Source organism: Eublepharis macularius, chromosome 12, assembly GCF_028583425.1.
Source record: "Eublepharis macularius isolate TG4126 chromosome 12, MPM_Emac_v1.0, whole genome shotgun sequence".
Lineage (NCBI taxonomy): Eukaryota > Metazoa > Chordata > Lepidosauria > Squamata > Eublepharidae > Eublepharis > Eublepharis macularius.
The window spans coordinates 58,730,774-58,848,738 of record NC_072801.1 but is presented as its reverse complement, the minus strand read 5'-3'; the positions used below and the strand labels follow the sequence as shown (position 1 = coordinate 58,848,738).

Here is a 117,965-nt window from a genome sequence, read left to right as displayed (position 1 = left end):
GCACCTGGTGAGCCGCGGAGCTGTTGGCAGTGAGAGCGTGCGCTGGGGCAGCTGGCTTGCCGCGCAGGGTGGCTGAGCACAGGGCTGGAAGGTCCTGCACACGTGGCAAGCCAGGCAGCCACCCCAGCACACGCACGCGCTGCCGCCAGTTCCATGGCTCACCAGGCGCTGGAGCGGCCGGCTTGCCACGCATGGCTGCCGCCCTGCGTGATGACGTCAAGGTTTGTCCTGGGCGTCCGCGTGCCTGGATCCGGCACTGATCCGCCAGCGAATGCCACCGGCTTGCGCTGCGTGATGACGTTATCGTGTGATGACATCATCACGCAGTCCATGGCGCGCACACGCACAGGGGGTTGCCGCAGGCACCAGAAACCCTGGTGCCACCAGTGCATCTGACAAAGAGAGCTGTGGTTCTCAAAAGCTTATGCTACAAATAAGTTGGTTAGTCTTAAAGGTGCTACTGGACTCTTTACTATTCTTCACCCAGTGTTATTTGATTAGTATATAAAGCATATTTTATTGCTTTTTCTATCAAGGGTTGTTCCAGCAAGGATAAAGGTAACTTCTGTTAAGGTCTTGCCTCCTGGCAACTAGGGGCAGTTGTACTGATTCTAGGGCCCGGGGCAAAAAGATGACCCTCCCCTTTTTCCCCACCCAACCCACTCTGCAGAAGAAAGAAAACATCCAATTTTCACAATGCATGTTCCTTCAAAAATGCACTCAGGTTTGCATTTTGACTTTAGTCTATTTTAAACAAGCATTGTCTATCACCCCCACCAGTCATTACGGGTCCCTTCTAGTGCAGGGCCCTGTGCAATTGTCCAGGTTGCCCCATAGGTAGGGTTGCCAGCCTCCAGGTAGTGGCTGGAGATCTGGAATTACAACTGGTCTCCAGGCCAGGTTCACCTGGAGAAAATGGCTACTTTTGGGGTGGACTCTATGGAATTATGCCATGCCAAGGTCCTTTCCCTCCCCAAACCCCACTTTCTCCAGGTTTCTCTAGGTCTCACCCCCCAGATCTCCAGGAATTTCTCAAGTTGGAGTCCATAGGTAAGACCCCATAGGTAAACCCCCGCTCCCATCTGCTCCATCTGGGAAGCCACAGGAGTATTGATTGACCTGTCTCCCCTGACTTTCCAGATCATCTGTCTTCTTCATCTCTTCTTTCTTTACTAAGGATTTTTAATTTGGTTTACAGTTTAATTGCAATATCGACAGCCATATTAGTGATCTCTTCCACTCCACTAACATTTTCCACTAAATGATTGCTTAAATTAGGGATAATTGTTAGGTGATTTGGGGGTGGGGGAGAGGCTGGCATTCTCCTGTTGCTGTAATTTGTGCCATAATTTTGGCAGTGCTTTTCAGAACAGTGCTTGCATTTAAGGAGGCCAGGCTGTTCTTGGCTCATTTGGGACTTGAAGGCAGCCACATTGGGTGTTTAAGGAACTCTTTGTTGGTAGGGTCCTTTCTCTGCATAAGACTCTGGGGAGTCATTTCGAGACAGGGCAGAGGATATGAAACTAGATGGAGCAAGGGTCTGAATCAGCATATAGCAGCATCATATGTCTAAATTCTCCCACTTTAAAACAGCTAGTCAGATTCAATGACTCTCTTCCTTTTGATAGACTTTATCTGGTGGGGGAAATGTAAAAGCACTTATTGGAAGAAGCCATGCTACTCCCATCTCATGGGTGCCATGATGCCTACTGCTTTCTTTCCTAATGCCCACTCCCGCCTTTGCCAAAGCCTCTGTGTCCCAAAGCAAAGGGCCAGCCTTGGCTTCCTTATGAAGAGCCCAGGAGGCATCACCTTTGTCTGCAAGAAGCACCCATTCAGAAACAGTTGCCTCCATCATAGAGGAACACTTCAAACTTCTCCATGTTTTATGACTGGCTCCAGTCCCCATAGTAGCCATTTTGTGGTTAGCTGTGCCCACCATGGCAGCCATTTTGTGATGGTGCCCACTACCTGCTTTCATGAATCCAGAAGCGACCAACAGAATAATAAAAGTTGAGGACCCCTGATTGTTAAAGGAAGGGAGACATTGGATCCATCTGAGAGGAAGAGAATCACTGGATTTTAAACTTAACACAGCCTCAGTCGTAGGACTATTTACTTAAATTTTACAGCCAAATGCTTTTCTACCTCAGTGCTGGGACAGAGAACAGATTTGCTCAGGAGGGGAAATTAATTTGCAAGAGGAGCACAAAGAAACAGTGTCATAAGTGCTGTGGAAAAGAGACAGTAGGGCATGTGGATGAAGTCAATTACAAAAATACTCAACCCAAACAGTCTAGCAAATATTTACAGAGGGAGTGTGAAGGTTCTGAGCTATGCTGCTCCTCTGTTTTAATTTCTCTCCTTATATGAGCCTGCAGAAACCTAGCCATTCATTGGAAATGCTAAAAGTTGTGTGAATGGTGTAACTAACCCCAAAGAATACCAAACCACACATATGTGAGGTTAGAGTGTAAAATTATGCAATTAGACCTCCACAGAAGAAAAATAAAATAAAAAAGACACAGCACCTCTAAATGCTTGTGGGTCACAGAAGATGTGATCTTTTATGATAAATGTGTCAAGGATTTTCTAGGACACAAGCCGTCAATGCATATACAAAAACATACACACACACACACACACACACACACACACACACACACACTTACACTGCAACCTTCTAAGCTAAACTTCAGTGGACTTCAGTGGTATAAACTTCAGTGGTATAAACTTTGCTTAGGCCTGAACTGAATTAAACCAGGACTATGCAGAAGTTCAACATATACAGCATATAGACAAGAGTGGAGTGACTTATATTGCTCAGCGTCCAAAGACTGCATATTCAACCAAACATCAGCAGAGAACCCTACTGGAATGCAAAACGCATAGGTTCTCCTGAACACTCAGGCCATTGCAGTGCTTTGCAAATAGAAGGTCCTGGGTTCAATCCCCAAGATACCCAGTTTTAAAAGATTTGGGTAGCAGGTGATGTTGACAGATTTCAGAAACTAAGCAGGATCATCCCTGATCAGTACTTGGATGGGAGACCACCAAGGAGGTCCGGGGCTGCTACACAGAAGGCGGCAATGGCAAACCACCTCTGAACATCTCTTGCCTTGAAAACCTTATGGAGTTGCCATAAGTTGGTTGCAACTTGACTACACTTTAAGTAAGTCATGTGAAAGACCTCGAGACCATGGAGAGCCACCACCAGTCACAGCAGACAGTGCTGACCTTGATAGACCCAGTAGCCTGACTCAGTATAACACAGTTGCATGTGTACATCCTCAGAGAGTTGTTGTAAGGATAATATGAAGGAGGGGGATGTAACAACAAGCAAATAACGCAGAAGAGAAAGGCTCCTATATTGGCAACATAAAGTCACTACACTCTTCTCTTTCCTCCATCCTAGTAGTTTCTATGTTGTTTAGTATGTCAGTCTTAGAATTGCTTATGCTGTTTCAGCATTTCTTTAACTCTGTATTGGATTCCTGCTTCTTTTAAATATTTGCAAATTGGCATTTAGGTACCCTATTATATTGTTTATTGAAATGTCTTTGAAATCAACTGTATTGACTCACACTGCGCCTTGAGTCTTGGTGAGAGAGGCGAACAATAAAGAAATTGAGGTGGGTAGCTGCGTTGGTCTGCAGTGAAAGAGCAAAATTTGGTTCCAGTAGCACCTTAAAGACCAATTACATCTCCAGGGTATGCTGGGGGGCGGGCGGGCAGTGTTGCATAACTTGTTAGCATAACTGTTCTTAATTGTGGGAGTGATTTTTCTGGTTAATTCTGGTAATAAACAAGACTGGCATGCTAACTAATCATGCAACCCCAGAGCACACCCTGGAAATCTAGTAAATAAATAATAGCAATAACAATATTTTGCCTGCAATATTTTTGCACACAAGTATTCCCCACAAGTAGGTCCAGAGGAGTTAGCCGTGTTAGTCTGTAGTAGCGAAATCAAAGAGTCAGAGAACTGTGATTCTCGAAAGCTTATGCTACAATAAAATTGGTTAGTCTTAAAGGTGCTACTGGACTCTTTTTGATTTCCCCACAAGTAGGAGCTCCCTTCAATGTATGGTGGTGGAAAGTGCCCTCAAGTCATAGCTGATTTATGGCGACCCCTGACGGGGTTTCATGGAAAGACTAACAGAGGTGGTTTGTCATTGCCTAGCCACTCAACCCTGGTCTCCGCTGGAGGTCTCCCATCCAATTACTAACCAACTCCGACCCTGCTTAGCTGCTTCTGAGATCTGGCTCGTCCAGGCTATCCAGGTCAGGGCCCCTCAATATTGAATTTCCACAATCAAAACGTAAGTACAAACAAGGTGAGGGGATAGCAACTTCCATATGGAGCCAAGTACCAAAAGCTAAATAAATGATGATTTTTTTCAAGTCATTTGGGGGCTAATTTTTCTTGCCGCTTGGTTTCGAGGCGGCTTGAGCAACGTTCACTCCGTTAGAGCGCGGTTCTGGCCCGGAAACCCCCACGGTGGGCGGAGATGCGAGCTGGGCTCGAACCCTCCTCCGGCACCGCCCCCTAACAGCCCGTGGCTGATGCAACGTGGCTGGGAGAAGCGGAGTGCGCACGAGGCGAGCGCTGACAGCAGGTAGGGCGGCTTGGGGCGCAGAAATGGCAGGTGGGGAGAGCGAAGGGGTGGAGGAGGAGCCCCAGGTGGGAATCGAAAGGGGGACGTACAAGGCAGCGCGCCGGGGAAGGTCTGCCCTGCTCTGGCTGGGATAGGAAGACGCGTAACGGTGGCTGGGCGCAGAGGGGCCCCGGTTTGGAGCGGGACCGGGCCAGGTTGTCCTGCCCGCTCCCGTCTCCTCCCTTACCTGGAGCAGCTGCCCCATCTCCAAGCGGGGACAGGCGTGCTTTCGCCTTTTTCAGCAGGAAAGAGACCGGATCCGTGCCATGAACGGAAATAAATAGGAGCCATGCCAGGGTAAAACTAACCCTCTGCAGATGGAAGTGGAGATCAGGGATCCGATGGGAAGCCGGGCGGAGGAAGAGTGCGAGTGTTTAATATGGGCTGGGATCCAATCCTGACAGCTGTTCATGAGACGCTGGCTCTTGTCATAACAAAGGCACGGTGGATTTTAGATCTTTCCCCTTTTGGTTTTTTCTTTCTCTATTTTGTACCTATGTTAAGCAGAATTGGAAAATAAATGGTTAAAAAAAGGTGTGAGCGCCCCAGAGCGTGTCCAAAGGGCTCAATATGTGATCAAGGTTAGGTGCCACACAGGTAGGGGGGCTGCAGGATAGGGCCTCTCAGTTCCAGCAGTGCCTTCCCGAAAGGGTGGAAACCTGGCACCTGTTTGTTTACAAGTTAATCTCTGTGTGAAATTGGAGTATTTATGGCTGGGTGTGTGTGAACAGGAGGCATGGTTGTAGAACTTAATTTATTGTATTTATATCCCACCTTTCTCTCCAATGGGGACCCAAGGTGGCTTATATCATTCTTCTTTCCTCTATTTTATCTTCACAGCAACCCTGGAAGGTAGGCTAGGCTGAGTGTGTGTGTGTATGTGTGTCTGGCCCAAGGTCATCCCCCAAGCTTCCCTGGCAGAGTGGGGATTCAAACCTGGTTCTCCCAGAGCCTAGTCTGGCTCTTTAACCACTACACCACACTGGGCTTGTGTGTGGTCGATTTGTGCCCAGACTCTGTAAGCATATGTTCCTGATCTAAGCAGGCATCTAAAGGACAGAATAGAATCCGGAGTGGTAGAGTGAAATGTACCTTTTTGGACAGCAGGTGAATAATACTGTTTTTTAATGCTTTCCCTATGTGAAAAAAACACTGCAAGCAGAAAATGAGCTCACCTAGGAGATAGCTTCTAAGCCAGCCTCCTTTCTCCCTGATGTAGTTGCTTACCCTGAGGTGCTGTTTTAATACTTGCATGGAGTTATGTGGAGCACATCGAAAAACACGCCTCTTCACCCGTAGTCTGAATTGTTACAGTCAGTGCATGTTGTATGCTTTGAGTTTTTATTTGTGTTTTATGCTCTAAGTTTTTATTGGTTTGGTTTTTAATGGTTTGTTTTTTGCATTGCTTTGAAGAGGCAGCATGTCATTTGTTAAATAACAAGAAATACATTCAACCACCTCAGCATTTGACTGCTTGGTGATTCCTTGTTTTCAGAGACTTTTCTGTGGCTTGGTTTGCCATTCTATGAAGCATGTTAATCTCCCCCCTTGTGCTCCACAATCTGATTAGGCGTTTCTACTGTCGTGTCAGTCACTCATTTAGCATTATGATGCATCCATATGGTGTTTGATATTGCACCATCATGTGTGATAGTGATCGTACACAACTAGGTTGTCTTGTCCGCACAGGAAAATCCAGTTTGAATATTTGTAAGAATACAACAATAGTTCTTTGCAAGTCAGGTTTCCCAGATGTGGGTCAGTCCCGGGTTTGGAATCCTGGCCTCCAGAGAAAACGCAAAGTGCTGTTTGGCAGTTCAGATGTAATGCCAAACTGTGGTTTACTGCACTGGCAAAATCATGCACTGCGCCTGATTTAAATGCGAGGGCATTGAAATGCTCCCTGGTCAGCTCTTGCATGGTCTCATTTGAACTGTGCTACAACCTGTGCTGTGCAGCTATGCTGTGTTTAGCTAGCAGAATACCTGTGGATCTCCCAAGTACATGTAGCTGCTTGCACAGGTGGCAGCACAGTTTAAACAAGGAGATGAGCTTGTGCAAAGTTGCACAGGGAAAAGTGTGCTTTGCCAGTTTCATGTTGAAATTGGGCTGTAACTGGCTGTGTTGCACCAGGGGAGGAGCGTATGACATTGAGGATCCCCCCCCATACTTGCTCATTTATGTAATGATAGACCATTACCTCTGAACTGTTCCTATGTTTTTTGCTTACGTGGAAGTGGGAGAGACTGTGCGTGAGAGCAGACACATCATTCTCACATTGCACCAGTGTTTAAACATCTGTACTATTGTGGTGTGTGGTTTAGGGTGGGGTAGCTCCAGTTTGTAGGGAGTAGGAGAAGGTGGGAATTGAGGATAGGAAGGGTATTTTCACAGTGCAAAAGAGAACTTGCCTAAGGGCCCCTGAGTTGGAGTGTGATGGTAACAGCTGGGAGGATATGCCTTATTTCCCATACAGTATTTTTCCACACAGGTACGTCACAGCAAATTTTTCTATACGGGTACGTCACAGGAATTTCTTGCAGTATGCAGCCATTTTGTACTTATACTTTGGAACATTACATTTTTAGCATACAGAATGCAAATATAGCTAAGAAATATAGTCTGTGGGGCAGCCCCCCGAGTATAATTGATTTTTATACCCTAAAACTGGTGCACATTTTAAATCATGCCTCTGCTTGGAGGCCTGTATTTGCTACTGAAGTTCTGCCAGCTACATTTCAGTCCCGTTGTTCATCTGTCCTTCAAATTTAAAGGTGTAGAATGTAGCTTGGTGGATACCTTCAGGTTTGGTGTCCTAACTACTTTGACAATGGCCATGTTCCATGCTGCAGAGTTAATGGGTGCATAATATGTACCTTGTGATGTGTGTGTGAAGGATGCACTGTATTTTGAGCACATGTGCACCACATTGCAGGAATGTGGATTGTCTCCTTTTTCCTTCTACTCAAAAAGTCAGGTTTCTTGCTCATTACAGGGAACACTCTCAGTTCACATGGTACACACACTCGGTTGGCTCACATGTAATGGTTAGGTGTTGCCTGATGGAGCACTGGGCTTGTGTGCTTTACCCACCCATCCCTTGTGTGCCCAGGTTCAACTAATTATTTCCTTTTTTGTTTTTTGCATAAACCATAACTTGCTGTTACATCAGAACTATCAAAACAAAATGAGGGGCTCCCCCAGAAATAGACTAAGCAAAAGTAAAAAAACACACCTGCCAGGGGAAGAAAATTTTTTTTGCTAATCTAACTCATATAAAGATATTTTAATGTTTTGTTTTTAAAGTGCTGTATGTGCTCAAACAGTGCAAAGATTTTTAAATACATGCAAAAATACAATACAAAAAGCCAATAAATATCTTATACAAAAATATATATCCACAATATAGATCCTAGGAGGAAATATAATTATTGTTGGTAACAATGTATCACCTTTATCATACAAGCACCTCTGGATATACAAAAACGCTATATAACTTGAGACACTGATTCACTCTAATTAGATTCACTCTTAAAAAAATCTTTGCACTGTTTGAGCACCTACAGCACTTTAAAAACAAAACATTAAAAATATCTTTATATAGAGTTAGATTAGCAAAAAAAAAATTCATCCCCTGGATTAGCACTGGCCATTCAAACCAGGAGTGTAAGGACCTGTTCGTAGGAGGAGATATGATAGACCCCTGCTCTAGTTAAGCCCTGTTTTGCTTGTAAAAGATCCTGGCTTCAATACTTAACATCTCTAGGTAAAAGCTGTTAGACAGCAGGTAGTGGGAGAAATGGGGCAAACAGCAGTCATCACCCCCCAGACCATTTGGGGGAGAAGTCTGAAGCCCTTTCTCCTTGGGCACCATGGTCATTATTCAAATTGGGTCTCATGCACCTGGGAACTGAATTCTCAGTGCAGAACCCTCAAGCGCACACAGATCACATAGAAACATGGAAAAAACGATTGAGTACTTAGGCCCTTTATAGAGTAGGATAAACTGATGATGAACTGGCAAAAGAGTTGAACTGGGTTGCAAAGTGCTCCCCTTGGATTCAGCAAGTTTGATTCTTGGGCTACAATATGCAAGTTGCCACACATGCACAAAGATGAAAGTTCTCACATAGTTCGTTGGAACTTTACTGTAAGCAGGGAATTGGTAGTCTTAATTGCCACTGAGGAAACATGAGTGAAAGTGAAACTGATCAGAACGAAGGCGCCAAATCCAGAAAATGAGTTTTGAAGAGCCTGGAGGGGTAGATTGGTAAGATCGGATGGTTCCCTAATCAGCAAGCCCGAGGCATCTTGTGGTTGTATTGCACATTTCTGCAGCTTCCTCTTTAAGCAGAACTTCAAGGTCGCTTTTGTATGAAGCAGCTCCTGTGCCAGGCCTGGAGGTCACATTGTAAAGTAATGCTTAAGGTCTGGGACAGAATGGCAGTGTTTGAAATTTGGCTGAGGAACCTGTGAGAGGGAAGTGTGAGGCAACAGTGGTGGGGGGATGTAAGCAGAGAAGTTTGGGGTTCCAGGCCTCCTGTGAAAAGAGTGAGGTTCTAGCCAGGCCACTGAGAAGTGGCAAATTATATCACGATCTATGAATCCACCTTACACTGGGTCAGACTTGTAGTCTGTCTGTCTTGGCATTGCCTGGTCCAGGATTCTGCAGCCTTTTATAATTAAAGAGCCAAGCTATGTCTAAGTTCAAGACAAGAGATCAACAAAGAGCCAGTATAAGAGAGGACATTTGCATCACTGAAATAATACATGTCAACATTACTGACCATTAAAATGTTCATGAGTAGTCCATAAAACTTCTGAGCCCAAACGCTGGTTGTTAGTCTTGTGTTAGGCAGTGGCACATATGCAGTCTCATGGGCGAGAATAAGTGCATACAGCAGAACCCTGTGCAGTAGTTTCAGTGCACTGCAGGGCTGGATCGACGGGGGCAGGGGGGTAGTCTGCCCCGGCGCCGCCAATGAGGGGGCACCGGGCGCAGCTGCCAGCCGCCAGGAGCATGCAGGTGGCAGCGCGGGGTGCTGGGAGGCCGCCCGCACCATTTGCCTGCCCCACAGGACAGGGGGTGGCTAGCTTGCTGCGTGCACCCTGTCCTGCGGGGCAGGTGAAAGGCAGTGCGGGGGGCTGGGAGGCCACCCACGCCCGCCAACTCCGTGGCACACCAAGGCAGCCAGCGAGCCGTGCAGGTGGCACGCTCCTCCTCGCGTGATGACATCATGGAAGTGATGTCATCATGCAGCGCCGGAAGCACACGCGTGCGAGGAGCCAGACTAAGGTTGCCCTGGGCACCGGCAACCCTAGATCCGGCCCTGGTGCACTGGTGTGAATCTGATCATGGTTGCACTTGAATTTCTAGCAGCTGTTCACCTCTGTCATTCAATTCTCTTCCTGTCAAGCATCTCCAAGCAGCCATTCAGTTCCATAAAAATCTTTGCCTGCCATTCCCTTAACTTACTGGTTATTCAAGCATCCCACCTCCCTCTTAATGTAAATATACCTTAATGTAAAGGTTTCATCTTCTTGATGGACTTGATTCTGTTCTAAGCCACATTTGGTTTTACAGCCGTAGGTTGGAGACATCTGGGCCGATTCCAGACGACTAACCTTAAATCGCTCCATGCCGCCCTCTTCCGGATCGCGACGGGGAAAATGCGAAATATCGCGTTTCCTCGCGCGAGTTTTGCGCGTCGTCGCGCAAAACTCGCGCGAGGAAACGCGATATTTCGCATTTTCCCCGTCGCGATCCGGAAGAGGGCGGCATGGAGCGATTTAAGGTTAGTCGTCTGGAATCGGCCCTGGTTTTGCATGACTGCAGTTCGGTCTCCAGGGCAGTGGGCAGTGAAAGGCTTTTCCCACCTGTGAATTGAGCCCTTTTTCAAAGGACATGTCGAGAACTGAGCCAAGGCCTTTCTGTGTTGCACAGCACGCGCTTTGTCACTGCCCCCCCCCAGCTGCAGTTCCACCACACTGTATGTCGTTTGGGCTTGAATCGTAGTTGCACGGCAAACAGAGTCACAATGCCAGCAGCCAAGCCCAGTTGTTCAAACATGGGCCATTGCTGCATATTTCTTCTTCAGGGCATTAGATTCTTGCTTGTGCCTTGAGAAGATGCCAGCTCAGGGGTGGGCAAATTTTTCAGTCTAGCCACAACATCTGGGTCTCTGCTTGCATTTGGGGATTCTGTTGGATGCCAGCTCTTCCTGTTTACAGAGCCAAAGCAGGCAGCGATCAAGATGCGACCGGCTCCACTCTTCTTAATGGCCCTTTGTAGCACTCGGCCTTCAAGGAGCTTAACAGGTTTTTTGAGCACGTTGGACTGCTAGCTGATGTGGCATTGATGCTGGTGCTCCCAACTAGTTCAACATCTTGAGGGCTGGATGAAAAGCTCCAGTGGGGCCTGGAATGGATGTGGCCCCTGGGCCATAATTTGCCCACCTCTGCACAAGTTGGAGTTGTGCAACCTTCTTCAAGCTCAGACTAGCCTGGTGTAACGGTTTCGTACAACTGCCCACAGGGACCTTTGTGTGCCTGCTTCACAAGAGTCAGGTGTTGCAATTGTGTTTTTTTCCCCACAGAAGGAGGAAAATAGGAAGCAATGGTTGTTTGGTAACAGAATTGCCATGTGTCTGATCATGAATGGAGGGAGTTGTTTGGAAAGCCTGTAGGAGGCAAAGTAATCTTGGCAAAGGGTTTTAATATTGCACAGTCTGATATTGCACAAAACTAAGAAGGCAGATGTTGAGGATGGGAAATGAAGTGGACAGGTAGTTCTAAAACCTGGCTCACCTTTAGTATGTCTTGAAACAAATGCCACGGATTGGTGAGATGCAGATGAGGTGACTAGGTGGATTGCCTCAAAGGGATGCTTTTTGAGACCTGAAAGGGATTGACTTGGAGCAAGCAGAGATTTCAGTTCCGTTGAGTCAGTTGTTGGGGTACTGTAAAAAGGGTAAAGTTCCCACCCTGCTCCCCAAGTTGAGCTTACTTGTTGAAGACATTTTAAGGGACTGAACAGCCTGTAGGTATGGTTTGAAGCTATGAAAAAGGCTCCCTCCCATCTACATTTTCCTCCTGCCCTTTCTTGAAAAGCTCACTATGTGGGCTTGCCCATATGTTGAGAAATTTTGGAAGGAAATTCTAACAAACATAAAAGATATCACTGGATATTCTATCCCCTTTGATCCAAAACTAATTTTTTTGAACCAATGGGAGACTGTAGACATTCCTAAAATAAGGAAGGAGTTAATCTGCAACCTTTTGATGGCCGCTAAGTCACTATTAGCATCCAACTGGAATTCACCTAAAATCCCCTCTATCGAAAATTGGTTAATTAAACTATGGGATTTCTATATCCAAGAAAAAATCGCAGAAATCATTAGTCAATCACAACTTCGTTCGAAAGAAACTAACTTTGTATCTAAATGGTTTCCATTTTTTTAATTTTTACTTGTCAATGATATACATCCTCCTAAACATTTATCCTTTTTTTGGTTGCCCTAAATTAATGTTAAGGTATTTTAGCTTTAAAGAGTACATAACTACTCTTAAATATTAACAGTCTGTTAAGATTCTAATACTTGTGAGATACACTAACTATGTTTGCTTGTTAATTTGTTCTATGTTGTTATAATGTTGTAATGTTAACTGTTAGTTAATTATTTAAACTAAATAAAAATTTCCACAAAAAAAAAGATCCAGAGGAGTTAGCTGTGTAGTAGCGAAATCAAAAAGAGTCCAGTAGCACCTTTAAGACTAACCAATTTTATTGTAGCATAAGCTTTGAAGGGAGATGCAAACAACTCCTTTGATATGGAGATGCAAATAGCTCCTTCTGATGTGGAGATCAGTTTGCTTGTGTAAAGGTTCAAAGGAGTTTGCCGTGTTAGTCTGTAGTAGCAAAAACAAAAAGAGTCCAGCAGCACCTCCAAGACCAACCAATTCCACTGCAGCACAAGCCCTCGAGAACCACAGCCCTCCCCACCAGATGCAAAAAAAGAAAAGCTCACTATTATTATATAGATAGTTCTCATCTACTGTAACCTTACAACAACCCTATGAGGTGAGGTCAGGCTAAGATAGGCTGGCCCGAGAACACCAGAGTCGCATCCAGATGTCACGCTTGCAAGCTCATCTAGATTTGTGAACATTTTCCCTGAATTGTGGTGGTTATGTTTGAGGTCTGAATGCAGCCCAGGTGAGTTTTATGGTTTCGTGGGGGCTTGAACTTGGCTCTCTTCCGTCCTAATCTGACACACTGGTTCACCCGCTCTGCTCCCATTCAAGCATAGTGGTAAGGAGGAGGCCCATTTGAGTGAGAAAAGGCATTCGAATTTATTGCATCAAAGGACTATTTTGAGTTTGTTGAATGGGGTTTGTTGAATTGCATCTTGTGCAACTGCAAAGGCCATAAAGGGACACCAAGAAGCACTAGAGGAGCCAGGCTGCCCGTTTCCGGATGCTCTTATCGGATGAATCAGGTTCTTCACGCCTCTAGCCCTCATATCCCTCTGTACCATATCCGACCTTTCTAAAGTTCAAAGATTTGTATTCTGGCTACCTACCTAGAGCACCTTCTTTTGTTCTTAATTCAGATTTCTTTTATGCTTTCTTTGTTTTAGGGAGACCTACCGTTCCTAGAGCTCTCCTCCTCTCCTGGGTGAATTTGGACAGGCACACGAGAAGCCCCTGTGGCAGGCGAGTATGCGCTGAATCTTCAACTGCATGTGTGAATGGGTTATCAATTGCGTCAGGGCTTGACTCCAGCCAAAAAACTTTGTGAAAGGGGCAAAATAACAGACTGTGGAATATTGTTTGTGACAGAGAGTACTCAAATACACAATCTTGCCACCACTTTTATCTTGCAGGCTTAGAGAACAGTTGTGTGCACAGCCTGCAGCTGTAAAGATAAAAATGCCTTTCTTAATATCCATGGGATAAGATCTTATAAACAGACCTCAGAGCCTTTGCAGAGAGAAACCTGGCACTGCCTTTAGGTGGGCGCAGACTATGTTGTGCCAGCCCTGTCCCTTTCCTGAACTCTCCTTTCCCCCTGCTCTGGCAACTGTCCTTTCCCTTTATCTCTGACCTTGGCCATTCTTGGTCAGCTTGGCATTAAGTGTCTGTTAATAATGAGAGTTTGGCAATGCCACTGAAACACAGCAAGAGCAGAGAACAAAGGCTCACTGCTAGCACAAAGCCAGACAGAACAGTTGGCATCTGAAACTGACGTGAGCGCCCCTACCCCCCCCCCCCAGTCTTTTACATGGTGCAGGGAAATTTGTGAGACTTCCTAGATGGATACGAAGAAAAGAGGCTAATGATTCTCTGGGTGGGCAGTTTTGCAGCTGGTAATTGGATGGACCTGGCATGGTGAACGGCCAACATTTCTAGCGAGGCAGTGTTTAATTCATGATAAAATTGGTGGTATTGAAAGCACAGTCCGGGGATTAGAAAGAGGAGGGGGGACCTTGGCATACAGTGTCTGGATAGGTGGGTGGGTAGGCTAAGTTGTAGCTGCATGAAAAAGCTGTGTGTGAGGCCGTGGTGTGCAGAGCCTGAATAAAAAATGGGAGATTTAAAGGAAAAGAGGAAACTGGAAAAGCCAGAAATCAGCATGATTGGGAGGGATCAGTTTGGTCTGACTCTGTATAATGGAACTTCATGCAGTCAACTTCCTAGCAGTGCTTATGCTCCCTGGCCAGTGAACAGAGCCTAGACTGACCCTACCTGGATAGCTATGACCACAAGTGGGGAGGGGAGCTTGTTCTCTGGCCAGTGACTGGGTCCAATCTGGGCTTCCCCTTGCCATGATGGCCCTCCTAGAAGGGAGGCAGTGGAATCTCTGGCTGATGACAAAGGCCACAATGACCTGTATTGCAGGATGGAGAAGGAGAAGTGGCTCAGTGGTAGGGCACTGGCTTTGCACGCAGAAGGCCCCAAGTTCAATTCCTGTCATGTCTGCTTAAAAGATAAACAGGTGTTTGGGAAAGGTTCTGCTGCACAGCTGCAGTCAGCCAGAGCATGCAATATTGAGCTTCATGGACAAATGAAACTGCCTTATACTGAGTTGGGCCCTTGGTCTATCAAGGTCGGGATTGTCCGCTCTGACGATCAGCAGTTCTCCACGATCTCCTGTTGCCCAATCCTTTCTTTACTGGAGATTGCAGAGATACAATCTGGTACCTTCTGCATGCAAAGTAAATGCTCTGCTCCAGCCCTTGCTAGTGGTCTGGTTCTGTATTGGGCAGCTGCATATGTTTCTCACACACGCTTACTCATTTTTTCTTTCTTGTCTTTCCAGATTCCTATTCCGTGCCATGGAGAGGGGTCAGCAAGCGTGGCTGTGTGTGTGTGTTTCACTCTGCAGACACTTCATTCAGCATATGGGACGCTTGCATTTACACATGTGACTGTTTTTATCTAAGGGTCTTTATCAAAAATTTGCCCAGTTGGCTGTGAATGAATGTGAGCATATGACACGGGGAGGGCTGTTTGCCTATCAATGAGAAGCCCTGTTTGCATTAGCGACTTATCAGTGTGCCTGTGTGCAACCATGAATGAGATTTTTTGCTCATGTAAATAGTATCCCAATGTATACCTGCATAGTCCATGCTTAAGTGCGTCATAATCTCTGAATAATTCTGGACATGTCAGCACCTGTGAGTGTCAGTGTGGAGTGCTTGAGTACATGGCACCTGAGTCACTATGCAGGATAGATGACATGTATTAATGTGCACATTTGGATAGTAAATTAATTATTTATTGGTGCGCAAAAAGTATATGTGCTTGCTTGTGTGATAGCATTTTCAGCTGTTCGTATGAGCATGTACTAGCAGCAGTTGTGCAAGAAGTTTGTGCATACACCAGAGTCACGTAGTGTGTAAGTGTGTGAATGTGCAAGGGCAATAGGACCCAGCTGCGTGAAGTTTTTCTGTGTGTTGCCATCTCCTCCTTCGATGGAAAAATCCAAAGCAGACCTAGAATTGGGAGCAACAAACCAGGATGACTCCAATGTGGACTTGCTTCTGGAAGAACCCTCTTCCCGGCCTGCCTGGGGATCAAAGGCCCAATATATCCTAGCCCAAGTTGGTTTTTCTGTTGGACTTGGCAATGTGTGGCGGTTCCCCTACCTCTGCCACCAAAATGGAGGAGGTAAGTAGGAGGCAAATTTTGATGTATTTGGGGTTGGGGGAAGTTCTTCTTGCCTAGCAGGACTCCTGTGCCTTTAGCAGATCTGTAGTTGCTTGGAAGGAATCTGTATTCGCCATAGGTGACCAGGAAGCAACTATTTGTGAGCCTGCCTTGTAATACTGTGTATGCTGTTCCTTGTGATACAGTCCAGTCCGTTCATATGAAGTACTTGGGACTGTGGCACTCAGTCTTTTGGTGGTCTTCAATCCTGCATTTTGGAGAGGTGGTAGCAGGACTCTCCTTACCATTAAATTGTTGCTGATTCAAAGGAGTAGGTGAATTGAGGGAGACTGGGAGTCTGTTGTGATGCTTGCTCCTGAGTCTCTGCCTGTCATCACACAGGAGCTTTCCTGCTGTTGTATTTCCTGCTCCTCTTCATCATTGGGATCCCCCTTTTCTTCCTGGAACTAGCAGCCGGACAGATAATCCGCCAGGGCAGCATTGGGGTCTGGAAGCACATCAACCCCCGCCTAGCAGGCATCGGCTTTGCAAGCTGCGTGGTGAGTGTCTGGTGGTGGTGCTCGAACATATAAAGCGATGATCGGCAGCTGGTAGCCTGCATGACATAACCAACCCATGGAAAGAAAGCAAAAAGGGATGTCTTTTCCTTGCTCTTTCCCTCTTTTTAGTTTATGTGGGTTTCCCATACTTAATAGTCTCAGCGTCCTGGTAGCTGTAAGAAACGAGGAGGGTTCAGGAGCAGAGCGTCTCCTTAGCATTCCAAGTTCAATCCCGGGCACTTCCAGTTAAAGGGATCAGATAGTAGATGATGTGAAAGAACTCATCCTGTGTCTCTGGAGAGCGCTGCTGGTCAGAGCAGGCAACACTGGGCACGGCCTGACTCAGTAGACAAACTGGAGGGAGAGGAATGCAGCCCCTTAACCCTGGCCTCAGACTGATGTGGCCCTCCAGTGAATTGTTGACCTCTGGGGTAAAAAGATGCAGATCATTTCCTCTCAAATATCCTCAATGCATGCACGTTAAAGAGTTCTGTGCCATGCAGCTGCCCCCACCTCATGCTTGGGGCTCTGATTAGGATCCTGTCGACATAACAGCCCCTTCCCCAGAGGCAGCTGCCTCGATGCCTAGCATGGCTACGGAGGCACTGATTTTTCTTTCTCCCTTCCCTGTAGGTTTGTTCCTTTGTTGCACTGTATTATAATGTCATCATTGCATGGAGTATTTACTACCTGGGCAATTCCTTTCAGCTTCCCTTGCCTTGGGAAAGTTGCCCAGAAGCATCCAACCAAACAGGTCAGTAAAGGAGGGAGGGAACAGGGGTTTCAGGTCTCTTCTGCCTGTGCTTTAAGAGTGTATTTGCATTGCAGATTTCCCTGGGTGAAAAAGGGAGGGGCATGGGGCATGTGATTGTCTATGGATTGTCCCTGAGACTTGCATCACTGTCCCTGTTCTTGTATTAATTTACTTACTAGTCTCTCAGTAAGACTCAAGGCAGATTATGCAGTTAAAACAATGTAGTAAAAGCAGTATAGTAAGTGAAATAGCAATGCAGCAAAACCAAATTACAAAATCAAATAAACAATGCAAAGGTATAAAGCATATAATCAACTAAGCAATCAAAGCTACCCAAAATTGCACAGGTGTCACCCTGTTCCCTTTATTTAAAAAGGCGCTCCTCAACAATTCCTGCGACCCTTTATTCTCTTCTTAGAAATGGAGTGTTCCCAGAGTTCTCCCACCACCTTCTTCTGGTATCGTAATGCCTTGAATGTGACCAGCTCCATCGGGGAGAGTGGAGGCCTCGATCCAGCTCTTACCGGCTGCCTCTTTGCTGCTTGGGTCCTGGTGTGCCTTGCCATGATCAAAGGCATCAAATCATCGGGCAAGGTCTTGACCACTACAACCAATTTTGTTTCTTTACCTCTTAACACATGGGGACTCTTTTGGCGGAACAGTAATAATTATGGCTGTCAGCTGGCTACAGACTACTTTTAACTGATTACTTAATTACGACAAGGACAATCAACGTGCATATTGACAAAATCTCAAAATGGGTGCGCTTCTTCGTGGCACTGAAAGAAACACAAAGATTGAGAATTCATTAACCAAAGCGGATGCTTGTAGTTAAAAATGATCCTTTTAATATTTGCATCCTCTGCTGCAGTGATACACTATGTCTAGAATAACCTCGGGAAAGAAAACTTAAAAGGCAACTGTTCCCCAGCTTCACCTATTAAACTGAGCCCTTTGTGGTTTCATCCACTAGCTCTTTAGCATCAATTAGATCTTTTGCAATGTAGTGATTTCTAACCTTGTGGCTCCAGTTATTTACTGAGCAGGTTCTGGGACAGCATTGTGGGGTGAAGAAACAGTCAAGTGAGGGGCAGGATGGCTGTGGCTAAGGGATTTTATTCAAGATCGATGTCTGCGACCAGTTTTAAATCATAGTAGTCTAGATCACACGGATTTGAGAAAGGAAGCCACAGACAACTTGAAAGTCTAAAGTGAACATTTTGCACTGATGATTCTTCTGAACACTAATATCACGCCCTGGCACTTGTCTGTATTTTCTCCCCTACCACAGGTTCTGTACTTCAGTTCGTTGTTCCCCTACGTGGTTCTCTTGTGCTTCCTTGTGCGCGCGTTGCTGCTAGAAGGAGCAATGGACGGAATCAGGATCATGTTCACACCCAAGGTGAAAGAGACTGTGGTCCCTGGCCGACTCCATGTTCCTGAGCCCAACCTCCATCCCTTCCCATTTTAACACAACGTTATGCCCAATGTTATGCCCACACGCAAACCTTGGTTAGGTCAAGGTTTTTATTTGATTTATATCCCGCCCTCCCCACGAATTTTAAAGTCTGACGTTCCATCTTTGTAATAAGGCAAAAGATCCACATATTTGTAAAATAGTACCTCCTGATCCTCTTTTTCTCTAGAGTCCTCTGTAAATGTTACAATTTAAAAATAAGAAGTTCAAAAGGGGGCGGGGAGCATGCATCGCTCCCCTTTCCCGAGTTGCATCTCAGGCCCTGTGGGTGATTCCCTGTATAACCATCTGCTCCCCATTTCTTTTGCCCCCCCACACCAGCTGTCCATCTTGGGCGACATGCAAGTCTGGCGACAAGCAGCCACCCAGGTGTTCTTCGCGCTGGGCCTGGGCTTTGGCACCATCATAGCCTACTCCAGCTACAACCCGCAACACAACAACTGTCACATTGACGGGCTGGTGGTATCCATGATCAACTTCTTCACCTCAGTGCTGGCCACACTGGTTGTGTTTGCTGTGCTGGGCTTCCGTGCCAACGTCTTTGCACAAACTTGCGTCAAAAGGTTAGTGGCTTCCCAGCTGAGTTCCACCCCATTTCATTTGACTTTCCTCTACATGAATGGGCCTCAAAAGAGCGTCAGGCTTACTCAGGCAATCCTGCATCCCCCTCCTTCCCCATGCACACACTGCTTATTTCCACTTTCATTATATTTAAACCAGCAAATGTCCTGATCTGGATACTCCAGGCTAGCCCAATCTTGACAGATCTTGGGTGCTAAGCAGGGTTAGCCCTAGTTAATACTTGGATGGGAGACCACCAAGGAAGTGCACGGTCACTGCACAGAGGCAGGCAGTGGCAAACCACCTCTTGCCTTCAAAACCCTGTGGAGTCACCATGTCAGCTGCAACTTGATGGCATCTTACACAGACGAGTGCATGCTTGCCACACAAGTGATTAATCCAAATTCCAGATTCAACCCCCCCTCCCCTATTTGGAGTCCTGATTAGCAAGACAGCCTTAAAACACAATTTGAGAGTTTAGATATAACAGCAAACTACAATGTTTTGAAGTGAAAGTAACTAATTGAGAGGGATCACACAAGCAGGCCTGAACCTTCCTTCACACAGTGGTGCATAGTCTGCTGTGACGTCTTCCTGAGAAGCACATATAATAAGTCTCTCTGAGTCTCTCTACACGAGATATCTTACATGGGGCTGCTCAAGTGTAAGGAGATGCAATGTTAGCTGGGAAGCGTAGTTAAAAAACACAGAGCCAAAGGCTCTGTCAGTTTCACCTCTCTACACATAGCTGGCTGAGATTGCTCCTCAAAGGGTTTATTAATTTCATCTTCTCCTCAGAAGGGGAAGTGAAATTGACATAGCCTTCTAGGAGGCAAAGTTGAAATTAACAAACCCTCTGAGGAGTATCTCTGCCAGCTCTGTGTAGAGAGGTGAAATTGACAGAGCCTTTGACTCTGTCTTTTTAAACTACACTTCCCAGCTAACATTGCATCTCCCTATGCTTGAGCATCCCAGTGTAAGATGTCTCATGTAAAGAGACTCACACACATACACAATATCTATTTATTTGTGAATAGCACATTTAAACCTAAAGTTACCCCACTGACGTGCTTGAACATTATTATAACAGTTTTCATTATCGTAAACTACATCAACGGTGCAGTCCCAACAGCAGACTTGCACCCACTTGAAGTCTATGTGCTTAGGAAGAGTGAAACTGTTTAGGATTGCACTTCATTGGCTACATTCTGACCTCATGAATTTTGGTTTGTGACAAGAACAAGCCAGGGAGTCCTTGGGCTTGAAAGAAAAATCAGATGGCTGCATTCAGTAGCAATCCAAAATGTACCAAAGGCCAAGGGCTCAGAGCCTGTTGCATCAGAGAAAGATGCTACTGTTAGCAGAATAACACCATGGGATCCAACTCCAATACTTGAGAGTAGGCATAACCACCCCCACTTTTTTCTGCAGGAACGAAAGACTTCTAACCAGCCCGCTTGCAATGTTTTGTTGTTTTTCTAGCAACTTAGAACGCCTGTATCATCTGCAGTCCACTGACCTCCTCCCCCCTGAGCTGTTCCCTGTCAGTAATGTCTCAGTCGCCCAGTACAGCACCTGGTATCAGGGGCTCCTGAATGAAACAAAGGCACAGTTGCAGAACTTGAAGATCGAGGACTGTCGTGTCGAGGACGAGATGAACAAGGTGATTGTGCAAGGTGATGTTGTGGAGGGCCCACCCAGAGGCAAAAGAGTGAGGCCATTGGCAGGTGCCTAGCCTATATTATTCATGATCTACCAATCCAAACACAGTTCACCAGATAGGTATGGAGGCCTGTCAGGGACTTGGTAAACTTCCCAACATTGCTACCTGCCTGGGACAAGTAGTGCACCTGTCCAAAACGGGAGCATTTGGTACCACAGCTAGTATGGCCCTCAAGTTATGTAGGTCTGTCTTTGATTTAATGCATGTTGCAGGACACAAATGTATGTCTCCCCCCTGCTTCCCACACTCAGGATTATTTTGCCTGTGGTCGACTGAGGGCCAGCAAGGGTGATGGTGTGAGGCTGAAGAAGAAGGCAGGACTAATAGGCCTCACTCTGTACCAATAACAGGTCTGTGGGCCTTCCAGCTATTGTCCAGGAGTGCAACAAACCTGAAAGGGCCTGTGCCATAGGGCAGCCCCTCACATTAAACTTGTTGCACATAAATGTGAGTGAATAATTCCCAGGTTCTCTGTCTCCCCTCTCTCCACAGGGCGTGGAAGGCACAGGCCTGGCATTCATCGCTTTCACCGAGGCCATGACCCTGTTTCCCACAGCCCCATTCTGGTCCGTGTTGTTCTTCTTCATGCTGCTCAACTTGGGCCTGAGCACCATGCTCGGAAACATGCAAGGGATCATAACCCCTTTGTTGGACAACTTCCACAGCCTCCACCGGCGGCGCACCCTCTTCACAGGTATGACAGAGCCTAGGAAGGATGGGGTATGTCTACAGGGAGCAGCGCCCTGGGTGAGAGACAGCACCTGATCTCTACCTGTAGGAGAGCCAAACAAAGTAGTCCTGAGTAGCTAGAACGGATTGTGCCATTTCAGACTTTGGGGGGAGTCTTGCACTTCCAAGCACAAAAACTCCCTGCAAATAAAATGAGCTAGAATCTTTCTCTCTGATGTGTTAATTTTTAGATACAGGAAGAGAGGGTTTTTTTAAAATGCGTGGGAAGTATTTAAAAGCTAGCTCCCCTCTCCTGCAGTCTTAAACGGTACAGCCCACTATACCATCTCAGGATTCTACCACCTCATTCTACCCTGTGTGGTATAGCATCACCTCATGTTGAAAGAGGCGATAGAATTCCAGGTTGTACTATTTGAAGCCGCAGGTGGGGAGGATTTAATTTTTGAATGGTCTACCACGTTTGTAAAACAAACTCCTGGCATGTCATAAATTACTATATCAGGGACAGGGAGATTTTTTAAATGTGGGAAAGTAGTCAAACATGATCTGTGCCTCTTTTCTCTCCCTTCCCTGAATTTAAAGTGGTCCAGTCTAGAATTTGACCCCTCCCCTTTCTGTGTAATGTTCAGGAGGACTGAGGTGGGCGCTTCAGGTCTGGGGAGTGGCCTTAATTAGAGGCAACTTTGGCCAGGGCTGGCCTCTAATACCTGTTTTTCAAGCTCAGCCATGGACCAATAAGAGTGCCTCTGCGCAGGTGCAGAGGGCTGTCTCCTCTCCACTATATAACCACAACCTGCCTTTGCACAGAGATTGATTTAGGGGGTAAGGACTTCCAGGGTAGGATGACATTCCCAAGCAGGCTGGAACCCCAGCATGCACTTTCCACATTCCTTGGATTTCTGCTTGGCGGTGGTATCTCTGCCATCTGGCCACTGATATGGGGCCTCGTTGCCCTTCCTCTCCCCGCAGTGTTGTGTTGTGTAGTTGGATTCCTGCTGGGCCTGCTTTTCGTTCAGCGCTCTGGCAGCTACTTCGTAGCCATGTTTGATGACTACTCAGCCACCTTGCCCCTCCTGATTGTCGTGGCTTGTGAAGCTTTTGCCGTGGCCTGGATCTATGGGGCCGACAGGTACGTTTCTACTTTGCCTCTCAACAGTGCCTAAGTATTTGCCAGTTTGACCATTCTGTTTTGGTAGGTAGGGGTGTCTGCACAGTAGCCTTAGCGTTTGTCAGACATCTTTGTCTTTACTTTGGTCATCTTTGCCCTGTTGGCTCAGTGGTAGAGCACTTGCCTTGCACGTAGAAGGTCCCAGGTTCAATCCCCAGCATCTCCCATGAAATGAGATCTCATCTCAAGTTATAGGGCTTTTGACCCTGGAGAGATGCTGCCAATCACAGCAGACAGTAGTAAGCTAGGTGAATCTGTGGTCTCACCTTGTATAACTTGGGGGGGGGGGGGCGGGACTGTAGCTGAGCTGTCAAGCATCTGTTTTGCATGGAGAAAGTACCAGGTTTGGTCCATTCATCTCTTATTAAAGGACTTAAGGTAGGAGGTGCTGAGAATAGACCCTTCTCTACCTGAAATCCAGGAGAACCACTGCTAGTTACAGTAGGCAATACTGAGCTAGATGAACCAGTGGTCTGACTCTGTATAAGCAGTGTTTGGCGGTTGCCTACTTGTTTGTCTCTGGGCTGCCTGCATCAGCTTCTCCACCAATCAGTTGGAGGGTGGGGCCCTGGCCACTGCGGCTGGATGACAGCAAGTCCTTGCCTTAGGCCAAGAAATTGTCATTGGTTGGTTGCTGCATGGCCCTGGAGGGTGGCTCAGTGTCTGTCCCGCCCCTGGATGTGGGACAAAGCCAATAGAACACTGGGGTGGTCACCATGGCCACAAGGGCCAAACAAGACTGGGTATTCTCACAAGGCCTGGAGGGGGATAGGCCTTATATATAAACCTGCACACCCCAGAGGGACAAGGACTCCCCGGTCAACTCTGGTGTTGCCCAGAGAGAGGCAGCTGAGGCCAGCCAGGAGGAAAGAAAGGACACGGAGTGAAGCCCAAGAAAAACTACTTCCTTCCCTAGCAACCCCACTAGGTGAGGCAGGAGAGGCGGATCTGCCCCAGTACAGCAGTTTCATGCATGTTGCTCCTTCCTTCTGACCCCAGGTTCTTAAACGACATAGAAGATATGCTGGGCTGGCGGCCTTGGCGTGTCTACAGCTACATGTGGCGCTACGTTAGCCTGGCGTCGATTGTGTGCCTGCTGCTAGCAAGCCTGGTGCGCATGTGTTTGAGTCGCCCAACCTACCAGGCCTGGAACAAGGAAGAGGTAAGCCTCGTCCCTCCAATCCTGTCCTTTCATGGCTCCAACCAATCACATTAGGAGAACGGGCTGTTTACTTATTTGGAAGATTCATACTCCTGCCTTTCAGCTGTTAAATTGGCACGTGAGGCAGCTCACACTGTGATTGTTAGAACTTTATAAAATTATACTACAAGTGGTTTCTTTTGGGGGGGGGGGGAGCACCACAGTTTGTTTTGATCCTAGTACCAAATTTGTCTTCATCTGACTGATTTTCTGCTGTTCAGAAATCTCCTAGGTTGAACTGTACATAACGTACCGTTCAATGACAGGATCTCTCTCTCTCTCTCTCTCTCTCTCTCTCTCTCTCTCTCTCTCTCTCTCTCTCTCTCTCTCTCTCTCTCTCTCTCTCTCTCTCTCTCACTCACTCACTCACTCACTCACTCACGCAGCCCTGCTCTGAGGGTGGCATCCCACCCAAGCTCCAGTTCACATTCAGTGATCACAGTTTGTTTTCCCCATCTCCTTTCATGCCATCCCAACCCCACCTCCTTTCTGGCCTGTACATCTCCCTGTTCTCCAAGGAAAACAGTCGTATCAGGGCTGCCTCAGCAGGTTCGTCACTTGGGTGGCCAGTTGCTTGGCTATGTAGTCCTTACTCCTTTCCCCTCAAGACTGCAGGTCGTCTTGTTGTCCGAGGGCAGAGAAAGAAGAGCCATTAGTGCCAAGCAATGACAGCCGGTTTGCCTTAGCTGCGACTGATCCAACAGATCTTCACTTCTTCCATTGTGTGGAGGATCTAATGCACATCAAGGAGAATGTTTCTGGAATAGGCTATGAATGACTGCCACAGATGCAGTGCCTAATCCACTTCCCCATCCCTTGCTTTCAAAAGCAAGAGCCATAATGAATTACAGACTGTTCTTCTGAAGAACTCCTCAGAAACTTCTTGGTTCCTCAGTGAGGAAAACCGTTAAGATTTTCCTGAAAGACAGTCTGGCCTCGATTGCTGATCTTCCCCTGTAACGTGACGCTGAAGTAGCATAGTAGGTCCGGTTTAGGTCTCTTTCTCAGTTCAAGGAAGGCTACAGAGAAACTTAACAGGCCACAGCCCCATGTGAATCTGCTCAGGAATCCTTTGCCGCCAAGTATTGGGGTTCCCTTGGCTTACACTTAGGAGTTTCTTTAAACATGGGTAAAATCAGAAAGAGGGTTCCAAAGGTAAAAAGTGCAAAGGCCACTGCCCTTCTAAGGCTTGAATAACAAACCTTTAAAAACATGGGTTTTTATGTTTACCGGGCACAGAGACTAGACTTGCGGCACAGGGATCTTTTCTCTTCCCACACCCTGCCCCAACAAAGGAATATGGAGTCAAGACAAAGAATTCCCTGTGTAGCCCATCCTTGTTGCCCCTTTGCCAGGCACTTCTGCTCCAACTGTTTGGCTGTTTCAGGGTTGCTGCTGCTTCTTAGGTTGCCATGCTGGCTGCGAGGGAGGAGGAAGAGGCTGACTTCACAGAGAGGTTCAAGCACATCACATGTGCCATACTGGAATGAAACAAGCTGTTTTAGGGCCACTGAGGTGGCCTTAGGAACTTCGGCCTCCTTTTAGCTTTTTCACATATTCTTGCAAGTGTTCTCTGTTTTAAACAAGGCTTGGGAAATTTCAGGCTAAAGGTGCTGAATACACAGTATAGTTCAGCGAAAGTTGTCATTAGCAAATTCATTGTTTTCTTAGTCCTGCAGACATGTAGCCATTTCACACAGCATAATCTATAAGCAACCAGTGTTGGGACCACCAGTCTATATTCCATGGCTCACAAAATGGCTCCGTTAATTTCGATTGCCATTGTCTCTTCACAGGCAGCTAAGCAGCAACTGGAATACCCAACCTGGGCTCTGGGCCTTCTTATAAGCCTCATTGTCTTGGCTGCCCTTCCCATCCCGATCATGTTTGTCCAGCAGCTGTTGATAGAGTGGTTGGCTCTGCGAGACAGCCGGTCTGCTCCAGCAATATCATCTGTGCCTGGTGAGGAAGAAGATGAGGAGGAGTTGGAAAAAGAGAGCCCAGCTGATCCTGATCACCAAACCAACGGGTATCTGCCTGTTCGGACAGAAGATGCACAGGACTTCTAGCTGGGATGGATCCTGTGCAGAATGTGACCCATCTGAGCTCCACAACTTCACCTTGGATAGATCCACCACTGTATTTTCTCCCCCAGCCTCAGGCTTAATGATATCAGGGGTGGTGTTTGTTTAAACCCTCCTGATAGTGTTCGTACAGTGGATGGATGCTGAAGAAGGGATAAGCCAAGGAAACAAGAAACCAAAGTGGTGGGTGCCTTCTCCACAACTGATCTCTCTAGACCTACTGAAGACCAACTATAGCCTGGGACACGAAGACCCCAAAGGCCACAAAAGAGGCCTCGAGGGACCTCACAGTAATTAAAAGTGATATATGGGTGAACTGTGATGAATCGGCTTGCACCGCATACTGCAGCAGTGTTAGCTTCTCAGAAGATCCCTCTGCAGTGTTTTAGTGCTTCCATTAAAACTGAGGAGCAAGATTTTGAGAACTAACCTTGAAAGGTTAAAAGGCTGCCCTCAGACGTTCAACGTGAGAATCTTTTGGATCCAAGGAAAAGATGATCCAAGACTCAGTGAGGGTTTATCTCTTTTTGTTCAAGTATCTGTTAACAATTACCACCCACTCCTCTCTACTTTCACTGCACCCTTTGTTGTTCCCATAATCTGTATTAAAAGGTAAACTCTTTTGGTGCAGAGATTTTTCTGTTTTTGCTAGATACCCTGATGGCACTCTGTAATTATTATTAGCCAGAAATCAAGAAAGTTCACAAACTGCTGGCAGGAAGAACAGAATATGCCAGACCATGAGCTTTCCACTTTGGCTTCTTCTGGTACAATATTGTGGCCAGAACATCCTGGCAAAAAGACTTGAGTTTGGGTCCACAGCAAGGGGAAGTCGGCGACCACCAAGACCTGGCTGAGGATGTTAAATTCAAGCTGTCTGTGACAGCTAGTTTAGTGTCTAAGAGTGAACCATGGGTTAGAAGTCCTTGATTGTAGTCTCAGCTCTGCTGCAAACTTACTGGATGGCTTTTGGCAAGCAGTTATTTAAGAATATAAATGTAGCCATGTTGGATCAGGCCAATGGCCAATAGACCTGTCCATTGCCATGTGGCAGTGAGTGCAACAAGCCAATTACGCATTTTGTGAAACAGCTCTTCCTTTTGTCGTTCCTGAATCTACTGTTCACCAGTTTCATAGACTGATTCTGACTTTGAGTATTATGGGAGAAAAGTTTCAGTCTCTGCTTTCTCTGCACCGTGCAGAATGTTGTACATCATGTCACCCCATCAGTTGGACTTTTTTGATAAATAAGCACCCTCCAAATGCTTTTTACTTGCTTTGTAGGACTGGTGCTTCAACCCCATGATCACTTTGGTTACCCTTCTCTGTACTTTTTCCTGCCCCGCAATACCCTTTTTGGGATGCAGCAGCCAAAAATGTACTGTATTCTGTATGTTGCCACACAAGAGCCTTGTATTAAAGGCATTAAAATACTGGCAGTTTTATTCTCAGCCCCTGAGCCCATCTGCAGTTGGAGGATAACAATATTGACTCGCCTTCTATGGCTGTCATATGGGTCATTCACATGATGTATATGAAGTGCTTTGAACATTCAAAAAGCATAAAATATTATTACCATTACTTTGTTAAGCTAATAATCCAGGATGTCCTTAGGATGTTTCGTCAGTGGGGTTGTAATGGTTAAGAGGAGGTCTCCTGATGCTTAGGAATCTCAATATTTTTTATTGACATACCAATCAAAGGTTAAAGGACATGACACTCCTTCAGCAAATGGGATGGGGTTTGGGAGGTTTGGGAGTGTGAGAGACAGGAGACTGGTTGAAGTTGAAACCAACTGGGTTGCATATTCTCTCTGCCAGGGACCTGAGGCATGGTAGCAGATTTAATGCCTTCTGCGAATGATTCTTCCTCTGCTGCTTGTGTATTTTGTAGGTAAAATCGCTGGAACTCTTCGGTGCTCTCCCATCCAAAGAAAAGCCAGAAATTTCTCACTGGTGGGAAAGTCAGGGAGCATGTAACAACAGTTGTTGTTAGATGTGTAATAATAGGCTTGAATCCTGCCAAAATGGGCAGGTGAAGTTTTTCATGGCATGGTGTTAAGATCCAGAACCAATGATATTGAGTTATATTCAGTGTTTACCTACAAGTTACATGTGAACAAACATAAGAAAAAGCTCAGGAGTGTTTCCTTGTGACAAACCAACATGGAGAGCAAGTGATTTTGAAGGAGAGAAACAACAAGGGGTGTGCTTAACCCTTTCTCTGCTTGTTCCTTATGTCGTACACTTCTGCTCCATCCACCACGAGCTTCCAGATGTGTCTTATGGAGAAGTTTTGTATGCTTTATCTATACTGGGCACTGAATTCTGACCCCACAATGAGATGTTGTGCTTTTTTTGTTCACACATAGGCTGCACTAAGTCCCACCTAATTTTCCTAACACATGCAAAGTGAACTTCTTTTAGGACCCAGTATGGTGTGGTTAAGAGTACCAGAGGAGGACCCTGTAGGCCCAGGTTCAAATCCCCAGCCAGCCATGAAGCTTGCTAAATGATCTTGAGCCAGCACACACACTCAATTAGCCTACCTCACTGGATTTTTGTGAGGATAAAGCAGGATAGGGAGGATATGACATGCATGATGCCATCCTTGCCAGATGATCTAACATGACCTCTGCTACACTGAACCTCTGTTCAGGCAACACGTCAAATTTCTGAATGAGAGACTGAATTTAAAGAGCACCTGTCTATGAAACGGAACATCCTAGCAGCATCTGTGTTTCAGATCAAAATTATAAATGGCCAAATTAGGTTGATATCAGTGAATCCAATACTAGTTCTGTATTTTGAGGCCAGTTATTTTTTCTTACAGACTTATAAAAGACCTGACCTGACCTGGATAGCCCAGGTAAGCCTGATCTCATCAGGTCTTGGAAACTAAACAGGGTCAGCCTTGGTTAACAATTGGTGGGAGACCTCCAATGAAAACCAGGGTTGCAGAGGCAGGCCATGGTAAACCACCTCTGTTAGTCTCTTGCCATGAAAACCCTACTAGGAATTGCCATAAATTAGCTTGATGGCACCTTCCACCACCAAAGTAAGGGACTAACTAATACTAGGAAATTATATATTAAGTTCTGCTGGAGGAGAATAGTAATGCTTTTGTTGAAGGCTAAGATCTGCAGGAACAGCTGCTCAGTCTCTAAAACATACATTTCCTTGTATTAGAAATTTCCCCCGTGATGCTAACAAATTTGAGGTTTCCTCCCATCTGTTTTCTGAGCTATGTTTTATCATTCTTTCCCTCTGATCCAGAGGTTGCCTGTGAATTGGGAACCACAGGCATAAATTGGACTTGTATCTAAATATGACTGCCTACCTTTCACATGGTGATGCACTTAGCCCTCCATAAACTGACGCCCCTAAATTGGGGTTGGGGCATCTCTGTTTATGGGAGTATATTTATTTGAACTTACCTTACTTTTCTTAGTCTGTGCCTTACCTTTATATTTTTAAAGTGCTGTTTTAAGTATTTGTACTTTTAAATGAAAAATATTTTTAAAGTTTTGTTTTAATTTGTGGGGGGAGAAGGAAGCACAGAGTCTCTATAAGGAAAACAAAAACAATCTTAATTTAATCTAATGTGGTTCATTGGATAGTGGCCTTGAGAGACTCAAGCTTTCAAATTTGTGTGCATATGTTGCCTCACAGATGGAGGGAGGGAGGCTTGGGAAAGCCATTTTTGTCCAGCCTCAAGTCTCCTCCATGCAGAATTACCTCTTAAGGTTTTTTTTGGGGGGGGGGAAGTAAAGTATTTGTACATCCAGTGCTATGCTAGTTAACACTATTTAAAGGACAGAGATGGTGTTCCTTTAACACCAGACCAAAATTCCCTCCGCAGCAGCTGCTGGGTTTGCAAATTACATAGTTGTTTAGAAGCCTCGAGCCTGTGGCAGGAAAGCAAGGAGGCAACTTTACTTTTTTTTTTCACAACAGTGACAACAAAGTGTGCCAGTTAATCATCCAGTGTTCGCTTGGGTTTTGTAGCTCAAAAAGCAAAATATGTTCACAATAGTCAACAGAGGTGTTTTTTTTAAAAAAAATAGTGTATTGTTTCCAAGCATGGGGAATTTATGTTGATAGTTCAGTAAATGAACTGTGTAATTAAAAAGAATAAAATTTATTTTGGGGATTTTCTCTAGATGCTTAAATACCACCTAGAGATGATAGAAAGCACTCTGCCCTCTGTCTAGATAAAGAGGTTCAATGTGGTTCCTGTGTGAGCCATGGAAGTGATATCAGTGTGGTTAAAGCAAATGCATTTTTCTCTTATTAAAGAAACCTGTTTGAAATGTTTATTCCTGTTGTGTTTTTTTAAAAAAAGATTTCCCTGTTGCGGAGCTCTCTTAATACAGAGGAGGCAAATTACAGAGGTCACACTTCATGCAGACTATTAAGTAGACTCTGGTTTGTGAAAGCTTGTAACACAGTAAGTTTGTAGTCCTCTGCATACTCAGCTGGGAGTAAGTGCCATTGAACACACAAAAGAACTATAACACCGAATTTCAGTTTGGTTGCAACATTTTAAGAGGGCTACCCCTGGACAGGAAGGATGCACCCTTCAGCGACAGAGCATGCAGATAGTCCCATATTCAGTCCCCAGTGTTCCAAAACAAAAAGATCAGGTAGTTGGTGATGTGAAAGACCTCTGCCTGACACTGGAGAGCTGCTGTCAGTCTGGGAGAACAATACTGACCTTGATGGACTAATAGCTTCAGCGCAAGGCAGCTTTATTTTGTGTGAATTCATCCTATCCCTATTGATTCTGAAGCCGCACTGAGTTCCATAGGATTTGCGTGCATAGGACAGCAGTTTGAGTTTTATTAAAAGTGGACCTGGCTTTGCCACTGCTGAACAGTCCTGTATAAAAACTGCAAGTGTAACCTCTTTCTGTATGGTTTCTATGGGGTTAAATTAGGAATCAAACTTGAAATACAATTGTAAGTTAAGAAATTCCTTCAAGTCCAAACCTTTTAGCAGTCAGAACCAGGCATGCAACCCCTCCAACTCAATCTTCCCCCTTAGATGCTTAGAATCCAGTGATTGAGCTGTGAATCAGCACTCTGCTGGTTCAACTCCCATAACTGCCATGAGCTCTGCAGGTGGCCTTGGATAAGGCACACCTCTCAACCCAGCTCTCCAGCTGTATTGTGGGGATAACACTGACTTTGTTCACTGCTCTGAGTGGGACACTTATGTCTAGAAGAGCAGTATATAAGCACATTATTTATGTATTTAAAGACCAACTATATTTCCAGGGTAGGAGCTGGCTGGATAAAACCCTCCTTACTTCCACTTTTAAATGTATCTTGAAGAAAGGAGCTTTGACTCTAGCAAGCTGGGACCCTAGAAATCTGCTTGGTCTCTAAGGAGCCACTGGACTTGAATCTTGCTCTTGCAGCAAGCAAGTTGTATCCTTGAATTCACTTGAGCAATTGGTTGCTCCTTGGTAACACTTTTGGGGGAGTAAAGTGCAATTCTTCTGGTTCGTTAAGTGCCAGAGACTTGATAGTGCTCTTGATTACAGAAACAAACTGGAACCCAGGTTTCAACTCAAATGACAGCCATTAATCAAGGCAACTAAGAACATATATAATTTTATCCAGCACCCCCCCCTTCCTCAGCTCCAGACACTGAATCCCTCCCTCCTGGAGGCTAAACCAACTACCTCACGGGGATTGCACAGACAAACCCTCCCATCAGGCGCTGAGTTTTCCAGCGTTCAAACACTTCCCTTTTCTCACGTGATTATATCAATAGCCAATCACTTCTTCTCTCTTTTGACGCTTCAGGCGAGTGGAGGGAGGCGTGTCGTCCCCCTTACTGACTCTCACGTGATCAGAGCTCTGCGTCACCATAGAGATGAAAAAGGATGAGTTTTTATAGAAAGCAGCTATGGGGTTCTCAATGGGAGGGGCGGGAGCCGCTCTATGCTGAAGCATCTCCCTGCCTCGACACCGGAAGAGAAGGTGCTTATTTCGTTTCTGCCGGAAGTGATGACAAGAACCGCGGCAGAGTTCGGGTGTCACTTTCCCTCCATTTTATGTGACACTTTCCCGCCCAAGGAGTGGGTGGGATTAACTGGTGACCCCGGTCATGTGACAAGGCCGGCCGCCAGGGAACTTCCGGTTTCTTTTCCTGCCGTGTTTCGTCATAAAAGTTTCATTGTGGAATTGTTTATGCTGTTTCAGCATTTCTTCAGCTCTGTATTTGAATTGCTGCTGTTTTTTAAATCTTTGCAAATTTCCATTTATGTACCCTATTACATGTCTATTGAAATGTCTTTGATATTAACTCTACTGACTCAGGCTGTGTAAACTGCCAGAGTCTCAGTGAGAAAGGTGGGCTATAAAGAAAGCTAAAATAAATAGAAGTGCCGAGCGGCGACTTTGTGCATGGGTTGTCATCTCTTGGCTGGGAAATTCCTGGAGTTTTGGGGTGGGACCTTCGTGGGGTGTAAGACCATAAGAGTCCACCTTCCAAAGTAGCCATTTTCTCCAGAGGAGCTGATCTCTGTAGTCTGGAGATCACTTGTAATTCCGAGAGATCTTCAGGCCACTCCTGGAGAGTTATTTTCAAGTTTGTTTTATTTGAAAATAAAAAACCGCAACTGGAGAATGGCAAGCCTAATTTGTGCCCAGACACAGTACTAGTAAAACAAAAAGAGAAGGGTCTTTCTGGTTATCTCTAGTACTTTCTAAGATGTATGCAGTTAACTATTCCCACAAACTATCTCTATGAGAGGGCAGAGTTCAATTTTATTTTCAAGCTATGATGTATAAGTAATTCCAGCAGGGGCAGCCCAATTTGTTAGTTTGTTGTAGTAACCATAAAATAATTTTTATTTGTTTGTGTTATTTATAGTCTGCCTTTCTCACTGAGACTCAAGGAGGATTACACAGTGTAAATCAATGAGATTATTGACAAGAGAGTCCTGTGGTGGCATCTTAAAGATTTAACAGAAGAATTGTAACACAAGATTGAGACGTTTAATCCCAGGTTAACTCCCTCACCTTTGCAAAAAAAAACCCTGCTGATTGAGGATTTGTGTCATTGTAGCTAACAAAGTGCAATCAAGAGCCAGCAAAGCTTATGCTACAAAAATGGCACCATACCTCTATGCCTGTCTGTTTTGAAGTAAAGCACCACTATGTTCAACAGGGCTTACTCTCAGGAACGCATGCAAAAGATTGCAGCCTGATAATGCAATATTATGCATATTATTCTAAATCCATGGAAACAATGGGCTCAGACTAACCTAGCTCAGCATTTGCAATGCCATGTGTGTCCCTGGCTGTCCCAGTGCTTTTTGAATTACCTACTCAGGGGGAGGCAGCCCTTTCTCCATGCATCTGCCAAAGGGCTCTCTCATGATTACTGCAGAGAATTCTGGGGCATATTCTGTAATAAAAAAACCAGCTCATATGGGCGTGGCACAGCATGGGCCTATTGGCCCTCATTCCCTTATGGTGAAGAGAGGGCACCCAACAGTTGATGATGAGCTTTGCCTTGCAACAATGTGTTTATCCTCTCCCTTTTTTGTATGGGACAACCAACCTGACAAAAAGTTTCCAAGAGCTCAACAATTTTGCTGGGGTTTTGCTGGTGTACAGTTCTGAGGATATTTTGATTACCTAATAAAAAGTACTGTGCAACTTTTGATTTTGTGAGTTGTTTGTGAATCAGCACTACTACTTGTAGACTTTGTTTGCTCATGGAAATGATCTGTCATTGCCAGTAACCTGCCCTTCAGGGAAGTTTATAAACCTTTACTCCTGGTTTCAGGTATGCGTGTGTTGGATGTAAATACAATACAGTCTTATCTACTGTATTTTAAAACGTTTATGATTGCAAGCCACCTTGTGAACCCAGAATGCAAGGGGAAAAAATAAACAATTGTCCACCCTTCCCGTTTTCTCATTCATTGAGAGCTGGAGCTGCATTGTGACTAGTGTGGCACTAGATCTAGGGGAACCTTGGTTCAAATCTCACCCTTGCCATGAACATTTCAGTGTGATCTTCAACCATTCATTCCCTCTCAACCTACCTCAGAAGATTCCTGTAAGGATTGTTTTTAAAGAGAGGAAGGAAAAACTATACAATAGTATCAACTAATAAACTCTCGTTTCATTCATGTTCATAAAAACTAGACTAAAAATCACTCTGCCATGGAAGCTTGCTGGGTGACCTCATGCCAGTCACTCCCTCTTAGCCTAACCTATTTATTTATTTATTCATTAATATCCTGCCTTCTGAGGACCCAAGGCATCATTCTCCTCTCCTCCCTCACAGCAACCCTAAAAAGGTAGAACATCAGGATTTTATAGCAGGAGAATTACTGTAGCAGAGTGGTTAAATAGTTGGTTGCAAGTCAGCACTTTACTGGTTTGAATCCCACTACTACCACAACCTGAGCAAGTTGTAGGGTTGCCCGGTCCCTATATCCACTGTGGGGAGGGCCCTGGGACTTTCCTTATGCCGGCAGCAAGGTCTTCTTCATGTACACTGTCACCTGCACAGTGATGTCACCCCCAGAAGTTGTCTTCAAGCCAGTCACAGGAGCGCTCTCACGCTCCACGCAGGGCTGATTTGTCCCATTTGGCCAAATCTGCCCCAAACAAAGTGCAGTAACGCTCCCGTAGCTGGCGCGATGTCACTTGAGGGCAACGTCATTGTGCACTGCATTCCTGGGGTGCCTGTCAGTGGTGGGCAGCCTTGGAGAGTTTGCCACCTCCCACTGACCACTGGTGAGTCAGCAAACTCTCCCGGGAGTTTGCCCGCCGTTGGCAGGTACCTGGAAACTCTAGCAAGTAGCCTTGGGTAAGTCTTCAGCCTCAGCTCCCCAAATTTTGGGGATAACATCACTGATTCTGTCCACCTGTGTGAGTGGGGCACTAATATGTCTAGAAGAGTGGAATTTAAGCAGAGTTATTATTTTAGTCCAGTGGCACCTTAGAAACCAACAAGACTTTTAGTATATAAGCTTTTGAGTGTCAAAGATCCTTTCTTTGGATACAAAGCTTATACCCTGAAAATCAAAAGCTTGCACGCTGAAAATCTTGTTGGTCTCTAAGGTGCCACTGGACTCAAACCCTGCTGTTCTACTGCAGACCAACACGGCAAGGTCACCTAGCAAGCTTCCATGCCAGAGCAGGGATTTGAACGGGCTCTCCCAAGTATTAGTCCTGCACTCTAACCACTACACAGCACCATACCCTCGCAGGTTTGTTGTGAGGATAAAAGGGAAGAGAGGAGAGAATCGTGTAGGCCGTTGCTGAGAATCTTGTAGGAAGAGGGATAAAATCTACTAAATAAAATTCAAAACGCCCCTCCCCCGATTTCCAACTTCAGACGTCCTTACAGGCCACTAGTTCTAAAAGGGGGGAGGAGAAAGAAAGCGCCCTGACCCTTGTCACGTGGCTTCTCTAACCCCGCCCCCTCGTCCCCTGAGCTCTTCTTTTTAACTTCCTCTCCCCCTCCGCTCCTGCCGGCTGCCTGGTCATGTGACTTTTGAAGAAAGGAAAAGGGGGAAAAAACACGCGCAAGGCAGCAGCCGACGGTGGAGTTGCTATTGCTGGCCTTCGGGGGCGGGCGGAGCGGAGCCCGGGGCGGTGGTGGACCGTGGACTGGATATGGCGGCGCCTGGCAGGGACCGCGAGCCGGAGCCTCCGCCCCAAAAAGCGGGTAAGAGGGGAAGGAGAGGCTGGAGCCATAATAAAGGGAGGAGGAGAGGCTGAAGATGATAATGTAAATGTCGTATTGGAGGGTCGCTAACAAGGGGTGTGTGTTATGTGTCATGGATTTATTGATACCAATTAATTTTTTAAAAGCAGCGTCAAAAGTCTCTACAATCATTGATTCGAGTCCAGTGGCACCTTAGAGACTCACAAGATTTCCAGAGTATGAGCTTTCTAGAGTCGGAGCGCCCTTCTTCAGATACAGGGGGTAGTGGAGATGTCTGAGCCCTTATATCCCAGTCATCTCTCACATCCTGGATGGGATATAAAGGCTCAGGGATCGTGTCTCTGTATCTGAAGAAGGGAGCTCTGACTCTGGAAAGCTCATACGCTGGGAATCTGGTGGTCTGTAAGGTGCCACTGGACTCGAATTCCGCTGTTCTACTGCAGACCAACACGGTCACCCACCTGAAACTACAGTGATTAAGTACCGCCCCCGCCCCCATCTACCCTCAGTCTTACAATCTGAAGCACTTTTAGATGGTGGTCCTCATTGTGAATAATGCCTGTTTCTATTTGTTTGTTTAAAAACGTTTTATGTTCCTCATGCTGCTTCAAGCTTGACAGTTCCTTAGGTGATTTTATGGATCTCCATCAATGATAAAACTTTCATGATATAGAGAAACTTCAACAGTTTTAATTAATGCTTAAAAAATAATACAGGCTAAAAAAGGGGAACAACCCATTTAGTAAGTCTTTTTGCAGGGTGACTGTGTTGGTCAGTTGCATTTTGGCTAGGTTTATTTCCTTTACATTCTACCCATCCCTTTCCTTCCATCATGGATCTCAAGACTATACATAGGAGCAGTGGAGGGCGGGAAAGTGAGGAGCTTTTCCCATCCAGGCATAAATAAGTGCCAAACCTGCTTATTTTCCATTGCATTAGATGCCCCTGCATCCTCTCTTGGACTGTTTTGCTCTTCTTTTTGACTCCTGCCTGATAATAATATCTTACAGTGGTTTCAAGTATTCAGTGTGTTTCACAGACTTTGTCTTTGGCTACACTCCTTACAACTGCCCTGTATGGTAGGGCTAGTATTATCCCACATTGCTGAAGTGGCTTGACTAAGGCCACCGAAAAAGATTGTACAGAGGGAAGTTTCAAAACTGCCTGATCTGTAACTTACATTGCAATCCTAAATAGTTACCCCAGTCTAATCAATAGATTTAGACTAGAGTAACTGTTTAGGATTGCACTGTTCGTCTCTTAAACCAATCCACTACACCAGATTTCTGTCTAATGCTAAGTCCCAGATAATGATAAATTCCAGAGGGAATCTTGGAAAGGAGTCTTGTGGCACCTTAAAGACTTAAGAAATTTATTGAGGCAAAAGCTTTCATGGACTAGATGTGTGATGTGTGTCCTTTTTTGACAGAAAGGATACACTGGAGAGCCACTGTAATGTAGTAGCTAAAGTGTCAGACTAGGTCTCAGGTTCAGTTCTCTGTTCAATTATGAAGCTTATTGGGTGACTCTGAGCTAATAACTTACAGCTTAACAGTCCTCTCAGAATAGTTAGGTAAAGTGGGTTGACCAAGTATGCTACTTGCGGAATGAGCAGGGTCCAAATCATGTGTAATACTTATATCCTGCTTTTTCTCTCTCCAGTGGGGACATAAAGCATCTTACATCATTCTCCATGCCTCTATTTAATCCTCACAACTACAACCCTGTGGGGTAGGATAAGCTGAGAGAGTGGCTGGCCCCAAGTTCACTCACTGAATTTTCAGGGCACAGTGGGGATTTGAAATGGGAGTCTCCTGGATCCTAGTTTGACAGTATAACCACTTCACAATATGGCTTTATATAGATGACAGAAAAAACTGTAAACACTGAGCTGTCATGCACTTGACAAACGGCATTTGCGCACAAAAGTGTGAAGTCTTTCAAGTGCCTCAGGACTTCTTTTTATTTCTACCCTACTGTGATCTATTTTGTCTTCCTCCTTAATCAATGATATGGTTTATTTGCTTTCAATATTGCTTCAGTAAATGAATTCTTAATACAAGTTTAAAGGGTTTTTTTTCCCCCACAAAAAGAAAAGCTGCAAGCTGCTATGAAATGCATGGTAACAATGGACCCTCCAGCAAGCCATTTTGTATGGTGGCCAACTCTCTTGCTATGCCATAATAAATGTGTTGCCACAAGACTCTTTTCATCATTTGGCTGCCCTTTTTGTGTCTCAGCTATTCTTGTGCCTTTGCAGCTGTTTTGATCTGCAGCAGTTCTTAACCAGTGAAGCTTTCACATCATGGTAGAGATGCATTTATTACTTAAAAGTAGTCATGGTTGATAACAGAAACAGCAGCCTGTAAAAAAAAAAAGTTGGCAACTCTTCCATCCTAGAGGAAAAAATACAGAAAAAATTAGGACAGTGAATTTAGTAGTGGTTAAAATGGTGCCACATGTGACAAGATGTAGGCGGGGGGGGGAGGGGGTTTGATCCTCACTCTGTAGATTATTACACTCTAAATTTAGATCAGGGTAGGGAAGGAAGAGGTTACATGAAAGTGTGCTGATGCCGTTATCCAAACTTGGGCTGCAAGCTAAGAGGTTAAGGCTTGGGTGTGGTTTATTAAGGTTAACATTTTTTATTTGTTTACGTCATTCTTTTACTCTTTCTTCCTCATGGGAACCCAAAATGGTTTACATCCTCCTCCTCTCCTTCGTTTATCCCCCTAATCCCTGTGAGAAAAGTTAGGCTGAGCATGTATGACTGGCCTAAGGTCACACAGCAATTCTTCTACCACAAAGGAGGGTTTTTTTCATCATTTGGCGCCATTCGTTCTGCAGGGCTGGAGGCGTTGTGGGCAGATGTATGGTCCTAGCTTGGGCAAGGAGAGTTTGGCCCAACTGACATGGATCTTTCGAACTCAGTTTTGTTTAATAGGTGTGACAGAGTGGTTAGAGTGTTTGACTAGGACCTGGGAGAACTGGATTTGAATTACTGCTCTGCCGTGGAAGCTTGCTGGGTGACCTCTGGCCCCTCATACTCTCTCAGCACTAACTTACCTCAGAGAGTTGTTGCGAAGATAAAAAGTAGAAGGAGGGAGAACAAAGGGGTTCCCCCGGAGGAGAAAAGGATATACATTTTTAAAAATTAAAATAAAATGTAACAGCTGTGGGGGGAGAGTGATGGAAAGGGGACCTGGGGGAGGTAGAAGAACATGGAAGGAGGAAGAATGCGAGACTCTGATGTCAGCTATGTAAGCAGCGTCACCCTTTAGATAGCATGCTACTCCAGAAATATGGCTCTGACTCCTTCCTTGACCACTGACTCAGGACTGGTCTAGATGTTACATTTAGCTCATGGAACCAGTTCATAGTGCCCAGAGGTCTCTACTGCATGCAATTTGAAAGTAGTACAAATAGCTGCATGGCAGCCAGTGGTGTGGAGGAGGGCACCACAGGAGTGATGTGCTGCATTGGGATTGAGGAGACCTGGGTTCAAATCCCTGCTCGAGCTATGAAGCTCAGTAGGGTAAACTTAGGCCAGTCATACATGTGTATGCGCTCTTTGTCTCAAGCTAACCTGCCTCAGAGGATGGTTATGAAGCTCAGAAGTGGGGAGAGGATAAACACACCCAATCACATCACCTTCAGTTCTGAGGAGGGGTGGGAGGAAAACGTGAGGAATTATCAGTGTGGCTTAAACTGTGTGGTAAACATAATGTACAATCCACCCCTTGCTTGAAATTCCTGATCCGGCCTTCACTAGCCTATTGCCACATGAGTCATCCACTCTGAAAGGTGCGTGTAAACTGTACAAGCACTTGACAAATAGTCATAACAGAATCATCTTAGCAGGAAAAGAGAGGCAACTTGCGGAAATGAAAGGGAAACTGGGGGCTGACCTGGCAGGGAGGGGTAGAAGAGCTCGTTGTCAGCTTATTTGGGTTTTCTTAGACCCCACTTTGTTTCCTGTTGCATCTCAGGGAGGGAGGGGGAAATAAGTTCCCAGTCTGAAAAAGCTGATGGGGCGGGCAGGATTCAAGGTTCTTCTGGGAAACCAGTGAGTTTGCTGTGCTGAAGCAGTAGAGATAAGCTCTTTCCTTATTTTCATATGTGATGCTCTCCCTTCCAGGCACCACTTCTGACCAGATCCTTAAAACAGGAACTCTTCTTCTCAAGGGGTGAGTGAGTATATTTGGAACTGAGAAATGGGTTTAGGCTATGAGCCTTCTGTATGAGGGGGATTCATTCTGGTGCATGAAGGTAGGGCTCTTTTCTCCCCTCTTTTTTTGTTCCTTCAATAGCTTTATCAGGGACCGAGCCCAGCGCTGCGGAGATTCTGGTCATAATGAAGTGATAGCTGAACTTGGAGGTTCAGAGTCCCAGCCTTGTGACCCCAGCACCAAGCGGCTGAGTGAATGCCTGCGCCGGATCGGGGATGAGCTAGATGGCAACATGGAGTTACAGAGGTGGGTTTCAACCAAGCATCGCAACAGTCTGAATCTGCTGCTGGCTTCAGATGGGCCCTAGCAGTTGAGAATCAAACCAGCTCCTGATTGTGCACTGCCTCTCTGTTCTCCTTTCCACCTTCATAACCTTAGTACATATTGGTCATGCTAGCATTTGATCAAATGTTGATCAGTGGTACGGAGAGAGAGAGAGAATGATCCAAACTTCTCACATTGTGTCGGGTTGGGTTGTCCTTTTACTCAGCACAAAGAAATTGAGAAGGTGGAAACCCAGTAGAATAATGAAGTGCCTTGTGGGTACCCACTCCTTCCTGTAGGACATCAGACAGTGCTATAACTGAAGAGTCAAGACTCTGGGTTTCTGCTCTAATAAGCTTCCTTTTGGAGTCACTTCTGGATGGCAGTCTAAGTGATTGCCTGGTAGTAGTTTTCTTCTAGGTCAGCTGATCCAGGGATGGATTTATTTGCCTATTCCTTGGCAGTATGCAACTTGGCTCACTTGTTTGAGCTATCTCTGGTGCATTGGCAATGGCTTTCTGCTTATGACATATTATATTGTGGATTTGTGGATCAATACTGGGGTGGATTTTGATTACTAAATTCTGGGCAGTCTTGCTATAAAAGGAAACTTAATTTGATGACCTTTTGGCCTCTCACCAGGCTTATAACCTGGTGTTCCTTTGTCCAGCCTGTCTGGCAAACTCCTGCTAAATTATATTAATTGATATTTGTTTTCCAGAAACCGAAGCTCCTCAAACTTCTTCCTGTTAGTTGCCTTTTTTTGGTCTGCGCTTGTAGCATTGAGGATTCTCTCTTCAAAAACTGTGATGTTGCCACTGGGTTATCTGTGGGTGGGAACATGTCTAATTTGGGCTACTCTGATACTGCCCCCTGCAGGATGATAGAGCAAGTACAGGCATACCCTCCGAAGGAAGTATTTTTCCGTGTGGCTGCAGACATGTTTGCGGACGGGACCTTCAACTGGGGCCGGGTGGTGGCATTGTTCTACTTTGCATGCAAGTTGGTTCTGAAGGTCAGTGTGTTTCTGCTGTCACACAGCCATTCCCCTGCCCCTCCAGTTATCTACCTTCCAGTTGTGATTTCTGCTAATATCTGGTTCTTCTTTTTATATTCCCTTTGACACTTCACCGATAGGCGATTTGCACTAAAGTACCAGAACTCATAAGGACCATCATTAGCTGGACTATGGAATATATCCAAGAGCATATCATGGCCTGGATTCAAGCCCAGGGGGGATGGGTGAGTATGTGTAGGCTCTCCCAAGATCCTAGAATTTATTTAGAAGATTATTTCATTTATACTTCACCATTTCCCCCAATGGGGATCCAAAATTGTTTACATGATTCTCCTCTTCTCCATTTTTATCCTCACAAAAGTAGGTCAGGCTGAGTGTGTGACAGGCCCTTGGGTCACCCAGCAAGCTTCCGTAGCAGAGTGTAATTCGAACCTGGGTCTCTCAGATCCTCACCCCAACATTCTAACCACTACACATGCTGGCTGTCAGTTGTGAAACCTAAGAAACTGAAGCCAGTTCCTTAAAGCCTGCAGTTGCTTACAGCTGTCCCGTTATGAACCTGCGGGCCAGTTATGTTCCACAGATCAATGTGGTGAGGGCCATAGCTTAGTGGGTAGAGCATCTGCTTTGGATGCAGAAGGTCTCATGTCTAATCCCAGCATCTCCCTTTAAAAGGATCAAGTAAGAGTTGATGAGAACCTGGGACTCTGCACAGCCAGTCAGTGTAGACAATAGTGACCTTTGAAAGACCCAGTAATCTGTCTCCGTAGAAGGCTGCTTCAGTGCGTTCACAGCAGTCTCTTAGAGAGGTATGGTTGGGCATGGCCCATACCTACGCTTTCTCAGTGGCTACTTCACGACCATGGAATGAGCAAAAGATCTCTTTCTTATTGGCCTTCAGGAGGCCTGTGAATCTGTTTCAGAGGGCATCGGTATGACTGTTACGAATTCATTTCTGCCTGGCCTGTTACTGCCTTCAGAAACTGCAAAGTCCATCAGTGGTGGAAGCAATGGTGGGGAGAACGGGAGGAGCCAATGACGTGAACCTGCCTTTTCCTCCTGCATCCTATCCAGGGGCTTGCCATGGCGGGGGGCGCAAGTGTCGCCTCCGCATAGGCCGAGCTGGGGCAAAGGGAATCCAAACTCTTTGAAGCACTGACAGTCCGATGCAAAGCAGCACTTAGGATTCGCATGTAGTTTTTAGGCGGTGTTTCTATCCCCACCCTGCACCGTTGCCTAGCTCTACAGACTTTGCAGGCAGCACTTTCCTGCTGCAAGGGAAATTGGGTTCTTTAAAATGATCTTAGGGGTGACTTTCTTTACTTTGTAGTAGTTCCTTCTGTTAGGAAATGTTTCACATTCAGGTGCATAGTAGTGCAGGTGAATGTAAAAGGCAAGCCACTTAATGTTTGGATTTTCAGCCTGCCATTTCCTGATCTTTCCGGAGAGAGAGAATTTTCTGGGTGATGAGCATTCACTGCCAGATCCCAGCAGAGTAAGAGTTCTTAGCTAATATGGTTGCATATGTAAGAGCCACCAAAAATGGGCCTGATCTAAATGTTCTGTTCATCCATTTTGATGCATATACTTTGCTTCTTTCCCCAGTGGGGGGCTTCAAGCAGCTTACATCATTCTCCTGCCTCCCATTTTATCCTCAGAAAGACAACTCTGTGAGGTAGGCTAGGCTGAGAGAGTGACTGGCCTATGTTCACCCAGCAAGCGTTCATGGCAGACTGGGATTCGAACCTGGGTCTCAGATCCCAGCCCTCTAACTGCTACACGATATTGGCTGTCTGCAACAATTTAGAACGATGCTCAGGAGAAAAGTTTAACAAACAGGTCCGCCACAGTCACATAATGTTCGAGCTTTACCATTTGTGCAACTTGACTTCTTCCTCCTCTTCCCACCTTGTTCTGCAGGATGGCCTGCTGTCCTACTTCGGCACTCCCACTTGGCAAACCATTGCTGTGTTTGCTGCCGGCGTCTTGACTGCCTCCTTGACCTTCTGGAAAATGTCTTAATCTTCAGTACCCTCCAGTTGGGAAGGAGGGGCACACTTTTTCATTGTGGGAACAAAGAGGGCGGGTACCCTCGACTTCCTAATCAAAAGGAAAAATGGGCTGTGATTTTTTCCCCCCTTTGTTTTGGGCAGATGAGCTTTTTTATATATTCTATCTTGGTGCCTTTTTTAAAAAGCGCACACCTTTTTCAAGGAACGTGTACTTTATGGTATTGCTTTTCCCTGTCTGTGCCTCCTGGGTATTATAGATCACTGGCCATGGAGGTTGCTAATTGCAGCTTTTGAAGGATTGGGGGGGTTGTGTAAAATGAAGGATTGTGGGTAGCTTTTGGTTGGCCAGCTGGCCACACTGCTGAATCTATGCGGTTTTCTGCAACAAGACAACAGGATATTTTGTCTTCTTCAAATGAGAGGATTCCAGCGGATCTGCGCAGGCCAGCCCTGTTGAGGATGGCAAATCTTAAGAGGCTGGATTTGGACAAGCCTCTGGATAGGCAGATTCAAAACTTGCTGGCTGAACTACCAAATTCTCTCCCTACAGAACTTGAAATGCAATCCAAGGAGGTGAAAATTTGGACCTCAGGCATTAATTACAAAAAAAAAAAGTTATCTAGACATGGTTCTTGAGATGAATTTAAGCAGATTTGGAAGTGATTCCTCCCAGTAGCGGTTCTGTCTGCTTTTCTAAAGAGCTGCGTGGTGGTGGTCAGAGAGAGACAGTTGTACTTCAGTGGATCTGTGGGAAGACAAAATGGGAGAGTTGTGCCATGTCAAGCAGTTGCTCTCTGGATGGCATGCAAGAGGTTATGTGCGCTTGGCAAGAGGACCTGCATAACTTGAGGGACCCTCAGCCGCAAGAGGGATTCATCTGCTTAGTTCGGCCCTGATGGAAAAGATACTTCCGACTGCTGGAGAACGATGGCTTAGGAAAAAAGAAGCAAGGAAGGCGGGCCTAGCAGGCTTCCATCTCGTTCTGCAAAAATTCCTCATTTTGCTGCCACCCTCCTCCATTCCTTTTCTTCTCTGGATTAATTGCCCTCTAGGTGTTGCTTAAGCCTGTCAGCTCAGAAAACAGAAAAAGCACCAAGCTCTTCTTTCAGTGTAGCTTTCACCTACCATGCCCCAAATACGCAATCTCTAATTGTGGCTGTGATGCAGGAGGTCAGAGAATTTGGTATTCTTTTATGAGGCTTCTTTTCTTTTTCCTTCTCTTTCCCCAAGGTACTGCTCCTGCACATCTGGTTGGATACAAATCTCAGCATCTGGAACTATGCCCCCCACTATGTTGCCATTCAGATATTAGTAGTGTACAATTTTGAACTGTGTGGAATTCACTTTCACACCAACTGGTACTTGAAAATTATTTTTACTGTAAGGAAGTAGGGTTCATATCATTGCCTAAAGTCTCCTGTAACCTTTCTTGATAGGGGGGGGGGAAGCCATTTAGGCCTACTAAGTCCGTCTCTTCTGTCTTCCTTGTGATTGTCCATGCATTTTTTTCTGAAAGGGACAGGGAGGCACAAGTAAAGTAACTACCGCCTGGTTCACTCAGGCAGGAGAATGAGGTGGAAGAAAGATGAGGTAGATTGTACCACTTCAGACTGCTGGGGGAGAATTCCAGCTTTGAATGTTCCTTTAAGTTTAAAAAAAAAAGCCATACGAATAGAAAACTAGCACAGAAGAGAAGCATGTTCCACCCACTCTCCTTGCTGTGTTGGTTTTCTGTTTGCAGTGGGGAGGCAGTATTTTAAAACAGAGGATCACCTTTTTGGACCATTCCCCCCTCTTGGAGCAGTCCATTCTCTCATTTCGTTCCTGCCATATTCTCCTGCACGTGTGAACCAGACCTCAAGAAAGCCGTTGTTGCTGAGTCATGGGTAGCGGCGGCTGTGGGAGCACAATGGCGGTTGCAGATTGAGATGGTTTGGCAGACCCCCAACATGTCGTCGGCACTACGAAACCATCCTGTAGAAATGCTAGGGCTGGCCGTATATATTCCGCCACCCCACCCTCAGTGTGTGTGGCTGTTTTGGCTTGGCAGTGTAACTTATCCAGCCTCCATATAAGTAAGTAGTGGATGGTTCTTGGAAATCATCTGGGGAGATCAGGTAATTGTTGCAGCGGTTGCGGGGAAGAGGAATAAGCAATGAGTAGGGAAAGGGGGTGTTTAGAAAAGGACTTCTAAGATCGCCCAGATTTGGATAATTGTCTTCCTTTCCCCATTCTTAAAGACTTGCAGCACTCATCTTCCTCCTTGCTGGACATTGCACAGTTGTATACAATCATCCCCCTGTGGTGTCCAATATTTTTTTTGCAAGACCAATTGGGACAGGGTTCAGCACCTGAAATCCCCTGCCTGTCCCTTATGGCTGTTAATGGTGCATCTGTTCATCCAAGGCAAACTAATTCGGCCAGCTGTTGAGAATGTAGGGAGGTTAAAGAGTAGGTGGGAGCAAAGATTGGGGGGGGGCGCGAAAGAAATTGAGTAGCTTGGGGAGAATAAATTGTACTTGAATAATTATAGAGGGGAGGGTTTTTGTTACCTCAGGGGTTGGGTTGGGGGGGGGTGGAGTATAATGCCATTGGGGTGGGGTTTTGGAGGAAGAAAGAGTGCCCACCTTTTGAATGGAAGGCTGGGAAACAGGGCAGTACATATCTACAATTGAGGGTAGGGTTTTTGAGGGAGAGTTTGGGGCTTCTAATGTCATTGTTTTTATTTTTTTTATGCTGTGGATTTTCATGATGTGAAATGTATAGAGTTCAGCATAAAGAATGGAGTAACTGGGTGGGGGAGGGATTCTAAAGTTCTGGATTTTCAGCAGGTTAATATTGGGGGGGGGAGTTTTGCTTGAGGATGTGTTGATAGAGTTATATATGATCCTAAGCCTGCAGTGGGGAGAATTCTTGGATCATTGGCATGGGCTTGGCACTTGCCATGTTGGGCTTGGGATGACCAGAAAGTATGTCAGTGTTTATTAATGTGTTTTTGGTTGCTCTTACACTGTGGTCTGTGTAGGAATCTCCCCCACTCCATTAGATAATATGTACTTGATGCTGTTCTTTGTCTTTCTGCTTTTCCCATTTTGAATTAAGCTTGTCTCCCATTTTTTGAAAAGGGACCTTTTCTCTCCCAGCACCTTCAACCATTCCCTGGTGCTCTGTCGTCCAAAGAACTTTACAGTTCATCACATCTGTTCAGGCAAGTGCCAAAAGTGTTCCAACAAACAGCCGTTGGAAAGATTGTCTCTGGATGGCCAGAGTGCCAAGCAAATTGCACAGAATAGACCATACAAACAGCTGTGCCTTACGGGTCTCCTTCAGTGTCCAAAGGACCAGTGGGCTACTTGAGGTATTAGTGCTGACGTGCACGTTCCTCTCCTGGCCCACATCTCATCTACAGAGCAGGGAATTCACTACATAAGGAGGGATAGCCTGATTTTCACAAATGTAAAACACAGCCATAGTTTCCTGCAACTTAAGGGCTAGCCTGTGGGAGCAACATATTAATGATAACTGCTCCCTGTTTCTTCCCCAATCCCAGCTGGCTGGGCCTTAACTATAGCCATTGCGGAGGAAGTAATTCTTGAGTAAGGTGGCAGAAAATGTCCAGCGGGCTTTTCACTAGGCCTGCCTACTCAGTACCATATCTTTGGAAGGCACCATGCAAATATTTTTTGGGCTGATCCCATTTCTGGAGGATTCCCTAATCCTGGCATATAATAGCAAACACTGAGCCCTATTGCAATGCCAATCACATCTGGCTGTGACAAAGCCACTCTCGTACTGTACACGGAAGAATGCCTGGGGCTGCCCTTGGCTGCTGTCTTACTGTTAACATTGCTCATGGTTATCTTTTCTATGCAATTGATCCCCCAACCCATGGAATGGTTTCTACGCATTTTTTAAAAAATAAGGAAAACAAATCTACCTTCCCTTTTTATAATTTTTTTAAAAGAAATGTTTGATACATCTTTCTTGATCCATTAACTGTGAAGTTCATTACTTTTTGGTTGTGTGTGTGTGTGTTTTTTTTGGTGTGTGAAAATAAAAAAAAATCAGTCAGAGTTCCTGTGTCATTTGTACAGAGAAGCCATCATACAATGGCTCACACAGCCTGCTGCCATGTAGGCAGATGGTAATTTTGCCTCTCCATAGGAGTAAAGGTACAGGTAAACCCCCTGTGCAAGCACTGGCTCATTACTGACCCATGGGAGGACGTTGCATCACAATGTTTTCTTGGCAGACTTTTGTTATGGGGTGGTTTGCCATTGCCTTCCCTTCCCCAGTCATCTACACTTTACCTCCAGGAAACTGGGTACTCACTTTACCGACCTTGGAAGGATGGACCTTGAGCTGGCTATCTGAACCCAGCTTCCGCCAGGATCGAACTCAGGTTGTGAGCAGAGGTTGGGCTGCAGTACTGCAGCTTACCACTCTGCCTGGCAGAATTTAATTGGCCAGGGGCAGTGGGGCAGAGAGGTTTTCTACGTCAGTGTTTTTTTAAAAGTTTGAATAGATTGGTTGTAGTTTACTAAAGGTGGAAAAGAGGCCAGGTGAGCAGTCAGTAACTGGGGCTTCAAACATGACTTTTCCTTTGCAATATTGTTTTCTCTGCTCCTATCTACCATTGCTAAGAGATTTCTCAATGCTGCAGAGTCCCAAGAGGCATGCCAAAACTGAATTAATTGAAATATTTAACACACGCCTTACACCTCAGCCAGGGCAGCTTTCAGCCTCTTACAGTTCTTACAATTTCCCAAAGGAAAAGACTATCAGCTGGGGTTGCCAGTAAACCATGTATTTTAAGAGAGAAACTGAAAAAGTGGTATTAAGGCTTCACTGCCCACAGAAAGGAAGCACAGCGGGGGGGGGGCTCAGAACTTTTTGCCTTGATTTCCTACTTCCATTAGGTTTGGGGGGGGGCATTCCACGATAGTATTGCCTTCCTACCCACCTGCTGTCTGAAATTCTGCTGGGGCTATAAAGCAGGGCCTTTTCACCCTCGAACAGCAAAGAAGTCTAGTGGGGGGATGGGGACAGGACACAACTTCCTAACAATAAGTGTAGTTTATCCTATGACTTGGTTGTGTTTGCAACCCGGTCTGCTGTAGCTGAAGTCTCAAAGCAGTGACATTCAAGAGGCTTCAGGGCTCAGCGGGGGCATCTTTGCATTTCCCATGCCCAGCAGAACGAGCATCAGTTGTGCGCCAACCGCCAGTTGTGCGCCAACTTTTCTTGGCATGTTTACATTTTCTAGCACACAACCCTGTTGCAGAGAAACTAACCCCTCTGCACAGGGACAGTCAAGTGAAAGATCTTACACTTGTTCTCCCATTGTGGATACACATGCACTGCTAGGGAGACATTGAATATAAGACCACACAGAAAGCAAGTCACTTCAGTGTCCCCATGTAAGATTTCTTGTGTAGAGTTCCACCTGCCTTGTGTTCTCCATGTGTCAACATGACTAAATAAATGTGTTCAATGCAGGGTGCCCCCCTGCCCCATTACAAAGTCTTTCTGTTTGTTGGTGGATGGAACAAGAACTGTATCACACATGACGACAGAGCTTTGTGCCTCCTGGTGCACCGCAGCCTTTTTGTGCTGGTGACCGCAGCGGAGAGAAGCAGCTTCTGCCTCCCCCATCGTTTTCAGTCCCCTTCGCACAGATAATGGATAACTATAACTTTAAAGTGTAGCAAATAAACACGTGGAATTCGTAACGTCTGGTTTGTTTCTGGAATTAAAATGAACCAGTTCACTCTCTTTGCCAGGAAACTTTGGTTTGAGCGTGCATGTTTTCGGAGCCTGACCCTCGGGCTTCTGCGTGAGTCTCTGGTCTGGACATCTGTCCTCCGGGACGATGGGGCCCCAGCCCGGGCTCCACACGGCGCTGAGCGAGCGCAAAGTCCACCGCGAAACTTGCTTTGTCTCCAGCCGGCGTCACGTTCCCACTCCTCCCTGCGTGCTGTCTTGGAGACAGATTAAGGAGGGACAGGTGGCGCGCGGTGACTCACGCAGAGACGTCCCGGGACCTCTGGAGGTTCTTTCCCCGTCTCACCCTGCTGGGGAACTTCTCCCTCTCCGGCTTCTTTCCGTTCTCTGGGCTGGCGACTCGCGGCTTTCCGAGCTCTCCCTTTCCCAGCCCCAGCGCTATCGAAATCACAGCCTTCTAAGGCCCCTGTGACACTCTCCATCGGGCTGCCCTGCTGGTTGCCCAGCGCCATCTGCCCGGTCGCCGCCGCTCGGCTCCCTGCTGACGGTCCGGTGTGGCTCTCCGGGCAAGAGCGCGCTTCGTTCTCGCCGCCCGCGCCCTTCGCCGGCCCTCTGGAGCCCCCTTCCCTCCTGCAGAGCAGGCCGGCCTCCTGGCGGGCTGCCGGCGCCGGCGCGCTCTTCGGTCGAGGGGAGGCGCTTCTGAGAAGAGCCGCCGGCCCGGCGTCCGGGATGGCTGCCGAGGCAGCGCCCAGCCTGCAGCGCCTTCCATCCTCCGCGGGGCCAGGTAGGACGGCGCTTGGAGGAGGCCGCGAGCTGCGGTGTGGCGGCTCGGGCTGCGGTTTACCTACCGAGCCAAAAGGACTCCGGCGGATTCGAACCCGCGGCTAACTTTGGAGAGCAAGATCCGGGGCCCGGAGCACCAACTAGATTTCCAAGGGAAGCGCATCCCCTGGAAATCTAGATGCTCTCAAAGGTTCTCCGGGACCCGAATCTTGCTCTTCCACTGCAGCCCAACACGGCTGCCCACCCGAAACTGAGTTTGGAAAGAGATTCTTCCAACTTTCTCTGTTGTCCGAGCGAGTTGTGAGCAGCAGCGTCGCCTGTTCTGCAGTTGCCGCGGAGAAACGTCGCTTGTGCATACGTGATGCTGATCTTAAGTTGTGCTTAAATTTGAGACGATCTTCGGTACATCGCGTTAAGGTCGTGTTTTTAGAGGGCTTCGGTGCGTCCATTGCAGGAATTCTTTGGACTACTGGGACGGGGCGGTGGTATGTTCATAATGGGGGAGGGGGGGCTGATCCTAAAAGATGCTGGTTCACGTTTTGTCAGAATAGGGGACTTTCCTGCTCCCACTCTTAGACTGTGAACATGTGACACTAGACAGGCCACGGATCCCAGTCGAAAAAATTGTACAGCCATATCGGGCTGCGCAAAATACAAGAATGAAATGCATCTTCGAGAGTCAGAGCTCCCTTCTTTAGATACAAGTAGGAATAGAGAACGCTGAGCCCAGCTTCCATTCCTTCTAGTATCTGAAGAAAGGAGCTTTGACTCTTGAAAGCTCATTACCCTGAAAATCCTGCTGGTCTCTTGAGGTACCACTGGACTCAAATCCTGCTGTTCTACTGCAAACCATCATGGCTACTCACCTTAAAAAAAAATCCATGTTAATACCCTTTACTAGAACCAACCAAATGAGAACAAAACACTGCCCAGCATTCAAACTCCCCAGAGATCTTTGTCAGGCAGGATGTTACAAATTTTTTGCCTGGCAGCCACTGGCAAAGTGCTCAGGAGAGGCATTTTCCAGTGCCCTGCTATTTTAAATGAGGGGGTGCCAGGGACTAATGCAGGTTCTTTCTTCACGCACAGTGCATGCTGTGACACTGAGCCACAGACCCACTGCACCAGCATCTATCAACATGTGTATTTGCAGCTTTTGTGCAAGAATGTTGTAATGTTTGGATCGGCCCTTAGGGTCTCATTGTGTGATATTTTCCTGTCCCTGAGGTTATCTGGTTATGCAGATTTAGAGTTGTCATCTACCTGGAGAGGAAAAAAAGGTCCTTTGCCTTTAATAGAGGCCTAATGGAACTAAATTACATCTCCTGGTAACTAACCCAGAGATGTAATTTACCTCCATGCTATGAAAAGCTCCAGGTGCCCATTTTTATGTATTAAGTCTTTATTAAAGGGACAGGCCAGTTTTGTCCAAGCCTGTTGGAAACTCTAACTGTCATGCATGTGGTACATTGCCATTGTTTTTGGCAATTGCTGCCGAGATCCAGACTGCTACTATAACAACACTGTTACTGTTTTTAATCACCGTTTTGTACTTTAGTTTGTTTGGTTACATTATATACCAGTCTTTTATTATTTTTTATTATGTTTGTAATTATATTTAATTTACTTGTTTTGTTCCAACCTCTTTGTTTATCCTTCTCATGCAGGGTTCTCCCTTTTTTATTGTCCTTATTTATTTGTTTACTTTCAATTTTTATTCCGCCCTCCCCACATTTCCAGCTCAGGGCGGATTACAAAATACGTAAAGGTTAAAATATATAAAACAGTTGTTATAATTAACAATTCTAAAAACATCCAAATTACAGTTACAATTATATATGCAATTATATTGCAATGGAGATATACATATGGATGGGTCACGGCTCTTGCTATGGTCTCTACCATGTAATCATTGCAGACCAACATCTGTAAGAGTTGCATGGAGAAAAATAGCCTTTCCGTTTAAAAGAGGTTTAATGTGTGGAAACTAGCACCTGTAGCTTTCATGACGTGGCAGTGAATAACATCCTGTTTTTTATTTTGTTTTTTAATTTAATTTTTAAAAAAATATATTTATCCAAATTTAATACAAGAAATGATAAAACCATACTGTACAAACAAGAAAGGGATTAAAACTAAGCCATAAAAGACATTATCAAAACCACTCTTGGCAAATTGTTAAAAACCCAAGAATTACAATAAATGAGCTTTTTAACTTTGTTGCGTGGGGGGAATTACTTCTTTGGCATTTAAAACATCTAAAATTGGTTTCCAGATCTCATCATATTCAAATAAAGGGACTGCCATATGCAAGTTCCCAAAAACCGGATTATGCATAATCCTACCCATCAGATATTGCTCCCAAATTTTCTGATACCATTTTTTTAGCAATGGGCCTTTGAGGGATTTCCAATTCCCAGCAATGACCAGACGAGCAGAGGCAACTAATATTGAGACAAGAGTTCTGGTATTCCTATCTAACACAGAGTTGGGCCAAAAATCCAATAGAAGAAATTCTGGGAATTTCCTGTTAAACCTCTATTAAATGGATGAGACATCTTTCTCCAGGCCTGTTGGCACCCCAGCACCCGTGTATTCTGATTTTCAGAATTCTGCACATAATAACCAAGTTGTGAAGTTTATATTCCAAGTATGACAAATTATGGCTTGCCTGAATGACCCAGGTGAGCCGGATCTTGTCAGATCTCAGAAGCTAAACAGGGTTGGCCCGGGTTAGTAATTGGATGGGAGCAGGCAATAGCAAACCACCTCTGATAGTTTCTTACCTTGAGAACTCCACCAGGGGTCACCATAAGTCAACTTATCGAAGGCTTGTGCTGCAGTGGAATTGTATGGTCTTGGAGGTGCAGCTGGACTCTTTTTGTTTTTGCTACTACAGACTAACACGGCAAACTCCTTTGAACCTTTACACAAGCAAACTGATCCCCACATCAAAAGGAGCTGTTTGCATCTCCATATCAAAGGAGTTGTTTACATCCCTCCTCTCCTCCTCCCCTCCCCTCTCCTCCTCTATATTTGACCAGTTTCTTTCTGCCCTCCATGCATCTGACAAAGAGAACTGTGATTCTCGAAAGCTTATGCTACAATAAAATTGGTTAGTCTTAAAGGTGCTGCTGGACTTTTTTTGATTTTGCTGCTACAGACTAACACGGCTAACTCCTCTGGACATAAGTCAACTATGACTTTGAGGGCACCTCCCATCCCGTACACACGACAGATCATACTTTGCCAGAAAAACAAGCTGCCAAACTGGGTCCCATTTTGCTCCTCAACAGCAATCCAGCAAGAGAAGAGGAACTGTGCTTAGTGCTAGAGCAAGTGCTTTGCACGCAGAAGGTCCCAAATTCAGTTCCTGGCATCTCCTGTTAAAGTTGATCAGGGTGTTGAAAAGTCCTTTCCAGGGCTTTTTTTTCTGGGAAGAGAGGTGGTGGAACTCAAGACTGCACAATGACATCACTTTGGGTCAGCTGGAACAAGGGGGGAGTTTTTTAAAGTTTAAATTGCCCTTGGCAAAAATGGTCACATAGCCAGTGGCCCCGTCCCCTGATCTCCAGACAGAGGGGAGTTTAGATTGCCCTCCGCACCGCTCAGAGCACGGAGGGCAATCTAAACTCCCCTCTGTCTGGAGATCAGGCGCGGGGCCACCAGCCATGTGACCATTTTAAGAGGTGCCGGAATGCCGTTCCACCGTGTTCCTGGTGAAAAAAAGCCCTGGTCTTTTCTGTCCAAAGACCTTAGAAAATCACTACAGCAGGCAGTATTGAGTTAGCTTGGTGCAAGATAAGGCAGCTTCCTGTGTGTTATTTTTTCCTGTTCCCCAGAAAATAAACACCCTGCCTGAAAAATTGCAACATCTATAAAACAATTTCACTATGTTACATTGTGTTGGAGAGGGGGGTGATTGAATTGGTTCAGTTCCAAGATCATTGTGTGTGGCACAATAAAAGGAATGTAGATTTCTCTGATCTCAGACAAAGAAGAGGGGAGTACAAATTGAGGGGTTAACGCAAGAGGGAGTATAGAATCTTGGGAGCTGCAGAACTAATCCTGTCTTCTGTGTGTTTCTTGCCCAGGGGCTCCTGACAACCTTTCATACATCCTTCGAATTGGAAGGGCCCTGCTCTTTGGGTAGGTGAGATTGGTACTCTCATTCCATGAGCATGATTAAGAAGCTCTTACATCTCCAAACCTCTTTTCCCCATCAGACCTTGCTGCCTTAGCCCTTCCCAAGTATCCAGGGGACTGTCAGCCCCCCCCCTCCAAACACCCCATTCTGCAAACTAGATCTGTACTCAGAGAATCTCAAGTCTTGTTTATCTCCCACTCAGAGGGTGGTAATCTAGAATCCCCACTAGGTCTCCCCTTTCTCTAATTACTTAAGGACACCCCCTTTTAACATGCTTCTGTCCTTTTTTAAAAAACAGGTTTATCAGATCTCTGTTTCAGCAACTTGCAGGTGATCATCCCCAGAGGGCCTTGGTGGAGCAACTGAGCAGGGAAGACATGTTGATGGCTAGAGAGAATGTGCCAGATTCTGCCCAGGTCACCTCACTGCGAGAATTCATGCTCCACCTATGGCAAGAACTCAGCAATAATCCAGAAATCTCTAGGTGAGTGGGTCTGTTTTATGGGGTGAACAAGATGCTCATGGAAGAAGCAGAGGCACAGGAGCAGAGAGCCTCTTTTGCAGGCAGCAGATCCTGAGTTCAGTCCCTAGCATTTCTAGTTAAAGAACAAGAAAGATCTTTACCTGAAACTCTAGTGATTCCCTGTCCGCCAGAATAAACAATACTGAGCAAAATGGACCAATGGCCTGCCTTGTTATAAGATAGTTGGCCTTACACAGGCAACTGGCCAGTTTCCAGTGGAAACCCACCCACCCCCCAGCCAATGTTTATTTGCAGGAATCCCAACAAAGAATGCTAGATTGGGTGGCTCTTGATATGCTCCAACAAGACATTTCTTAAGGTCACCTAACACAGATTACATAAGCTTTTAAGGTGAGGAGAACCTGAAACAGTTGTACAGCCACGTAAAATCCCCAAAACAACAATGAAATCCACGTAATACCTTCTTATTAGGACCAACCAATCTGACACGGAACCTGAGCCTGCACTCTTGCTTTGTAAATGTACATGGTGGAGCATGTGGATTTGAGTGAAAATAAAAACAGACCTGGCAAGGCTACAATTCGCCCGTCCCAATCGGTCTCTCACATACAGTGAACTTTGCCAATTTCCCCCAGGATGCCTGTTCTGTATATTGATACCACTCTCTCCTTGCAGTATGGTCCAATGTGTCATTGGGAACAACCCACTCAAAGTCTTGGCCGAGGTCTCTGAGACTATGTTTGCCAGTGGGATCAACTGGGGCCGGATTGTCGTCTTCTTCTACTTTGCATACAGAGTCATTGCCCAGGTAAAAATAAAGAGGCAGGAGGAGGACCCAGGAAACAGAATGTCTGCACTGTCAGGGGGGCAGTGTTGCTTTATACTGAAATGGATTACCGTATGGATTTTGGAATGTGTCTGTCTCTTTCATCATCCTGACTTGTAGAAGTAGATTAAGAGTTTGATAGCTAGGTGTGCAAGAGCTCATGTAGTGATAGAGTGCTGCATTTGGTCCTACTCAGCTGGGCAACTCATGGATGGATCAAGTATTCATAGATCAAGTATTGTCCTTCCTCACAGGGCTGTTGTAAGGATAAAAGTAGGGAAACCTCATGTAACCTTGAACTCCCTGAAGGGAGAGTGAAATACAAAAGTAATCAAATAAATAAATGGGCAGGAGGGTGAAACTCTTTGCTAGCCAGTGCTTAGAGAAAAGGTCACCCTTTGAGGAGGTTTCCCCTGCTTGGTTTAGGATTTTGGAAGTCCTGGTTATCTGTCCTGCTTGCTTAGTGGTCGTTTGCAACCTGTCTCTGTCAGGAATTGCTGGGATCAGCAATTATTTTCTCTTGATTTTTGTGAAGCTGCTAGGAGGAGATGGGTCTCTTGCTCCTTGGAGGCCCCTTCTAAAGTTAATCATTCTCTGCATGCTTTGTTTCCCTCAATGCTCCTTTCAGTGTAGAAATTAACCGTGGGGAGCGGTATCCATTTGGATGGGGGATAATTAAACAACAGACTGCAATGCTATGTCCTGGGTGAAATGTTACACACTGCACACCTCTGTTTTTCTTACTGCTCTCTTTTGTGAATCCCTCAAATTTATATTCCCCTCTTCTTCCAAGGAGCTTCAGGATGGCATAAAATGGATCCCATTTTTCCTCTCATAACAAACCTGTGAGATATATTATGACAAGAGAGAGATCACTTCCACCATCCAGTGGGCTCCACAGCAGAACAGGGATTCAAACCCTGGGGTTCCCCTGGTCCAAATGGAATACTCTATCCACTACGCCACACTGACACTTTTGTCTTTAAATCATACTACTGCTTCTCGAACACTTTTTTTTTCTGCAACTCCAGTCTAGTTCCAGTTGTTTCCAGAGTGTGTTGGATTGGGCCATGGCCTTCTTGCGGGACCACTTGGCTGCCTGGATCCAGCAACAGGGGGGCTGGGTGAGTAGCGAATGTTTGTTTGTTAAAAATACAGGGAGCCTTATCAAATGATCTATAAAATGGCCTTCATCAAGAAATGTGTCTGAAGAAGGGAGCTTTGACTCTCAAAAACTTGCACTCTAAAAATTTTGTTGGTTTCTCAGGTGCCACTGGACTTAAATCCCTTCATCAAGATAAACACAACCTGCCTTTAAAGTCAGCATAACAACACAATTACAGAGCAAATACCAATAGAACACAGGTTGGACACTTGTCAGCTTCCCTCAAGTTTTGATGGGAAATGTAGGCACCTTGGCCTTGCAGCTTGGCTCTCCGACTGCTGTCCAATGGACTTTTCAACTGTCACTTGTCCAACATTCTACCAAGCTGCCTACCTTTACCATCAAAACTTGAGGGAAGCTGACAAGTGTCCAACCTGTGTCATTCGTCACTTGTAGTTTGGCCCTCAGTTACATATTTCCCCTTTCTCACAGGCCCTGTGAGTAAAGTTTTAACTTGCTGTGTAAAACACAGTGGGGAAGCCAGGCAAATCTCTCATGGGTGGGATTTCCACATTTTAGATGCTGCTACTCAAAAGACCTTACCTCAGATAAAGTACCCACCACAGCTCAGAGTCTCTACACAAGACATCTTACACGGGTGCTCAGGTGAAAAATCTTACACTTCTTCTCCCATTGTGGATACACATGCACTGCTAGGGAGACAGAGTACACTTGAATATACAACCACATAGAAAGTAAGTCACTTGATTGTCCCCACGTAAGAAGTCTTGTGTAGGGAGAATCTCAGATAGTAAAGGAAAATGATGGAGGGTCTTTTAAAAAAATTATCCATGTGAATGGGCAGGGAGAAAGTAGTTCTCAAGATGGCTTGGCCCCAGACCACTTGAGGATTTCAGGGTCAAGACTAGCACTTTGAATTGGACTCAGAAGCTAACTGGAAGCCAGTAAAGTGGGCATAAATAAAAATATTATGAACTTTTGGTGGAGGTCAGACTCTATGGTCATTTGCATAGACCATAGTAGGCCTGTTTTTCCTCAGGTGCCCTTAATAGCCATTAACTGATTCAAATTTGTGTCGTTTAAGGATGTTTTTGATTTCCGTTAAATTGGGCACAGGTCATTTCTCTGGCTAGAAGAAAAATCAAATGTTTCTAGCTGTTTTCCAACAGGGGGCAGACTCACCATATTTTTCATACATGAGCTCCTCACCACAAACCTTTTATAGATGCTGACCATCTGCTCTGTTGCTTTTACTTTCATAGATTTATATTCTACAAAAGTCTCTTCTCCAAATAGCTTCTAGGGCAGCTCTCAATTTATTGATTGTACAAATAATTTTAATGTAGAAGGATAAAGGCCCATTTGGTTGGCAATGGTCTGCGATGGTTTTATTTCCCAGTTCTTCCAAAGCAGGAAGTCCAAGACATAGTGTTTTCTTTCTCCAGCTCTAGGGATTATGTATAAATGGCCAAAGCTATCTTTGCCCAAATCATGAATGGACATGAGCTGCCTCAACACTCCTCCTCAGCCCTGAGACTGGAGCACCTCCTATGAGCAGAGGATAGCTGCCTTGTACTGGGTCCATTGGTCCTAGAAGCATAATATCGGCTGATTCCGCACACGTTGGATAATGCACTTCCAATCCTCTTTATAGATCATTTGGAACGGATTTTTTCATGTGCGGAACAAAAAATCCACCACAAACAATTGATAAAGTGCATTGAAAGTGCATTATCCAATGTATGCGGAATCAGCCATCATTTCCTCTGACAAGTAGCAACTCTCCAGGGTCTTTGGCAGAGAAAGGCCTTTCCCTCTGCCTGCTACCCAAGATCCTTTAACTGTAGATGAGGCAGGTGGGATGGGTTCTGCTGGCCAGGCACAGATATCCCATTCTTAACCTTCTGGCTGGAGAATCTTTCCCCCACCAATCCCTGTAGAGAGATCTTTAGATTGACTTGCAAAAGCTGTCAACTGTTTTGAATACGTGCGTGTGTGTTTGCCCTACCAGGACAGTATCTTTGAATCTGAATGTACCTTCCTGTCTCAGTTCTTGTTGTTGCCTGTTACAGGTTGCTATGCTAAACTATACCATTTCTCCAATGGGTAGAGGGAGACTAGAGAACACCCTCAGCTCTACAGACTGATGTGCCTGCTTTCCTGTTGAGAAAGAAAATAACTTGACACCCTACCAATTTGCTCTCTGCTGTGACCGCAGTAGGACTGATGTGAAACTTCCTTTTTATTCTTGAGAGTGTGGGGCCGCAGAAGTTAATGTTTTGCACTTGGGCCAGTGAGAGAGAAGTTCCAGTCCTTTTTGAGACATAAAACTTGCTTTGCGACTTCATGTCAGCCACTGTTTTTCAGCCTTATCTACCAATTGGATTGTTGTGAAGGTTAAAGGAGATGACCTCTGTATTATGAGCCCTTTGGAGGAAAGGATGGGATGTAAATATATTTTTCCAGGGATGTGTCAATTCAATAAAATACTCTTTCTACAAATCCTGTGTCCCATTTGCAGAGGGGGTCTGTACTGCATTACCCCTCTTCTTCCACTTACAGTTAACCTGGGTTTGTTTTTCTGTCTCTGTGGTCTTGTGGTTTCTTCTGTCACTCTGATCTTGCGTAAGTATTTTAAAGCACCCAACACAATGAACTTCTTGACGGGGCTTAATATTCAAAAAATTGTTGCTGAGATTCTCAGCCCTGTCTCAAAAGTTGTTTTGTCTCATCACAGTTGTGGGATTGGCTGGTTGCCGTTAATAAGCAGAGCCACTGTCTATACACTGTTCATTGTTTTTACTTTTTAATGTATTCCTAGACAAGGGATTCTGTTCAGTTCAATGATCTGGACAACGTAATCTACAAATCAGTAGATGTTAAATCACACACTGACTCATCGGTATATACACTGTTCAAAGATCTGACAGCTGTGGCCACATGACTAAAGCCAGCCTTCTGGAGAGTATCTATTGGCCCTTAAAGATGAGAGAACTCGGGGGGGGGGGGGAGTGGCCATGATGGGGTTGCTTTTGTAGCCCATTGTTGTGTGACTTGGAAAGAAGCCTGGCCTCTCGCCTTCACTACAGCTGCTTTATTCTATATACTGGGTTCCCCCAGTAATGCCAATAAACAAAATAACGTGGCCCAGTGTGAATAGGCCTAATAAGGTTGCTAACTGGCCAGAATAAAACATCCTCTCCGTTTAACAGAGCTTTAATGTGGAAAAATGGGCAGCTGAAGATTTTCATGGGATGGAGCTGAAAAACATAGGAGCATTGTGGCAGATCAAGTCCATTTTAACGGGACAGTGTAAAGGGCCGTTTTAAAAGTTGGCAATCCTATAAGTCAGGGGTGGGCAAATTGCGGCCCACGGGCCACATGCGGCCCGCTACAGAGTTTTTTGTGGCCCGCCAAGACAGTCAGAAAAATCCACCTTGAACCGAGATTTGCAGCTATAGATGATATGAAATTAGCACAATAAATAAATTGAATAAAACTACCACTATTTTATTTAATTTATATTTATTGATTTTTATGATACAATTTATACCTTTTCTGAAATGCAGTTAACTAATGAATGCAATCATTTTAAAAGGTGCAGCCCTCCGCTAACCTCCACTCCCACAAAGTGGCCCCCGAGCCAAAACAATTGCCCACCCCTGCTATAAGTGATTCTGGGAATGCCCACTTGTGTGTTTCTTCCACCACTTCTCTGCTGACCAGGGTGAGCAAGCACACGGCTTTTCCTCTCTTGAGTAATTGGTACGCTGGAAACAGCACGTAGGCTGAGCGGAAGGCCTCGTGGCCTCTCCTCCCAGCAGCAGATCAGCTATGCAGCAAATCTAGTGGCTGACTGCTGATTAAAACCTTGGAAGCCAAACAAGATCTGTGCGAGTTTAAACGACCATCGTTAGCAAAATCCCCATTCTGGGAGACAAAAGGGTGAAGAGATTAGGGGTTGTAACCCGAAAGATGTCATCTGTTAATGAGTCTAATTACAGCGATAGTCCTGACCGCGGGAGAGAAAAGCCGTCACTCAGCAAGCCGCAGGTGCTGTTAGTGGCTTTTAATTAGCAATTAATAACTTCCACGCCCCAGGACTTATGTACCAGGATTTGCTGATGGATCAGTTTACAAAAGCAGACGGTAATGGGAGGGGGCAGCTCCACAAGGCTCATCGTCGTTTTATTTCAACCATCCAAAGTCCAAAGACGATGCTATTTGGGACTTTATTGTAGTATCTCAAAGGGATATGAGCTTTCCTGGGCAAGAGGAGCCCACTTCATGAAGATCGCCGCACATATACATATACATATACATATACATATACATATACATATACATATACATATACATATACATATACATATACATATACATATACAGAGAAAGTTATGAATAGCAGGGTCAAAAGGACATGAAACGCCAGAAGCACCATCACTGACATTTTTATGCATTTGTCTGAGGACTGTTCTCTTTGTCAGATGCAGCTGGCAGGGAGAGCTGTGGTTATCGAGGGCTTATACTACATAGGAATTGTATACCTTCACTGCGGCAAACTGACTCCACACCAAAAGGAGATGTTTACATTTACAAGCAAAGGAATGTTTTGATTGCCTTCACACTAATTGCATTCTGTCTTCTTGTGATATATGTCCTGTTCTTTCCCCTCCCCTCCTCTTCTGTATTTGACCAGTTCGGATCAGGCATCTGATGAAGAGAACTTGATTCTCGAAAGCTTATGCTACAATAAAATAAAATTGGTTAGTCTTAAAGGTGCTACTGGACTCTTTTTGATTTTGCTACTACAGACTAACACGGCTAACTCCTCTGGATCTGAGGACTGTGGTTCTCACTCCATGCACCTGAGGAAGGGGTGACTAGTCCACAGAACTTTTTAAGGTGCCTTTTACTGAAGCAGATTCACATGGCCACCCCACAGGTCAGTATCTAGACCCGTGAACATAGTGAGCACCCGGTGTGCTTAAAACTAGCTGATGCCAGCAAATCCGGTTGGATCCAGTTTCCTGTTCCAAAGGAGGCACAATGTTCCTAGAGTATGCCCCTCGTGAGCTTATTTGTTAAAGCTCTCCGTCTCCCTTTCTTGATCTTCCCCATACTTTATGGCCCTACATTATGCTTACTCATGGTGACAAAACTCGCCAAGTCAAGCCTTGTGACCTCTGTGACAAGCTATTTTTTTAAAAAAAGTTGAATCCTTTAGTTCTTTAATAGGACAGTGAAAGACTCCATGCAGGGCTAAAGGCAGGGCGTGTGTGTGAAATGGGTATCCTTTACCATGATACGGGAGTGTATATGCAATTTTGGGAATAAAATAGGGTCCCTCCCCCCCCCCCCCGATGATATGAATGGGATCCCAGTATGCAAGGCAGGCCCCATGTGCCCATTTTCTGCCAGAAACAAATGATGTTTGGGCCTTGCTATCGTAGGGCTGAAGGAATGTGAAGAGCGGGTGGTGACACTCAACAAATTTATTTGAAAGCCCCCCTCTGAAGTTAGTGTTCTTTAACAACAAGTCAAATGTGATACAGGAGATCTGTGATTAGATCCCCTAGTATATAAGTTTTAAAATAAAAGTTTGCAATGGGTGGTATCCCGCACTTCTCCTGCCCCGGGTCTAATAGCAGCTTCCAGCAGAGATTTAGATTGGGGAAATGGGGATAGGGTTGCCAACAGGCCTGGAAATAAATGTTCTATCCCTTTGATAGAGGCTTAATGGGATGTTATTTACCATAAGTATCTGACAAAGGGAGCTTTGACTCTCAAAAGCTCATATCCTGGCAATACCTTGGGTAGCTGAAGCCTTTGATTTCCACACTTCAGGCATTTATTAAAGGACACAACATTTTTCTCCAGGCCTGTGTAAAAGGTACTATCTGTCACTGAATGTATTACCCTGGTATGAAATTTCTGCATAATTTAACATGTCATGTTAATACTTGCGCTTTATTTTCAGCATGAGTTCAAATTTCTGCACTCCTAATCCTATTTCATTGCTTATTGGATGTCCCATCCTGTTGATTAGATTGATTTATTTTACATAATCCATCTGGAGTCTCAGTGAGGAAGGCGGACTATAAATAATATAAATAAAACAAATGGGAGGGCAAGTGGGAAATGAGTTAAATTCATCTCTCTCCAGTGACACACTTCCCAAAACCAATCTGGAACCCTCTGTGGCTGCTTTTAAGTTAAAATTAAATTATTGGGAGATTGACAAGTCAGTCCTAAAAACAATTTGTTGGGGATAAGCCCCAGTGAACGAGACTTATTTTTGTGTAGATGTGTTTAGCATTGTTTCCACGGTCATAAGTATCCTAAGTCACATCTGGTTTCTTAATTCTTGATAAATATGTTTAGAATTGCAGTCAGGGGTTGCCACATCCTGGTTTGATTTTGTAACCCAGTCAGTGTTCAGTGTTGCCCAGAGAACTCAGATATGGATAAGACGTCAACAGGCCAGGAGAAAAATATCTTATCCCTTTAATTTTTTTTTATTTATTTTCTCTTGGTAAATTGTTAAAAACCCAAGAATTACAATAAATGAGCATTTTAACTTTGTTGAGTGGGATCTTATCCCTTTAATAAAGGCTTCATGTGTGGAAATGAGCAGCTGAAACTTTTCATGGCATAATGTAGGTGAATAACATGAGAGAGCCAGCGTGGTGTAGTAGCGATTAAAGTGTTGGACTAGTGTCTGGGAGAACCAAGTTCGAATCCCTGCTCAGCTATGGAAACTCACGGCGTGACCTTGGGCCAGTCACACACTCTCAGTCTAACCTACCTCACACAGTTATTGTGAGGATAAAATGGAGAAAGAGAGAACAATATAAGATGCTTTAGGGAGAAATATGGGATAAATGCAGGGCTTTTTTTCTGGGAAAAAAGGTGGTGGAACTCAGTGATGGAACTCAGGACCACACAATGATGTCACTTTGGGTCAGCTGGAACAAGGGGGTTGTTTTTAAAAGTTTAAATCGCCCTTGACTAAAATGGTCACATGGCCGGTGGCCCCGCCCCCTGATCTCCAGACAGAGGGGAGTTTAGATTGCTCTTCGCGCCACTAGAGCGGCACAGAGGGCAATCTAAACTCCCCTCTGTCTGGAGATCAGGGGGCAGGGCCACCAGCCATGTGACCATTTTCAAGAGGTGCCGGAACTCTGTTTCACCGTGTTCCTGCTGAAAAAAAGCCCTGGATAAATGAAGTAAATAACAGCCTATTAAGCTTCTAATAAAGGGATAGAACTTTTTTCCTAAAGCAATTAGTGATCCTAGTTGTGAAGGAGCTAGGCAAATAGCTTGAGGGAGGGAATATTTCTGCTGGGCATTGAGGAATGGAGAAGTCCTGGAAAGCAAAAAGAGTGATGGCTGCCACTGGTGGTCTGACAACTAGATTTGTGGACTGCTGATAGCATTCTTTGTTCTGGGTTCCTTGGATGGGGAATGATGAGATCTTTTGTGTTAGAAAAGAAGCCCAGTGAGAATTGAGGTCCTGTGGAAGTATGTCTGATATATCCACAGGTTCTAAACTGAGACTCCGGAGTTAAATTTTCCCCTCCTCTTTTCCATGATCTGTGCTATACTCCATAGTGCTCCGTTGTGCTGACTCATGCTGATGCAATAGCCGAGTCAAGCTGGGCCCAGTGCTAAGGGTCCAAAAGTCTGCTGCTGGAAATCTGCAAGAAGTTGAAAGAGGTGGGATTTGGGGTTCTCAAAACAAGGCAGGAGTGTCTTGATAAGTGGGAAGGAAGAAGAGTTAACAAGCAAGTACTCCTGGATGCTGAGTTAGTCTTTGAACCCAGGTTTTCCCACTGACACTAAGCTAGCGGCACTTTTGTAGAAGTGAATGCTCTATTAATTGTGCACTGTGTGAAAAACTCTACTATCATCTACTTCCCATCAACTTAATAGGATGCCCTGAATACTAGTAGACCCAGGATGGCATAGTGTTTAAGAATGTCAGATTAGGACATGATCGAAAAGAGTCCAGTAGCACCTTTAAGACTAACCAACTTTACTGTAGCATAAGCTTTCGAGAATCACAGTTCTCTTCGTCAGATGAGATTAGGACATGGGAAGTGTTGTAAGTCGTGATTGTGTGCTTGGCTCAATCACTGGCCTTCTGTGTTTCAGCAGAGCTTAAGGGGCTTAATTTGGTTTGCAGCTTTTCAAACTTGCTGAGTGTGTCTCCTGATGGCTGTTAAGAAACTACAAGCTGTTGCAAGAGTTTGTGCCCTGAAGGAATAAAAATAATGGACTGTTACAAACTCATAATATGGATCCTTGCCCAAGACAATTATATGATACAGCCTATATTCAAACTTTAAGCATGTCTGAGCCCATTCAGCAGGCTAAAGTGCCTCTCTCTTTGTACAGGGTTGGGCTGTTGGCCTAGCTAGCTCTGGCCCCTTGAGAAGGTTCCTGTACCTGTAAGAGAAACGTGAATGTTATCAGATGCAGCTGTTCCCTTTAAGTTATGGGAAAGCCTACAACTTGAAAAAGGTCTCCTTTCCATGTAATCCTCTCATGGCCTGAAGCTGGGAACAAAACAGCTGAATTTTGAAGCTGTGTAAAACATTTCCCACCTCCTGAAGGAGAATGGGCAGGGCTTTTTTTCAGGGGGAACGTGGGGGAACGGAGTTCCAGAACCTCTTGAAAATGGTCACATGGCTGGTGGCCCCGCCCCCTGATCTCCAGACAGAGGGGAGTTGAGATTGACCGGCGCAGAGGGCAATCTCAACTCCCCTCTGTCTGGAGATCAGGGGGTGGGGGCACCAGCCATGTGATCATTTTCTTTGAGGGCAACCCACTGAGTTCCACCACCTCTTTTCCCAGAAAAAAAGCCCTGAGAATGGGTGAAATCTAAGGGTGGAAGTTTTTCTGGGAAATTAACAAGTCTGAGGGCCAAACTAAACAACAGCATTTCTAAAGAGTCAGGTCCTAGTTTGAGCTTGAAGCAAGTTTAAAACTAGGATTTGGAAAATCAGGAGCCCTGAGACCTTTGGAAGGCCTGCAAGTTTCAGTGACAGGTTAGAGAAGGGATGGACTTAGATGTAGGTTCTGTCTGAAGAAGCTTGTTTGGTGCAGTTGTTTCAAACTTGAGAGGGCTGAAATTTAGCTCCAACTTGCAACATAGGACCCAGTTTTAATTTATTAAATGGTGCAGGTGCTTTATTCTCCTTCTTTCCTACTGTTTTTCTCCTCTTAAAAAAATCAAACACATTGCTTCTCTCCCCCTCACCCCCCCCCCAAAAAAGAAAAAGGAGGCAATGCTTTGGGCACAACCCATCCAATTGCTAACCAAGGCTGACCCTGCTTGGCTTCTGGGATCTGATGAGATCAGGCTCACCTGGGCTATCCAGGTTAGGGCTGCTTACTCATATATAATTACCCATAGCAGGAGACAAGCCATTCTGTTGTATGCAGCCCCAGACACAAGTTAACATTTAACTAATTGCCTTGATTGCAAACCACCTAAACGTAGATTAAAAATCTCAAGTTTTGCTATGATAGCGACCACACAATTTTTCTTTACTTCTGTTATGCCCTTTATAAAAGGAACTGAGTGTTTGATTACTGCATATCTGAAGTGTTGTGGGTTTTCACTTCTCCAAAGGAAAATACCAGTTTCTTACTTCTCTAACCCCAATAGCCCATTATGTTTCAAACACAGCACTGTCTTTCCTAATTATGTCTTAATAGTCTTTCCTTTCCTTCCTCCACATTTTTAAATTGGAACATCCAGTCTGTAAAAGTGCTCTGTGGAACTCAAAAGCTTGTTCACTACTTTCTTACATTTTAGCTGGTCCTAATAAAAGGAATTACACTGCTGCTGCTTTTGATCCCCCTCCCCCCCCCCCCCAAATCGACCAGCAAGACTGACTAATCATCCCTCCACCACACACTTTGCACATGCTCATATTGGGTTGCCAGAATTGTTTAAAATTCCCATAAAGACACAAAATAGCAGAGTCCAGTAGCACCTTTAAGACTAACCGATTTTATTGTAGCATAAGCTTTCCAGAGCCACAGCTCTCTTTGTCAGATGCATCCTGCATCTGACAAAGAGAGCTGTGGCTCTGGAAAACTTATGCTACAAAAAAGTCTGTTAGTCTTAAAGGTGCTACTGGACTCTTTGCTATTTACTCCTCTGGATCTTAAAGACACAATATGCAGAAATCTAAGAGGTTTTTCATTGCACCTCAATGCAGGACAAGCAATCTTATGTTTTTAATTAGTGAATATGTTTTTATCCTGCCCACTTTCCATTTTTGGAAGTGTATATTGTACTCTCCTTCTCCATGTGATCCTCACAACAACCTTGTGAGGTAGATTAGGCTAAGAAAGGAAGGCTGCTGGTTACCCAGTGAGCTCTATGCTGAGTAGGGGGTCTCTAAGCCTGGAGAAAAAAAATGTCCTGTTCCTTTAACCGAGGCTTAATAGGATGTTATTGACTGCCACACCATGAAAAGCTTCGACTTTCTTTAAAGGGACAGGACATTTTTGCCCTGGCCCTACGCGACCCCTCTAACTGCTACACCACATTGGTTTCCCTTATTGTTTTTTGTCTGCCATGAAGCTGTTCAGGGTTCAGCATCTTAGGGGAGGAAGAGGGCACCCTTGGCACCAACGCACCTGTGCCACACCTAAGCAAGCCCGGGCATGGAAGCCCGAGCTCCAGCGGTTAAGCCCAGACACCTGCTTGGTGGACAGAATGGCACCCGGACGCCCGGGTTCCTCTCTTCCCAGGCTCCACCTTTCGCAACCAAGCCGGATGGTGTGGAGACGGGCGGCGATTGGCCTCTGCGCACGTCCCTCCCGCTTGCCTAGCGGCGCCTATAAAAGGGGCTCGCCTCCCTTTGTCCTGCGGAGCTCGGTTCTTGCTTCAACAGTGTTTGGACGGAACCCGATTCCACCGCCTTTCCTCCCTCTCCGCAGAGAATCGCTGGTAGCCTCGAGCACACTTGCAGCAATCGAGCGAGATACACCAAAACTGCCAGCCAACAGATCACTTTTTGCACCAGCCGGACCAGACGCTTCTTAAAACCCGAACCTCCCAGCTAACCGGAGCGATGGATTCCCAGATCCGCCAGAACTACCATCGCGACTGTGAAGCGGCCGTCAACCGCATGGTCAACATGGAACTCTACGCCAGCTACGTCTATCTCTCCATGGTGAGTGTCGCCTTCGGACGCCCGACCGCTTTACGCGTTGCTCTCTGTTTCCGGGAGAAGGCTTTGGTGTCTTACGGGTCCTCCTCTCTGAACTACCCGGCCAGGCTCCCTTTTCCCTCCAGAGGAGATCTGGAGGAGCCCTGTCTATCAGCTGGCCTTCATCCATAATCATTAGATCAGTTTCCCCCTCCCAGGGGTCCTAACCTCTATCCATGCCTTGTAAAGAAACTAGTCTTTCTTTTTTTGTTACATAGGTTTATAGATAGGGGTTGTATCTATGCCTTAAATCGCTGCACCCTTCTCCTGGTTGGCTTTAGTGGCAAGAGAACCCTGAAATACTGAGAGTTGCATTTGCCCATCATCTTGTTCCTTCTCCTCTCCCCCCACCATCTCACATGGGGTGGGGGAGAAGATTTGCATTTCATTCTCTGTTTGCCTTTCCGCTCCCTTTATCTCTTCTTGTACTGTAGTTCCCCCAACACTGCCATTTCTGGTTTCTGTGGTGCAGCAGATTTGGGGGGTGGATCAACAAGTCTGGGAGGCTGAGATAAACCAGGCGATGCTTTCTTTCTCTCCACTCCAACCTTTCCTCCCCCACTATCCCAGTCGCTCTGTCGTTCTCACTTCTCTGTCTGTAGCCTTCATTTGCCCCCTTTTCAGGTGGGTTAGTTCCAGCTTTAATCAAGATGTTTTTCAACTCCTATTTAAATAGTGTACGTATAGAATTGTTTCCACACTCCTATTTGCTCCAATAACTGTAGTCCCTGCCCAATATATACTTCCCAGTCTTGAAGAAAGTATAGCTTCTCTGTTCTTCCCCTTTCACTCTAAGTGTACAGAATTTTAAGGTTTCTCTATTCTGGGGAGGTATACCTGAGAACAGGAAATTACTAAACTGTTTTAATATGTGTGGGTGGGAGATAAAAACAATTCTCCCACCTGGCCATTTTCCTGCAACAGAGAAAATAAATTTTAATTACTATGAGTTGCTTTAAACGACAGAAAAGTGGTATATAATGCCTCTACAAAATTAAAAACTATTGGTTGGATGCAAATGACCCAGAGGTGAATTTTAAAATCTCCATGCACCATCCAGCGTGGTATGGGAGGTTAACAGAACCAGGTGCCATTGGATGAGCTAGTTTATTTTGCCTGCTAACTCAAATGGCAGATTCAGTTACTTTGAATGACGATACTCCCGCCATGTACTAGACTGGGAGCCATCTTGTGGTGGCTGCTCTGTACTCCTGGATTGGCATTGATCCAAGGGTTACGATTAAATGCTGAATTTGCCACTACCCGCAGTTTCCTTTTTTAACAAAGAGTTTGTATAGTTTGAGGAAGAATATGAACAAGTTGACTTAAAGCTTGTATTTGGAAAATCTCTCCTCTATCAGCCCTGCTTCATGCACAAATGCTTTAGGCCTGTGAAGAGATATTGTGACCACTTCTCTCTTCCAAATCTGTTTAGAATCTTTCTTTGACCTAAGCATCAACCTAATTGGTTTCTGTCGTCTTTTGCTTCCTTCCGTAGGCGTCCTATTTTGACCGGGATGACGTTGCCTTGCGACACGTCGCCGAATTCTTCCGGTCACAGTCACATGAAGAGCGGGAACATGCTGACAAGCTACTTCGGTTCCAGAGCCAGCGTGGTGGCCGTGTCCTCCTACAAGATATCAAGGTGAGTGTTGGGGGGGGGGGATAGCCAGGTCTTTTGAGGAGGCTTTGAGATCTACCTGGGAATGTTGGGCAGCTATGGTAAAATTTGGGGCTGGTTGCATTAACTGAAGACCACAAACAACAATTGCCCAAATTCAGTGGCCTGTGGGGTCCCCCCACTCCCACCTGTACTTTGGAGTTGCCTGTGGAGTAGTAAGTAAAAAAGGATGCCAAGAACACAGCTGTGATAATGTGGTGTTTGGTGGTAGACCTGTGTTCGGAATCTACCTCTGTCACAGACTTTGTCTGGCCTTAGTTTTATCCTCTTCCTAGAAATAACTCGCCAACTTAAAATGAAACCCAGTCCACGATTTTCTCTTTCCAGAAGCCAGAACGGGATGCCTGGGGAACAACTCTTGATGCCATGGAGGCAGCCCTTCACCTGGAAAAGAGTGTGAACCAGGCCCTTCTGGAGCTGCACCGCCTGGCAAGTGACCAGGGAGACCCACACGTGAGTATCATGTTGGTCTCTTTGTTCTGGAAAGGCAGAGATGCTTTTGCCTCAAAGACACAGTTGCTGTCTGCTGGGCTGTGGAAAGCTAGGTGTGGCTAGACTGTTGTCCCAATGGTCCAGCCATCACTGCATCCCATTTCTGATAATAATGACTTTGGATGTTTTTGTTGTAACAATCCTTTGATCTTTACCATAGGGTAGAACTGTTGTTCTGGGCAGAGATAATTGGGTAGAGTGGTATTTTCAAGCAGAAAGCAGAGCATCCTTTATGCAAGGAATTATGGAGAAGTCATTGTGGTGGGAGAGGTCAAAGTTAAAAGTACCCTGATCTGCCATCAGTTTTACAGTTCAGCTTTAATTGAACTCCAGGTTACCAGTGGTTCAAGTGCATCCATATAGCAGAGGAAACAGCTCCAACTGCCAGGGTGAACATTTGTCCATCTTCCAATTGGGGGTGGCTGGGCTGATGTTCTCCAAACTCTGCTGTGTCCACTGTCTTGGAGGTCTTGAACCTTGGTTAAAATGCCTGCTGCCAACATCTCACCTTGTTCTATTTCTCCCTTCCCAGCTCTGTGACTTCCTGGAGACTCACTACCTCGATGAACAAGTCAAAGCTATCAAGGTCCTGGGTGACTATATCACCAACCTCCGGCGGCTGGGAGCATCCCAGGGGGGCCTTGGAGAGTATCTCTTTGACAAGCACAGCCTAGGAGAGAGCAGCAGCTGAGTGTGGCATGCCCCCCCCACTCCATACCCCTGGGAGCACCACCTCTGTGAACCCACAGAACCTACCCGCCACGATTACAGTTGCCGTGCCCCAGTCAAGGGGGTTGTACCTGCCAACTCTCAATTGGCATGCTTCCAATAAACAAGGGTTCACCAGTTTAAACTTGTCTTGTGTTATGTTTCTTTATCTGAAGGGCAAGGGTTACAGTGGCTACATCAAAAGAAAGGGTATTGTGAGAACGTGTGGAAAGAGCAGCGTAACTCTGCTTTCAGCCAAGTTCTCATGTCTTTCCACATCAGAAGAACTGGCAAAATAATTAGTGTATGGGGCGGGGGGGGGGGAACAGTGGGTTGGGCTTCAAGCTGACCAGTGCACTTTCATTCCTGAAATTTAAGTGGGGAGAACCAATAGCTTTGGTTTCATGCAAAATTATCATATTTTGTCCTGGGCTTTTCCAGTTAAAGGGCCCCAGGAAACAGATGCTGAGAGAGACCTCAGAAAGCCACTGCCAGTCAGAAGCCAGTAGTGAATCTGATGGTTGAGAACTGATGCCTGTTTAATAAATATGGGCCATCTAGGTAATGGTCTGGTTTGCTATGAGGATACTTCATACCCTAGCCGAAAAGCCTCTTCTGACCCTAACCCGTTTGTTTTCGGTATGCAATTGAAGTGGAACTGCTTGTTAACTACTTGAGTGGTAGCTAACACTAGGCAAAAATAGCTTGTCCCATGGAGTTGCTGTGCCTTCCACCTCAGTCCTAGAGGGGTAGCTGTATTAGTCTCTTACAACAGCTAAATCTTGTGGCACCTTTTAAAGATCTCCGAGATCCCCTTCATCAGCTAGCACATGTGTGTGTATATGCACTCCTATGGGTATGTGTAAGGTGCTGGAAAACCACAGTAGGCTTACAGCGACCCCATAGGGTTTTCAAGGCAAGAGAGACAGAGAGGTGGTCTCCCATCCATATACTAACCCGGGCTGACCCTGCTTAACTTCTAAGAGCAGGCAAGACTGGGCTAGCTTGGGCCATCTATGTCAGGGATGCCTATGAGTATAGAGGAGGAAATTATAAGGGCAAATCTGAATCAGTAGTGCATAGTTATATTTTTAAAAGGGGATCAGCAACTAGATCACTGGTCCCCAGTAGCTTAGGTGCAACCTGAGAATTTTTTGTAGCTAGTGTGATTTTTTTTTTAACCTAAAGAACACTGAACACTTCCTGTTTGGGATGAAACATAATTTCTTCTTTCTCTCCCCTTTTATATTCTACATGCAACCCAAAAAGAACTAGGGAAGTTGAAAGCTCATGTACGTTCTGATGTTTCAGTTGGTCCAAATAAAACTATTGCATCACAGTTGCTTTGGGATTTTTCCCCATCGTAATGAATCAAAATAACTGTCTGCAATTTTTTTTTAATATTCTGAGTCAGTTCCTCATTTGCTGTTTCAGTAATTTTCCACTGCAAGGTCTCTTTCTTCCTCTTCTGACTGTCTAATGGGAGCTGATACCCATTCTAAAGGAGGAGCCTCATAATGTTATCTCTTGCTGATGCTTGTGAATATTCAACTTCTGGTTAAAAAGCTCAAGTAGTTGCAGTTTAGGAAGCCAGATATGGATTTCTCCCAACCTGTCTCCCTGCCCCACCCCCCAAGCTGTGTGTTTTGGGCAATAGTATGTTTTAGCCACCCTAAATGAAACTGCAGCTGGATATAGTAGAGCAGATGACATCTACCCTACTTTCTCAGTTATCACCATAGAGTGAAAATTTAGGCAGTGGATGAGCTGCCCTGCTGATGCTAGAGAAGGAAGGGGTGCCTACTTCCAAAAAATAAATGGCTCCACCCTTGGCTGTGCATGAGAGATAACAGCCCTGCTATTACTATCAGGGTGCAGGAGGAGAAGAACAAACAGATTAACAAGAAGAAAGCAATTCTGGCTTTTCCTTGACCAACTGTTGAATCCAGCAGTTACATCCCAATAGCTTACTTTGGGTTAAAAGTCTGATTCTTATATGTATTAATATAGAAAGCAGCACATATAGGTGTTTAAAAGTGATTCTTCCAGCTTTCTAGAAAGTGAAGGCTCCAGTGTAAATAGCCAAAGGAGAATTTCAGAGGCATCCAACATACAACCGGACCCCAACAATAGAGTGAGCTTGGCAAGGCAAAAGCTGTCTGGGATAATGAAATGCAGGATGTTGTCATATATGCCCCCTGCATATCTGCCATGAATGTATATGGGTTCTGCTTCTGGCTTCTGAGAGTGTGGGAAGTTCTTTATTGTTCCATGCCAGTGGGTTATCTTACAAATATTTAAGTTCACTTTCTCGCCGCTGAGCCAGTGTCCTTGACAGCCAGCCGAAGCTGGCTTGTGGTGTGCTCCTCCTGAGAACCAAAGATAAGTTCATCTTTCTCACTGTCTGCTCTAAAACAAAGTTTCACTACAAACCTGCCCCCCTCTCTTAATGGTCCTCTATCCTAAGGCGGGAAGATTCCCTATAATTAACACTGCTAGCCCCACATATGTCACTTCTGCCAATTCCACTGTCTCTGCACCTTGTATTGAATGGACCTCTAATAAAGTTACTTCAACTGGAACACCTGTGTGTGTTAACTGTGGAGAACTGGGGGGGGGGGGGGACCAAACTGCCAGGGACTGACAGATGTAATGGAAGGGGCAAGGTTCAAATCTTCATGTATATTCTCCCTTTTCTCTTAAAATTGGCCCTTCCACTCTTTATATGATTGCTTTAAACTCGCGGATCTGCTACGGCTAGTTTAACCCTCACTCCAACATAGTTCAGCCAGACTTTCTTCATAATGATTGGGCTGTGATTGCAGCCTGAATGAGCATATTTTTAAATGAATATAAGCAAAACACTCCTCCCTACCCAAGGAACTGCACTGTACACATTGATAAGGGTTTATAATTAACGGAAAAAACAATTAAGCAGTGAGAACACATTCCCTGTGAAGCAAGGCTGATGTGCTTGGAGTTTTTCAGTATAGCACCAAAAACAAATAGTAATAAAAAGGTTAAAGGGACCTGACAGAAACTTTTTAAATGATGGCATGTACTGAGAAATTATTCTTCCTTAATTGGCAGAGGGTTCAGGACAGATACAGAACTCAAAATTTGTTTCCACAAGGTATGAAGATGATCTCAGGTACAGATGGCTTTATCAAAGGAGGGCAAATCTGTCTGTAGCTGTGAGCCACAGTGGCAAATGGAAAATCCATAAACAAAAGCAGTATATCTTTGAATACCATGATGCTGAGGATGAGCTACAGAGAAAGGTCATTCATGCCCTGCCTGTGAGCTCCCAGATACATCTGGCAGACTGTAGACTACTATACCATTTATGATTTATAATGGCCTCATTGATGAAAATGGCAACTCAGAATTACCCAGCAACCTAGTTGGATCCTGCTCCCACACAGCTTACAGTGGAGGGGAAAACAATAGTAGTGGTGGAGAATGCCCTCAATTCATAGCTGACTTATGGTGACATCTAGTGGGGTTTTCATGGCAAGAGACATTCAGAGGTGGTTTGTCATTGCCTGCCTCTTCAACCCTGGTCTTCATTGGAGGTCTCCCACCTCCAAGGCCGACCCTGCTTAGTTTCTGAGATCTGATGAGATCAGACTCACCTGGGCTATCCAGCTCAGAGTGAGAAAGCAATAGAGGAAGGATAGAACACAAAAAAGAGACATTCATCCAATCCAAAAGTTCTTATGTCCTGACCCTTGCTTCTTGATAAGAGTTCCTTGTCAAAACAGAAATGATTGATTGCATGTTTTCAACTTCAGCAACTTCTGGCATAGCAAGCAATTTCTAAGCATTTTTCTTAACTGGGTGGTGGAACATGGTGTGACTAGGTTTGCCAGCTCAATTTTTTAAAAAACTGATCTTTGTCTACTAGTGAAAGAATTGTGAAGGTGCTAAAGCAGTGACTAAAAAACCATGGCATATATTCCAAATACTTGATCTCATCTGTCTGTTAATTCTCTTCATCTCTGATTTGTCTTTAAGCAAATAAGAGGTTGTTGAGTTGGTCTGGCTGAACTCAAATCTTGTCTTCCTCAGTCTTGAAGGCTGAAGCTCAATGGATGACCTTGGGCCTACCTCTCTTTCTCAGCCCAACCTTCCTCATAGGACAAGGATAAAATGAGGGAGTAGAAAGCCAGGTGCGTGGCCCTGAACTCCTTAGAAGGTGTGAGATATTGTCTTTGGACAGTATTTTAATTGTGGTAAGTTAGGGAACAATAATATGCAGCTATCTTGTAGCTTTGGGAGCCAGCATCAGCTTTGATAAGCACGAGGCCCTCCTTTATTTGTTTTTCTTCCATTGTGGCCTAGAAAAGAGAGTATGAACCCAAAGACTCTTTTTATTGTGTTTTCTCAGAGAAATCTGTCCAATAAAAAATAAGACCTCAACCAATATTCCCCAACCCCCCCCCCTCCTTCTTGTGCCACAAAGAACAGTTTGACTAAACCCTCTAAACAAATATTTTTAGGAAATCTTTGAACGTTCAAACATAGCTGCACCTATGAATGGTCAGGATGTAATACCCTCCCATATATGTATAGGATAGGCTCCCTTCCAATATTCCACAAAAATTGAAACCATTCACCTCACATATAGAACTTGCATTTCCCATTTTGTCTCAGAAACACATTCCCATTTCCAAAGATTCTCATAAGATATGGTGACAGAGGATTCCTATGAACAATAGGAATAGACTGCACTTAAGTTCACTTTACCCAATGGTGCAAGAGGGCCTAACGTGGGTTGCAAGCCTGCTACCTGCATTAACTGTGAAAGTGAGACATTTTTACCTCTGCGCCAGCACAGAGCAAGTGAAGTCACAGATAAGAACGAATGTTACTGTGGGAGAAACTCAGGCCAGGCTCAGGTAATGTTGATTAAGGAGGAATTTGCAATGGCAGTCAGTAAAGTAAGTTTTAAAATGGCCCACGTGTGGGACTATCTAAACAGAAATTATGATTGCCAACTGGCCTGGCCAAATATGCCCTGTCCCTTTAATAAAAGTTTAATGTGTATAAATGAGCAGGTGAAGCTTTTCATGGCATGGAGGAGAACAACATCACATGGCAATTAACATCCTATTCAACCTTTTTTAAAGGGACAGGACAGTTTTGGGGCAACACTAACTGGCCTGGAGAAAAATGTCTTATCCCATTGAAAGAACTTTAAAGTATGAAAATGGGCAAGTGAAGCTTTTCACGACACAGAAGACAATAACATCATTTGGTAAATAACATCTCATTAGCCCTCTATTAAAGGGAAAGGATATTTTCTTCTCCAGGCAGTTAGGCACCCCTAAGCAGCTGAATGCAAGCGGTATTTAGTAACATTATAAACATATGCTTATGTTTATTATTGGTGTCGTCCTTTTGCTAGACATATTTTGTAAACTTCTAGAATGGCTTGTGATGAGATGGAATGCAGGTTTAATATGAACTCATAATTCTTTCATCAGAGATCTTGGGATGCTCGGCTTCTAGGCTTCCCTTTTTCTCAGCCAACTAGGTCTATGTCTTAATCTTGCTACTTCCTGCTGTCATGTGAACCCTCACATGATGCTGACCTTGGCAGAAAACCCATACAACCCACACTCTTGCAGACAAATAGGAAAGCAAGAAAGATGGCCTGACTCAGCTTTGCCTTGGTATGAACGCCCAACAGGTTTATTTTATTTATTTCTGTTATTCATAGTCCACCTTTCTCACTGAGACTCAAAGTGGGATTATAGATTACACAATGTAAGTCAAAAGATTCAACAGTTGGGACATTCAATAAACAATATAATGGGGTACACATTGCAAAAACTTGAAAAGAAGTGGAAATTCAAATACAGAGATGAAACATTTCTGAAACAAAAACGTAAGTAATTTGACGTGATGAATTAAACTCTGCAGAACCTATCAGCATTCCCCATCATCTTCTGGCTGAACTGGCCCGGCATCATCAGCACCGGACTCTGAAACTTGTTCTCATTCAGATGACTGAGGGAGCAAGCCTAAATAGGACTACTCAGAAGTAACTCCCATTGTATCCAGCGGGCTTCATTCCCAGGAAAGTAATTTTAGGATTGCAACTAAAATTACACAAAACTTGAAGGCAACAGCTGGAACTGGATCTGCAAGACAGCCCTGAAAAGGGAAAGTTCTTGCCTTTCAAGGTCAAATTGGAGAAGGAAGGGCAGAGTGTGTGTGACAACATTTCAGCGCAACAGGATCTGAGTCCAGTAGCACCTTGCAGACCAACAAAATTTTCAGGGTATAAGCTTTCGAGAGTCAGAGCTTATACCCTGAAAATCCTGTTGGTCTCCAAGGTGCTACTGGACTCAGATCCTGCTGTTCTACTGCAACAGACCAACACAGCTACCTACCTGAAACCATTTCAGTGCAGAGATACTTGCTTGAGAAAACAAAAAAAGGGGAGGGGACTACTTTTTTTTAACCAATTCCTAGGTGACTGAGAACTTCCTTGTGATATCACTATGAATTCTAGGTGTATTCTCAACCCATGCAAGGACAAACAGCTGTTGAACTGTGCTGCTCCCCAGGTTTAGTCTATCTGCATTGTTAGACTGGCCCTAATAAACAAGCCTAAAGGACCCCAAGGTTTGCTTACTGTTGTCTGGTTTCTAGCTAACTACTAACTACTTGGCCTATACCTCTGTACTGAACTAGCGGAATATAGAATAAGCCCAGTGGCAGAATATATGAAAAGGAGTTGTGAAGCTAAGGAGGCTGGATGTTTTACACATTTCTGGACTGCATGCTTCATCACCACAGGAAGGTATGGAAAATTAAGGCTCTCACTAAAGACACACTATTTGCAAACCAAAGAAAAGACACAAAGACAGAACACTCCCCTCTAACCCAGAGAAGAAAACTTGTGGAACACTTGGCATAGGAAAGAAAAAGCTTTGGCTTTTGGCTGCAATCAGATACATGCTTACTTAGAGGTGTGATCTGTTTAAAATTATAACAGTTAAAACTGGTTTAATAGAAAACCAGCATTGTGTAGTAATTACAGGAGAGGGGTATCGGGTTGTCAACCGGTCTGGAGAAAAATGTTCTGTCCCTTTCATAGATGTTTAATGTATGGCAATTGGCAGGTGAAGCTTTTCATGGCATGGAGATGAATGACATCACCTGATAATTAACATCTATTAAGCTTCAGTGAAAGGAACAGGACTTTTCTCTCCAGGTCATTTGGCAACTCTATCAACTCCTTACTCAATCTTCAAACTCCCTGGGTGAATTGGGCCCAGCAGCCCCGGAGTGGGTGTGAAGAGGGAGAGGGTGCTGCCTTGATTTTTTGAAGGAACAGTGGGATTGAATGTAATAGAGATAAATCCCTGAAAAACATGTATTTAGCATTAACCTGTACAGAACGTTTCTGCTCTTGCGTTTCAAACCCAAAGCAACGTTTGAGAGAAATATCCCTGTCCTAAAAGGATCTCATCTTCCATGTAAAAGAAAATTGTATCTTAGCTCTATGAAACTGACATGGTTTTTTTCCTCTATGCGAGTATTGAAATGGCCTCTGTACATACATAGGATGATTTTTCAAGCGTGTTTGGGAAGGCCGTTATCAAATAACGCAATGTCTGAAATTTCCCTTAATTTTTAAGTAACCGGTTATTTGACTCCCTGCTGTTGTGCTGTCTCCCACGCTTGTTTCTTCATTTTTTCTTTCCACCATCATCCTCTGTCCCTTATATAACAGAATTGGTCCTTTGAAAAACATGACACCCTGCAGTGCGAGTCTTCTTTACCAAAATGGCATAAGCGTTCTTTCTTTCCCTGTTTTACTGCGTCACTGCTATGTTGCTAACAATTGTGTGTGTGTGTTGGGGGGGGGGGGAGGATCAGTAAGACGGAACAGCCTCAAGGTCTCTCGCTGTAGAGCAATAACAAAGGGGGAGAGGAGGGGGCTGAAGGGAAAGGAAGGGAAGTCGCTTTTGCTTATTTATTTATTTATATTCTTTTTGCTGAATCATCCTGAGATTTCTCTTGTGGCCCTATGTAAAAAGAGGACACTTTTGCTGAGTCACATGATTGAGGGCAGAAACAGAGAAAAGGGAAATTACTTTTTACTCCTTTCAGTTCTCCCTTGTTACTACTCTCTTACACAAACTAGGACTGCCAGTTTTCACTACACCCCAGTTTACCAACTGCCTGGAGGGGGGAAAACTCCCCCCCTCGGCCTATTGGTAGGGTTGCCAACCTCCAGGAGGTAGTCTGGAGTTCTCCCAGAATTACAACAGGTCTATGGAGATCAGTTACCCTGGGGGAAGTGGCACCTTTGGAGGGTGGGCTCTATGGCATCACATCCTTGAGGCACTCCCTTTCCTCCCCAAACATCACTCCCAGATCTCCAGGAATTTTCCCAAGCTGGAGTTGGTAACCCTATTGTTGGCAACCCTAGTTCTGCTACTGATGCTAACGCTCCCCTCTCCAGCTCTGGGCCTTGAAGAACAAGTAGACATTTAACAAGTACAGCTCAACCAGAGATGAGGCCACTTGTTGAATGATGTTCAATTAAACACCTATCTACTGTACATCTGCCAAAAGGCACAGAACCCTTGGCAAGGGGAGAAAAATGGTTAACTGTACATCTAAAATATACATCTCCAGTTTCTTGGAGGAAAAGACAAGATTCTCCCAGCCCACCATGTAACGGGCTGTGTCCCAGGAGGGCCGTCCATCCCAGATCCCCTTAGAGCGTGTACTTGGGTTCCACTTTTATCCCATTTTTAGGTAGGTAGCCATATTGGTCCGCAGCACAGCAAGATTTGACTGGGATATAAAGGATCAGGGATCTCCTCCCTATATCTGACGAAGAGAGCTTTGACTCTCAAAAGCTTATACCCTTGAAAAGTAGTTGTTCTCTAAAGTGCCGCTGGACGCAAAACCTGCTTTTATTACTGCAGGTGGGAAAATTCAACAATGAAGGTAGTTTATGCATCTTTAAATGAAAGATCCTACCCACCGACCTCACGTCTATGGGATTTACTCACGAGTCAATGTGGAAAAGACCGGGCCACGTTTCCAGCACCCAAGCATTTTTTAGAAAATATAATTTTTAAAATTGCTACTAACAATCCCCCCCCCCCACACACACAACGCACTTCGGCTTAACGCACACGCTGACTTGGAAAGCAGCGATCCCCGTGGAATCCTGGATGGGGCGGGGGGCAGCGACCATAACCTCGGGCTTCTCATGGCCTCTCTCGTTAGGACTGGGGCTGCCAACTCCAGCTCGGGAAGTTCCTAGAGATCTGGAGGTGGACACTGGGAAGGGTGGAGTGTGGGGAAAGAAAGGAGCTCAGCAGGGATGTGATGCTATGGAGTCCACCCTCCAACGTTGCCATTTCCTCCAGAGGAACTAAAGCCTGCAGTCTGGACTGAAGATTAACTGTAATTCCAAAAAACGTCCAGGCCCCACCAGGAGGTTGGCAACCCTCATTAGAACCCAGGCGTCCGAGGATGCCCCCCCCCAGCCCGAGGAGGAGGGGCGCCTTCCCTGCGCGTGCGTCCAGCGCGGAGGGAGGCCCACGGAAGAGCCGCCGGGCTGGCTATAAAAGGCCAGCCCGGGCGCGTCCTTGCTCAGCTCGGTCCTCCTTGGCTGTCTTCCTCCAGCTCTTGCTTCAACAGTGCTTGAACGGAGCAGGGTCGCGGCCGCCCCATCCTCCATTTCTCCGCCAGTCCAGCTAACCTGCCCACTGCCTCCGTCTGCGCCATGAGCTCCCAGGTGCGCCAGAACTACCACGCCGAGAGCGAAGCTGGGGTCAACCGCTTGGTCAACCAGTTCCTCCATGCCAGCTACGCCTACCTGTCCCTGGTGAGTGGCCGCCTTCTCCATCCTCTGCACACGATGGCGGGGAGATGTGGAATATAGGATGATGCTTCTCAGCTGGGGGGTGGAGGCACAGTTGGCAGCGTCTTCTTTCAAGGCCGCAGCTGCTTTTCATGGGTGTGTAACAGGTAGATGTGCAACAGGTGTAACGTTGCCAGCTCCAGGTTGGGAAATTCCGGGAGATTTGGGAGTGGAGCCTGGGGAGGATAGGATTTGGGGTGGGAGACCTCCGAAGGGTTATAATGCCGTAGAGTCTGCCCTGTAAAACTGCTATTTTCTTCAGGGGAACTGATCTTTGACGTCTGGAGATCAACTGTTAATCCGTGAGATCTCTACACCTCACCTGGGTGTTGGTAACCAGAGATTGCTGTTAAAAATGCCCAATTTCAGCTCCTAGATCCTAAGCCGGAGAAGTCCAGTTTCCGTCTTATTAAAAGGGCTCTTTTGAAGAGCCCAGGAGTTGCTTTCAGATTTGCTATCCCCAACCATAAAGCTCTAATTTCTCCTTCCTAATAAGCGTTGCTTAAACTTAAAGATATTATCTTTCTGCCTTTGTTATCAATCTATATTTGCCTAGTATGCTGGGGGGTGGGGGTGGAGATCACATGGGGCATGCACAACCCCACCCACCTGGCTTCCTCGCATAAAGCTTCCTTTGTTTAGAAGCTGCATGTCTGCCCTGTTGCCCTCTTAATGGCCATTTGGTGTTTATTTTGTTGCCTGGAGGAGCTTTTTACATTTTTGCTGTGAGACTAGCTTGAAGGCTCAGTTGCTGCGGTTGGAGATGGGTGTGGGTGTGTGTGTCATTTTCTGTCAGTCAGATTCCTGGATCTGGTCACAACTCTGCATTGGTGTGAAAATTTATTGTTCCTAATACAGAAGGGGCCTCAGTTAAGGGTGTATAATTTGTGATTCCCTTCCAAAAGGGTTAGATTCAGGTCCTGATCTCTGGAGAAGGGAACTCTTGAGTCTTAAAAGCTCATACCCTGGAAATCTAGTTGGGCTTTAAGGTGCTACTGGATCTGAATCTTTCTCTTCTACTACAGACCAACACAGCTGTACACCTGAATTATCCCCAAAGCGTTGTGAATTTCCTTGGCCCTTAGCAGTCTGTTCTCCATCTACTGCTGGTTTTTTGGGGGTTCCTCTGTTTCCTGGCCTCCCACTGTTCTTTTGTCACCTCACCTGATATCTGCCCCACAGTTGCTTCCAAACAGCAAAGCCAACTTTTCTCCATTCTGCTTCTTTGTCCATGTCTCCCCCCACCCTTGTAGTGCCCTGCAGCTTTGTTTACCAGTGGCAAAGTTCACCTATTGCTGAGCTTGTGAAAAATACAGTGCTAAGATAATTGAGTTAATGATTAAAATGCACTCTCTTTGCTGCAAAGTGTGTTAAGCTTTGCCTAGTCCTTCTATCTGTGGAATCATGAGGTTTAAGACTAGGAGGCTAGTTTGAAGGGGTGTGGAAGAAACTGGGCAGAACTGTATACTTGGCTTATCTGGAGGGAATCAAATGATTTTAAAGGCTGGGCGGTGTTGCTTTTTTGCCTTGATTTTCAAAACTGAATGTTAAGTTCGAATGGGATTTTAAGAATTTAAAAGTGGCTTGGTTGGATCTTCATCATCAGGGCTCCTGACCAAGTGAACTTGGGTGACTGTAGGGTTGGGTGGGGGTTTTTTTTGCGAAATCCCTAGCTGCTTTGCAGAACTGCTTGTAATTCTGCAAAACTGAACTGATTTGGAAGTGGCGATGGAGAGTGCCCTCAAGTCATAGCTGACTTATGGTGACCCCTGATTGGGGGGGGGGGAGTTATGGGAAGAGACTAACAGAGGCAGTTTGCCTGCTTCTGCAACACTAGTCTTCATTGGAGGTCTCCTATCCAATTACTAACCAAGGCCGACCCTGCTTAGCTTCTGAGATCTGAGGAGATCAGGCTCACTTGGACTATCCAGGTCAGGGTGATTTGGAAGAAGCCAGGTTAATAAATCCTACTCAGTTTCAAATCACATTTATACAGCCCCGGGCCAGCCCTTGAATGGCAGACAACTTCCTTATCTCCCCACACCTTATCTCATTCTCGCTGAGACCGACCAGTAACTGTTCAAAGAGTAGTTTGTATGCTATTACTGATGTTTCTAGATGGCACATGGCTTCCAGGGAGTATTGAGAACATCATGTTCAGTTTGTGAAATGCTGCCATAAATGTTGTAGGGCAAAACAGGAGGATTAGTGCTCACCAGCAGTGAAAGTAAGTGGGCACATATTTCAACATGAAGTATTTGTAAGGATGTGGCCAAGTGTGGTTTTTTAAATCTTCTTCTTTTAGCCCAACCCCTTTAATGATCCTAGTAAGAAATGTAAGTTACTTTTACCCCCTGGTACTTTATAGTAGCAAACTAGGATTAAATAAAGGAATATCATATTCCTTTATCTCCAGGCAAGATGCTCTGGTATAATTACCAGGTTAATAATGCATCACCTTGCTGCTATGATAAACTGGCTTAAAACTGCAGACTTAATTTAAAGATCCCGCAATTCTTTAATATGTGGTTACTTAATGAAAAAATTGTTTTAATGGAGTAGCTGTCTCCTTCAAGCCCTGGACATAAAATCTGTTAAAATGAAGAGGAAGGTACACTGTGCTCCTTGGAGAATGGGATTGTTTAAAGAAATTCGAAATAAACAACAAACTTCCCCGCTTTCTCTCTCTCTCAGGGTTATTATTTCACCCGGGATGATGTGGCTTTATCCAAGTTTGCGTCCTTTTTCCGGCATGTGTCTGAAGAGAAACATGAACAAGCTGAGAAACTGTTGACCTTCCAAAACCGTCGTGGAGGGAGAGCTGTCCTGCAGGATGTCAAAGTGCGTGCGGGATGTCTCTGGGATGGGGTGTTACGAGGGCACTGAGCAATGGAGAGAGAGAGAGAGAGGCTGGTTGCATATGAGGGATTGGAGGAGGGGCCAAGGCAGAAGATTTCAAACTGAGAACAGTCATTTTGAAGAACCTAGAAAAATCCTAAAGGGCTCATTGGAAGGAAGCAGAAAGAGTAAAGGACAGTGGGTCTGCCACATGTGTAGATGGGTACAGCCCTACGCTGCATTCTAATATCCCAGAGTTTGTGTGGTTTTTAGGATTATGATAGAGCACGTTGGCTGAAGCAAGTCAGGTCACTGTTTCAGTGGAAGATCCCCTAGGAATCCTGTGTAAGCTGCTGTGAGTTCTATGATGCCAGAAAGGGGTGGGATATGTTAAAATCTCTTTAATGGAACTGGCTTGGTGGATGGTGTGTGGCTTAGTGTCTTGCCGGCTGCCCTGTTGATGATGGGGAGGAATTAGACTTCCAGACCGGGTGTGGCTCTCCTTTGGACTTGCTTGTGATGTGTGGTTACTCTGTGCTTCAGACACAGGTTGTACTCAACATACGCCATTGTATGTGGGACTGGTGGACACGTTTCTTGCCACATAGGATGGATTAAGCAGTCCAGATCACATATGCTGTTGATCTCCTCCAAGCTGACTAAATAATGGGAGTAGGAAACCTTGGACAGGAAAGGAAAAAAAAAACCTCAGGCTATATAGAATTGAAGGGTGTGTGTGCATGACAAACTGACCTTTGTCACAAATCCCTCCCCCTCCTGATTTTAGGGCAGAAAATCTACTCGCTAGTTCCACACAGATCCTTAACATACTCCAGAGCACAAATATGCCTTAAGCAAAGTGGCTCTCTGGAAGAATGAAGGAGAGAGCTGAATCCGGGATCTCTAGCAAGATTTAAAGAATATGGTGCCAAAGTAATAAGAAGGAAATTTGTACCCCATCCACTGAGCTGTTAGGGGCAACACTGAGCTGTTAGGGCAACACTTCATAGTGTTCCATCTCGCTTGTGCGTCCTACCAAAGGTCTGCTTTGTCTTACCCTTGTACTGAGAATTGGGAGCGAGCAGGTGAAATTGGTAAGAACAGGGAGTTGACTCTAAAGTGATGCATTGCAACACAGGATGCTGGGACCAATAGCTTTCAGAAGGAAGTCCAGTGTGGAAGGGGGGCAGGAATGAACCAGAGTGCACCATCTGGCACCCAGGCCTCACTTGCGCTGTCTCTCCACTGTTGCTTAACTCCAGAAACCAGAGCAGGATGAATGGGGGAACGGAGCCTCTGCCATGGCCTTCGCCCTTCAGCTGGAGAAGAGCGTGAACCAGGCCCTGCTGGAACTGCACCAAATTGCTTCTCGCCATGTGGATCCTCATGTAAGCAATTAAGTTGTCAGTCTGGGTTCTGGGACTCTTTCCTATGACTTAAGACAAAACCTCCTTCCCCCAAACTCTAAATGCTTGCGCTTAAACAAAAATAAAACCAAAGCTGAATTCTGAAAACCTGTAAACCAAGTACATTTGTGTAATATTCCTTAAGGGCAGGGTTCACCTGCTCTATATCTAACTTTTAAGGTCAAACTGTCAAAGTTAACATGCATGGATTCTTAAGGGCTAGGAACTTGCCGCAAGGAAAAAGCAGAGCTGGTTGGGTTGCTGAGCTTTGCGGCCAATGCCTGTTTGTAGGCTTATGGTGCAGTTAGGGAAAGAAATTCAACTGTGACAAAGGGATAACTTCATTTGCATTGTTTCAGGTGGGTTGGTCTGTAGCAGAAGAGCAAAATTTGGGTCCAGGAGTATCTGGTTGGTCTTTAAGGTGCTACTGGACTCAGATCCTGCTCTTCATCTGCATTGAGCCTCTAGAGTTGTAAGATAATGAGTCCAGGACAAAGGTTGCCTCGTGGCACTTGTTCCACCTCTAATGTGTATGTGTGTATGTCCCCCCCCCCAGATGTGTGACTTCCTTGAGACTCACTACCTTGATGAGGAGGTGAAGCTGATCAAGAAGCTGGGGGATCACCTGACCAACCTGAAGCGTGTGCGTGCCAGTGAGGATGGCCTGGGCGAGTACCTCTTCGATCGTCTCACCTTGGGTGAGTCCAGCGACTGAGCTGCAAAGTGCTGGCTCCCCCCAGAGTCCTCTCGCCAACGTGTCCAGCTGTGTTGCTCTAATCCGTCATGCGTACGTGTTAAAAGCTAGCTGTTCAATGAATGAGGCATACCTCTGTACCCTGCCCATCTTGGGGGGAGAGTCTGTAACTGGCATTAAATAAAACTTGGCATTAAGCACTACTATGAGTTCGTGTCTGTGTGTGCATGCTAACTAGGATAATTTTTGCACAGCAAAATAGGAGTAATATTACCTGAGTTGGTTTCCATTGGTTGGTGCCTCCCCTAAAACTTTCCTCCAATTGTGTTACGATGTTTTTCCTCTGTTCTCTGCCTCGTAAAAGTGTTTTCAGTTTGTGCAGCTTTTGATCAATCACCCAGTATATGCATTTTCAGTAGAAGTCCACCCTTCTTTCCAGAAGGTCAGAGGTACAACCTGATACCAGCACCCCTTGATTTATTAAAATTTGCCTGGCATTCTACACAGGAGGCAGAAGAAGAAGCCTGGAATTCAGGGCCTGAATCATCCCCCACAAATATCTTGCCTGTTAGAGTAGCTTGCGCAAGCGGCATGCCTCAGCCAGTCTAGAAAGCAGTCTTTGATGTTGTCTTAGACTTTGCTTTGGGCAAAGGGCTTCTTGCAACCCCTTCTTTGGCTAAATAGATATTCATGTTTCAAGTCCCTAGGCTGGATTCAGATAGCTTTTCTTAATTTTGCCCACCTATCCTTACTGCAAGCCCCATGACCGCTAGCTTCCTTGAGCAGTCAAAGGGGAACCCACCTTTCCTTTTTTCTCAGAAAAGCTGGTTGGGTCCAACTCTCCTTTCCTGTTAGTCTGTAAAATCATCACAGGCCGTCCAGCCCCCTGTTTCTGTCATTGCTCAATCAGATGAGACTGAAGTTTCCTGGCTGATGCAACAGCTGGAATGGTGGACTAAGACTGGGGAGGCCTATATTCAGGTTCCTACTTGGCCACAGATGACATTGGGTGATCTTGAACTAACTCTGCTTTCTCAAGCTTGCCTACCTGTAGAATTGTTCAATATTAAAATGGAAGAAGGCAAAGAAAGAGACCTGAGTGCTGCCATGAGTTCAAAGCAGGAAAACCTGTTATACAAAGCAAACTCAAACACTGACGGCTCTATCCTAACTATTACCTAAAGCCCTCTAAACTTGTAGCCCTCACATCTGAGTAACCAATTTTGGTAAACTATACATTCTTCATCCTGCCTTTTTTAAAAAAAAATTTTTATTAACATTTTAAAATCAGTGAACAGAGTTAACAAAGAACAACAAAGTAATAGTTTCATCCTGCCTTTTGAAGAGTTGGGATCTCTTCCCGGTTGTAGTGTCCTACTTGTTGTAGGGCAGTCTTAGAACTGCGTGGTTAAATCCACCGCAGCCCAACTTTACTGGGTGATTTCAGTTGAAATGTTAAGGTGATTCACACTAACACCTTTGCCAGGTGAGGGAGGTGCAGCTAAACTGTAGAGTTCAGGGAGGGATACTCAGTTCTCATAACAGGCTGATCTTGTCTGGCCCAGTCATGCATTCCACAAAACCCCCTACAGCAAGGGAAATCTCTTCCTGTGCAAGTCCTTGCAGGAGCGGAAAGAACTGTCAAGCAATGGTGCGCCTTACAGGTGGGAAGGGCAGTGAAGCTTTCAGAGGATGTGCAGGACCAGCTGTGGGCAGGGATACTGGCCGGGAGCTGAAGAATCTGCTCTTCCAGGCAGCACATTTGAAGCAGATACCTAGAAGGAGGCAAGCATGTATTTTCTCCTGCACCTGATGGCAAAAGCAGATCCAATGACCTTAAGGAACAGAACAGAGTTCAGTTGAACACAAGGAGCCATTTTCTGACCTGAGTGGGTAGTTGAGTGGGTAGCTGGGATGGTCTGCTGCAGGAATCCCGTGGCACCTTAGAGACCAACAAGATTTTCAGAGTGTAAGCTTTTGAGAGTCAGAGCTCTATCAGGGAAAGCTTACACGCTGTCTCTGAGGTGCCACCAGACTCAAATCCTGCTGTTCCTGACCCAAAGAGCAGTTTGCCAGAGGAATTGTCTCCCTAGTGGGGGGGGGGGGTGAGTGGGCTCTCCATTGCTGGAGATCTCCAAGCCGAGGCTGCTATTGGGGATGCTCTGTCTTGGACTAGGATGGCCTGCGAAGTCTTTCAGCTGTGCTCACCGAGGACTTCTTGGCTGCTCTGTGCCTGGAAAAATCTGCAAGGAAGACCTCTGTGCTGCGTTACCAGTTTCCCCCCCGCTATGTGTTTGGGTGTGTGTTGTATGCGGGGAAATGGTATTTGTAACCACTCACAGTGGAGGTCCTTACAAAATAACTTCAAACAGCACTGAAAATAGTATCAACGTAGCTGTTCCATTAAAACCAATAATTGTCAACAGTACACTGATTTCAAACCAATTGAGTGTGTGCTCTGCTCACTGTGGACTGGGTTCCTGGGTTTGAAGGAGAAGCTAGTATGCCTTCCCGGTAGATGTTTTGAACAAATAGTTTAAAACGTGGATGTGATAGCAGAGCCCACCTATCTTCTCCCCCACCATCGTAACGGAGATATAGTTGTAAAACAGGTGGAAAGAGATGACACTTGCAGCTTCCCTTGCTCAGGTGCAAATAACCTGCTGTAGAACATGATGGTACTTCTCAGTTAATATTAAGGTTGTAAGGGATGTATATCGAGCCCCATTTCAGGCAGGCCTAGAGTGCTCCTCCCTCCCTCCACCTTACTGAAAGGGTTTGAGTTGCTATTGCAGCACCTATCCTGCTACCATAACTTTTCTCATGCTTCTTCTGTGGAGCCCACCCCCAGCTTACCACCCCACTGAGCAACATTTGGGAGCCTTCTTCCATCTTAAGTGACTCTTCTGAGAAACAACTACTTGAGGTGGTGGAGGATGGTTTGACCCACCCTGGTAAGTGGTGCATACGCTCGTGCTACTGAAATCCATGCAGTTCTACAGTACTTGGAGTCTCTTTTTCATCCTTGCAGCAATGCAGTAGAATTAGGCAAAGAGCAAATGACTGTCCCAAAGACTGCATACAAGTTTTACAGCATGCAGGCATTTGAACCCAGAGACTTCTACATTGGCAAAGAACATAAAGCAGCTACCCTTTTCTATTAAAGGATCGGCTAAAATGCTTCTCTCTAGTTTGCTGCTGCTGCTGCTTTGTGAATCCTCATTCCAAACTTATTCTGTAAAGAGCTATCTTGCCATCTATTAAAGGTAGGGTAGCAGTCTTTTAGAGAGCCAGTTTGGTGAAGTGGTTAAGAGTGCGGGACTCTAATCTGGAGAGCCGGGTTTGATTCCCCACTCCTCCGCTTGAAGCCAGCAGGGTGACCTTAGGCTAGTCACGGCTCTCTGGAGCTCTCTCAGCCCCACCCACCTCACAGGGTGTTTGTTGTGAGGATAATTATAGCATACTTTGTAAACCGCTCTGAGTGGGCATTACGTTGTCCTGAAGGGCGGTGTATAAATCAAATATTATTAAACAGCAGCAATCTTCCCCTCTCCCCTGGTTTCCCTTTGAAGAAAAGATATCTCCACCTCAAAAGTTTAGAATCATTGCTCTGACACATTTCTCCAAAGCAAAATTTATTCTTAAATAATTGAGATTCGTCTCACAAGCAGCTTTTGTTCTTCATTTGATTGTTCACACAGTATTTTGGGGATGGGGGAGAAGACAAAAACTGCAAGCACTTTTTAAAACAAGTCCATGGGGAAAGGAGGGGGGAGGGGGAAAGGGGGTATGTGACTGAGTCATAAGACTTTACACCGAAGTGATTTCCTAACAAAAAGAAGAGGAAAAAGGAATGGGGGGCAGGGGGAGACACGTGGTTCATAATCCAAGCACAGATGTTCAGCGAGTCCAAACAAACAAGCAGCAGAATCAGAGGACACACTAGGCCACAGGGAGAAAAATGGAGTTTCCTTGGTACCAAACTTGGCAGCAGCTGTGGGACGCAGGGTACTAGGACTCCATGTCAGAAGCAGCCGTCTCTCTCGTGCTGGACATGAGACATTATAAAACCCGACAACTTTCATGGGTTCTCACGGCATCTTTGCTCAGCCTCGAATCCTGTCCTCTAGCCCCTAAAGCAGTCTTTCTACAGCCTCACCTGTCTGCCATTTTTACCCATAGTGGGCCACAAAATTCTCCAGACGATTCTACTATGGCTGCTGTCCCAAGACAGGCCCAGTCCCAGGCAGGAAGGCCCTTCTCTCCCGTTATGTAGAGAGCACGGTCATTAAAACAGTCACACAACCTACAGGGAATTAAGTCTAAATTTTCAGAGGTCAAGAATTGGTTCCATACTTATGTTCGCATATTTTTAGTGGCCACTATGGAAGAGTGGTGGGGCCATTCTCTGGAAACTGTGACCATTCCAAAATTCTTGCCCTGCAAAATGTGTCCGAGAGAGACTTCAGAGATCTCCGTAAGTTCTAGAGCAGCTTACTGAATGAATGCCTGTTTCTCAGCGACTCAAGGAGTCTTAATGATCTGCCTCACACTGTCGATTTTGGCAGATCACAATCACTGGCTTCCCTTCTTTTGATGAAAGTGACTGGGATCCATCACATTGCAGGTAGAATTACAGTGGCAGATGTTTGAGTGCCTGGTGGATAAGGCTCAGTTTATTGGCTTTGGCTAAATCCATCCTTTTAAACATTTAAAGTCTTTGGTTGGTTCTCCTACCCTTTCTTTAGTCTACACTTGCACACAGCAGTTTATCGCTCATGACAGCAGGTGGGAATTCTCAAGTCCTTCCTCCTCAGACCACCACAAAGCAGATTTATTTAAACCCATGACCACTTTGAGATCTTTCTCCAAATCCAAAATGCCTCTGTATGAACTAGTCTCTCTCTATATTCCAGGGTTCCTTAAAAGCTGGCAGCACCATTCCAGAAGGTTCTATGCTAACTCTCCTCCTTCAAGAAAAAACCCTTTACGTTTCCAGTCAAAGAAGTTCAGTAACAAAATGGGTTGGCTCCTCTTTTTCAGATGTCTCCTTTAGCTACATAGCTACCTGTAAAATCCCTGCCACTCCCTCTGCAGGGCCTTCATTTCCAGTGACTTCCCAAAGTCTTTTTGAAACACCTTCGAAGCAAGACTGGCCAACCGAGATGTATTTGTACAGCACGAGCCTGCTCATCTCCTCATGCACACTTAGAACAGAACAGACTGCTGCCTTTCTGAAATGTGCCCCCACAAGGTTTTCTAGGACGCTGAAACATTCTAGAACTCTATTGCAGTATGGACATCTGTGAGGATCTCCAGAAATTTAGCACTATGAAAGGATAGATTATAAAGGATTCATAATCCCATCTGGTATCAGAAAAAACCACCCTGTTCGTAAGTATTCCTTAAAAGCCTGGACCCTCCCCAAATCAGTGGTACTTGGGACATTTACTAAATATTCCACACCAATCCCATCATGAGCACAAGCCACCTTAAGTATCACTCCGAGGGAAGGCTTCCTAATCTCTTTTCCCTCCCCAGTTCTATGTTGCAGGGTTCTAAATGGCTTCGTCCCAAAAAGGATTAGCAGCACAAGGGAATCCAGAATGTGCCATCTCCCATGTAAGATCAAGCTTCAGAAAACAAAGTGTCTCAAGTTCTAGAACAAGTGACGGGCAACTTCCCTTTCAATGCTAGAGCACGGGCGTGTCCTCCCCAACCAACCTGATCCAGACCAGACAACCAACATGGGAACGCAACAATGCCGATCCTCGCCTTGGTTCTGGGACACGTTAGAACCTACACGCTAGAACGGTTTCAGAATCCAGCACCAGAGAATAGCTGACCTACGGAGGGGAGGGCAAGGCATGGCAGGGGGGCAGACATGGGAGAGTGTGTCGGCATAGTTAGAAACAGTTAATTCTTCTCCTCGATGAGAGAGTTGGTGGGGCTGCTGAGGTCGCTGGGGCTGCTGGGAAGGGTCGGGGTGCTGGCATTGGAGGAAGTGCTGGCTTCACTAGAGCCTTTCTTAGAGCGCTTCCGCCACTCGGGGACGGGGCCCATCAGCGCTGCAGACTTGATGTTCTGTTTGTCCTTCTCCGCTTCTTCGTCCTCATCGTACCGTTCATCATCTTCTTCGGTCTCGCTGTGGTGGGGGCTGGAGTGGCGGGAGATGGAGGGCGATGGTGGCACAGAGGCTGGGCGTGGGTAGCGGAAGCCCTGAGCCTGCAAATCATGGGGAGGAAAAGATGACTGTGTTAAAAGCCAAACAAAGAGAGAGGATATAAAGGGACTGAACCGCATCTCCTTTCTTGTTATCCCTTTGCTTCAGATACTGGCCTTCTTGCAAGGAATTCAGGAAATGGATCCTGCCCCTTTACCCTCACAACAACCCTGTAAGGTAGGATAGGCTACAGCTGAGCCAAGCTGCAAGTCCGGAACAACTCCTCAGCTCCCTGCCATTTGTCTTTTACTCATGGCCCAGATCTACTCTAGGATCATCTGAGCAGGGCTAATCCACCTAGCTCTGCATTCTCTGTCTTAATTGGCAGCGGCGCTCATTCAAGGGTCAAATCCAGCCCTGCTACCCAAGATCCTTTCAAGTGGAGATGCCATTACTGAGCCTGCAGCCTTCTGCCGGAAGAGCACAAGGTCTGTCACTGAGCTACGGCCTTGTATGTCAACTCCGGGCCTAGAGATGACCTATAATAGGTTTATACCACCCGTTTTTTCCCTCATACGGTACAGCACTTACAGCAGTTTGTTCGTGTGGCTCATAGGTGAAGTTGTCAGGGAATGCCTTTGCTAGCGCCATATGCCGGGCATACATGTAGTACTGCAAAAGGAGAAAAAGTGGTAGGGGGGACAGACATTTTAATGCTTCCCTTGTTCTATCCACTTGCCATTTGCTTCCCATTGGAGCCTGCAGAGCATTTCTTACCACTCACACAGTTGGCCCTTCAACACCCTGTCAAAGCATTTCTTACAACCTACTCCCACATGGTTGGCCGCTCACCCCCCCCCCCCCACACACACACCAATAATCATCCTGTAAATTATTTAGAAAATGTATATGGCTCCTCTCCAGACCCCTCCTCAAGGCTGCTCACAACTAAAATAACACAATGAACCAAAAGGCCAGAACATAAAAACAGCAGCCAATAATTAATATTTTAAAAAGTCTTGAGGCTAGATGCACATCTGAGTAACATTTAAGCATTTTGAAGTAGGAGATCCCAGGTGCAGGTTTACCTCCTCGATGAGGACAAGGCCGTAGAAGCACAGGTAAGGAAAGTGCTATCAGTCTCATTAGCTCATTTATCGGATGTGAAAAGTCCTGCGGCTCAAACCCACCTGTGTGTCCTTCCCAGTGTCCCACCTGACTCAGTTCAAGTTATGCATGATTCTGCAGTGAGGAGAAAGGCACTTTGCACATGTTCAGAGGCTCTCCCACCAGAGCCTGAACAGGGTTTACTGTTGGTGGTTCCAGGGCCATACATAAGTTAGCATTCCTGTCCTTTCCCCACTCTCTCGCTACCCTTAATGGAAGCAGAAGAGAGGTTAAAAGCTTGTTATGCTTAAAAGGTGCCACTGTGGGGAAGGGGGGGACAGACTAAAGTTTACGAAAGTTTGCTTTGGGACTGGATACCCTCTGGTGGCAAATAAGTGAACTGCAGCAAGTGGAGGGCAAGAGATCCACAAAATACTAAGGAAGAGCTATGAAAAGGATCTTTGTTGGAGAGAGGAAAGAAAGAAACAGCACGCCTCCCTCCCAGCATGCAGAGGAAACTCACTCTGCCCAGATACTTCCAGTCCAGGAGGTCAGAGAGCCGCTCAGTGCGGTTGCGCTGGATGATGCGCTGCCGCCGGGTCTGCTGGCAGAAGCTGTAGAGGAACGAGGTCAGCTGTGTGCATGACTCATCCAAGGCTCTGAAACGTCGGTCCACAATGTAGATACCTAGGAGAACCAGAGATTTAAAAAAGGGGCTGTAGTTCAGTGGCAGAACACATGTCACAAATGGAAGGTTCAAGCTATGGCATTTCCACGTTTAGAGGCAATGTGCGTACCTCAGTGCCAGTTGCTGGGTTAGATCTGGTTGAGGGCACCACCCACCCTGGAAAAGCACCACCTCCTAATACCAACCATAAGCTGATGGATCTGCTATGTGTTCCTCCATGAAGCATCCAAAGCCAGAGAGGTTGGTGGAAATGCTTGGAATGCCCATAACAGTGCACTCAGCTGGAAAGAGAGACGCAGATAAGGTGAAGGGGTGCAAGATAAGCCTCTGAAGCTCAGCATTACTGCTGAAGAATGCAGTTAGCCCCCTAAATGATTTCAGGTGTGTCAGGATTACTATAGAACACATTAAACAAATGAGAAGACCAAGGATGAACAAGCCCCATGGTGGGGAATTCTCTGCAAGATCCATTGTTGGATTTTTTTCCCCTTAAAAAAAGCTACATTTCATTTGCACAAACCGTTCTAGTCCTCAGGATTTTCATTTATCCTGTTCTGTCTTTTAAACTCAGTGCAGGTTAACAAAACAGTGAAGTGCTCACACATATAGCCTTATAATATGCATAATATACCACCTTAATTTTTTAAAATAAATCTGTCCATCCCATATTGAAATACTTATTCATAATTGCCCAATGTAGAAGCTGATGTTAGGCATGGACTTCAGAATCCAGAAAATCTCAGTCTCCTTTTTAACTTTTTAAAAATAAAGTTTCTGGCAAAGATGAGTTTGTGGGTGCACAATATCTGAAGAAATCTCAGAAGTCAAAAAGAAAGCAGAGGCTTTGTTGCTTACTAAGCCTTTGTCCACCCCGTCCTCCTGAACAGAAGAATTTGTGCATGTACATACTTAAATCCATAATGTATTCAAGGGGCAGAATCCAGTTTCTTGGTGCCGAATTTCTGTTAGACATATACATACTTTACAAACTATACATGGTCTTGCTAATATCCTTCTTTCATCATTTCAAGCTATGCTCATCACTGCTGCATCCCACTGACCCATAACACCCAGCCACTCTTGCCACCACTCTCACCCCAGCATTGTGCACACACAGATTTTAATGATGCTACCCAGGGCTTTTTTTCTGGGAAAAGAGGTGGTGGAACTCAGTGGGTTGCCCTCGGAGAAAATGGTCACATGGCTGGTGGCCCCGCCCCCTGATCGCCAGACAGAGGGAAGTTTAGATTGCCCTCCGTGGAGGGCAATCTAAACTCCCCTCTGCCTGGAGATCAGGGGGCGGGGCCAGCAGCCATGTGACCATTTTCAAGAGGTTCCGGAACTCCGTTCCACCGCGTTCCCGCTGAAAAAAAGCCCTGATGCTACCCTTACAACAGTTCGATGCTTGCCTATTAAGCATAACACTACCCAAAAAAGGTTTCGGTTAGAAATGTTTTTAACACAGAAGTGGCGCCCACTCAGGGCACAATTAGGATTTGGAATGACTGCCTACTCCCCATTCCCCAGCAGCAAACCTACCTGGCGTGTAGCCCCATGGCTCATAATAAGAAGGAAACACCCCCAAGTGGCAACCCCTAACAAACTCCTCATAATCGACAGGAAGAAGGGGGCTGGTGGAAGACAAGAATTCAGGATGGAAGATGACCTGGGAAGAGGTAAGAGGGAGAGATCACCGGAAGGTGGGAAGTCAGAACCTTGCAGGTAGAACTGTCCTTCTATGTGAACTCCAATATTCATAAAAGACACAGCCTGCTTGTATTTAAGAACAGACGTACTTTTCCTTTTCATTTAAGCTGGTTGAGAGCCACAGATATACAACAATCATAATCATTAAACTAAAATGGATAAATCTGCAAAACTGATAACAATAGCTAATAGAATACAGAGCCCTCAAGCCAATATCACCACCTCATCTGATTCCCTGAATTATCCCTCTGGATTGCTGTAGAATATCAGCTCCTGCCTTTTCAGGCCTTCCTCCTTCCAGAGGCCAACAGCCTTAAAGCTACTCAGGAACAGCCCACAGATGCAGGCAGCACCTGGAGGGCGCTTTGGGCATCACGTGATGTTGGGAACACAGCCAAATGACAGAATATTCCTCCACTCAAGGGAAAAAGAAATACAAATTCCCATATGCAAAAAGCAAACTTTTCAGGGAGAATGGTTTTACCTGCATTTGCTTTTAGTTATTTATATGCCAATTTTTGTCCTTAATGGGGACTCAAGGCAGCTTAGAATATCATGCTCCCCTCTTCTATTTTCTCACAACCATCACCCTGTGAGGTAGGTTAGGCTGAGAAATTGTGACAGGCCCAAGGTCACCCGGTGAGCTTCCAAGGTAGAAGTGAGGATTCGAACTCTGGTTTCACAAGATCCTTCTTGGACACTCAATCCACTATGTTATGCTGGCTTCTCCCTGAAGTATCAGTTTGTTACGTATAGGGAAATAAACCTCCAGTTTCTCTGGGTAAATAGTGGAATCTTGATCATGACACCATCCTTTTCTGCTGTCTCGTTCTCTGAATAAATGCCTATATTAACTTAGCAATCTTCAGGGACTGAATCCACTGACATTCCTTACCAGCACATATGCAAGCCCCCGGACCATCTGACACTCAGGTTCGACTCTCCTTCCCAGCCAAGCCAGGCATTCTGGATCTACAAGACCCCAGCCCTGGCTCCTTCTCATGAGGCCAGCTCAAGTATCCCACGGCTATCTCACAGCAGTAAACATTGCTGTCAGCTGTCACTCACCTTCACACGGTCGGAGCTGCTGTTAAAAAGGCCAATGCGCCGGATGGTGTTGAGGATCGGATCGGTGGAGTCATCCAGCATGTTGTGAGTGCAGATTGGGGGGAAAGACTGGCGCTAATAGGGAAGAAACAGCGACATACATTAATAGGCATCAGCTAGTCAAAAGAAATAAAAAACATTAAGTTTGTAGTCCTTATGATTACTCAGGAAAAATGTGGAACGTTGACTATGTCTTCCCTCCATCCCTTTCTCTAACCCATTATTTATTTGCAACTAGACTAGAAACATTTATTCATTCTTTTTGGGTATAGAATTTGCATTTCTGGTCTGGTCACAGAATATGGATTTCAGGGTATGTGTAGAATACACAAAGCAGCACAGGATCACACCCAAGAATTTTCTTAGATGTTTCTCATTTTATTTGGAAGCTCTGCATGTAGATCAAATACTCTCTGCTCTCATCTGATCCTTTGTATAACCACCGTCTTATAGTATCCAGATATGTGCCCCTCTTGGATCCAGTGGTTAGAGAGGTGGTAATCCAAGCCTGGGTGGTACCACTTCAGACGCTCATGATTGAAAGCTCCTCTGTACATTATTTTTTCCCTACACAAAGAGAGCTAGCATTCCAGGGATATGGGTATTCACCTAGTCCTCTCCCAAATAGAGTAGTTTTTGTGCAGGAAATATATATTTTTTTGTATTCAGAAGCATTCAGATGTGATCCCAAACCTGCGGTCTGAAGCCATACAGCTCAAATGCAAATTTACCACCTTAGTGAGAACTAAGCCATAGAAAACTAAGACATCCTGACTTCCTAGATCTCTACCCCAGTTTCTCTTACTGAATCAGGAATCTCGATCAGACTATTGTCCTCCTCAGAATACCAAACACCTGATATTAGCTATTTTTGCCTAAATAGATTCTCAGGCTACATTCCCAGCCCACCCCTTTATAGTAGGATACACTTTCATGTCATCCAACTCCCCAAATATTCAGGATTTGCCTCCCAGAATCCTTTGCTCCAATTCATCTGGCCACATTTCCTTCCATGAGCCCTATCTTATCCCCTAACAGTTGCCTCAGGTGTCATTCCCCCCCATCCCCAAATGCCCCTTTGATACCTGGGTGGCAAAAATGGCTCTTTTCATCATGGTGAAATCTTCCTTGTCCAGCATCTTGTTCATGTCTGGAAGATTCCCCCTGTGGTTGAAGAGGAGGGAGGGATAGCTTAACAATGTTTATAGAGTGGTACGGCAAGGCATTCTCTCACCTCCCACCAGATACAGCCTATGTAAGAAACAAAATGGAGGAGCTGGGAAGAGAGGACCCCCATCTACCACAGCCATGGCAATCCAGCCCACACCCCAGGTGCTCAGCTCCATAGGGGACCACTTACACAAGGAGTGATTCATAGAGCTTCTTGCCAAACTTCTCCTTCACTGCGTTGGCTGTATCCCTAGACAGGAAACAGAGGGGGGTGGGGAGATGTGGGTAGATTAGAGCAGGGACTTGTACTCCTACGTTCTTCTGAATGAGGAACTGGGGCTAAAATAAGCAAGCTCAGAAGAATGCTCCAGGAAATTGGGGCCCTGAGAAAGTTTAGTGAGGCCTAGTAGACTGGGATAGAGGGAGAAGAGTGTTTTCTGTGGCGGGAACAAGGTTATAGGGATGGTATCAGGATGATAGACAGTTTTTCTTTAGGTGAAGCTACCATGTTTACAGGCAGGACTTTCAAAGTGAAAAATCCGGTATTTTTGTCATGACCAAACAAACTTCTAGAACTTTCCCACCAACCCCAAGCATTTCTGTGTAAGTCAGTGTCTCTGAATTACTATTCACATACAAGCCTAAATCAGAAAAGTTATTTTTATTATTTATTTTAAGTTCAGAAGCTTCTAACAAACACCTTTCTTTAAAAAGCTTCCCAAAATTACCCCTTAATCTTTTCTCCCCCTTCCCTTTAAGGACCGTCCTAGTAGTTAAATGGGAAGTTCTTTCAAGATCCACCAGAGTATAAGGATGGATTCTGGAGCATTTCTACTTTTGGGGAGTGCAGCAACCACTGATTTATTTACCTGGAAAATTTTCCAGTTCTTTAAATGGAAGTGGCAGAAAAAATCCAAGGTGGTTTAAAAATAATTAAGGGGCACAAATCAGTGTTCTAAGCAAACCCATGGCCACACCCATGACTTTGTATGGTAGGTGCAACACACTTTAATCTCAATAGTTTGGGGGAGGAGGGCTGAATTATTTCTGGCCAGACATGTTTGGGTGTGGCCAGATGCTTGGGTCTGCCTGCGATGGACTCACCACAGCTGTTTGCGGACTGCCTGGCCTTTCAGAGTTTCAACATTGAAGTTATTGGTCCGGGCTGGCATGATGAAAAAGGCCACCACTGTGATCTGGCTACCGTTCACCTGCGAGGAGAGGAGTCGGGTGCGGGGGAGAAACAAGGAAGTCAGCCACGTCCTGCGCCGTTTGCTGATATTTGCTACCTCAGTCTCTTAATTAACACATTGCCACAGCGGCTTGCAAAAATTTAAAACACAAAAATCAGTAACATTGTATCACAAACATAAAAAAGACTATAAAACTTGATGAGAAGTAGTGTTTAAAAGTACCATCCTTCTAATTGAGCTAAAACATAAAGCAATGATAAGCATCTCCCATAAAACAGCAGTAAAAGCAGCAGAATTAAAAATGCTGCAGCAGCACTATGCAATAGGAGGTCGGAAGTTAAAGGCATCCAGGATTGTTCTTCTGAAAGCCTTTATCTCCCTTAACACAAAAGGGAATCCAGGATAATTTCCTGTTCAAACTTCCACGTCACTTTAAACGTTCCCCTCAAACGTAAGAGTTCTGTTTTGAGATACATTTATGATGAAACAGAATGGCTTAGGCTTCTCTCCTCCCTCTCCACACACCCCATCAGGAATACTTAAGGGCCAGAGATGACCATTAGAAGTTGAGCCTTGCAACTCCACCTTCTGCATCTTCCTCACATGACTACACCACAGTGGCAGTGCCCTCCCCTCTTGCCCCTTTTCGCTATTTACCCTGAGCAGGTAGTTGAGCCGGGCCAGAGCTTCCAAAAAAATGTCGGCCCCTTTATTGGAATATTCGTAGCGCCCAGCAATGAAGAAGAAAATGGTCTTGTCAAGGTTGAAGTCCAGATGCCTGAGAGAATAGGATGGCGATGGTAAGGAAAGGCTGAATCAGGGAATTGGCAGCCGGCCCTCCCTCAGAAGTAGCTGAAAGACTCGGCCCTCTTCTCCCCGCCCGCCATAATCAGTTAATCTAATAAATCCATTATGTTAGGATTAAATATTAATAATACAGTTATTATATTATTGGTCATGATTAATAATGTATCATTGGAGGCACATTATTCAGAGCTAAAGGAAAAGGAATTATTGTTATAATTACTCAAATTATATCTTCCTTTGTAGGGGAGGGCCAACTGTGACTGTTCACCAATTAGAAGGGTAAACAGCACCAGATTGCCTGTGGAAAAACAGACTGAGGGATGGGCCAGCACAGAGATTGCATCTCGTCTACTGCTGAGGTAAAGCAGAGTAGTACTCTGTCCTCAGATTTTGTCCTCCTGCGTATATATCCATGTTAATGGTTACATTTACATGGGCAAATACATTAAAAAGGAGGGCTACAGAAGCATAAGAGCTTCTGTAGTCCAATACTATCCTAACCACAGCAAAACTAGTTCCACAAGGCAAAGGCAGCAGAGCCACATGACCCAATTGATGTTGACATGAGTTAGCCCTACCAAAGGTTGCCAACTCCGGCTTTAGAAAGTCATGGAGATTAAGGGGCAGTGCCTGGAGACGGTAGAATTTGGGAAAGGGAGGGAGCTCAGCGGGACATAATGCCATGCAATCCACCCTCTGAAGCTGCCAGTAACCCCAGGGGAACTGACCTTCGGTGCTTTAGCAACAGAGTCCATGCATGCATGCAGAACGTCCCAGAGTCAAGAGCCTAGTTAAAGGATCCTGGGTGGCAGGAACAACCTCTTTTTGCCTGCTAGTCAATAACTGAGCTTGATGGAGCAGTGCTCTGACTTGGTATAAAGCAACTTTATGTGCACTAGCGCACAATTTTAGTGGAGGGATTGTGACTCAGAGTAAAACATGTTTTGCACACAGCAGGTCTCTGGTTCAGTCCCTGCCATCTCCACCAGTGTCCTTCTTATTTATAACTTTCTCCCCAGTGGGGATCTAAAGCATCTTACATCATTCTTCTCTCCTCCAATTTATCCTCACAACAACCCTGTGAAGTAGGTTAGGCTGAGAGTGTGTGACTGAGCTCAAGGTCACCCAGTGAGCTTCCATGGCAGACTGGGGATTCAAACCTGGGTCTCCCAGATCTTAGTCTGTTGCTCGAACCATTATTCCACAGTGGTTAAATGATGCAACCTGATATACAGGCAGCTTTATCTATCCGCATGTATAATGTGCACATAGTCAAGTGCAAATTAAACAACGATGAACTAACAGAACCCTTCAAGAAGGGTCATAAGTCATGGCAACTTCTGAGGCAGGAGAAGACTGCTGGTTTTTCAAGAGTCCAGGCTGACCCCACAACCAGGAATTAGCTGGCTTCAGAATGGAAACAGTCACATGTTCGTTGTACCATCCATGTGTTTCTTCCCATCTCTCGTCCCCTTCCCACAAGAGGCAGTGTGACCAGTTGTTCTGAGCCTCAGATAGCGAGGAGAACATTTGTACACCAAGGAGGAGTGGGGAACTAACAAGGCCCTTCATCCTTGAGCTTTGCTTCAGATGGACTCTTGGGCCCCTTTTTAGCCACTAACTACTAGATGCACCCAAGGGTTCGTTTTCACATATTTAGGCCCCGAATGGGACTTCTGCAAACCCACACTTCCTCATATCTGAGAAAGGAACTATAACAATTATAAAGCTGTGGTGTGTGTGGGGGGAGGGGGTGACTGAAGTAAGGAATATCTGCCATCTTGGAATTTCAACCCCTTTCTCCATGCCAGCACTGCCACCTCTTGCCTCAGCCTTTTCCTAGGAACTTGTGTTCCTGGGGCAGCCATTTTGTCAAGCATGACTCCAAGGAGGTAAGACTAGGCCCTACGGAAGGCTCACAAGGACTCACCCGTAGAAGTGCCCCCGGACAAACTCCTGGATGCGAGCCTTGCTCTGCGCATGGAGGTTTTGGAATTCGTGCATGGCTGAGAACTTCTTGACATTCAAACCATTGGGAGTCACAATATCTGGATATTTGAAGGAAAGGGGGTAGGAAAAGGAGAGTGCAGGAGCAGCGAGTCGGACTTTCATTTTTAAATTTTTAAATTATTTTATTTAAGCATTCTGGCAGCCTTCAGAGAGTATGCCCAAATACACCCAGTAGCAGAAGTTGCACCACATATTTCGCCCCCAGCAGGATGAGCCCAGCTTCCTCCCACATTCTGAACACCAACGACAGACATATTAATAAGCAAATAGATTCAGGAAATGGCCTTACACTGGCCCTTCCCTATGTCATCTGCCTTTTTAGTTTCTTTAACAACCTGCCTGTTTTGTGAGCTTTTACAGAACTATATTGACGGTTTCTGTGCTGATGTTTTGTTCTGGATCTCAAAACATGAAGATTGCTTTTAAAAATTAAAGACTTAAAAAAACATCTCAGGAACAGTACAAGGAAATGACCTCTTAACAGCACAGGGAGCCAGCCAATCCGCACTACAGACTGCCAGCAAAGAGAACAAGAACAATCTCAAGATTCTGTGTTTCTGGCACAGAAAGAAGCGACATTCTGCCCAGCTTTCTACTGAGAGCCGAAGGGCTGAAGAAAGCCTAGAGCCAGTCAGGCAAAATCAGACCGGGTGGGAGTGCCTCACGGCACAGGTGTCTCCCTGACCCTAAAATAATGCAACATACCGGGCTTCCGTTTTAGCAAGTGTTCGGCTTCCACGGCTGTAATCTGGGAGACAGTTGTGAAAACATGGGCGCAGTGGACAGCGGATCGCTCCATACAATAACGGTGGTAGATCTGTCGGTCCCCAGCCTCCTTGTCTAAATTAAACTAAAACAAGAAAAAATAATTTGACAAACTCTACACAGTTGAGAATTATGAGGTTGAAAGACTGGACGAGGACAGGAAGATGAGGATTTAGAAATGTAAGCGAAAATTAATGCCTTGCAGGTTGGAAGCAGAAATCTGAATGCAGCTTTCCCTGGGCCTGTCCACAGTATCCTAGAAAGCGCCCCCCCCCCAAACTGTTAAGGTTTGCACTGAGCATTCTTCCTGCAAGTCTCTCACAGTGTAACATCCAGTCCCCATAGGATGGGATATATTTTGGCTTCCTTAAGACTCACAGTCTGTAGGTTGTTGTAGAAGTCCACACTGCCTGCACACAGATAGCGTCCTAGCAAGGTGGCATGGGTGGTAAAGACGGTAGCCACTGGAAGTTTACGGATCCGGCAGAGGACAAGACCAATCCCAGCCAGCCACTCATGGAAGTGACCAATGATGAAGGGCTTCTCTTCACATTGTGCAGAAAACTGTACGTAAGAAGTATGATCAAAGATTCAGTGCGAACATCAAGGAAAACGTCACAGTTTGTTGTGAAGTCTGCATTGGAGCATCTTAACAAATACGACTTTGATTCTTTACCAATAAGCAGCGTTCTAACTTGCAGTTTAATTCTGGTTACTGGGAAATATAGTTAGATCGAAGATGTTTTAAACCAGAAACTGTGTGATTTATAGCGGGGGTGGGGGAAGGGAGCGTGCCTTCCTGAGGATTTCAGGATTGTTCACCGCACAAAACGGATTGTTCATGATGCCTTAATGCAGCTTAAGCATCTCTATACAGGGAAGACAGGAGAGGCAATCCGGCAGAAACAGGTTTCCTTACCTCTCCTAGAAACCATGCTGTGAGGAAGCCAAAGAGGACTGCATCATTAGCTTCTCGGTCATACCAGGGAATCCCAATGGAGCAGCTTTCCCACAGCTCTGTCTTCCAGCGATCAAGGCTCCACGCAGTTGCCCCAATATCTATCAGAATCACATATGGACCACCTTCAATCAGCCAACGACCAAAGTAAACCTAGAAAGGTGACAGACAGAAGATTACCTGATAGGTAGGAATTGACTCCCGTAGTTAAACATTCCTGTTCTTCCTTATCCATACTAGACATAGTTCAGAATCCCACAGTAAAATGCATATATCAAAATAAAGCGTGTTAAAGTGTTCATCTTCAAAATATGCAAGTATCTAAAATTCCACTTCCACATTTCCAAATTCAGTTGCCACTATTCAGGTTTCTTTTCATACCAATAACTGATTTGTCAAATATTTTAGCCTCAGAATATTTGTTCAAGCACTGGGATGGTTCGATGGAATGAGATATCAAACTGAGTGGGGACAAAAGGAAATGGGAGCCTGGGAGTCCAGAGGAAGGCGGGAACAGACGGATCAGCCCTGAGTAACAACTTCCATCTATGCCCCCCCATCAGTTTCACAAATCTAAGCATTTTAAATTCACCTCTTTCCGTCATAGTATGTAGAAAATTGGCTTTTAACTTTTTTTTAAAATGTAGAAGTCAAAATAGCTTGAGCATCCAGAAAATAGGGCTGCATTCATAAGTCACCACAAGCTCATTTGACAGAAGTCTGCTGCCAATGCGCATGAGTGCAGTTTCTCTGCTGTGTTCACACGCTCCCCTTGATCTCTTGGTGAAAGAGCCTGAGTGAACCCTTCCCAGTCAGATCAGCCTCCAACCGGCCATAATGCTGGAATGCCTCAGCAAACTGGAGTTTGCCCTCTCAAGCCAGAATTCAAAACCTCAAGTAAACCCCAGTTTAGAACCCAGTCTGCAAGGAGGAAAACAAACACAAGAGTCACGAAGGCCCTGCATTCAAACATAACAGCACAGCAGCTTGGAGCTTAAGCAAACTGGGAATCATACTCCTCTAACGTATGAAGGAAGTGGGATGCGCAAGACCAGTCAATAAGCAGGGTTAGTGCAGGATGCCCCCTGCTTCATTAGGGTCTGTTGGGCCGTCAGAACGCAAGCTAGACGTTTTTACTCAAGAGTAATAGCTGCATTTGAAACTATCGATTCCTAGCATTTACACACAGTCGATCAAGGCAGCTTACAACCAACTGGTATTTTGCGATAGGCTTCACTGTCTGCCAACTCTGGGAAGGCCCCAGCTCAGATTAAAGGCTGCAGTCTCCTTGCTTGCGAAGTGCCAAGCCCTGTTCTTCTCTCCCAGGGAAACAAACGGACTTCTGGTTGCCAGACTCTTCCACTTTCATCCAGGACACTTCCGGTTCTCCTCTCCTTTCCATAAATCTCCCCAGCCTCCATTAACTCAATAGGCCTCAAGCCCACAACACAGTCACCGTTCTCTCTCAACAGGTTTCACGAGATGGGGGTGTGCGCGCGTCTAATTTTAGCTCCTGGTTCATGTTACATCCATATCCATTTTGTGAAAGGTCGCTGGCCTCGTGTTGTTCTTCGCTGGGTTGCCTGAAATAACTGCCCGATCAGAAATCTCCACCAGCTTTCCTGGCTCAGGGTTTTGCTAAAAGAGGAAGAACTAGCAAAAGGGTACGATGGCATACATGCACACACACCCCCAATACAGTACATATTTAATAGATACAACAGTTGATTTATACTCTGCTTTTCTTCTCAGAAGGGAAGCAAAATGGCTTACAATATCCACCTCCCTCCTCTCCGTTTTACTCAAAACCACCCAGTGAAGTAGGCAAGTCAGCAAGCAACTAGCCCAAGGTCATTCAAGCAAGCTTCCATGGCAGAGCAGGGATCTGAACCCAGATCTTCCAGATCCTAGTCTGACGCTAACTATTGGCAACCACCAAACAACTGTACCTATTTTTGGTGGTGCAGCATTGTACACATGACATGTACACTATATCAATATATGCAGGGACGGCTAGACCAAGTGTGCTGATCCCTCCTGTATCTGAGCTGGCCCCGCCCCTTGCAATTGGGACAACATGCCTAACAAAACTGCATATACCAGTAGGCTTCATCCTTGTGAGCAGGAGGGCTGCTTTTTCAACACTCCTGATAACCTGTTTAGATCATGCATGTGCAGAGTTCATCAGAGTGCAGGTGCTGTGCCCACATGTAGGAAGCGGTGAAACTAACACGCTCAAACCAGGGGTCCAGTCTTCCCTGTTTGGGAACTGAACCAGGACATTTGCCTTGGAGACCTGAAACAGTACTCTTTTGAGGTTTATTTGCACGACAATATGAATAAACGAGAGGGAAATCTGTTTAAAATCAGTATTTTGAAATCTGATCATACACGGCGCAGGAAGAGTAGTTGGCCTGCTACTGTCGGAATTCCTGGAGGTGTAAAGAAATATTTCCTTTTGTCTAGCCTGACCAGTTTCCCTAGGTGATCTCGAGGCCTTATATTACCCAGGAGCTGGGCAAGGTGCCATGGGTCTGTAACCATAGATTCAGTGGCCCCTTGTTGAGGGGAAAAGGGGGGAGAAGGATGAACTGGGCTCAGTCACTATCTCTTAGCCTCCAGCAGGCTCTTGTGAGGATAAAATGAAAAATACCACATTCAATGTCAAGCTTTTTGGAAATATATTTGTGAGCAACGCTATGTGTGTGTGCGCGCGCAGGCACATGGAACACAAAGAGACCCTAAGAATAATTTATTAATGCAACAAGTGATTTCATGTGATGTTTAGAATAGGGGCACAATGTGAAGAGGGGCTGTTTGGTTCTCACTCCTTTTTCTGCGGCAGAAGTTCCCTGAACTTTCACTTTGGGGGTCTTGCCTTTGGCTGTTGTGTGTGTGTGTGTGTTATGTGTTGGTAAGTCCCTTCCAACTTAAAGCAACAATGAATGAAAGACCTCCAAAACATATTATTAACAGCCTTGCTCAGAACTTGCAAACTGGAGGCTGTAGCTTCCTTTATTACATGCCCTATAAAGCCTACACATACATAAGTTTTGTTGGTAAAAAAAAATCCCTCCTCTGCCGTACCCCCAGTATCTAGGCCCAAGATCGCTGCTGAAGGAAATACTACAACATATCTGTGACCTCTGCTCTGCCTTTCTTCTCCGCTATCACTGGGAAAGAAGCTTTCCACCCCTTCTGTAAATGCAGCAGCATTTTCTGGAAATGATCCCAAAGGATTCTGAGGAAAGTCCAGACAGGCTTCTTGCAACAGTTAATTGAGAAGCGATCCCATTCTACTATGGGACCGAGAAGTGAGTCCAACTCTATGCCACGGCAGACTGGAAGAGAATTAGAGTGGCACTGTGGCTGGAGTGCTGGATTTGGACCAGAGAGACCAAGTTCAAAATCCCCCCTTAAACACAGTGCTGATGAGCTGGTTGGTTTCTTTCTCTTCCTCACAAGGTAGTTGCAAGGTTAAAATGGAGGGAGAAACATAAACTTTACCCTGAGCTTCTTGGAAGAAAGGATGGATAAAAAGAACTTGATCAGTAACCTTTTCCAACACAGAACCCACGTTCCAACACAAACCACATCTTCAAGCCATCTTGAACCAAATGTGTAAAGTGGGACCCATGTTCAGTAGTTTAGTCCTTCTCTCTTCCCACCCCTTTTTATTTTGGTAGTGGCGCTGCCCATATTAGACAGATGAAAACTCCCATGCAAATTCTCTGGAGCCACCAGTTCAAGATCAATAGTCTAGCTAACTCAGTCAAGTCTCCTTAAGTCCTACTATGGGGTGGGGGAGGAGGAAAGGAGTTAAGTAGGGAACATCATGAAATTAAAGCAAAGTTGATCAGCACCCACTAAGTAAGTTCCGGGCCTTGCAAGCGTGATGGGGAAATATAGACACAAGGCACATCCCATTCCAGCAGCGCCACTTGGGAGAAGCTCCCAGAAATTTAGAAAGCCAGCCAAGAGTTGAAAAATCTCTATCCTGGAGCAAGGAACACTTGAAGCTCTTCTCTGAGAAGAGAGTGAAGAAGCAGTAATCATGCTAAAGTCCACGAGCAGAAGTACAAGCTCAGGACACAAAAATCCAGGGATGTGAATTGAGCATAAACAAACACACACCTTGATGAATTCACCTTTGCTATTGCTCCTTATCTGCTACTTCCTGGCAGCAGTTTAACAAACAGTCGGAATGGATGTACCACCCTCCCCAAGAAGGAGAAGCTACCATGCTGCCTGGTCTTCTCTCTACATTATAGTGATCCCAGAACCCTACCAGATCACCACACCATCCCATTTTCCAGCTGAAAGCTTATAAGCAGGACAGGAAGGCAATAACCATTCCTGACTGTTAATCCCCAAGAACTGATTCTCAAAGGTATACTGCCTCTGAACATGGAGGTTCTGTTTAGCTAACACAGTCACCTGCCAACAATAAGCCCATTGTCCATGAATGTGTCTAATCCCTTTTAAAAGCCATCTCAGTCACTGCCCATCAGCTCATCTTGTAGCAGTAAATCCCATAAGTCAATTACCCACTGCACGAAAAAAAACCCTCAACATTCTGTTTCACCTCTCCTGAATCTACTGCCTATCGATTCCTGATGGCAGCTGGTGTTGGTGTGAAGTCTGCCCATGCTATCAAGAACATGCCCCACACAATGGGGAGATCAACATAAAGAGTGCTGTTTAGCATTATCTTCCCTTGTTTGCAGCAACCACTCTATGGAACTGTGTTCATGGAGCTGCAAAGACATATATAAGGCATATAAGGAGCAACAGAGCAAAGAGAGAATAAATTAAGGACTTTGCTTTTAACAAGGACTTCATACCCTTAACCCTGAACTGGTTGCACACATTAGCCCAGGAAGATTTAGCAGTAATTCTGAGCATCCCAGGAGAATCAGCATTAAAACGTCATTGCACACAAATGAGGAATTCAGCACAACTGCTTCCACCTGGTCAGGCAGCAACAGTGGAATAGAGAGCCCTTGTTCAAGGCACATTTCTCCATCCCTTGCAGTCAGTTCAAAAGTGAAGAGAGGTGTTTTTTTTTTAAAATGCACAGCATGTGGGAGGAGAGAGAAAGATAAGCAGAGTTATACAGGATCAGAGGTCCTTATAGTCCGGGATCCATTTCCAACAGGGCCAGCCAGATTCACTCAGGAGACCATATCCAGGGCATAAAACCCATAGCCCCTTCCCCATTGCTTCCCACCACCAGCAACTGGTATTCAGAGGTACACTGCCCCTGAACAAAGAGGTTTCATTTACCTATCATAGCAAACCGCCGCTGATATAAACCTATCTTCCTTTTTCCCCCTCTCCCATAATACTAGAACTTGGGGGCACCCAGTGGGTACAGGACAGACAAAAGGAAATACTTCTTTACTGAACAAGTAATTCAATTGTAGAATTCACCGCCAGTAAATGTAGCGATGCCCACAAGCACAGATGGCTTTAAAAGGGGATTTGATAGACTCATGGAGGAAAGGTCTGTCAGTGGCTACTAGTCATGGTGACTAAAGGGAACCTCCATGTACGGAGGCTTCTGAAACCCAGTGCTGGGAAACAACATCAGGTGGAGGGCTTTGGCCTCTATGCCTGGTCCTCCATGGGCAACTGGTTGGTCAATGCGTGAAACAAGATTTTGGACTAGATGGATGAATAGTCTGATCCAGCAGGGTGGTTCATATGTGCCTGAATTTGTCGAACCTCTTTCAAAGCCACCTAAGCTAGCTTCCCCTCACTACGTCTTGCAGGAGAGAGGGACTGGGGAATAATTGCCTTAAGTTGCACCAAACATGCAAAGCAGTGATAGTTTAATATTACTGGATGCAGCTAGTGCTGGAAAGGAAGTTTGCACATGCTATATTCAGGTGAGAGATTTTATGCCTCTCAAATTGCACCAAGTTGGACAACATACATGTTGCAAAGGACATTCCTAAAGAACTTTCACTTTGGTTCTTGGACCCTTATTAGAGCCCTCAGATTCTGGGCAAATCTGCTTCTTTTTAAAAAATAAACCCAAAAAAGCCATTTTTGGGTTACCAAATTTATATCAACTTGTAGGTAAAAATGATGTTGGCTATTTTACTCATAAGGCGGACTGGTTTTACACACCATGCCAAAGAGAATCCTTATTTTAATGGAATGTTTCAGGATAAGATGCCTTGGGTGATAGCCTGGTCACATGCAGAATTTCGCGCAGGGACACCAGCATTCTGGGGGTCTTAACCCATTTTTACAAAAACAGCATTAAGTTGGTGAAGATCCGTTTGAAACTGCTCCTCTGCTATCACATCCATGCCTCCAACCTATGCAAGATTGGGGAAACATCTTGGAGAAGTCAACGGGATCAGTTTGATCTAGGGAGGTAGGAAAAGGGGTGGAGGAAATGGGAAAAAAAAGTGCTTATTGTGGCCCAAGGAAACTCACAGAACACCTGGACATTTACAGTCTTCAACCTGGTTTTTACAAACAGCAGATGGGGTGGAAAACTTTTTTCTAGGCTGTCCCACTTCAGGTAAGGATTCCATGATTGAATGCAGCCCGATGAAAGAAGTATTTCAACCTAGCTCAGGCAAGCATGATCTTGGAAGCTAAGCACAGTCAGCCACGTAAGTAATTGGATCAGAGACCGGCAAGAAGTCCAGGGTTGCTATGTAGAGGCAGGCAATAGCAAACCACCTCTGTTAGTCTCTCACCTTGAAAAATGCAGCAGGGGCTGCTGTAAGTCGGCTACAACGTGACGGTGCTTTCCTCCAGCATCACCATGCTTGACTACAACTGTTCTCTCAGAGAGCAAGGTGCACAGGCATTGTGATGTGCTCCAGTCTAGAGACACGGGTTTACCATCACATCAGGTGTTTATGAGAGCCAGTGCTCTCCCCACTCCCAGAGATTCTTACTTTGCATCCTTTAGCATTCATGGAGTCAATGGTACGGCGGACGGCAGGGCTGGGTGGCTCTATTAGCTCCACTTGAGTGCGGACATTCTGCTCCAGGTAAGGCCCGATCAGGAAGTAATTCTCACCCCACTCGTCCAGCGTGATTTTGGCTTTGGTCTGGATAACCGTGTAGATCCCCCCAACTATAAGAAAGGCGAGAGAGGGAGGATATGTTAGATACCTATGGAGACGAAACAAAGCTCCATCTCCTGTGAAAGCATGAAGGCACTTTATACTGAACTGAATCAAACGCCTGGTCTAAACAGGTCAGTACTGTCTATTCTAACCGGCAGCGGCTCTCAGGCCGAGATCTTCTGCATCACCTTCTACTTGATCCTTTTCACTGGGCATAGAACCTCTTATCTTCGATACTGCAAGCAGAAGCTCTGCCACAGAACCCATCAATGCACACAAACATGAATGGGAGACAAGAATCCAAAGATCCTGACATCTGGAGGCTGCTCAGCCTATCTGAGCTCCAGATGGAGCTCAGCCTATCTGAGCTCCAGATGTCAGACAGCATATCACTGATTTTTACCTTTCATCTAGCGTAGCAGATACTCCCATCACCTTGCAAGGGATCCGACAGATTCTCACCAATGCACCTGCTTCCTTCCACAGTTCCCAGAAGTCCTCCTACGTGCCTCCCTTCCCCACTTCCTGGAGAACACAAGAACCTTCTCCTCATTTACAATACACTACATCCACTTTCCAGCCAAGCCCCTGGCTGCTGCCTCTCTCTATTAAATTCTCACCCACTCTCCAAATATCTAAAAGTCATTGTAGTACTTTGCTTTGCCTTCCTGGACAGGCAATTGAAGGGGGGCAGGGAAACATATGAATAATGTAGGGGGGGAAATGCTTAGCTAGGAAATAGCACTGCTGAATTAAAAAACAAGGTGTGTGTTTAATGGGGATATATGAGTCCTGGACTGCATGAAGAGTTGCCGGGCAGGATTTCAAGAAAAGAGAAATCCATGGAATTGGGGAGTGGTATGACTAGGAAAGGCTCATCCACACAGTCTTTTGAAGGAACAGATTGCTGCTCTGTATGCAATCTTCCTGCCACCACAGCATTTCATCCAGTTTGGTCTGTGGTAGGGGAGGAACGTGCTTTGTTCCAGAGGGTCTGTAAATTTCATTCATTCTTCCAAATAGAGAAAAGAAACTGACCAGCCACACACATACATACATACATACATACCTCTCTCTCTCTCTCTCTCTCTCTCACACACACACACACACACGCACGCGCACGCGCACGCGCGAAATGGCTGGGCATTGCCGCAGTGATAGAAGACAGCTTTGCTAATGTTCTAGCCCCTTCAAATATATATATATGGAACCAGGCATCAGTTTGGCAACAGAGAGCCCCCACAGCATGCATCTGGAGTCATATCCCTTTACTTTGCTTCTCAAGATCCCCCAAAGTCAAGAATCAGTCAGCTTCCATGTGGGCAATGCAGGAGTACGTTTCCTTATCTAGGTGTAAAGTAGTGCTACTGTCAAGGTCCAGAAGGGTCAGGAAAGCTCCCCATGATCATTCACTGAATGAGTCAGGCACAAGATGCTTTTCTATAAAGGGGGCGATGCCATTTGGAGCGGGATAAATGCAGTCATCTGACACAAAAGGCACGAGATGTTAGTGGCAACGGTGCGGTTCCAGTTGGCCTCTGGCCCAACCTCAAGCAGGCAGGCTACGATTAGATGCCAATGGAAAAGGGCTGTGTTGTCACATGTGGCCCCTGAAGAATCCACAGGTCCCAGGGCACAAGCCTTGCCTCTTTCTTCCCTATGGCACTGGTGCCCAGCAGCCAGAAACCATACTCTCATCCTCCAAATTCATCGATCTGGAGAAACACCATCCCTACCCTGGGTTAATGGGGAAAACATTTCTTATTAATATATCCTTGACCAACTGTGAGGAGCTGATTCACTATAGCAGTCTCTTGGCAAGTGATGTCCAAGTAATCCAGTACCCAAGAGAGATCTTTAGGGCACCAGATTCCAAAACATTTTATTTACTTATTACCAAATCTAAAAGTAGAATGGGTGGCTTGTGCCAGTCATGAAACAGCAAAAATGGACAGCCCGCAGACAGGGTAGGGGTTTAAGCCCCTAACAATTAATAGTATCCAGAGGGGGGATTATTTCCCACCCCCTTATGATTCCTCACAGGCCCCTAGACGGTGCCTAGATTTGTTATTGATAATGATTTTACAGGATAGCTTTCAATTACAAATCCACATTCTAGACAGAAATACATCTGTCTGATTATACAAAACCTATTTTAACCCCCCCCCCCTATTCTGACAGTTCTTGGTGGGCCACAGTACAAGTAAAAAACCCTACAAACCCAGCAGGATGAAATGCCCCATTATAAAATATAACACAAGCAGGGGACCTGCAGGACTCACAGGGGACATCTTTGTTTTCGTCTGCCCATTTCCTCTTTCCCTTCCCCGAAAGCCTCCACAGCCTCTTGCCTTTTCCTGTCTCCTCTCCTTCCTACCCACCAGCCAACCTACCTTTATCTCACCCTCCACTCCTGGGTTGCCTTCAATTTCCCCCTCATCCCTACCCCTGGTAGCTTCTCCCTGGGAAGAGTCTGACCAAGTTGTGTAGTACCAAACTCTAGGCCAGGCCCAGTCGCCCAATGGTGAGGGCCCCTCAGTTTTCCCTGTATTTCTTTTCCCTACACTATTCTCTCTTTGCTGCCTCTTGGTAACCTCCATATCTTCATTTTCTTTGCTTCCTTTTCTCCTTCCCACTCAGTCTACCTTTTATTTGCCCTAGGGCGGCCAGCTCCAGGTTAGGAAATTCCAGGAGATTTGGGGGGTGGAACCTAGAGAGTTTGGGGTTTGGGGAGGGAAGGAACTTCAGCCAGGTATAATGCCACAGAGTCCACCTTCCAAGGCAGCCATTTTCTCCAGGGGAATTGATCTCTGTGGCCTGGAGATCAGGCATAATTCCGGGAGATCTCCAGCTACCATCTATGCCCCTTTTAGCTATTTTTATTATTTATTTACTACATTTATACCTCCCCCACCTTTCTCAACAGTGTGGAGCCAAAACAGCTTACATCATTCTCTTCCATTTTATCTTCACAACAACCCCATGAGGTAGGTTAGTTTTACTGGCCCAAAGTCATCCAGCAAGTTTCCGTAGCAGAGTGGGAATGTGAACCTAGGAAACCTTGATCCTAGTCTGCAACTCTAACCACTACACCACACTGGCTTTTGCGGGGTGGCTGCTGTTAAACAGCAGCAAACAGCTGGACCCAGGTGAGTTAATGGAATTCATGTGGTATGGCAGGACCAGCCCCAATAAGTCCTCTCTCAAACGCCAAAACAGCCTTGGAAATGGCCCTGCCCATCCCCTGCTTTTTAATGACAGAAACCAAGGCTTGAAGGCTGGCAGTACTGTTGTGGTTGCCTAGTAATGGGCACAGAGGGCTTTTGATTCTTGAAGCAACAGGCACTGCTTCTATTATTGGAGGATTGACCCTCTCCCCCGTTTTAAGATTTCAGATTTTTCTCAAACAAATCTGGGACTTTTCTCAGGTTTGCAGAAAAATCTGTCTTGTCTGTTCATGCCCCCTGTCTCTGGATTTAAGCATCCGCAATGTGGACACTTTGAAAGTTAGATATATTGATTACTTGACATGAGTGCTAAAAGCCTGTCCAAATAACAGAAGTATTCCACAACTGCCCTGGATCCACTCTAAACATCTATGCCTCTGTGTGTGTTCTTCCTTTTTGCATGGCTTCAGAGCACACATGGTACAACTCCTGGTTGATCTTACTGGTCATAACGTGACAGAAGGGAGACAGGGGGTCTCTAACATAAATAGCAGAGCCAAAACTATCTAATGGGCCTGATCAGCACCTTGACTGAGGTCCAAAAGACAATGTGGAGCCACGGATGATGCCGGAGCACTTTTGTTATGTGCTCCTGGCGACCCAGACGCATCAGGAGACAAGCCGCCACACTCTGTATTCAATTGAAGTGTCTACAGCCATCTGAAGCAGTGCCACAGACTACATATACCATTCTAAATTTCAAAATCAAGGAGATGAAAAGTTTGCCATTGTTTGGAATGAACCAAGATGACAAGAGAAAATATGAACTGAGAAGCAAAGAAAAATCACATGACTGATGTTTGTGCTACATACTGTTTGTTATAGATAAAAAAGGAGGGGGAATAGCTTAGCTAATTAAGTACGGGGAGCAGAAAGGGGACCCTCCACAACACAGATGCCCAGTTCTTCGACAATCAGAAATTTAATCACTATTTCAACAGACATTGCCGTACACATTTCCAAACTGTCTGCTAAGACCATGAGGGCTAGCAGCTTAATGTGGGGTTTCAACCAAAAGCTGAGGTTGGCAAGATCTCATATCAACTTGTGCTAGGCAGAGATGCCACATGATGTGACAGAACTGTGACACTGGATGAGACAGCTTTTTATTCATGGAGGCTTATGCTGTCCCTATGGTTTGGAAGCAGCCGTCCTCTGCTACAATTGACTATTTATCAAGGTATGTGGCCACTTCAGGGATCAGTAACATTTTAAAGAGTTCTTTATATAACCAAAGGAGCTCAGCAGTGGGATAGTAGGAGCTGAGTATGAATATCTTGCACGTGGAACTCAGCTGCAACATGCAAAGCACGTGCCTGCACTCTAGGGGCAAAGCCAGAAGAACTTTAACCCGAAAGGGGTCACAAGTGCACAGAGGAACCGACCCTCTAGCATTGTGACAAGGTTGGCAAAGGCCCAGAATTGAAAGCAACCCCCAGCAAGGGCCCTTCTCCACTGGCCAAGCAGCATGTTGCCACGTGCAGCATCCCTAACTACGTCATGGTAGCAGGAAACAGTCTAAAAGCCTGACACAAGGATGCTGGTACCTTAAGCAAGACGTACACCAAGGAAATACGACAGCTGATTCCATCACAGGGCAGTCTGGGTGAACACGCTGCATCCTGGCAACTAGCGCCAATTGGCCACACTGGAAACACCAACCTAATACAGCACTGAAGCCACACATCCACTCCAGATGGTATTACTGCCAAGGAGATTTTATGATGGAGAGGAATACAGACCACTCACATGGGAAGGCACTTCCCAGCATTGCTTGGAAAGGCTGTAGCACGTCAAGGGAAAACCAGACCCACAGCATTCTTTGCTCTCAATCACTGCACTGCACTTCCATTCCCCGAGAACCCCCCAGGCCCAGCTCCTGGAATCTATTGCTTCTACAGCATTTCATATAAGCGTGTAAATCACATCTCCCCATTCCTAATCTAATTCCCATTCAGTCACGGAGCTCAGTGGGTGACCTTGGGCAAGTCTCAACCGAAGCTACCTCAAGGAATTGTTATTGGGGGGTGGGGGAGAGGGAAGAAGAGAGAGAACCTTGTATACTGATGTGAGCTTCTTGGAGGAAAAACGGGACTTAAGCCCCAATAATTACAGTAAGTTCTCTCCACGGTTGACTATTGTCAGGGAGCCCTCACAGAGAACCAGGGCAAAGCTGTTAGACTTGCATCTGAGAAACCCACCATGCCCTGGAAGCTTGCTGGATGGCCTTGGGCCCATCATCACATCAAGTGACCTACTTTACAGGGCTCTTGTCAGCATAAAATGAATGAAGGGCAACTGATATTGTATGCTACTTTGTGTCCCTTTCAGGGAGAATAGCAGGATATAAATGAATAAAAAAAATTCTTTATTGTTGCCACAACTCCATTCCCACATTTCTGAATGAAGTCTTGGAAGCCAATCCTTCACTGCTCCCACCCGATCAAACCCTCACAGAGAACTGAGGAGTCTCTTCTCCAGCAGTTGCCATCCCCAGCTGACAAAGCCTAGCACCCAGTTCTGTTGCTTCTAACCACTTACCAAGGCTTAGATGGTACAGCAGGGTCCGCTCCCAGACCCATCTCTCCCCCTATGGGGGACACTCATGGTGCTCTGGTTCCCAACCTAAACCATCACGACTGGGTAAAAACAAAAACAAAGTCCATGCTTACCTTTATTAGCTACTTCCCACGCCACCTCAAAGAGGATGGCATTCTCCAAGTCAAGCTCATCATCCCAGTCTTCCAGCCCAGTCAGGGAGGTCACCGAAAGGCTACGGGCCAGAGGCATTGCACCGGGAGGAGGAAGGAGAGGACAAGGGGGCTGGAGGATCAGGGCCGATGGCAAGGCTAGAAGAAGAGAGAGAGGAAAGGGCATCATGCCGTGAGGCCCCCTGAATCCTCATTCAAGCCGCAGTATATGCTGGGAATTGCAGACCCCCTCCCCTCACGGACTCTCCAGCACTCCAAGTAAAACCACATTCTCCTTAGTTTCAGGAACGTCTGACGAAGGGAGCTCTGACTCCTGAGACCTCATAGATCTAGTTGGTCTTTTAGGTGCTATTGGACCCAAATCTTGCTCTCTCACATTCACCGTAGAAGAAGTTCAACTACTTATTCCCTTCCAGTGCCAGAGGCGCCTTTCTTCAGAGAGTATTTAGAAGTCTTGGCTTCCAGCCTCATCAAGTTTTGGCTTCAAGCCCATCTTGTCTAAACCATTATAAACCATTTCACCATCTTTCCTCCCCTCCCAAGAATGTGCTTGGAAAGCATCCCCTCCCCCGTTTTCTTCCCGAAAACCCAGGAGTCCCAGCTCCCACCTCCTCCCCCATCAGTATCTTAACTCCTACTTCCAGCCCACCCCCACTGTTACTGGGAAGGTAGCACAGCCTCTTGAGTAACAGCAACAGCTGAGAAGGGAGAAAAGGAAAAGGGTAAGATGTGGACAGGGAAAGCAGCAATCTGCAAAAAAAGAGCATGCCTAGAAGTTTCCACCTACAATACATAAGTGCAAAGATGGATCATGGTTTTTTAAATAAGGCTGGTGAAAAAGCAACACAAGAATCAGCGATACAGCTAGGAAAAAACAAATTAGTCGAAGAAGAAGGGAAGCAGCTGGGAAAAGCCATGGAGTAGAGCCCTCTGCCCCCGTTTATATCCAACTCTGATTCAGGACCCTGGAGGGAATGGATTCCTTTAAGATCCTTACTGGGAATGGGTAGAGGAGAAGCAGAGCCTCAGACCTGGGGTGGCAGGGATAGGAAAGGGAGCAGAGGGGGGAATCTGTACAGGAGTGACATACAAGGGAAAGGGGTAAATCTTGCAAGACTCAGAGGAGGAAGAGCATGAACAGGTGAAAAAACAGGATTGTTCTTTAAAGGCCACAGCCCCTTTAAAAATCAGGCTAGAGAAGGAACTGAAGCTGGCTCACTTTGAAAGCAGGGTGCGGGGACAAGAGCTTTACTGCACTTACCTCTGTGCAACTCGGGACAAACTCCTCGCTCCCACCTCCTCCCCTATAAAACTCCCCCTGCTGCACGGAAGCCACACCCACACAGGGGCGGGGCCGCGAAGCGGACTCCTCTCCCTCCCCCTCCCTTTTGAGAGCTCTTCTCTGTAAACTGCAGGGATTCTCTTTTCCTCATTTCTTCCCTCCCCCCTCCCTGCACCTACCTTCCTTTGCATCTCTGGCTCTCTGATTGGCTGAGAGGAACCTCCCATCAGTCTCGGCAACCTCATGTGTTCTACAGAAAGGAAGAAAGGAGGAGGTTGTTACAAGGTCTTAAAGGGGAAAGCGTGGGGCAAACCGTCCCAGGACCTTCCCAAGGGTTACTGAGTCACCCTGTTATTAAAACAATTTTTAAGTCTTGTGGCCCTGAACTTTTGTGGAGTAAAACTCTCATTAGCAGATGCAGGGTCAGTTACAGGAGGCATATAGAGATTAAGATTAGCTATTCATCAGATAGATCTATGGTAATAGATGGTCTTAGATAGAGTAACGGCACAGGATTACACTGTAATGGATTTTCACAGCCTGACTGTATTTACCTAGCTAAATTTCTCTCTATCTGCTTTCTCCACACTATGAATAATTCGGGTAAAGCTCTAGCATAAACAATTGTGTTAAACTTGTTATTAACTATCATGACATCCTCTTGGACTTGTT

The 117,965-nt window shown here is 45.6% G+C and overlaps 6 protein-coding genes across 7 annotated transcripts; 5 read left to right on the top strand and 1 right to left on the bottom strand.

Moving 5' to 3' along the window:
* Positions 1-14,984: 14,984 nt before the first annotated feature.
* SLC6A16 (solute carrier family 6 member 16) lies at positions 14,985-26,649 on the top strand. The gene is made up of 11 exons (XM_054992912.1): positions 14,985-15,830; positions 16,212-16,369; positions 17,003-17,123; positions 17,542-17,717; positions 18,415-18,525; positions 18,922-19,163; positions 20,644-20,824; positions 21,377-21,578; positions 22,544-22,703; positions 23,742-23,904; positions 25,740-26,649. The coding sequence occupies exons 1-11, from the start codon at positions 15,635-15,637 to the stop codon at positions 26,010-26,012; spliced, it is 1,983 nt and encodes a 660-aa protein (XP_054848887.1). The 5' UTR covers positions 14,985-15,634; the 3' UTR covers positions 26,013-26,649.
* An 8,907-nt stretch (positions 26,650-35,556) lies between these two features.
* On the top strand, positions 35,557-45,788 carry BAX (BCL2 associated X, apoptosis regulator). Its single transcript, XM_054995242.1, has 6 exons — positions 35,557-35,731; positions 39,870-39,918; positions 40,042-40,206; positions 41,104-41,239; positions 41,362-41,466; positions 43,163-45,788. Exons 1-6 carry the CDS (start codon positions 35,680-35,682, stop codon positions 43,262-43,264), a joined length of 609 nt encoding a protein of 202 aa, XP_054851217.1. The 5' UTR covers positions 35,557-35,679; the 3' UTR covers positions 43,265-45,788.
* A 3,899-nt stretch (positions 45,789-49,687) lies between these two features.
* Positions 49,688-58,805, top strand: LOC129340239 (apoptosis regulator BAX-like). 2 transcript variants are annotated; one of them, XM_054994909.1, is made up of 6 exons: positions 49,688-49,762; positions 53,856-53,910; positions 54,207-54,392; positions 55,068-55,200; positions 56,250-56,342; positions 58,455-58,805. In XM_054994909.1, exons 1-6 carry the CDS (start codon positions 49,708-49,710, stop codon positions 58,509-58,511), a joined length of 579 nt encoding a protein of 192 aa, XP_054850884.1. In that variant the 5' UTR covers positions 49,688-49,707; the 3' UTR covers positions 58,512-58,805. The 2 variants fall into 2 exon arrangements, with proteins under 2 accessions (XP_054850884.1, XP_054850883.1); XM_054994908.1 differs by having other exon boundaries at positions 58,417-58,805.
* Positions 58,806-67,227: 8,422 nt separating this feature from the next.
* LOC129340283 (ferritin, higher subunit-like) lies at positions 67,228-70,604 on the top strand. Its single transcript, XM_054994992.1, has 4 exons — positions 67,228-67,542; positions 69,077-69,223; positions 69,587-69,712; positions 70,284-70,604. Exons 1-4 carry the CDS (start codon positions 67,441-67,443, stop codon positions 70,440-70,442), a joined length of 534 nt encoding a protein of 177 aa, XP_054850967.1. The 5' UTR covers positions 67,228-67,440; the 3' UTR covers positions 70,443-70,604.
* A 9,483-nt stretch (positions 70,605-80,087) lies between these two features.
* On the top strand, positions 80,088-85,504 carry LOC129338637 (ferritin light chain, oocyte isoform-like). Its single transcript, XM_054993021.1, has 4 exons — positions 80,088-80,327; positions 83,058-83,204; positions 84,464-84,589; positions 85,164-85,504. The coding sequence occupies exons 1-4, from the start codon at positions 80,226-80,228 to the stop codon at positions 85,320-85,322; spliced, it is 534 nt and encodes a 177-aa protein (XP_054848996.1). The 5' UTR covers positions 80,088-80,225; the 3' UTR covers positions 85,323-85,504.
* A 3,415-nt stretch (positions 85,505-88,919) lies between these two features.
* GYS1 (glycogen synthase 1) lies at positions 88,920-117,347 on the bottom strand. Its single transcript, XM_054993480.1, has 17 exons — positions 117,273-117,347; positions 115,973-116,149; positions 109,900-110,081; positions 102,938-103,129; positions 102,397-102,582; positions 101,959-102,103; positions 101,174-101,291; positions 99,094-99,214; positions 98,348-98,454; positions 97,434-97,493; positions 97,159-97,237; positions 96,035-96,148; positions 94,799-94,925; positions 93,445-93,540; positions 93,095-93,258; positions 92,056-92,136; positions 88,920-91,526 (listed from the first exon to the last, which is right to left on the bottom strand). The coding sequence occupies exons 2-17, from the start codon at positions 116,088-116,090 to the stop codon at positions 91,218-91,220; spliced, it is 2,199 nt and encodes a 732-aa protein (XP_054849455.1). The 5' UTR covers positions 116,091-116,149; positions 117,273-117,347; the 3' UTR covers positions 88,920-91,217.
* Between the last annotated feature and the right edge of the window lie 618 nt (positions 117,348-117,965).

Bases quoted from the DNA above. Each gene is read 5' to 3' on its own strand.
- LOC129338637 (XM_054993021.1), top strand. From the start codon at position 80,226: ATGAGCTCCCAGGTGCGCCAGAACTACCACGCCGAGAGCGAAGCTGGG. The intron at 80,328-83,057 runs GTGAGTGGCCGC...TCTCTCTCTCAG, and splicing joins GCTACGCCTACCTGTCCCTG to GGTTATTATTTCACCCGGGA. The intron at 83,205-84,463 runs GTGCGTGCGGGA...GCTTAACTCCAG, and splicing joins CTGTCCTGCAGGATGTCAAA to AAACCAGAGCAGGATGAATG.
- BAX (XM_054995242.1), top strand. From the start codon at position 35,680: ATGGCGGCGCCTGGCAGGGACCGCGAGCCGGAGCCTCCGCCCCAAAAA. The intron at 35,732-39,869 runs GTAAGAGGGGAA...TCTCCCTTCCAG, and splicing joins GCCTCCGCCCCAAAAAGCGG to GCACCACTTCTGACCAGATC. The intron at 39,919-40,041 runs GTGAGTGAGTAT...TTCCTTCAATAG, and splicing joins GGAACTCTTCTTCTCAAGGG to CTTTATCAGGGACCGAGCCC.
- GYS1 (XM_054993480.1), bottom strand. From the start codon at position 116,090: ATGCCTCTGGCCCGTAGCCTTTCGGTGACCTCCCTGACTGGGCTGGAA. The intron at 97,494-98,347 runs GTGAGTCCATCG...TTTCCTGTCTAG, and splicing joins GCAGTCCGCAAACAGCTGTG to GGATACAGCCAACGCAGTGA. The intron at 93,541-94,798 runs GTAGGTTTGCTG...CTCTCTTTCCAG, and splicing joins GCCATGGGGCTACACGCCAG to CTGAGTGCACTGTTATGGGC.
- LOC129340239 (XM_054994908.1), top strand. From the start codon at position 49,708: ATGGCTGCCGAGGCAGCGCCCAGCCTGCAGCGCCTTCCATCCTCCGCG. The intron at 49,763-53,855 runs GTAGGACGGCGC...TTTCTTGCCCAG, and splicing joins TCCATCCTCCGCGGGGCCAG to GGGCTCCTGACAACCTTTCA. The intron at 54,393-55,067 runs GTGAGTGGGTCT...CTCTCCTTGCAG, and splicing joins AATAATCCAGAAATCTCTAG to TATGGTCCAATGTGTCATTG.
- SLC6A16 (XM_054992912.1), top strand. From the start codon at position 15,635: ATGGAAAAATCCAAAGCAGACCTAGAATTGGGAGCAACAAACCAGGAT. The intron at 15,831-16,211 runs GTAAGTAGGAGG...GTCATCACACAG, and splicing joins CTGCCACCAAAATGGAGGAG to GAGCTTTCCTGCTGTTGTAT. The intron at 21,579-22,543 runs GTATGACAGAGC...CTCTCCCCGCAG, and splicing joins GCGGCGCACCCTCTTCACAG to TGTTGTGTTGTGTAGTTGGA.
- LOC129340283 (XM_054994992.1), top strand. From the start codon at position 67,441: ATGGATTCCCAGATCCGCCAGAACTACCATCGCGACTGTGAAGCGGCC. The intron at 69,224-69,586 runs GTGAGTGTTGGG...TTCTCTTTCCAG, and splicing joins TCCTCCTACAAGATATCAAG to AAGCCAGAACGGGATGCCTG. The intron at 69,713-70,283 runs GTGAGTATCATG...CTCCCTTCCCAG, and splicing joins GTGACCAGGGAGACCCACAC to CTCTGTGACTTCCTGGAGAC.